At 41.4% G+C, this 143,119-nt stretch overlaps 7 protein-coding genes across 15 annotated transcripts in view; 4 read left to right on the forward strand and 3 right to left on the reverse strand.

The window, feature by feature from the left end:
- dock1 (dedicator of cytokinesis 1) overlaps positions 1-8,998 on the forward strand; it is a 194,476-nt gene extending 185,478 nt beyond the window's left edge. For both annotated transcript variants that reach the window (XM_037981021.1, XM_017437189.3), the window contains exons 48-52: positions 1,927-2,069; positions 2,291-2,489; positions 3,639-3,819; positions 5,178-5,329; positions 7,613-8,998. In XM_037981021.1, the coding sequence (XP_037836949.1) occupies positions 1,927-2,069; positions 2,291-2,489; positions 3,639-3,819; positions 5,178-5,329; positions 7,613-7,708 (771 nt within the window). In that variant the 3' untranslated portion in view covers positions 7,709-8,998. The remainder of the gene's footprint in view (positions 1-1,926; positions 2,070-2,290; positions 2,490-3,638; positions 3,820-5,177; positions 5,330-7,612) is intronic.
- A 6,478-nt stretch (positions 8,999-15,476) lies between these two features.
- On the forward strand, positions 15,477-24,427 carry foxi1 (forkhead box i1). The gene is given in 5 exon segments (XM_017435982.3): positions 15,477-17,572; positions 17,738-17,833; positions 22,691-23,535; positions 23,625-23,941; positions 23,943-24,427. Coding segments are annotated over 3 exon segments (1,095 nt in total). The 5' UTR covers positions 15,477-17,572; positions 17,738-17,833; positions 22,691-22,934; the 3' UTR covers positions 24,120-24,427.
- A 23,920-nt stretch (positions 24,428-48,347) lies between these two features.
- LOC108246508 (clarin-3) lies at positions 48,348-52,368 on the reverse strand. Its single transcript, XM_017434101.3, has 3 exons — positions 51,936-52,368; positions 50,967-51,152; positions 48,348-50,886 (listed from the first exon to the last, which is right to left on the reverse strand). The coding sequence occupies exons 1-3, from the start codon at positions 52,165-52,167 to the stop codon at positions 50,612-50,614; spliced, it is 693 nt and encodes a 230-aa protein (XP_017289590.1). The 5' UTR covers positions 52,168-52,368; the 3' UTR covers positions 48,348-50,611.
- A 1,815-nt stretch (positions 52,369-54,183) lies between these two features.
- Positions 54,184-107,926, forward strand: ptprea (protein tyrosine phosphatase receptor type Ea). 4 transcript variants are annotated; one of them, XM_017438330.3, is made up of 22 exons: positions 54,184-54,327; positions 81,055-81,302; positions 95,065-95,136; positions 96,540-96,630; positions 97,070-97,143; positions 99,046-99,090; positions 100,017-100,153; positions 100,677-100,767; positions 101,317-101,393; positions 101,542-101,578; positions 101,655-101,752; positions 102,471-102,590; positions 102,698-102,861; positions 103,327-103,462; positions 103,611-103,760; positions 103,974-104,067; positions 104,173-104,249; positions 104,330-104,464; positions 104,546-104,671; positions 106,012-106,163; positions 106,242-106,377; positions 106,464-107,926. In XM_017438330.3, the coding sequence occupies exons 3-22, from the start codon at positions 95,070-95,072 to the stop codon at positions 106,536-106,538; spliced, it is 2,082 nt and encodes a 693-aa protein (XP_017293819.1). In that variant the 5' UTR covers positions 54,184-54,327; positions 81,055-81,302; positions 95,065-95,069; the 3' UTR covers positions 106,539-107,926. The 4 variants fall into 4 exon arrangements, with proteins under 4 accessions (XP_017293819.1, XP_017293827.1, XP_017293843.1 ...); XM_017438338.3 differs by lacking the exon at positions 99,046-99,090 and having other exon boundaries at positions 54,192-54,327; XM_017438345.3 differs by lacking the exons at positions 54,184-54,327; positions 81,055-81,302; positions 95,065-95,136; positions 96,540-96,630 and adding an exon at positions 96,807-96,935.
- A 7,644-nt stretch (positions 107,927-115,570) lies between these two features.
- On the forward strand, positions 115,571-133,051 carry entpd1 (ectonucleoside triphosphate diphosphohydrolase 1). 3 transcript variants are annotated; one of them, XM_017439456.3, is made up of 10 exons: positions 115,571-115,728; positions 125,372-125,496; positions 125,924-126,041; positions 127,006-127,156; positions 127,988-128,147; positions 128,271-128,474; positions 128,611-128,868; positions 129,176-129,289; positions 129,412-129,549; positions 132,585-133,051. In XM_017439456.3, the coding sequence occupies exons 1-10, from the start codon at positions 115,713-115,715 to the stop codon at positions 132,789-132,791; spliced, it is 1,491 nt and encodes a 496-aa protein (XP_017294945.1). In that variant the 5' UTR covers positions 115,571-115,712; the 3' UTR covers positions 132,792-133,051. The 3 variants fall into 3 exon arrangements, with proteins under 3 accessions (XP_017294945.1, XP_017294953.1, XP_017294962.1); XM_017439464.3 differs by lacking the exon at positions 115,571-115,728 and adding an exon at positions 115,779-116,006; XM_017439473.3 differs by lacking the exon at positions 115,571-115,728 and adding an exon at positions 121,752-124,393.
- Positions 133,052-133,257: 206 nt separating this feature from the next.
- LOC108247005 (potassium channel subfamily K member 1) lies at positions 133,258-137,797 on the reverse strand. The gene is made up of 3 exons (XM_017434833.3): positions 137,315-137,797; positions 135,836-136,240; positions 133,258-134,468 (listed from the first exon to the last, which is right to left on the reverse strand). Exons 1-3 carry the CDS (start codon positions 137,658-137,660, stop codon positions 134,161-134,163), a joined length of 1,059 nt encoding a protein of 352 aa, XP_017290322.1. The 5' UTR covers positions 137,661-137,797; the 3' UTR covers positions 133,258-134,160.
- Positions 137,798-138,346: 549 nt separating this feature from the next.
- Positions 138,347-143,119, reverse strand: part of LOC108249000 (thrombospondin-2) — a 14,486-nt gene continuing 9,713 nt past the window's right edge. For all 3 annotated transcript variants that reach the window (XM_025010471.2, XM_037981010.1, XM_025010465.2), the window contains 8 exons: positions 142,565-142,683; positions 142,238-142,472; positions 141,540-141,767; positions 141,334-141,464; positions 140,633-140,773; positions 140,447-140,544; positions 139,146-139,285; positions 138,347-138,760 (listed from right to left, as the gene is read on the reverse strand). In XM_025010471.2, coding sequence (XP_024866239.1) covers positions 138,753-138,760; positions 139,146-139,285; positions 140,447-140,544; positions 140,633-140,773; positions 141,334-141,464; positions 141,540-141,767; positions 142,238-142,472; positions 142,565-142,683 — 1,100 coding nt within the window. In that variant the 3' untranslated portion in view covers positions 138,347-138,752. The remainder of the gene's footprint in view (positions 138,761-139,145; positions 139,286-140,446; positions 140,545-140,632; positions 140,774-141,333; positions 141,465-141,539; positions 141,768-142,237; positions 142,473-142,564; positions 142,684-143,119) is intronic.

Consider the following 143,119-nt stretch of genomic DNA (forward strand, 5'->3'; position numbering starts at 1 on the left):
TATATATCACTTCATTTTGAGTGCTGTACGAAACTTAAATTAACGCAGGAATTCAATTTTCAATTAAAAAGCAACTTAAAGTTTAAATCTTCTTATTGTCACCATGGGATGAGTTAATATGCAGGTAGGAGGAAAACAAAAAGCATCAGAACGGCTGATGGAATAAGAAAAATCCTTGAACTGGTTTGTTTGACATTGTAGCAGAGTGTTTCTAAAAGCTTGTCCTCAAAGGAGGATTTGAGTCAGCCAAGATATATCTGGCTTTTTTATTTTAAATTGGATGCAACCAACCCTTTTATTAAAGTTTGTGTTGTACAAGACAAAAGACTATTCGGGGAAATAGTTCAACAATTGATGGATAACATGTTTCACAAATACATTAGTGATTTTATCGTATATGGTTTAAAGTATTGCTCTTTGTTAGTAATTTGTTGTGATTTCTGTTGGGACGTGGTTAAATGGCTCTGATCAGGACCTCAGGCGGAGATGTATTACAAACAGATCCAATTCTGAAGCAGACATCAACGCTTATGCCAGTATCTCAATGGGCTGCAACTGTTAGCGACTCAAAATTGAGAATACTGCAAGAAAATGAGTGTTTGCAACCTGCGAGCCATGCGGCTGCATTTTGCACAGCCAGCTTTTAAAAGTCTTGGTCTATTTTCATGTGCGTGGCTTGCAAAACTGTATTTATAGCCGTGCACATTATTTTGTTACTCACCTCTGCCCACATCGACCCACCCTCGGCTTGATTTGCACCCAGCTTGGCACCTATTCCCATAAATATGATTTAATGTGCTGGAGTACACGTTAAAAATTGGCAGATTTGGACCAGTTTTTAGCAGTTATTATTTATCACCGGTGCCGTTTTTATACCTGGACATTCAGGGGCCGTAGCTTTGAATGTTCAAGAGCTCTTATGCAGATGTCAAACTACAGCTTTAGTGCTCTTGAGAAGGGTTAAAGATGCCTGCAACAACTCTGCAACTATCACGGGTTGAAAAAAATTGGCACAACGTTCTTCAAAAATTCAGGCCACAAGACGGCAGTTCTCCGTAAGTCATGCAAAAAAAACAAAACAGAGAACGCCACAAACACTGAGACAATTTCTCTTTTAGAATGATCTGACAATCTATACCTTTAACGCAGGACAGGAAAGGATTCCAGGTTGTTTCACATGATGCAACCTTGCCAGTCTGATTTTTTTTTTGTCTAGTTTAAGAAAATTAAAGACCTCTCTAATCCAGTTTTTGTATGTAGGTGGAGCTGCAAATTTCCAGGAAATTTAAGGAAAATTCTAGGCTAGTGGTTAAAAACTTCATCACAAAAGACAAGCGCGTGATTTTGATCTTCCTTAAGCATATAGAGCTCATCTGTCCCACTTCTGTTTTATTTTTTTCTTTTAGCTGAAGTCAGCTCGTCTGCAGCGGGCTGCTGCTGCTGGGGACTGCTTCCCTTTTCTTTTTTACAGGTTTAATTGTTGCTTGGCCAAGCATTTCCCTCAGTCTAGCCTGAGGTAAAGGGGCGCTTGCTGAGTTAAAAAGGGAGAGGGTGGCGACCTTTCAAATGAGAAAGAAGCCATCACTTTCCAGGGTCTGATAATAAGGTTATCCGATTAGATCTTTGGCCTCTTGCTTTTTGCTTGAAAAGACTATTAAAATGCAGCAGAGTTCATTTGTAAAGGTTCTTTTTCCGGATCTTGTCGGCTGCAGGTTCCAGTAGAAATCGCCAACACCACATGAGTTCCTTTAACTTTAAATATATCTGTATGCTGAGGAAAAAAAAAATTATCTGTACAGCCAGCTATACACCTGAGTTAGTTAGCCACTTCAGCAAACAACAAATAAGCTCCATTCTTTCTAAAAACAGTAGCTTTTAAGCTGATATCTTTTTGTTTTTGTGTTCTCTCTCTGTCTGGGATGTCAGTCGACAGCAGACGAACGGCGGGGATCTCGACCTCCCTCCATGGTGCGCTCCTTCACCATGCCCTCCTCCCAAAGGCCTCTGTCAGTCGCTTCAGTCACCTCGATTTCCTCTGACAACTCCCCCTCCAGACCTGGCTCCGATGGGTAACTCACGGTTCACAGAAACACCATAAAATATGCACTATTTAGTTGTATTTATTTGAGCAAAGACTGTTTGCTGCACTGGCAAAAAAGGACAGAGAAGAATTTCAATTTTTTTTAAAAATGCACCTATCTTTGTTTTCTGCCGTGTCTGAACTGATTTATTTTTTAGCGTTCAGTGAAAATGGAAATTATAATCTACTCCGGTGCTGTGCTTTCTTCAGTTTCAACTTAGACACTCTTCTACCAAAGAAGCTGCACACCAAGTCTCAGGACAAACTGGACCGGGACGAGCCTGAAAAGGAACGCAAAGAGAAGAAGAAGGAGAAGAGGAACAGCAAGCATCAAGAGATCTTTGACAAAGAGATGAAGACAACTGAGATCACTCTGCAGCCGGCAGAAGCTGTCATCCTCTCAGAGACGGTAGTGTTGACTTGATGTTTTATTCTCTTTCTGTGTTTTCTCTTCCTGAGCAGTTCTCATTCTCTTACAACCATAGGATCTCATGTTTTCACAAAGTTGTAACACTTGCTAAAAGTTCTCACTTGAAAATGGAAAGCAGAGAAGATATTAGTGTAAGAGAACTAAGTCACACCGTGTATAAACATCAATATGCTAAAAAATATGAATGTATCCTCCTTATATCTTGGCCTTTCCGTGTGTTTTTTCTCTTCAAATGCCGACTTTTTATTTCCCCTCCTTTCTGATCTTTTACTCTTTTTGCTATTACTGCCTCCCCACCCCACTATCTGCTGCGCCCACATCCCGTCTCACCACTGCTCTGTCCATTATAACAGAGAGGTATGACCGTGCTCTGCATGCCCAGTGGGAATGCTCCCTGGATCGCAGCATAAAGATAAGGCTGGGAATGGGATTGAAGGGAGCCCCCTGGCAGTGGTGGAGCCGTCTGGCTCATGATGGGGGGGGGGGACCTCATGCCTTAAGGGTCAGGACTAGAGAACCACAGAGTTTCTAATTTGCAGTTACTTTTTAAGGTCTCATCTCTAACACAAACATCAAAACACTTTTTTTCACCCCCAAACCTCAATATCAATTACTCTTTTAGGTTTTTTTTTTTTTTTTTTGGGGGGGGGGGAATTACATGCCTCAATGGAGTGTGTTGTTTTTCAGTGTCTTCCTCATGGCTCGTGTTTGAGTTTGACCAATTACACAATTGTTTGTTAATGTTGCCTACAGTGTAGAATAGCCCCGAGGACACATCTTTTCATATTCAAATTTCAGCCATAATAAAGTGGGGAAAACACGGTCATGCATGCAAACAATTATTCGCAATCACAAATACTGCAACGCGACAAGCACATTTATCCAAATGGCTTTCTCCTTTAGGAATACAAATAGCTGTTTTAGTATGTGTGGATACACACACACACACACACAACAAGCCCAAAGGAGATGTGAAACTAATTTTCTTCTATTTCATCAGAGTCTCGACTTATTTGCTGCACAGAAAATGTTCCTTTCAGTGCAGTTTTATTGACTTGAATAATTTCAGTTTCTTGAACTGCTCCGTAAATACCCGGTCTTTTCTTCTCTCTCTGCACGATCCCACAGATCAGCCCACTGCGGCCTCAGAGACCAAGGAGTCAGGTTCTCAACCAGATGGTGGGAGACCGTCGCCTCTCGGTGTCTCCTGCACCTTCGTCGGCTTCCATCAACCACTCCTCCCCCTCACAAGGGCCCCCACCCATTACCCCGAGGAACAAAAGCTCCTTGAGCCTTCACACTGGTTCTAGTAAGAGCTTATCCTCCATAAAGACGAGTTGTCACTCACTGTAAAGCTTTACAAAGACAACACAGATTTAGCTTATAGATCTACTTAGGTCTGCTGCAAGAAGGTTTTTTTCCACTAAATGGGTTCCACTGCGTGTGGCACAGTGCCACAGTGGTTAGAGCTGTCGCCTCCCAGCAAGAAGGTTGCAGGATCACTTCCTGACATTTACATGTTCTCCCTGTGCTTACGTGAGTCTACTCCAGATACTCAGGTTTCCTCCCACAGACCAGAAACATGCATTTTAGGTTCATTGGTAACTTTAAAGTTGTCCCTAGGTGTGAGTGAGAGCATCTCGTTTGTTTCTATGTGTCCTTGTTATGGACTGGCGACCCGTCCAAGATGTCCCCCGGGTAAATAAAACGGATGGTTGGATAGGTTCCAGTGCTAAACCAAAACCAGAGTTTGCTTAAGGTATTCTCTCATTGGGCTGGAACTAGTTGGTGACTCAGAATTGCAAGAAACAGGTAAATTTTCTCTTGTAGTCTCACTGAAATCTGAATGTTGCAGATGATTTTTGAAAATCACAGCCTATTTCCATCTCCACCGCTTGCGAAACTGTATTCTAGGCAATCATTAATATTTTTGGCCTTCTTCTGCCCACATCATACCCACCTCAGTAAGTATTATATATCACCTGCATGATTTTTAAACCAGGACATTCACTGCTGTAGTTTATATATCTTATAGAAACTAGATTGAGATAAGTTCAAGGGACCTGTGACAACTCTGTGACTACTCTGGGAGAACATTTTTCTCACAAATTCTTTTGAAGATGTTCAAATTCCATGCGACAGGATGAGGCTCGACTCCAAATCCTGTGATCTGTGGAGATAAAGCGTGTATCCGCTCTGTGATCCTCTACAAAAATTAAATATACAACAGAGGGAGGATCAAACATTTACTGGAAGAGACGATTAATGTGGCGTAATGACGTGTTGGTTCTCTGGCTGGGGAAAACCAACTCAGAGCCACGTCTTTATTTTTAAAGAACCAGCTCTAGCGCCAGCCCAGGTCTTCCACTGGAACCTTTTTAGTAGGAAAAAAACCCCGTAAAAGAATATCCTAATCACACAGTACCAGTCACAGCTGCTTTAAGGTCTGTTTACCACAATTTCATAACTTTTCCAGAACGACAAAGGGAGAACAAAGTCTTAATGTCCTTACTGTGTTGAAACATTTTCTATTTTTACTTAGTTTCAGTTACAGGGACTATTTCAGAAATTGTCCTTGTGGCGTCCTCTGGCTCCGAGCCCTGCTGTTACAGAAACACTGATGTCTTTTGGTGATGAATGTGAGCTGATGAGCACCTTCCTGCGTAGATCTGGAGCTGAACGGGATGGGCTGCCCTGACAAGAGTGAAATCCCTCCTCCGCTGCCGGTGAAAGGCAGCACAGCGGATTACGGCAACCTGTTCGATAATCAAGACCTGACGGGTCCCTCGCCGCCCCCGCCGCCCCCACCACATCAAAGAGTAGGTGTTTTAATTAGGGCTGAGAGTAACTCCTTAACGATGCATGGCACTTGTAATGAAACAAGCGTCCGCTTCTCACACTTGACATTTCGGTCAACCTTCTTCACAATTCCTCCACTCTTGAACATCCGGTCCTAATGTGGGTGGGTTCTGCAGGATTTTACAATCTAATTTGGGGGTTTTTTTCCAGCTGCTTTGTAATACGTGTCACCGAGGAGTGGAGGCATCAGTCAGTTAGCAGCCTGTACCTGCTTGTCCACCCTGCTGTTATTTATACTTGCCCTGCCAGCCGGCCTGGTGCTCAGACGTGATTGATTGGATGATTACTTTACCTTTCACATTCATCAGAAGCTCTCCAGCTGTTAATCAACAGCTCGTCTCTCCGTGCTCGCCGACTTCCACACAGGCCATCCTCTTGTCTCACCTCGCCTTTCCGTTAACTAATCTTATTTGTCCACCGTCACGGACAGGTAGTAAAAACCCACAGACCCACGGACAGGTAGTAAAACAGAGCCTGGGCACTCGGTGTGGCAAAAGACTGACAGTAAGGAAGTGGGAGCGCATGTTCGGAGACAGAGTTACTGCCACTCTTCATTTACGGTTCTTTATGGAGGCTGAGGTGAGGGCTTTGATGAGCATTACGCCTCATCTGTTGGCTCTGCTGTGACAGATACGCAGGTAGGGAAAAAAGGACGAACCAGCTGAGGCATTTTCTATCTCGACGGAACAAAAATCCGCTTCCATCTATCTCAAGAATATTAAAAAAGAAAAATGGAAAAATTTCTACAACCATATGCATAAGTTTTTTTCATAAGTTTTGCGTCACATGGTTATTCTGACAGATTATATCTGATCTTGGTGCTGCTCTGACTTCCTGTTTGCGTTAAAAGCAGAGTACTGCAATCTTTGTCATCATAAAAATAAAAAATAAAAATGCAATAAATTTCGAAATTCCATCCATGATCCACATTTTCTTTAAACTGATTAAAACGTAGGCAGGCGCACAGTTATTTAAGAATACTAACTCACATTTTATTTGAACCAGGGTGTTTACTTTCTCCTGTGCATTAAATCATCTGTTTCAACAAACAAAACTAACATCAAGCGTATCAGCTCGATGACACGCGTCAGACTACAGCTCCACAGCTTGTCAGTCTCCAGCAGATCGGCAGAAGTGGTTTTTCGACCCTGATGGTGTTAAGTACAGTAATATCTCTGAAAACTGCTGTTCTGAACTGTCTCCACACAGTCTGACACGTAGCCAAGCTGATAAGTTGCTTTTCCTGCTCGGACTAAATGCAGTGATGGATGGAGTGACAGTGTTGTAATTTATCTTTCAGTCAGGTCTTTTTCTCTCCGTCTGGGACGCTGAACTCAGTGCAAGGCTTGTTTATTCAAACTGCTTCTTGAAGACAATCAGCTGTGCAACCGGTTTTAAAAAAGCGCATTTATCCGGTAATTGTAGAATATTATTGTATAAAGCACATTTGCATTTAAAAGTCTTGCAGTTAGATTATATTTTCCAAGCCTGGGCTTTTTTTTTTTTTTTTAACATCACATACTTTTACAGCTTTTTATACGTTACAACCTATATGCAAATTAATGCAGTCTGGTGTTTTTCTTTTTAAATGTAGCACGGCATCACAACTTTCCTAGATATGTCATAACTGAACACTTTTTTTGCAATGTTTTGTCAGTTTCCTGCCCTTTTTTGGTCATTTACATATGAATTCAGACTGCAATATTAGGTTCAATAAGAATTCTGCTAAAAGCAAAGACCGAGCTTTCCTTGGAGAAATTCCTATCACCTGTCATTACAGAGATTTAAACTAAGACGATTTTATTCTAAAAATGGATGTGGTTCTGGTTGTTTTGGTCAAACTTAAATGACATTATGCACAATCTGATGTGATAGCACTCTGGGTATGTGTTAGGAGTGACACCAAATTTTAGCTCAGTAACTGTAGAATTGGCTGAGTTATCATAGCCATTTTGGTGTTTGTTAAAATTGCTTAGCTGGTGCAGTCATCTTGAATGGGCTTCACTTCAAAAGTTAATTATTTATAAATGTCCGTGCAATGATTACTTTCTGAGTTTCATTAAATCCATCTTTTGCAGCTGTCATAAATGTTTATCCTCCCACCACCACAGGAAAAGACCTCTCAATTCATTTGATTACAGATTTGAATCTTTTGTTTTTATGTTTAGCAGACTGTCATGTTATTATAAAATGAGAAATAACCATGATTTTAAGGTTTCTTTTGTTTGTTTGTCTTTTTGCAGCACATTCCACCTCCTCTCCCCAGCAAGACCCCCCCTCCACCTCCTCCCAAGACCACCAGGAAGCAGGTCTCCATCGATTCAGGAATTGTACAGTGAACAAAGACACTGACAGTAGGACCAAACAGCACTCTGACAACAAAACAAAAACAACATCAACAGTAAACGTTCCCACAGAAGACAAACGGTTGTTTTCACCCACACGTTCCTCGCTCGCTGTCCCAGCTTGACAAGATGAATACCTCACCGCAGCCCACCCCCTCTTATCATCTTTAACGCGTTCAGTTATTCTTGTTTTTCCCCCCTTCTGTTTGACAACGATGCTGTCTGAAACACAGCTTCACATACCAATAGTCACTGAGCGTGTAGATGTCGTCTACGCGCCGCGGACCACCGGCTTTCTAATACTGACCCACTCTCACATTTATAAGAGCAAACGACTCATTAAAGCATTATCCATGTGTCTTTTAATCATATTCTCACTATGTACAGAGGTATGTATATATGATTTTATTTTATTTCAGGTGTTTTTGTACACTATTTGACCATGACTCTTTTTGTATTAACGTATCATTAGATTAAGTGGCATTCATATGAAACAAAAAAGGGCTCGTAGGTTTGAATTGACAACGGATTTTATAGAACTGGGATGTGAGAACCTCTCTGGTAAAACATGTTTGGAGTGTGCATCCAACTAACTCCCGTTGCATCACCCACACATCATGGTTCTGGCCTTGTCCTTACATGCTGTAACCTTGGATTCCAACATTTTGACTGTTTCCGTTTCACTACTGACATGACTTCTGAATAAACTTTAAAATGTACGTATTTAAAAAAAATATAAAGTATGTCTTCCTTATTATCTCCGCCTTCGGTGCAGGATGCTGGAACCTGATGTTTGTACATTTTCAGGAAAGAAAGAAGGACAATCTGTATGTGTTTTCTTTCTTTAGGTGAGGACTAAATAACAAAGCTTCCTGCCTGCTTGATTGACAGCCATTACAGCAGCTTCTTGGTCGTCGGCGCGTAGGAGAGCTGTTTTATCAGGACCAAGGAGTTACAAACATCCAGTATGTTCACAGCTAAAAGCTTCAACCTACAGTAAAACAATTGAGTTTCACCAAAACATGGAAAATGTCAGCTTTTGCTGCTTTTTGCAACCTTCAGTTCCACTATTGAAATACCTTTTAACCATTTTTTTTCCTCACATTGAAGACAAGTAACATTATATATTTGTAAGTTCAATGTTTTTTATTCCTTTTGGATATTGCATATAGTGCACAGCCGCCTTAGATTCAACTGATAAGGTGTGTTATTCTAAATTTCTGTGGAATAACTTGTTATATTTCTAAATAAATTAAAAGCCCAACCTTTTCTTGAAGGACTGCATATCACCCGCTGCCTTTCATGCCAGAGTCATGGTCACACTCATCCGTTCCCGCTCAAAGTATGAGTTGGGAATGACTCTCAGCTACTACCACACCAAATTTTAGCTCAATGTCTTTGAAATAAACTGCATTACAGCCATTTTTTTTTAGGTGGATTAGCTGTTGCAGCAATCTTGAATTGTTATTTTTTTTCTTCTTCCAAGAGTTTCATTAAAATCCATCCAGAGTTCATATTTTACTAATGCTGCAGACAAACAAACATGGTAAATGAGGCTTTTCTTAAATGTTAACGTGTAACATTTTAGGGATACTATAGAAGGATATCTTTACTATTATGTGAGGACAACACACATTATTTACTTTGATCAGTCTTATAATAGAATATATTTCGAGAACTCGTACTTTTGGAGGTTCTTCTTCCATTTCCAGCCGTCATTTTTGCTCTCGTGCCTCAGAGCTGCAGTAAAATTGCTCCCCTGCACCGTGATTTTCCGAACCACCTGTGCACCCTTGGTAAGTGCGCACACAGGCCTTGTTTTCTGTGTCACCAGAAAACCAGCTTGTGGGACCTTTTTTGAAGTGTTTGCCCCCGGGTGGCTCAGACTCTGCCGCTCTCCTGTTCTGCTGACACTTTCTGAGTGGGTGTCTGCCGGAGGAAAAATGCTCCAGCTGTAGCCTCTGTTGTTTTGAAGGTGTTTTTATCTCCAGAAGATTCTGCTTTTTAAAGCTCTTCTCGTCCTAATTAGGAACACTGAGTGACATTTTTTCCCCTGGAGTTTTTTTTTCTTTGGAAAAGCTGCCATAGGAGACCACTTGTAGTTTATAGGCTCTGTGAACCTATTTTGTTCGACTTGAAAGTGTCTCATGAATATTTCGGTTGCCGCTGTGATGAAGACGAGCAATCCTGTTTGGTTTCTAACAGTTTAGCTTCAAATAAGCTAAATAATTAAACCAAAGAATTAATTATGTAATTTGTCTCTATACAGAGTTTCCGAAAGGTGTAGAAGAAATCGAGTTTTTAAGGGAACATTCCTGCAGCGTTTAGACAAACCCAATCTGTTGTCACACGTCTGTAGTCAAGCAGGAAAACATTTAATTCCATTAATAAACAATGCACTCTTGTTGTGTAGGTATTCACTGCTAATTATTAGTTGGGTCAAGAGTAATGCACTAAAAGACCTTCACAAGTAGTCTAGACAATCTTTTTTGTAACAGAATTTACATTGAAGTTTTATTATTCTGCCTAATTTTTTTATCTCTCATGGTTTTTCTTTATTTCTCTGCCTTTCTTCTTTTCTCCCTCTTCAGTACAGTTGCTTCTGTTCTCTGCTTGCTACAGTTTAGTCAAACATATTGTGAACCAGGTGGATAAAATGGTACAAAAGGGAACCCAAACCTTTCTCTGAAAGGGGTCAATAGTTGTAAGGCAGAGTATGAAGCCAGTGTATTTGGCCACTGAATCACTAAACAAACGGACATCAGTCACTAAATTTGCTGTTTCTTTTCACTCTTGTTGATTTCCATTCTGGTTAATCGTAATAGAGGATGAAATTAAAGCAGATGCCATCCATCCATCCATTTTCTGCCACTTATCCATGGTCTGGTTCCAGAGGCAACAGGTCCAGGAGGGAAACCCAACACCCCGCTACTCAACATCCCTCTCCAGCTCCTCCTGGGGGATCCCAAGGCATTCCTAGGCCAAAAAGGATTTATTTAAGCCCTTCAGCGAATTCTGGGTCTGCTCCAGGGTCTCCTCCCAGTGGGACATGCCTGGAAAACCTCCAAAGGGAGGCGCCCAGAGGCATCCTAATCAGCCTGAACCACCTCAGCTGACTTCTTCTAATCTGGAGGAGCTGCAGCTCTAACTTCTCACCTTATCTCTAAGGCTGACCCCGGCCATATTTCAGCTGCTTGTATCTGGGATCTTGTTCTTTTAACCATGATCCATATCTCATGTCAATAGATGAGGGCTGGAACAAAGATTGGCAAGTGAGTCGAAAGCTTTGCCTTTCAGCTGTTTCTTCACCATGACAGACCAGAACAACAGCTTCATAACTGCAGAAGAGACCCCAGTCCGTCGATCCATCTCCTCCATCGTACCATCACTCTTGAACAAGACTCCCAGATACTTGGACTCCTCCTTTTGAGACAGACTCACCTCCAACCTGCTGGGAGCATTTTGCTTTTTTCTGGTTGGGAATCATGGCCTCAGACTTGGAGGAGTTGACTCTGATCCCAACTGCTGAAGGTCATGACTTGAAGACACCAACAGATCCACATCAGACCCTGAGGTTCCCAAACCTGACACCTTCCTCTCCATGACTACGCCTTGAGATCCTGCAGATGCAGTGATGATAAAAAGAAAAGCGCTCTTAAAAGTAAGCTTTTATGTACCAGAATATAATTTTTAACAAATCAGAATTCTTACCAGGTCTTAAAGTTTTCCACATTCTGTGTAAAAACTTGAATTTTAATGCCTTTTTAACTGAGAATAGTCTTTTTTTAATTCTAATTGAATGACATTTATACAGGTATTTACAGAAGACGAGTCAAACACGGATCTAAAAGAACAAAAGTAACAAAAATAAGAGAAAACTGGCTCCCAGAGAGAGACAACAGTGGCTACATCAAACCAGGGATAAAACATTCATGTCTATGGATCAAGTTGAGAACCTCTGGAATAAAGTGTCAGTATAATTGAGGTTGATGCTACAGTAGGCGAGGAAAGGCTCCCACATTCTTTCAAATCTGTCTTGGACGTCACGCCTGCACAGCCGCCGTCTTTCCGTTTGTATAACCATCAGTATCTCATTGAGCCAGTGTGGAAAGCCGGGTTGAGAAGCAGCTTTCCAAGTCAATACTGTGAGCTTTTTTGCCGCCACCATCGCAAGGTGTACGGCCATCTGGACATGGAATGGAAGCTGAGGAGCATCCAAATATTGCCAATGTGGTTTGGGACGATGTTGCTGGAGTGTGAGCTAAAAAAAAGCTGCTGGAAAACTGGAATCCAAAAATTACTTAATGCTGGACAGAACCAGAACAGACGTGCCAACCACCCCCCAGCCGGATGACACTTACCACTCATAAAGGACACTGAGGGGTGTACGTGGATCAGTTTAACTTCAGAGTAAGGAAGTTTATTGGATTAGCCCATCAAGGACATCCTTAAACACAAGGATTATATCAGAACTATGATACTAATGACTCAAAGAGTATTTGGGGGAAATAACTGATTTTAACCCCTTTCAGTGAAACACAAAGACAATGTTTAAGAGTATTAACTGGAAAACATACAGATAATAGCAGATCCATTTGTTTCATGTCAGAATCTGGAACATTTGCAACAACTATAACTCATATGGATGAGCTCACAAGCTGAAAACTCTGCCTCCTTTAAGTCGATCGTCTTGTGACGGTCTTCAGTTTTTCGTTGACTATTTTTGCATTCATTTAGATCAAGTGCTCATTTCTGTTTTTCCTCTCCGGGGTCAGAAAGTTTACACTTGAATGGGTCTCAAAACTGTATTACATCCGCAGCCATTTAAAGTTCAAAACAATAAAACATTAAGTCCAAACAGCGATTTGATTTTTTTTTCTGTTTAAGAGTCAGTTTAAGGGCCTTATTTGCGTCGCAATGATTCGTCTGTTCGCGCCGATCTTTGAAGAAGGAATAAAAAAAGTTTCATCAGAGTTATAATTCACTTATCAAGAATACCCTGCTGCACGCCCAATATCTGGCCCTGCAATTGAAAAGGGATAAAGGGTGAAGCATTTCAGCACTGGTAATATTACATAGCTAACTGGCAGCTTTTTCAATAGGTTCTGGGTGATTTGTGCTCAGCCATTATGCTTCACCCTCTCTCCCTCCCTCAGAGCACAGGAGTGGAGGAAAGCAAGGCTTAATTGAGAGGATTTCCAGAGGCTTTGTTGCAGGAGAGCTACAGCATGGGCTAGCTCCTTCTCTCCGGGAGAAATGTATTTACAATACACTCAATGCCCATCTCATTTGTCATTTCAGTGAGGCATAATGTGTGTATGTTTTCTCTTTCCTTATGACACACTTTCATTCGCTGGGAGGCAGAAAATGTGCTTCTCTTTAAATGCCTCCTTCACATAATAAAAAAGAACCAGATCTCCATAAATCATCACAACAGTCAGTGGTATTTTCATGGCTTTTTTTTTTTTTTTTTTCACCAAATGGGGTCCAGAAACAAGTTTTCATCATAGACTTTAGTTAGTTGTTGCTTTTTAAACTTCAATGTGACAAATATTTCGAGGATATACAGTCATAGTCAAACTCTCACATTTTAGCACAGAAGTAAAAAGAACCCTGCTGTTAAAATGAGCTAAACCTCAGAATAACAGGAGCTCACAACATATTACAGTATTATTTTGGGGAAAACAAATCACTTTATGTACTTAAATACGTGATCTCCAGCCACAGAGAATACATCACCTCCATCAGGTGGGTGTTGTAGATTTTATTTGTTAGATTTTTATTTCTGGATGGAGGGGGGGAGGGACTTTGATCACATACTGGATTTCATTTGCGAACACAGGAAGCATATTCCTGGTGGCTGGAGATTACGTGTTTCCATTGGAGATTTTCCCCTCATGATCGACAGCTAGACTTCTCTCGGATGGGCGGCCATCTTCCTCGACCGGCTGAGAGGACACGAAAGAGACAGACAAACACAGAAGGATTAGTCCAGATGTAGTTTCTATGGGAAGAAAAATACAGAGTTGATGGCAGCAATAACTGCAAATACTAAGGTGGAGAGTAGAGAGAGACAGCAGAGGGAGGAAATACGGTCAGGAGTCTAAACCTGTAGCAGCTAAGGGATAGCTCAGGAAACCCAAGTCCTCTTTAATTATAGGATTCATCAAAAAGAAGGTCTTAAGTCTAATCTTAAAGGAATACAGTGTGTTAGCTTTACATCCTGGACTCTCCACATTGAATCTATCTCCAAATCCACCTTTTTTCATTTCAAAAACACATCAAGATTCCTCACCTCCCAGTTCAGCCTGTTTGGAGAACCTAACAAAGGTCCTCGATGTGTCCAACAATCCGCTGCCAGGGTTCTCATCTGCACCAGATTTTGGTGAAACATCTCTCCAACCCATACTTATGGCCTCCAGTTAAGTCCCTGATTTATTTTATTTTTTTGAAGATTCTCCTTCTCACCTACGAATCACTTCATGGCCGCTCTGACTTCCTTCACCCTTGCACCCAGTTTCCAGACCTCAGCTCTGCTGACGCTGGATTCTTTTCCACTCCTCACACCAGAATGCAAACCTTCAGTGACCCTCTGGAATCCTGGCTTCATCCCTGGACATATTCCAAACCCTTCCTGATTCATCAGATCACACAACCTAAGGTAGCTTTTCCTCCTGACCAGTGTCTGAACAGACCTTTTCTTGTTCTTGTTGATTGATTTTGTGGTTTGTTTTATTCTTGTTCTTTTTTTAAACTGTCTTTGGGTCTAATGGAAGATGGTACATAGGTCATACTGATCATTATAAAGGTTCAAGCCACTGAAATTCTGACTTTTTGTTAAATAAATTAAGTCATTTTGTAATTTGCGATGTTACAATTTGGAAAGTTTGTGTAAAAGATCAAATAAAATTGAATTTATCTTTCGAATGACCTAAATATTGTCAGATGAAATGACAGAAGGGGGAAACGTAAATTGCATTTGCATCCCCTCCTCTGCCTGTAAGTTTACAGCTGCCTGTTGCAGCACCTCGTATATCAAACGCCGATAGATGTCAGCGTAACGGCGAAGTGTCGTATGTCGCTGGCACAGACGGTGTACTACAGGAACCACAAGGCTGTTTCCATCACAGCAGAGTTGTCAGTGAGCGCTTCAATAAACTGACTGAATGAATTGTGTTCGGTGACGGAGCAAACATGACTCGTGTGAAGGAAAGGAAGTCTTTTGTTGTCTCGCTGCGGGAACATCTCCCACCAGACAGATTCTTTAATTGAAACCCGAACTGGATGTTCAGATGAAAAGCAAAACAAGGAGACTCTGCTGTTTTACCTGCAGGATTTGTTTGAAAAACTCTAAATTAGCTGTTGTTAATTCACTGATTTATTCATTTTTTTATAAGTCTAGATGACAAACCTTTATTGGTTCATCTTTACCTCAAATCAGGGTTTTTTGTCGACTATTTTGTCAAACTATTTGAGTATTTCCACATTATCTAAAAAGCTTGGTCGTATTTTTTATGAAAAGACTCCTAAGGACATTTAATAAACTCCAGATGTGGTAGTCCTTGAAGGAGAGCATATTGCCTGCCACCTACTCTTTACTCTTTTTGGTCTAACTTTGAAAACGATTTCATAAGTGCAATATTGCACATTCTCAGAATACGACTCTCAGCTACAGCTTCACCAAATCTTTGCTCACTATCTGTAAAATTCACTCAGCTACAGCCAGTTTTGTCTTTGCTAAGATTTATGAGCTGCGGTGGCCATCTTGGCTCTACAAGTTAATCAGCTGTAGATGTACATCCAACAGACAGGAAAACAAACACGTGCGCACACAGACACAGGTAATTAAGTACATTATTGTCCATCCTTTGGCAGCGGGTGATAATTAGCGCCTTCTTCAGACAAAGAAACATCTAAAGACTTCCAGTACAAGCTTGAGCAGTAATGAATCCTAATAGATTAGTTGTAGTCAGTAGAATCACACTGAAAATCAAGGCAAAAGCAGTGATTTCATTGAAAGTTACTCACAAGTTTTACAGTTATTGGTTCCCAGAATTCTGATCAGCATTATTTATCTGACTGTAAAGACTGAGTTTATTTGTTGCAGATCTTCTGTTTATAACAGTAAACTCAACATCTTTGGGTCCGTTGGACAAACTAAGCAGCATCTGTGTTTCTGATAGAAAACCGAACACCTGGGCCTGTTTTTCATCTTTGGACAGACTGGAAACATCTGCACCGGCACCTGCTCGACGAATCTTTGACTGAACCCTTTAATGCTGGGTTTTTTTTTGTTTTTTTTTCTGCACCGTTACCAACTTCACAAACTCCAGACAGACACCTCCATCTCTCTTTGCCGAGACGCCACGAGCAGCTTTAATAAAGCACCGTCACAGCGACGCACGGGAAGAGCCTGACGGCGCTTTTAAATCCAAACCCTGTTAGAGACGATGATGATACCTTTGAGCTCCGATGCCAAATGTACATTTTGTGCACAAGTTTATTATCTTGTTTTGTTGTGTTTTTGTTGTTGTTGTTGGGGGGTGGGGGAGAGAAAGGGGAGCCAAGTGGTGTTGATCTGTGTTGGCCGAGGCGATTATGAAGCCCTGGGTTTTCCCAGGCAGTCAGACGGACGTGTTGCTAGGAAACATACCTAGAGATCAGGGGTGGAGAAGAGGTTTGATGAGAAGGTAGAAATCCCAGCCTGTTTCAGCTTTACATGGAAATAACTAGTAAGTGCCAGAGGCATGTTGACCCAGCAGAGGAATATTGATTCGAGCTGTTTAATTACATCTCTGTGATTCAGTGGTTTTGATCTCACGCCTTAACTTTTAGCTCTTCTTGTATTATACTGTAATTATTGCCTCATGAGAGCAAGGAGATGAAATTTACGGGTCTGTCTTTAAACTTTCCATCGCAGGTTATTTTTGTTTGCATATATTCTTAGACATGCTTGATGGAATAATTATTAGTGAGCTGTAGTGTTGGGGAAAAAAAGGGCTAAAAAACCTCTTATTCAGACAGTAACTTCCTGACGGTGAAACATTTTCCCGTTCTTTCACTGTCTCTTTAAATTCTGCCGTTTCTGTATTTCTTGACTTCTGTGTGATTAAAATCAATACGCACGGATCACATTCTGGGGTTTGATATATTTTGCCTCCCAGAAAGCTTCACGGTGCAGCTGATGGATGTGGCTCGGTTCGTTCAGTCGATGCTGGAGGTGTCAGCTGTGGAACGACGCTGCCCTCAGCTGGTGGAAGCCGTCTGCGCACCGAAGACACGTAAAGCTGCCTTAGTTTAAAGCCTGTATCAATAATGAGCTCCTCACCAGCTCTTTGTTATGTGACATCTTTGCCTCAACAAGCTGAAGTGGCACTCATTAAATGGCTAATTAGGTTTTAGAGTTGAAATCTATAAAATCTCATTTTCTTATTCTCCTTTGCCTCATTTGAACATGTTAAAAAGCACAGAGAGAAGGGTTAGTTAGAGGAGGGTTATTCATCAAGCGGGCCCTTTTTAAGACAAACTTTGCCCCCCCCCCACAAAGCTGTGGGAAACTCAGACTGGTTTGTATGAATACGATGCTAAAAATAAGCAACAGATATCGGAGCTACTTCCATACCTGGAGCAAGCAGAGGTCGGCATCTGTCAAATAGACAATCTTTGGTAACAATCACATGAAGACAGGTGGGCTGGGTAAACCACACACCTGGAAGCAGGTGGCTGATTGACCTGTTCATTTGGTCTGAGCTGTATTAGCCAAGCTTGCTACAAGTTTTAAAATGTCTCTTTCGGAGACAAAAAAAGACAGAAAGCAGATTTTGAAAATCACCAGTTTCAGAGCAAAGAGACTGAAAGGTATTGTTTTTTGTTCATTTTGCCAGTAACATGATCATTGCTGTGATTAAAGATTACAATGTGGGAAGACAGTGCAAACAAACACTGTCCTGATCTCCGAGAGTCAGCACTTTTGTATGTTTTCTCGCAGCTCTTTTTTTTTTTTTTTTTTTTTTTTTTTGCAAGATTTCTAGAAAGAATCAGAAGAGTGAAGAGGTAAAGCGTCTTTTCACCGGAGTCAAGTGGCCGTCAGACCAACACCAGAGCTATCATTACATCCCAGTGAGTAGCCTGGACCTTTATCAGACAAAGTGACGGTTTTCTGAAGCTGAAAGTGTGAACGACTGCATGCTTACTGTTCTTGATGAACTTGTGGTTTGAAGTTGTTTTATGAATTATTCCCTGTGGCCCTCAAACCCACAGTATTTATTATTTATGGCCCGCTTACAGCTGAAGCTGAGTAGTCCTCTCAGGTCTCTCAGCTGGCATTTTGGTACAGTTTGATCTCTTCATAGGTGAAAACCAGAGCGGAGGTGTAAGCCCAGCCAGTTGAGGAGAGAATGAAGTAAATGTAACCAGTCTGGTGTGTTTTAGTCCTGGTTGGTAAACTTTCTTTAGGACTTCCTTGTTAACTCCTGCAGGCTGCGAGTTTTAAACCCGAATCAGTCATGAGAGACGAAACCGAAAGGAACTTCTAATTAGGAAGAAACTTTCTCTCCAGTCAGATAAACAGATACATGAAGATTTTTCTGCAGTATTAACACAGATGTCCTGAAAACTAATTTAAGTTGTGAACTTTGGGACATAATTATAGTCTAAAGGAGAAAAAATATCTTATCAGTTACAAAGAATGAGTCCAAGCATCATAATGGTGTGAATTTATACAGAATGCACCCGGAGCAGGTTTGGAATATGTTTACAAACCTGATACCATCACTTTTCAACTAGTTAGTTAGAAGTTGTTCTATAAAGTAGCAAAGCACTTATAACTCGGTTTACAATTTGAAGCTACTTGTCTGTTTTTTGTATTTTATGCTAATGTTTCTTTTTTAATTTACCTTTCTTTAGAATGTTGTTTTAAATAATTAAACGTGATCAGTAAATGTATTATTATGTTAAAGGTTGGAATCAAACTTTGATTCCTTAGAGCACACGTGTCAAACTCAAGGCCCGCGGGCCAGATCCGGTCCTCTGTAACATTTCATCCGGCCCCCAAGATAACATTTAGATTTCATTAGGTCCGGCCCTCTAGTCTAGCACAGATCGAGTCTCTGATTCTTATTTTGCTTGAAAAAACTGAGCCTAATTAGTGAAGAAACCAACAACATATAGTTTTAATTTCTGTATGATCAGGATTTTGTTGATGACTTTTTTAAAAAAATCAGTTTTATTGTAAAAAATTTCATTTAAAAGCTGAGTGAGACGTAAGAAATGACTGCTAATGATGTGCTTTTTGAAGTTTGTCTGTGTTCATTAAAGTATGTTTGCTCTAAATTCTGTATAATCTGTAACTGGGAAAAGGTAATTGATATTTCTATATGAATGATTTGACATAATACATCTAAAACCAAGGTTAATTTATGTAATTTTTAATAAATATTGATCGTGATTGGCCCTTGGCTAGGACCAAATTTTTAATTTTGGCCCTCTTGCGTCACTGGGTTTGACACCCCTGCCTTAGAGGAAAAACTCACCAACCAATCAAAAATCAGCCTAATTTGTTGTGTTGGTCATGAATCTTGATTCTTGTTCTCCTCATTTATTTCCTTACGTGCAAATTCTTGTTTGATTTTCGACCCTCATCCATAACTGGGATACAAACTGCAGCTTTTTCCATTAAAGTTTAATGTGTGCTTTCAAAGGATTTCTATACAGAGGGATTATTTCACGTAGAAAAGGGTGTGTGTTCATTTATAGTTTTATTTCAGTCAGAAGAATACTCCCTTCAAAAACCTCAATCTTGATTTTTAGGGACTTCTTTAAAAAACACTTAATTACCCACTGAACCCATGGAAATAAGACAAAAGTGTGAGCTTCTTGCTGTGGATTTGTCTTTCCCATCCCAAAGATCATTCTGTCTGAAATAAATTGAGCTGTGAGCTTCGCACGCTAAGTTTCAGATCCTTCAAGTGTCTTTAATCGTTTGCATCGTCCTATCAGACGAGCTGAGGAGGAAACTTTCTATCGTTTCATCAAAAGCAGCTTTGATTTCCTCGTGTTGCTTCATGGGGCTGAAGTTACATTAATCAGCACTAAAACCACATCTGTTTCTTTATTCCTCCACTGGGGGGTGGTGCTGAGAAGTACGGGCCTCTGGCCACACAATGGAATAATTCTGTTTACACAGACAAAATTAATGACTTTATCTCAGCCTCTGATGATTTTATTGGCCTTAAGTGGATCTAATAGTCTTGTAATTACTGCAAAGCAATAAACAGTAAGGAGATGTGTTGCATGGTTAAAGCCCGAGTTGTTTAGACAAAATCAGCTTTAATAACCCCGGGGGTCTTTGTTTAGACCAGTGGGTGCTGAGTTATAATCCCAGCAGTGAAACCCACTGATACACTGAACAAAGCAGCACCAGCGTCACGTCTCTCCCATCAGATGCAGCAGAGATGTTGTTGACTTTCGGGCCGCAGTGGCTTGGATTGTCTTTCTGACCTCGTTATGACTGATGTCTACCAGTCACATGGTCACATGACCTCAAAAAGCTTGGAGAAATGGGGACGATGTATGACAGAAGTGGCGAAAATGCAGATAAAATACAGAAATGGGCTGGTTGCGTGTAAATAATGAGACAAAAACAACTTGGTTTCCTTAAAATGATGCATTTGAGCTTTTGTGGAGCAGCCGTGCCTTTTGAGTGCCTGTAACCCAACGTGAGTCAGTGCCCGATGTGAGGTTGTTTTTGTTTTGTTTTTTTTTACCTGCACTAAAATTCTCAAAGTAGCATAAAACTGGTCAGTCATCATTGTTTCAATCGTTCAAGTAGATTATGATCAAAATTAACTATACATAATACAGGTCTACTAGAATACTTGACATCTTCACTGTAAAAAATGTCAATTTAATCTGGATTTCATGAGGAATTAAATGGTTATACAAATTCCAAATGAATATGATGATAACAGCATGTTAGCGTTAGCTAATGATAGCAGCTGACTTGATATGGTCATAAATGTTTCTGTGTATGTATGATCCACTTCAGGCAGGAAGATGAGTTTCATCAGCCTTTTGTACCATGAGCTACACTCACATCGACAGCAACAAAGATTATGGTAACGACTTATGTTTAAATAAAAAATATTGTGAATACATCGGTCTAATACACATCCCTATAATAATAAAAAATTGAACTTTATTGCCATAATTTACAAAGTTAAGTAATGCAGATAAGTCCTTTTGTAGAGGAGTCCAGATAAAAAAAAAGCAAAAATTAGTGATAACTGCTCTTTAAAACAAAGCCCTGTTCATGGTGCCCGTTTCAAATGAGCCCCATAGAGAAGACCTGTGTGTGTGTGTTGGGGGGGGGGATGGTAAAACTACTTCTAGATGAAAACAAACGTCTGCTTGAGCTGTTTCCGAGTCAGATGTGCGGTCAGCGGTCAGCAGTCAGGAGTGATTAAACGTACGGAGTGTCCGACACCTAACGGGTTGTGGTGTTTTCATCTGGGGGTTAAATGCTGCCTCTACCCCCCCGCGGAGCTCGTTGCTCGCCGCTGCTGTACAGCCAGCAGTCGGGACAACGCCTTGGAGCCAAACAATTACATCAAGGTCATGGAGAGGAGGAATGTTCTCTGATTAGAGGAGGAGGGGGGGGGGGTCCAGCAGCAGCCTGCAGAGCCCACTTTTTACCAAATGATAGCAAAATCCAAAATGGTCTGGAGCCGACTTGTTCAGGCTATAAATAGGCCTGAAACCTTCAGCTTGAAACAGTTTGGACTCAAGTTAATTATGTAAAATATTATATAATAAGCCCCACCACATGACGTCTTCTAGATGCAGGAGTTGATTTGGTTTCTGTAAAACATTAACTGAAAAGTGCTTCTGTTTGTGGTTTGAACAGCTGCTTTCATTCATTAACCAGATTCCCATTTTCCTTCCAACTCGTCATTAAATGAAACTTTTCTTCTGAAAAAGGGGTAATTTACCCACAACCACTCCTTATACTCAAACCATTTGAAAAATGATGAAACGGTTGTCTGAGCTTCATCACCCAAATCTTTTTAAACTGATTCATTTTTACTGGACTGATCAAATTAATTTTCATTGGTTTTTTATTAGTTTTTAGCTTGGTTTGAATTCATAATTAGTTAAACTTTTTAGTAAAACAAAAATGAATCTATTGTATGAAGATGTTTCTTATCTAAACTCAACACTTTTGGTTTTGCTCCCATTTTTCATGAGCTGAACTCAAAGATCGATGTACACAACGGGCCTTTTTCTCTCAAATATTGTTCACAAATTTGTGTAAATCTGTCTTAGTGAGTGAGAGGTGGATGTGAATCATCACTTTTTAATGTTCTGATAAAGTCTACAATTGTCTGAAAATGTGTTGAATGTATTTTTTTTATCATTATTAATTCTGCAACAACTTTTAACAAAGTGATGAAATGCAGACTTTTATATTTAAGTTAATCAAACATGGTTGGTTAGAATAATGTATTCTCACTGTCTGATAATGAACTTTTTATCCTGGTCTGAGGGAGCTTCAGAAGCAGAACTTTATTGAAACGTTTATATTTATATTTTATATTTACTTTGCAAGTAATCGGGCAAGGGAGGTTGCAGCTTTTGTTTTTTTTTGTTTTCCTCCTCTCCTTCCTGAAGCTGTCCACTTGTTGACACTAAACCTGGGAGCCTCTGAAGTGTTTGTTGCAAACCAATTTCGCTTAAAAGCAGGAGACTTTTTTTTTTTTAAACAAACACGCGCCCTTGTTTGGATTTGACACGGTCACACTGAGTTACACAGAGTAAACAAACTCTTTATTTCCTCGACTAAAGAAAGATAATCATTTTGGAAACGGCACTTTATAAACGGCACTTTCGGCCTGTTTTACACAGGTTACCATCACTTTCTGCGCGTAATTACGCACAGTTCGTCTTTTTTTTCCTTCTTTTAATGTGAACATTCCACAGAAATCAAACCAAGCTCAGTGTTGCAGTCAGAAGCAGCATCAGTCCTCATGAGAGGGAGCTTTGGAGACCTGACTCTGGGAGCAGGAAGGCAGAGGAGAGGGGTGTGACCGCTCCGAAAGTTTTCCTCAATGAGGCTACCTGCAGAGGCTGCATAAATACTCCCCCTCCTCCTCCTGAGAGACACTTCGGTCCTGAGACACGGAGGCACCAGCTCGAGTTCTAGGGGACCTGGTTTGGGTGGATTATGAACGCTTTTGGACACCAGGCAGCATCCAACCATCAGAGCAGCCACATTCAGCCCCACAGCGCGCAGGAGCTCCTGGACATGGCCGTTTACTGCGACAACTACGGTGTTTACCAGCAGAACCTCCACCACCCGCAGAGGCCCCCGGCTCACTCCTCCGGATACGGCCTCGGAGACTACACCTCCCCGTCCTCCAACCCCTACCTGTGGCTGAACGGGGCGGGCATCAACTCCTCTCCGTACCTGGCCGGGAACAACCACGGCTCGTCGTACGGGCTCCAGTCCGGGTACGGCTCGAACCAGAGGCAGTACCTGCCGCCCCCCGGCGGGTTCGGGGGCGCGGACCTGGGCTGGCTGTCCTTATCCAGCCAGCAGGAGCTCTTCAAGATGGTCCGACCTCCTTACTCCTACTCTGCGCTCATCGCCATGGCCATTCAGAACGCGCAGGACAGAAAGCTGACCCTGAGTCAGATTTATCAGTATGTAGCTGACAACTTTCCTTTTTACAAGAAGAGCAAAGCTGGCTGGCAGAACTCCATTCGGCACAACTTGTCACTGAACGACTGCTTTAAAAAGGTGGCGCGGGATGAAGATGACCCAGGTGAGTAGAAAGAAGTTACCATTATTTAAAGGTGCAGCTTGAAATGAGTCATTTTTTCTTTAAATTAAAAGCCTTTCCTTCACAACCAGGCAAGGGGAACTACTGGACGCTGGACCCCAACTGTGAGAAGATGTTTGACAACGGGAACTTCAGGCGCAAGCGGAAGAGGCGAGCGGACGTGAACGCGGCAGACGGCGGCGGCCCCGCGGTCAAGTCGGAGGACAAGCTGCTCTCCTCCCCGGCCAGCCTGCTGAGCTCCTCCCCGCCCAGCCTGCACGGGTCCCCGGCCTCCTCCACGGAGCCCAAGTCGTCGCCGCCCGCCTCCGCGGAGCACAGCCCGTGCTTCGGCGGCTTCGCGTCCAGCGTGAGCGCGCTGCTGGCGGGAGCGGGAGCAGCCGCAGCCCCTGCAGCCGCAGCAGGGCTCCGGGGCGTCACAGAGCAGGGAGGGCATGTCCGGACTGGGCTCCTACTCGCCCACTTTTATCCCTGACAACAGGATGAACTATTACACATCAGTGCAGAGCATCTCCAACCACTTCAGCGTGAATAACCTCATATACACCCGGGAGGGCACCGAGGTTTAGACTGTTCTTAACACATTTAAACCCATGTTCTGGTTTTGGGGGCCCTCAGAATGGAATCAAACTGCTCATTTCCACCCTGCTGCATGTTTAGTGGTGGAAAAAAGCCCACACACAAAAACCTGACTGGGCCTTTTTGGGTGTTTTTATAAAATAATGCTCATTTGGAGCAACTTTTCGTCTCGAAGTGAAGACATCAATGTATAAAAAATATTTTCCTAAGAAGAAACATGTATGTTAAACTGGACTGTTTTATTTAAACTCAACGTGATGTTTTTGTTTTTTAAAATAAAAGTCATTTATTTCCTCTATGACATGAAATTTGGATTTTGTTTGAATCACTTTATCTTGAGTCTAAGGTTTTTACTTGCCTTTAAAACAAAATAAGCAGATTTTGTTATATTAAATTAATATTATGAGATAAATCAACTTAATGCTGTTAAATCCAAGTTAACCAAACTACTAAATAAAGACTGTCCCAACATGTTTACCTTACAGGTACATTAAACCAGAGGCCCAACTTTTATATATTTATATATATATCAGACTTTTATCTATTTTGCTTTGTGTGCTTTTGCTTCTGAAATCTTTTAAACTCATTGCCATCTAAACTATTTAAGGACAATGCTACAAATATCACTTAATACATTTAAAAAAAAAACAAAGTTAGTGGAATCGGTTGACGTAACTAAATTAGATAAAGCTAACATTTAATTTTTTTAGAGACATATTTATAGAATTTGACATTTTTAGTGAAACTGGGTAGTTTATAGCTTAGTCTTGGTCATAAATTCACAAATTTTTAGTCATCTTATTGTGATTATAGCAGGTTTATCAACTTTAATTCTGTGTGGTTTATAATTACTGTATCAAATTTCAGAAAGCAATCCTTTTTTTGGTAAAATTTTAAGTTTTTTAAATGATTGACGCAGCTCTTTTGTGTTGTTTATTATTGGAATCTCAGTTAAACCCTAAAAACTCAAACAGAATTAGATTTTTATAAATCCCTGTCATGTAGCAGACTAAATAAACCAGCTAACATGTCTGAGAGGCTGTTAGGAAGCCTGAAGTGAGTAAGACAGACATTTTTCCGCTTGTCGCCTCCAATAGGCCACATTAATGTAATTAGACCTTTAATTTAACAGGTTCACAAATTCACCAGATCTGTTTGCTGAATATCCCAGCTTCTTTGGGGGTTTTTCCTTAAAAAAAAGAAAAACAAAATCTTGTCACGTAAAATCCTGCACTTTCTCTCGTGTGTGTGTCTGTGTGTGAAATCTTTTTGTGCTGAAGAATGGAGAGCGGAGACAATATGAGGCCCAGAATATTCAAATAATTTAACACCCTGCTTCGGTTTTTTATTCCCGAACAATATGGATAGGCACGGAATCAGATCCTGTAAATAAAAGGAAACACCTCTTAATTGGTTGATAATTGAGCTCACTCAGGCGCTCTTTGGTCTGGAACAAAGGAAAAATTAATTGACAAGACTTTTGTGCTCCCGGTTGGAGCACAATGGAAGCTGGCAATCCGAATGGATCCCCTCCTGGGCTCGAATGAAAATATTGTGATCTGAAAGATCTGGGAACAAATTATTTCCCTCCCCTCCCAGGCCACATTTTTACTCTATTATCTGCAGAGCAAGGCCACAGATGGGACAAAGAGGAGGTTTGTCGAACAGGAGCTGGTTCTCACAGTAACAAGTTTTCTGCTGAAAGCCTCATCACGTTCGGTGAATAGAGGCCTTTTAGGTCGTATTACTACCTATTCTTGATCATTCACTTTCCCCAACTCAATCAGGACAAGAGTATATAATTTTTAATATATCAGGAAATGAGTGGTAGTTTTTATTAAGTCAAGTCGGCTACAAGTGCCTGAATGCCGTGATCTTTTATATGCTGTTGAATTTCTTTTACAAAAATAAATCTTGTAGTGTTCAACAATAGAACTAAAACAGATTATATCTTTAAATTGTGTTATTACTCTATAAATATTACCGATTGCAGCAATAATTAAAGCCCTGGAATGCATATCACCCGCCCCTTTCAGGTTTTAGAGAAGCTCATCTTAAAAACTAATGGAGCTGAAGACATGTTAGTCAAAGCTTGAAAATGTTGTTCACAATCTGTTAGTGCTCAGAGTACGTATTGTGAATGACTCTCGGCTACTAACACACTAAATCTGAGCTCTATATCTGTAAAACTGACTGAGTTACAACTATTTTTGGGTTTAAGACTGGTTAAGATGCATGCATTGATTATTTTCTGACAGTTTCATTAAAATTAGCCCAGTGGTTCATGAGATATTTTGCTAACAGACAGGCTAACAAACAAAGATGCAGGCATTGATATCATCGCCCGCCCTGTGGTGCTGATGCGCCATAATTTAATCCATTTATAGAATATATAATGCTACCAAATAAGTTCTGTTCAGTGTATTTATTCTTGTGTTATTTCTTCTAAAGCTGATCCAATCACAGGCCTGCATTGAGTAACGCCCGCCACCTCCCAACACACACACACACACACACACACACACACAGGTTTCAAAGCTGGATTCATCCCACTCATTTCTCAGAAACGTAACGCTCCACTGCCCCGGCTGCGCCTGAAGGGTACATTTACCCGGCCCGCATGAATATCAGTCAGGCCAGCATGTCTCAGCTCCATATACCTGCTTCAGGGCCCCTGGCTGGCTCCGGGGTCTGAAGGCCCAGATCCAGAGCAGAATGCCTCAGCATCACGGTGGCCCCACTCCCTTCACACATGCCCAGTGGGCTAAACCCGTAATGATGGGTTTCATCCTCAAAGGGTTACCTCTCAGAAGATTGTGTCGGCTGAGGGTCATTTTAATCCTCCTCCCTCCGTGGGACTACGTACACCAGAGGAGCGTCTCATAGTCAATTATAGTTAGGAGCAATGGATGTTTTATCTTTTATGCTGGAAGAAGTGAGATAATTCAACTAAAATCAAAGCTATTTGTCTCAAATGTAGAGGAAATGCATAAAGTGACGCCGTCTGCAGCTTTGAACTTTAGAGCTTTTGTCAGGAAGTGAAATTAACTTTAGCAACGTGCCAGAAAACATCAAGTTATAGCACATTTAACAACAACCTTAGCTGTATATAAAGCAAAAATCAACCTCAATAAAAACAGAAAGGGACCCTGGAACACAGACACAAGTACCTCCCTATAAAGAAACTGTTTACTGTAAGTGGAACTATTTAAGGGCTATTGCCAATACATTGATCAAAAAAACGGTTTTATTAAAAGTTGAGGTCAGATCCAGCAGGACCAGGATGGTGGAATCAACAGCAAAAAGCAAGACAATAAAAAGTTTGTTTTATGGTGAGATTTAAAACCAGACTGAAATATTTCAAATATGCCTTATTAATAAAGGCAGCTGCTAAATTAGATAATTAGATCACATCTGTTGAAAATCACCTCAAGCTTTCTGTAAAGGTTTTGCCATCTAGCTTTAATAAAAGTGTAAAATATTTTAGATTAAGACGCTTTTCATGGTGTTGCTGTTTCCTGTTTAAAGTTTATTTTGGTCGATTTCTTGCAATAAGATTAAAGGAATCTGCTTTGTGCTACTTCAACCATTTAACCACATATCAAAACATTCAGCTTGAACAGGAACAAAGTGCTGGGACTTTTATACTTTTTGAATTGCTTAACTTTATTTACAACAATTCTCCATAAAATTGCACAGAAAACTCTCAAATTCCTTAAAAAACAATGTCTGAAATCTCTAGTCTTCTTGTTCTTATTTTAGCTTTTAGCTACAGATAGGCTAATTGTAGCTTTTAGCTATGGCTTTAATCATTTTAACTTTTAGCTACTGTCTTGCTAATTTCAACTTTAGCTACTGTTCTGCTAACTTTGGCTCCCGTTCTGCTTGTTTTAACTCTATCAATTCAATATTCAACAAATTTCAGCAAAGTCCTTCAGCGCTCAGCGTTTGCACTGCATTTTTGCAGAAAATATTTTTCTAGTTTTAAGAGGATTTTGAGCAAAAAAAACTACCCAGATCCTAATAATTCTCCACAGCTCGTATAACTCCACCTTCCAGGCAAATCAGAGTGTAAATAGGTCTGACCTCGGCGGGGAACCCGATCTCAGTGCCAGGTAGGGTGCAGATTACGGGCTGGCTCTACCTTGAAATTTCCCATCTGTTTGTAGCAGTCAGTGAGCATTAAAGGGATGGTTTCTTATATTACAGTTCAATCTCTCGAGGAAGTTAAATATTTAGGAGAACAATCTGATGACAGCTTCTTAGGAAGCAGCTCTGTGTTTGTAAGGATGTGAGGACAGGGGGCAGCTCTCCGCGCTGCACTTAAAAAGGATTGTGTGTAAAACCGATAGCTGAGGAGAATGTCTATCAACTGGCATGACCTGATTCGGTTTCATCATTCGCCGTCCGAGGGCCATAAAAAACCTGACGTATGGCGTGAGATCCCCGCTCCGGGCGAGCAGCCATATGGATTATTTTATACAGAACGCCAGCCGTCTGCAAGCAAAGCGCTCAGCTGTTGGGAGAACATGAAAAATGTGGGGCATCTCGTCCAGCGGCACTTGTCAGAATTCTTTCTCTCTGTAAAATTTTACCTTTGTTAAAAAAAAATAACATAATTTCAGTGCATTACAGAAGTGGAAACTGAATGCATATCGCCCGCCGCCTTTCATGCCAGAGTTTTAGACTAAGATATTGCGAGTCAGGGTTGTGAATGACTCTCAGCTACTACCACACCAATTTGTAGCTCATATGTGTAAAAGTCACTGAGCCTTTTTTTTTGTTTGTTTGCTTAGGTTGCTGAGCTGAGGAGGCCATCTTGAACTGGACTGACTCCAGAAGTTGTAGACGTTCATCCAATGATGACTTCTGGAAGTTTCCACTGCGTCATGAGATATTCTGCTAATGATAAAGAAAAACAAACACACAGACGTCGGCAAAACCATCTTTCTCTTCACCTTTGACGACGATAATCAAGACATTTTGACAATTAGTTTCCCAAGTTTTCCTAATTTTAGTTTCGTATCATCTTAAGTCTTGTTGCCATCATTTGGGGAGGGAAAAAAAGCTCATTTGTAAGATTTTGGAGCAGACAGGAAGTGAAGGCACTTCAGAGCTGTCATGTCTGCCAGCTGAGGAGTCGGTGAAGGAGTCAAAGAGACACCAGGATTAACGGACTAGAACGGGTCCCAGTAAATCCAAAACCAGAACCTGTCTTCACGTTGCTCTGTGTGGAAAACCGATCCTCCAGACGGTGAAACCGATCCCCCTCTCAGTCTTCTGCAGGAATATATTTTGACACAGTCTTTGTTCTCACATTAGGGAACTGTGGGTAGATCATTCTTTATCCCTGACCTTTGTCATAACAAACCATAGCCGAGGTTTTCCACACTGAAAGAACATTTACCAGGGTTTTTTAACCAACATATAGATGTTTCTCCTCCTTTTGTGCGATTAAAAACCTTTAAAAATATATACTTTCATCACCCATGGCTGAAAGATGATGAACAATAATGTTTTTGACCTCGTCTTTGTGTCTGTTTGTTAGCAAAAATATCCCACTTGGAGAAATTTAATGAAACTTGTAGAAATGAATCATTGGATGAACACCTACAACTGATTAACTTTAGGCATCAACTTTATTCAAAATGGCTGCAACAGCCAACTAACGTTAAAAAACAGTTTTGTAGATATTGGGCTAAAATTTGGAGTGGTAGTTGCTGAGAGTCATTCACAACACATAGTTTAGGCGCTGCTTATTGAGCGAGATCTTTGCTTAAAACTTTTTATCTCCCAACATGAAATGAGCTTGAGCCTCGTGTTATTTCCCAGGTTTGAGCAAACATTTCCAAACATCAGATGATGTTATCCTAAAGCTTTGGTTTGACAGGTGGCGGGTGACGTGCATTGCTTCAGGGAATGCTAGCCCTTTATTTAGTGTTTATTATTCCCAGTACAGTAAAAAAAAAAAGAAGCTTCTCAGTAAATCTGCAGCCGTTCATCATCTTCCTGAAATTCCAAACCATGACCTTATGAGAACAACATCCAGGGTTCATGGAACATCAATTTCTAGGTGCAGCGCAGCAGAACAAATATCTGAGTAACAGCCAGTGTGTAATCATGCTGCTGGGTTCAGGGGCCGCTTCAAGTTTTGCGCATGATGAGTGTGCGTTTGACCTGACTGGGATAATTCCCGCAGCACGGGAACAAGTTGGAGAGATGATTGTTTATTGATCGAGTTTTGTTTGAAGGGAGAGAAATGAGGAGCGGCACCACCCGCCTCGCAACACCTGTGTGCTGTCGTTACCTGCTCATCGCAGCCAGGAAGTGGTGACAGATGACGGAGGAAGTGGCTGCCCAAAGGGGAGTCGTGGATGTTCAATGGCAGGACGGAAGTGAGGAGATCATTTTGTACTCAGGGGGATCCTTAAAGGAGCTGTCTGTGGAGTGTGTGTCAGTCATTGCTGGAAGTTTCAAAGGAAGTGATCTCTCAGTTTGAACGTTACATCGGATGATGCCCCTGTTGTTAAAAGACACAACCCACCTGCAGCACTTTTGTTCTGCATCTTCTGCCACAGTACTTGTTTTAGGCCTTGTTCACACAGGAACAGTGTTTGTGAATATATATATAAATATACATTTTTTATGGTTTTAGCCTTGTGTTCACATGAAAATGGTGTCTTAGGAGCCCCTAAACTGTAGGGAAAATCTTGAAACGCCACCCTTACGTTTTTCTGTGGACAGCCTAATCTTCTAATCTATGACCCCAAGTGTGACGGACGTAACAATAATAATGACACATCTATGGTCTTCAGCAGACGCAGATTCTGTGACATGCTAAATTAGCTTCCTAGAAAAAGCCTAATTTTTTCTTTGATTCAGTATTGTCATAAAAATCCTTATGCTGTATGTTCAGTCTATTTTGATGTTTGCTCTGTCTGACGGGACACCTCATAGCCTGTTTCTTCTGTGCTTGGATTTGGAACGTTGTGAATAAAATCCTTCCCTTCAGTCGTCCCTCACTGGACACTGGGCCTGAAAGATGTCCATGTATTTTGGACCGACACAAGTCCCAGTCAACCCTGCCCTTCACTTTTCTGGTCTTGCAGTTTAATGTTATATGAAGAAGACATTCCACTTCGTCGTCAATCCACATGAAGGACTTAGGTGTTGCTTTTGTATTTACCATCCTCGTCTTTTCGTGATGTGTTTACAGTTCGAACCACAGACTGTATATATTATACAGTTTATGGTTTGTAAATTGCACGGTTTATGCTTCCGACTGGATGTGTGAGCTTTGTGTGTAAGCTCCACGTCTTGTTTCCTGTTTTTGGTGTATTTTAGCGGCAGCGTTACAGCGCCATATGGAGACCTGGCGTAGTTACTACAGCGTTTCTGCGTCTCCATGTGGAACATTTACAAGGCTCATTTTAGAAAAAAAAACAAATAAAAAGATTGTTTTGATCCTCATGTGGACGGGACCTTATACAGCCTCACTGCTCTGTAATGATAGTGCATCTGCCCTAAGGAATTCATAGTCTGCTTCGTCCCCCCTCAAGGCCCCTAATGAGACCCCCTGCCTCCTGCTTCTATTATGAGGGATGCATACCAATAGACAGACAGGAGCGAGGAGACAGGCGGCCTCTGGAGCCCTCCTTGGCCTGAACCATCAAACATACCCCTCACAGAGAGTGGAATAATGGGCTCGATCAACATTTAACCAAGTTTTCACCATGTAAGCTGCAGCTGATCTGCGGCTGAAGGCTCTAATGACAGCCTTTCAGAACAGACAGACGTACCTCCTTCAGATGCTCCTATTGTGCTCACCACTAATCCCAGAATGCACTTCAAGGGCCCGGCTGACTTCTGAGGCAGCTGCTGTCACCTAAAAGAGGCTGTAAAAAGAGGCAGCACTTTGAAGCAGCTTTATTCAATGAGGGGCGGTACTTTAAGAAGATTATCAACATTTTTTAATGGGTAATAAGATATTATATTGTTATTCATATCATCTTTCTACACAACATAACACACTTCTAGACAGTGTTTCACTTGAATGTAAATGTTAGCAAAAAATATAATGAACCGCTGAACAGATTAAAATGAAACTGTCAACGACTACAACTGAAATTTCGATAACTCAATTGAATTTACAGATATTGAGCTAAAACCTGATGTGATAGTCCCTTCTTATCATAAGACACTTTGACATAAGAGACAGTGAGTGATATGCATCCCATCATGGAATGCTAGGCTTTTGATACTGAAAAAAAGAATTTGTTGGGCTTATTTTGTTGTGGTGCATGGAGATTATTTTGAGAACTTGGCAGCAGAAATCAGAGAAACATAAAAGAGATCGTTGGATGTGGAGCCAGAGTCCATGAAGACCCCAAACAGCTTTTGTGTGGACCGTAAACACTCGGCATGCACCGATCTTTTCAGGCTTGCTGCAGCTCCTTCCAACACTTTCTGTTGTTTGGTGATAAAAAACACAAAAACAACTGCTTTCTTTTTGTTGCTCAGGTTACTCATCCAACACTTTGTTCCCCTTTTGTCATGAACTGGCATTCCTGCGATGTGACATAACCCGGGACGCACACATGTGTGTGTGTGTGTGTGTATCCACTCAGCGCTGATGCTGACAGCACAGCTGAGAGGCCAACATCATCTTCAGAAGTGTGTTGACATGCCCCCACTTGACAAAGAGGCCTTTTTTATTCACTATGAGAGCAAATAGGTTCTTACAGGCCTGAGATAATCTGAGGAACACAAAGGCATTATCAAGGCTGAGATTGTGTTTAACTAATCATGTGTGCTGATTTCTCTGGGTATTTTTATGTCATCGAATAGACTTGCATTTATCTGAAGGGAGGACAGAAAAGCAACACACTGTAAAAAAGGATTTTAGCAGTTTGTTATTAAGGATGCTAAAGCATAAGCACTGCAGAACCCTTATTACTATCCTGTTCAGAATCTTCGTCCTGTAGTTGGTCACGCAGCTTTGAAATAAAACATGCAAATTACACACCAAGACGTGCAGCTCGATCAGGAACGGTGTGCTGTGACTCCTGGTAGAGGTACTTTGAACAGCGTAGACAAAACTTTAAAGAAGAACTAAAGATCAATAGGATTTTGGCAAAAAAAATCCCCAGTTTACAGCTCAGACTCCACAGCAGAAACATGATTCAAAGTTTAAACGGGTCAAAGAAAGTTGACCTTCACATGTCTGAACTGGCATTTTAATATCTATAAAGACTTTTAAACAATCAGTTTTATGATTTTTACAGTTTTTTCCCCACATCATTTTTGTATTTTCAGCACTTTATTCTCTGTCTTAATGAAACCGCATTAAAATTGGGCTTACTTTAGAAAAAAGGAAGGAAGTTTGGTCATTTTCTAAACAATATTTCACCATATCTTGCTCAGGCATCTTCTGTTGCAAACCTGGCTGTAATTATTCAATCAGTCAAACTTTATTTCTGCACGTTTTTAAAACAACTCTCGTTGACCTCAGTCCTTTACACAAGTTACAATATAAAAGCCTTCCAGGTTAACTAGAATATAATAAAAAAAATCACATAAATCCACAGAATTTTATTTAAAATCAGCTTAAATAAGCGTAAACCCAGAAAAAATCAATAAAAAATCAGCTGGAGCTAAAAGCCATTGAAAACAGGTTTTCAGCATAGGTTTGAAGTCAACGACGGTCTGAGCGGTATTGATTTTCAAATGAAAACTTGAACGTTGTCAGCATGCAGCAGCATTTTAAACCTGATAACGATTCATGTCTGAGTGGACAGAAGCCGTTTGGGTCCTTGTCTGTAAACATTTATTATTACCTGCTGCCCAGATGTGTTCTCTGTAAAGCTAATGGGAGGCACACTTTTTTATTTATTCTCAACTGACAGGGACCGACTCACCGACAGGGACATCAAGATTGATGGCATACCGTCTCAATTAGGTCGGGGTGCCCCCTCCCTTTATAAACGGTGTCATTATCCCTTTCATTACATTCAGCTTTCAGGCTACCTGATAGAAGTCAAAGAGAGGTGTCTCTTATCAATATGCTAATGAAGGTTAGGACCTCCAGTTAAATTACAATGAGTGGTGGTGGGGGGTGGGGGGTGCAGGGCTGAACAGTCATATCATGGTAGTCTGCCAGCCTGTAGGGTGATCCCAGTGTGTCTGCAGGGTGATGGGCCGTGACATGTTCACAGGCCTACGGGGGGATTCAGATCAGTCCCAGGACGAGTCCTGCAGGGCGACTTTTTCTGACCCCCATCTGCATACAGCTGAGGTGCTCGGGCGCCTGTCGAGAGCCGTTTGAAGACGATTACGCATTAACGACCTTCACAAGTGGGCGAGACGCTTCGTCCGGACTCCTCCTCCTGTCTGCGAATGAGAGGCTGGAAGTTTGTTTTTCGTGCCTGAATTTAAAAGCGGCGATTGTCAAACATGAACCCACTTCGCCGCGTAAAGGAGTGTTTGATTTCCATCCAGGTAAATAAGTCAGGCACACCGCCTTCTGCGTACATGTCAACACTGGAAGCAAGCGTCGGTTATGGCTTAATGACCCTCTGTGACGACGCTCCCCTCCTGTCTGGTCCAACAGCAGCTACGATGTCACAATTTATTGTTGTATTTGTTGCTGCTGGATCTCAGGATCATGAAAGTAATCATTGGATGGACGTCTACATCTGATTAACTCTTTAGGTCAACCCAATTCTTGATGGCTGCCACAGCTAATCAAACTTAGCAAAGACAAAAATAACTATAACTCAATTTTACAGAGACTGAGCTAAATTGTGGTTTGATAGTACCTGAGAGCTATCCTCAACACGGACTCTGAGTGCTAACAGGTCGCACAAGAGCTTTGTTTAAAACCTGGCTATTAATTATTGGGGTCAACTTTGTCTGTTAGAAAAACATCAGTGGCATCTCATAAATGGTTGGATGGATTTTATTGAAATTCTGGGAAAGTTATTACTGGATATACATCTACACCCGATTAATTTTTGGAGTCAATTCAATTCAAGGTGGCCACCACAGATAATCAAGCTTATCCAACACAAAAATGAATATAAATCTGTCAATTTTACAGATACTGAGCTAAAATCTGACGTGGTAGTAGCTGAGAGTCGTCCCCAACACATATAGTAAGCGTGAAGTCAAGCTTTGGCTAAAACGGCTAAAACTTCATCATTTCTCAATATAAGATCATCCTAATCTAAAACTCTGGCATGACAGGCGAGTCACATGGAGGGCTTTTATTTCTAAATGTATTTATTCATATTAATCTGTTTCTAAGCATTTCTCATTCAGTAATTTATCAGTGATTCAGTGATTTATCCTGAAGTATGCAGAGCTTGAGCTGCTCCTACAATTAGACCAGGCCGTCTATCCAATAAATATAATGAGAAGGAATCAGAGAGTTGGGCTGTTTTTATTGCTGTGTAATGGTACGAGCACTGACAGCATAATAGCCCCGGTTCTATCAACTTTTTTCATTACACAGCGGCACACAGGCCTCGCCCAATCACTGTGTTTAAGCGCCGCAATCATCCCAGGCCCGTATTACTGCGCAGTCTTTAATGAACAGCACGGTCATTAGGCGTTTAGGTTTAATGAAAAGAACCACCTGCTGAAGTGCACGGACGGACCTCAGAGTCGAGCAGCTTAAAAAGTCCCACAGATGAATTATGCCACTCATGACTGTAATTAACGCACTAATCATGTGTTTCTGACTGCATCTGTATGAAAACCTCCACACCGGCAGGCTTTAAATTAAAAAACCTCCTAATTGTCCAAAAACTTTCGGTCATCTCTTATTTTTTATATTTTGCTTCCAGAGACTTTTCATTTGGTCCTAATCAATAATTCTCCAAAGTGTCTGAAGGTCTTTGAAGGTTTAAATGTAGACTTTGTCTGTTTTTTCACTCGTTTTCAGTTTAGTATCTGACAGTTTTCAAAGTATTGGTCACAGGATAAGATTATGACAGAGTCTGTCTCCTTCGATGCAATGAAATAATTTTAAAAAAACATTGATGTTTCCAAAGTTTTGCACAAATCTGTATTTTTATTGGAAGAATAAGTGCAATCTTCCGAGACAATGCTGCCATTGTAACAAAATGAAGCTGCCTTGGCTGCGACGTGAAAAATGTGATCAGGTTTAGCTTGTTGTTTCTGAGTAAAAGCCAAACTCATTCCAGAGCTGTGAAACCTGTCATCACTCACTAAAAGGAAGAAAAAAATAAGACAACACCTCCTGCAAGACACAACTTCACCTGAATCTATAAAATCGACCTAATACCAGATTATTCACATTGACCCAAAATCACATGTTCTCTGTTCAACACAAATTACAAGGTTGTTCCTGTCCAACTTTACCTCTGCCACGGTTAGACGGAGAAGCACCTGCATGTCAGCTTAGACACATATTTACAGTAAAGAACACTGGAGATCCACAAGGGTTACATCAAAGCTCCTTCAACTTATTAGCTTCCTGAATTTTCCCCATGGAGCATGGTGACACGCAGCCGATAAGTTAGTTTTCTGCTTTCTTCTTTATTGTGCTTCTTTTAACATCTAAATTTTTATATAAATGTATTTTATATGGTTAATTTAAGTACAGTATAGATTAAAAGGTAAACATTTGCATTCATGTTAGAAATAAACAGAGGTTTCATGATAAACTTAAATATTATAAATAGTGGATTCAAGAAGAACCAGAGAAATTGCACATTTTTGCGAGGATTCAGTGTGAATGCTGAGAGCTGAATGACTTTAAGTTAAAACAAGCAGCTAAGAGCTAAAATTAGCAAAACAGCAGCTAAGAGCTACAATTAGAGAAACAGTGGCAAAGAGCTATAATTAGCAAACAGTAGCTAAGAGCTAAATTGAGCAAAACACCATCTAAAAGCTATGATTAGTAAAACAGAATCTAACAGCTGAAATTAGGAAAAAGAATGGCTGAAAGCTAAAAACCATAGCAAGAAGCTAAAAGGAGCATAACAATAGCTAAAAGCTAAATGTAGCAGAATAGCACAAGAGGTGAAGAACAGAGCAGAAAACAAGAAAACAGTTTTATCGAAGGAACCGAAGAGACCTTAATGTATTTCTGTGGGAAATTTTATTTTGAATAAAGTTAGATGTTTTGAAAAGTACAATCGTTATAAAAACCAAGTCATGGCACACTGTTCCGGATCGAGCTGAATGTCTGAAGAAGTTTGAGTTTAAAAACTTACGGAAGAATTTATAAACAGGAAAACAACAGTGGGAATGCTGAAATATTTAAATACATTTTCATTTTAAACGCGTGTCTGTGGCCCACAGCTCCTAGTTAGTTTAGATTTTGAAGGTGCATGGGACGTGTTTAATTTTTTGACTTGTTGATTAAACAAAATGATTTACAGACTCCAGCTTCACTGCACTTTGGCCTTAATGCCTTTCTCCTGAATAAGACCAGTGATCTTAAGGTGGATTTATTAGTGACGCAGTAAACTCTAAGGGTTGACAGATTCTATTATTCGCTCTTTTGTTAAATACTTATCTTTGTGTCATTACCTGCATAAAGTAAGCAGCCAGTATATAATATATATCTTATATTCCTCCATGTGTGTTTGTTTTTTGTTGTTCTTGGTCCGCTCTGGTTCGCTCTCATTTCCAGCTCACGCACTCTGCCTTTGTCATACATTATGATGAGCTTTTCGAGGCCGTGCCAGCTCTTCAGCATTTTGAGCTGATTATTTTGACATCTGATGGCAAGTAGAGCCCTCTCCTCAGCGGGTCGTGCTCAAGAAGCATTCCTTTGTTAAGTGTTTGTGTCGCACTTAAAGGGTTATCGTCCCGATAGCACAGAAATACTGTTTGGAATCTGATTTTGCTGATCGAGTAAACTTGAAGACACTGTGTGAGAGTGAAGTGGGCAAATAAATCCAAAGTCGAGGTCTGGGCTCTGATCCAGAAGCTGGTGGGGGTTCACTGTTTGGTACAGTATGTTTTACTCGTATGATATTTTATCCATCTGACAATGTACATTTATGTTGCCATATTTTATCGATTCTTTCAGGGTAATTTTAAATGCCTTCACCTGTATCTCACATCTAAATCATCACTTGCAGGCATGTCTGAGTAACTGGGAATTCATGCTGGAATAAATCACTGCAGACATTTCTGCCTGGATGGTTCCCATACATCTCCGATTTTATTGTGTCTGGATCCTCTCTCCTCGCCCTGCTTCAGCGCGGGGAGGGATTTCAGTTTCTGTGTGAGAGGAGGGCAGGACGACCTCTGCTGGACAAGTTGTAAAACTTTATTACTTCATCAAAAAATGTTGTGCTGTGACAAATCAAGCCTACTTCCAGAATGGATTTTTTTTTTTCTTTTTAAGGTGACTGTCGACGACAGTTCGCTGATGGACCGCAGCTCCACCTGTCTGTCTGTTGTCATGTGGAACAATGACAGGAAGGGCCTCAGAAGTAAATTCAGTTCAAGTTCAGACCAGTTCAGTCCTTTTGGGTAAACTTCAGTTCAGGTTATTCCACTTAAATCTCTTCCATTCTCATCCAGTCCAATTTATTCCAGTTCAGTCTTATTTCACTCCGATCCAGTCTTATTTAGTCCAATCCAAAGCAAATCAAATTTTATTTCAATCTATAATCTAGTACACTTTTTCTTTCCGGGTCACAGGGAGCTGGAGGGCAGGGGACACCCTGGACAGGTGACAAGTCCATCACAGGGACACATAGAGACAAACGACAGAAATAATTCTTCCCATTCTCCCACACACTGAGAGTTACCAGTTACCCTAACATGCAGGTTCTTGTCCTGTGGGAGGAAACCGGAGAACCCGGAGGAAACCCCGTGTGTCCACAGGGAGAACGTGCAAACTCCAGACAAAAAGGTCCAGTCCAATTCAATCCAATCCAGTCCAATCTCATATTATTTCTGTCCAGTCCAGTCCGAGTTTATTTTAGTCCAATCAAATCCAGTCCAGCCCACTGCAATCCTTTTTCAGTCCAGTTCAATCCAATCTTATTTCTGTCAATTCAACTTTATTTCTGTCCATTTAATCCTGTTCAATCCAATCAAATGCAATTTTATTGTCTTGTCCAATTTAATTTGATCTAATCCAGTTCAGTTTAGTTTAGTGTAACTGACTGAACTAAACCGTTTCGTTTAAAAAGTGCAAAATCACAGCAGTGTCTCAAGACATGACACGTTTTGTACCCCGATTCATTTGCTCCCATTCAGTTTCTGCTTTGAGTAACTAATAATAACTCACACTGTTAATGTTCCCAAATGTTAGAACATATTCTTTTACAATACTGCAAATAAAACTGTCAGCTTGAATCTCATGTGCTTAATGGCTGAAAGTCCCTGGGGATATGTAAGCAAATGCATTTTTCTTTTTTCTTTTTTTTTTACTTTGGTTCCAATTTTGACTGAACTGGATTCTTAAAAACACGAGATTCCGATGAATAGATCGTTTTAAAGATCTTGAGAGAGTGATTTGAAAGTGTCAGTCTTGCTCTCCAGTTTCAGCTCCCAGTGACTGAGAGGAGATGAGCATCACTTAGGGATCCCCAGGGTAAGAAATTCCTCCAAGACTTAGTGCCCCCCCCCCAAAAAAAAAAAAAAAAAAAATGCTCCCTAGCATTTTCGATTAGGAGAATTGGGACAGGCTTTTCACAAGCCTCACAAAACGCATTTCCAGCCAAAGGGCAAGGTTTTGTCAGACAAACCTCTGAAGGTGTAATCCATAGTGTTAAAGTCAGAGTGGCTGACCTTTGTTTTGAACTAAATGATGCCTGTCGTCCACATTGTAGTTATTATATCCTAACATTTATATAAATCTTGTCTGATGAGCCGGATTTCACCACATGGCTGCTGGTAGCCGGAGCTGTCAGGTCTGGGAATAAATCACAGGAGGACAAATGAGTGACAAGTCTCAAATGTTTACATGTGGCCCCTATTCTTCTGCCTAAACCTGAAGGGCAGCTTGGGAGTGGAGTGTTTCCCCTCTACGCCTTCCCAGAGGTTGTGTTACTGCGTTCATACATCACCCTGACACGGGTGCACTCACTGAAACGGCCCAGCTAGACCTTGTCCCAGGACGATGACATATTTGTCATCACACTGAGATGTGCTGAACTCTTATCACTGTCATACTGTACACCCAAACCAGACCCATGGTTTCCCCAATAGCAGCATTGATAGTGTGGATAATTGCTCGATTATTTCACTTCTTTCTCATAGTTGCGTCCTATAGTGCTTGACAGGTGATCCTTATTGGTGGGAGGACCTGAGACTTGGACACTGATATTCGCTTGACCTTTTCCTGGGAGTCCCCTTCAACACGACTTCCCTCGCTCCTCCCAGGGGTAATGGAGGGAGGAAGAATGTGGAAGGAGGAAGCAAGTTTCCTCCAGGCAGATTGCTGGATGGAGAGGCTGAGAGACGGACAGATGACAATAGGAGGGAGGCCGGGGCCAGAGTGTCGCCTCGGGGAGACCCACACCCTGCTACGTGTTGGCTCCGGCCGCGCCGCTAAGTGCACCCAGAAGAGACCATCACAGCGGATTTGGCAAGGTGATCCCTTCTCCCACCCATCCACCCCCATCCATCTCCTGCCGGCCCGCTCCCCCTCTTCAAACCTCACCTCTCTTCCTCCCTTTGTTGACACCCGGCTGGGAGGTGATGAGTTGCCGCTGAGGGTGAAGACAAGTCTGGGGGTGTTGTCTCAAGCATTACGCTTTTATTTCTGGTCTTGTAATGTTTTTATTAGATAACAGCATGACTAAAAACCGAACTCCCATTTACGTTTTAAATAATTCTTTACACATTATATTTTTATCTCAGGGACTTCTAATGTCTAAAAGATTTAATTCAGACTGTTGTCTACATTTCAGCTGTAGTGTGAGGAATATTTGGAGGTCTTAGTTTAATCATAGATTTATTTGGGTCTTTGCTGCTAATTGAGATCACTAGTTCCAAAAAAAAAAAAAAGATTTGCAAAGTCCAGTCCAGTAAATGGCAAATACGTACAATAACAAATCCTAACAAAGAGGCATAAGAGTAACAAGTTCCTCAGACAGCTGTCATTTAAAACAAGTTTCTAAAAAGAAAACACGTAATAAACTCACATCTGGCTCATTTAAAAGTGCAAACCTCAACTTTAGAGGCAATAAAAATGTATTTCCATGCTTTAAGGTAAAAAACGAAAAGTCATGATTGTTATATTGAGCATGAATTATCTTGTTGACCTCTGTCCTGTCGATTTAACTCTAAAACATAAACAGCCCACATTATGGCCTCTTATAAAACCTGCAGCTATTTTGGGAAACTTAAAATGCTCCTAAACTAAGCCATCAAGCTATAATTCCCTTTCAGGAAGCATTTCTAAACTTAAACCTACTGATTTTATTTTAAAGTCTTAATTATAAGTTAAATTTTAGTGTTATTTTTATGATTACATATTTCGAGATCGATGTTTTCACATCCCAAACAATCCATTTCAAACACACTGAGGTTTTTTTATATTGGAAAGAAAAAATCTTTTTTCTTATTTTCACAGATTTTTAAATAGAGCTACTAAATTATAAATATATCAGTTTAGCTGAATTTTTTTTAAATACCATCCAGTTCTAGTTTAAAGTTCAAAACTTGTAGATGTTTGGATATTTATCTGTGATGCAACAGCACCAGTGAGACGTCAAACGGAGGTCGACATCCAGCAAACATCTAACCGGAGTCTTGCAGGATCTTGCGGCAGATGGTGTTTCCCACAGAGAGCTGATATGAAAAACACAGAGTCAGCCTGAAACTACACAACGTTTTCATTTTGCTTGCAGATAAACCGGTCAGTCATTGATACTCTTTTTGAGCTGCTCAGTTTTCCTGATCAGAAAAGACTCATTAGAGGCAGAACTTAAATGCTTTAAATGGAGGAGGTCATGGCTGAGGTAGGCCGGGTGTCATCTGGTTGTACCGGCTGACAAATTGTTTCATATCCCTGTAAACAGGCCTGGAGCACCTCAGGGCTGTCCGACATTCCGACTGCCTGTCTCCACGCGGATGCTAAACGTGTCCTGCAGAGGGGCTGTTTCTTCTGCAGGATTCTGGGAGGCATCATCGTTATTGTTTCATTAAAGAGACGGGCAGGTGATTCCTGTTTGGAATACAGTATGCATCAATACCCCTGCAACAAAGCAGAAGAGATGTGATGATGAATGGCGTGAAAGTGCTTGTATTGAGTTGCAGCAACATTCCTAAACCAAAACCTCAGCGACTGAGTTGCTGCGGTAATCTGCAGTGTCGTCTTTCCTGGTTTAAATCTCTTCCTTTTCTTTACTCTCATTGTTCGAGGTGTTGATGTGGAGCTGAGTAACTTGTCAGATGAAGTAATTCTCCTTATTTCAGCAGCCCAAAGTTGTTTTTCTTTGTTCTGCCATCGGTGCTGTAAATTTGAGGCAGGTGTGGCAGTGATTGATGGCCTCGTGACAGAGCTTTGCGAATCCTTTAATCCGTTCATGAAGCTCAGCAGGGGGGGCACTTGAAGCTCGTTATTCAGCGACGTCTCCCCATCTGGCTTCTGTAAAGGAAATCATAAGATGTTTGAAAAGGCTTTACGGGAGCTGAAGGTTTTCTACGAGAGCTTTAACAATCATCCATTTTCTTCGCCCGCTCTTTTTTACCTATCCGGGTTGTGGGGGAGCCGGTGTCTGCGTGAGAGGCGGGGTGCTTTAACAGTCACGTAAAATCTTTTATTTGGAAGAAGGCGCTCTTTAACTCAAACAACAGGTGTCATGTTCCTGCCTCTTCACTTTTAGTTGCATTGATTTGTGACAGTTTTGCTGGAAGAATCTGAATCATTTACAGGTCTGTGTAAGAAAGACAAACTAGAATTTCAGGTGCAGACTGGAGGAATCTGTAGTTTTCAGTGTCTCGCTTACAGCCGGACGTCTATGATCCGTGAATTTGTGTCCCCCTCCGGTGATCCTCAGCACTCCACCATCAAACAGCAACTTTTTATCTCCCTCCATGACCCGTAACACTGACAAGAAGCAAGTCTGACTCGTGTTACTCAGGTTTTTATTGTTTTAATCACATCAAAAGTCTCCCAGACAAAGTTATTTGCTGTTTATTTGTAGATAAATTTCAGCTTTGGTTTGTGGCGCAGTGACAGAAGTGATACAATGCATATGAAAGCTACTAATTTATTTAATTTACCAGTCAGCTCTAACATTTACGGCCATTTTGTTTCTGCATCATGTCTAATGTTAGTCCAACTTAAAGGAAATACTGAAAATGGGCAAACTAGGAAATTTTATTTTAAAATATCAAAATTTCAAAGCAATATGATGACTATTTTTTTAAAAAAGTTTTTTTCATTAAAATAGTATGTAGATAAAATGAAAAAAAAGTAAAGATTTTTACCTTTTCATATCTTTAAAAACCATTTGGCATATGAATCTTCTCTTCAGTAACATGTACACACTCCAGGCTTTTAATTATGTATTTAATAATACTGTGTACATTTGATTTATTTTCCAGTTTCAGCTCAGTTTATTTAAATAGCACCAGTCCACATCAGCTTTTTGCTTTGGGAAAATATGCAGTTTAAGCCCTGTAAAATAATGCCTATTTGTGTATTTAAATATGCAATTTAAAACACTTAATTACAGTTAGCGTCAGCTGTTTCACTCACATCGTTAATGCAAGATCTTGGTGTGAAAAAAGTGCAACTTTAGGTTGAGTTTTAATGCTCACACGCTCTATTTTTCATCATTTTAGTCAAAAAAATGTTTGTAAATAACAGAAACATGAGCTCACAGTGTATCTTTTCTCACTAGTCCCTTTATTGACTGATATGTGAACAGTTTCTTTCTCTGCTCAGGTCAATAGGCAGCAGTTTAGTTGAACTGTGTGTCAGTAAGGTTAACTGTATTCCTTTCCAGTGACATATGTCCCACCTGCCAATCAGGACCGCATTAATCAGCAGTCGTGTCGAGCTGCATGGGGCAGAGAAAGTGCTCGGCCTTCTCTCCATCCGTCACTCCGGCTGCAAAGTGTCACAAGGCATGAGACGTATGATTTAAAAAAAAAGAAGACGTGGACAGAGCGGCCTTTAAAAATCTGCACATTATGATTAGAGCCGGACACGTCTCTGTCTTTTTTCTCTGCGTCCCAACCGAGTAAAGTGGAGAATTGGCTTCAGGTGGTTTGAGGGAGATCTTATCTTATCTTCTGTTAACAGAGGCATGACACCATAATGGAGCAGCAGGGGTGCAATTACCTTTTAGTACTCCTCCTTCTCCTCCCATTCCTCCTCCTCCCTTCTTCTTCTTCTCCCTTCACCTCAGCCCTTGCTGACAAATTAAGATTAATGGTGGAGATAAGAGAGGAACCTGCCCTCCTTCCAGTTTCATTCAGGCTGACTGTGGGAGCAGAGACATAAGTAAATGTGCAAACTGACTTTCAAACTTCAGGTCAAACACTTTTCAGTCAAAAGATAAATAAATGCATCAGTTTTTAATGTATGTTAGACACTTATTATTATTATTATTATTATTATTATTATTATTATTATTATTTCTTCATGTAGTTTGGAGGATGGAGCAGATTATAATATCTTTGGGTCAGGAACTGTTAAAACGGACCTAAATAAATATGTTTTCTTGCATGTGAACTTGTATAAATCATTCAGGTGTGAGCCCGAGGCCGTGGGAGGTAGGGGTGTGGAGGGTGCCGCAGCACCCCCGATGGATGCTAGAGGACACTCATGTCCAAATACATACCGAAGTTAAAGAATTACTGGTTCCGTTAGTGCTACGTATTAAAATTCTAATAACATTTTGATGTTATTTTTAGTCATGAAACTCGGGTAAATGATATTTTATATATGTGCACAAAACTTTTCCATCTTTAAAACTTTACCTTTTATTTTAAACTTGGAGGATGTGACATTATTTTGATCGACATATTTGAACATTATCTGCTAAATATGGTTCTGTAAAACCATGGCTGCTAAACGCTGAACTGGGTGATTTTTGTTTGATCGTGGTTGAAGTGCAAATCAAAAAGCTGGCAGAGCAGCGTTAGGTCATGATTTAAATTTTATTGCTATGCAGAAAAAAACATTTTGAATGTCTGTATTTAGATAAGATCAGATGTATTTTTTAAGACAACACTTATGACCACATATATGGGTGAACTGTGTTGCCTTCACACATAAAACAACTTAGAAATAAAAACAATTTTACTGTAAATTAAATCTTTTGTCACTTTACCGTCAGCCTGTCACAAAGGCATAATTTAATCCTATTTCTTCGTGAAAAATACCAAATTGCATTGTTGATTCTTCATACAGATCACAAAGTTTGACACATAAAATAGTATTTTAGCACAAACAAGGTGACTTCCAAAAAGTTATTACCTGAAAACTTGACACACAGTTGATAACCATCTGAAGGATAATGCATGTTTAAGGTCCTGGGTCGGGACTTTGCTGGGTTTTATTTTTCCTGTTTCTTAAAAACATAACTTTCAGATAGTGTTCAGTTACTGGAGATACTTTTATTTTTTGGCCTTTGTTGTCCTCTGCTTTTGCCACTTTTCTCATTTTTTTAAACACACTGCAACATATTTATGGTCAGTTACAAGGACCAGAAGAAAAATAAGTTAAAAAGCAGCTTAAGTCCAAAGAAAAAACTCTGCAGGAGCTTCAGAAAGCCTGATTATCTGCTGAGCAAAGATTACAAGACAGTCTAGTGGTTTAAAAGTAGCTTAAAATTTTTGCAGGTGTTATAATTTACAGAGATACTGTAAAAAATGACAACTATTCAAGTGTTTAGGTGTTATGTGTTTGGGTCTCAGCTGTTGCTAAGGTGTCAAGTCAGAGGAGTATCAGTATCAAGGTTCATTAACTGAGTCTTTGTTCATTACCAAAGTGACGCAGCTGCAGACACACCCACTGTGCTGCAGAGCGAAGGGGAAAAGTTGCACACCTGAACTAAAAGCCTCAAAAAGCCTGTTGAGCATCGCTACGTAGGCTCCAATTATTTTCATTTATCTGCTGATGAAGTGTTATATGGAAACACATATATTGTTTTCCTGAAGCTGTTAATACAGGAAGAACTTTTCCACGTATGCACCCACAGGTACCTTTCAGATGTGTGAAATCAGCTCTCACAGGTGAACCAGACCCCCCCCCTCCTTTCGATCCACTAAACTCTCATTCAGCCGGACCCTGCACGGATGAACGTGCTGCCCCACTGCCCTGCAGCTGGAGGTGTCTGTTTCACAGGCTCCTGTGATGCGGGACCTGGAAGGATACTGTTTCACCGCTACAAAAGTTTCTGCTCTAATCCTATCACGGAGAGTGAGTGGTCAGGGCTTAGGGCTCCCGCTTAATCCCAGGTTTATCCATCACGGTGAGCTCTGAGACCAAGAGTACGCAGAGAGGAAGAGATTACTGCCCCCTCCTCTCTCTGTGATTTTATTCAATCAATGTTTGCAGCGCAAACGCCAAGAGGGAGCCATTCCACACCTCGGTGCACACAGAAGAAGAGCGGTAATGGATACAGTTAAACATCCTCTCTCGAAGCTGTTACATGTGTGTTTGGTGTTGAGAAATGGAGAATCCCGTGTTCTAATCAGTCATTTTTATGATTGTTGTTCATTTTTTTATTGGTTCAGTAATGAAGCAAACTACAACAAGAGTCACTGCAGAGGTCAGGTTTGGAAAATTAGACATTTTAACACGATAACTATAGAAAAATAACTCTCAAATGGCAGAACAATCTGTGTCTTATAAGCAAGGAGTTTGCTAATTTTGCAAACAGTGATTTGGTGATAACTTGTCTCACCATATTCATCATTCTACATGATAGGAACATGTAACAAAACATGAATATAGATTATTGTATTTCTAATTAAACACAAATATATGAGTCAATAAAGCATGGACTTAAATAAGGAACAGCTTCTCCAGCGCCTCAGAAAACATGGTGGATATTCTACTCTACCAACAGGCCAGAAATGTCTTTGATTCATTGTGGAAGGCAGACATTCCCAGAAATTTAATCCATATTCGCGCTGGCGACAACAAACAAATTGCTGCATCCTTCTGCAGGCTCCTTGAAGTGTGAAACTTGAAGGAAGAGTGGTTCTTTTGAAGGCAGGTAGAAGGCGTTGCGGGGCTGAGAGGTGCTGGAAAGGGCATGTCCTAACAGACGTTCGGCCCTGAGTGATGGGACACGGGAAAAGGTAACGGGACACCTCGGCCCTCGCTCTGATGTCAACACGGCCGTGTGAATCACAGCTGTGAGCACGTCTGAAGATCCAGCAGAGACAATAGAGGCTTTGCTCGACCTGTCTGAGGCTTTCAGACCCGGCAAGCTTTGTTTCCGTCACTGTATTCATCAGCAGCGCCTTTGAAACGGATTAAACTGGTTTGTAAAAAACCATCAAAGCTTTTCCAAGCTGGCAGGTAAAGATACGAAGGACCAAATATGTGATCCAAGTTTAAAGACTTCAACTTAAACCCATCTTTTATCTTGAGCCTTCACGGTAAATAAACTCTAAATGCACCACAGTGTTGATTCTGTAAAACTCTCCTGGATGAATGAACATTAATTCTATATTTGGTCTTTTCTGATGCTGATGTGACCTCTTCCATCAATGTAGTCATTAAGGTTTAGTACTTTTGTTGACTGAACTGAAACTTTCCTCTAAGGGAACAAATTAAGCAAAACGTTGCCAACAAATAGGTCAACAGAGCCACCAAAGCCCCCCCCCTGGGTGGAGGGTGACATGTTTCTTTGATTATTGATTAATAATCATTCATCTGAGCTCAACAGGCTGCATAAAGAGTCCAACAGCTCGTTAACAAACATCCATGTCTTGCATTTACATCACGTCAAAGACAGAGGGCAGCAGACAACACGGGATGGAACATTCCTCTTTTATATTTTGTTTTCAAACAAATAAGTTTGATTTTTTTTGGTCTTATATGCACGACTCTTAGTTCTGTGACATCAAGTTGCCAAAAAATAGTTACTGTTTGTAAACCACCTTTTAAAGTGTAAAGGATAAGCTTCTTATCTGTTTATTTCTGTAATGTGCTGCTCCACTTTAAACCACTGAATTATAACATGCCTGTTCGGAATTATATGCCTTTTAGTTCACAATTAAAAAAGGCTACAATTCGTCACATTAAACCAAGAAAGAATCAACTTTATAACACACAGAATAAATACAGCACATGTGAAAAGTGTGATTTTACATCCGAAAGTCAGAAATGTACTGATTGAAGTTTTAATACTCATCCTTAAATCTAGTTAAAACATTCAAATTATTCAACAATTGCTTACAATATGACGAGATTTAAACACATTTCCTCAGAAGTGTCAGTATGAGAAGCAACCATCTAATTTCTGCATTTCGTACACAAAACAAGGTGAATATTCACGCTTTACTGTGAGGAGCTATAATCTGTAATCTTCCATTAGAAGTGAGATTTTGAAAAAGTTATTCATTCATTTATTACGACAAAACAGATCATTCCAGTTGCTTGTTTACGGGTGTAGATAGGTCATCTTTTTGTTGCTTGGAGCCAAATGGATTTTAACAGGAACAGGAAATTGAGAACATAAAACACCAGAGATGTTCAGAAGTCTCCACTGACTTCCTGTCCACTACAGGAATGAATTTAAAGCACGTGTCCAACTCTTTTGAAGTAGGGTGGAAAGGTTATGAACAGTTAATATCTTACCTGCTGTAGGTAGCTCTTTGAACAACTTAAATTTGGAGAAATAGTTTCAGTCTGACTCAGCAGGATGAGCCACTGGCTTGTCTGAGCTGGAACAAGACTAAAGTGAACCTCTGCCATTGGAAAAATATTGGTTCACACAAACTATTGCATTGTTATCAGTGTTGCATTACTTGGTTATTTACAAAACTGAGTGGGTTTTTTTGTGCAAAAATACAGCAGTGGTTAGCTGGAGCACTTCCAGTGCGACTTGGGAAACTTCCTGCAGGAATATTATCATATTTTTGTGAGCTCATTCATGAAATTCACAACTGACTGTGGTGTAAATGTTTATATGATAGAGTTTGCACGAATTATTATGAAATTTTTGCGATTGGAGTTGTTTGCTTTGGTCGTGGCCCCGCTCGGACCTAATCTGAGCTCGTTTAAAGATCTGCCTACAGTGGGTAAGATGAGAGTTTCTAACTTTTCAGTGGAATCTCACTTTAAAAGATCTGAAGTGTCTCTTTAAGATTTAGCTTGTTTTTAAAGTTGTTGATGGGGCTGAAACAGACTTCTCCACAGGATCTTTGACATCATCATATTTCATCTGGAACGCTGAAGCTGATCAGTCAGATGCCCAAGAACTCGGAGATTAGAACGTGTCAAAGTGCATGTAGAGACCTGGAGTTGGACTTAAAGGGATAGTCTGGGGATTTTTGACGTGATGTTCTGTCAAATAGTTATTAATAGTTAGCACCTTATCAGCGGAGACTCGGTCATGGGGCACAGAGTGTGGTGAAAAAAGGGGAAGTCTTTTTCCAGGCGAGGCTAACGGCGAGCCAAACACGAGCCTGTTTTCTACCATTTTTTCAGGCTTAAAAAAAAACATTTTCTCAAAAAAGTCATGGCATCGTTTGTTTAGCGTCAGGGCGCCAACACTGACACGTTCTGATCTCAGCACACATATGTTCTCGTAGCAACATGGCCGCTGTTCGATTGAAGAGACAAACAGCGTCACGCAAAAAGGTAGAGTAGGTTTTTTAATCTTACACTGGCATGACAGTTCTTAGAAAGAGATGATTTATAAGCCTGAAAACTGAAAAAACTATATCATATGGGCCCTCATTGGGCTAGCCGTTAGCCTAGCCTGGAGGAAGACTTTAGTCCTTTTTCGCCACAGTCTGCGTTCTGTTGTGTTCTTTAATTTACACACAGCAGAACATTTACGTTCTGTTCTGCCGCTCTTATTGCTTCCTGTTGCTGCTGTGACAGTGTAGGGCAGAAGAGACTGTTGGTAGAAACAGGAGCGTGAGAATGAGCCTGAGCCGCGTTCTGTGAGGGCGTCTCCACAGACCCTGTAATGAAGTTTGTGAGTTTAAACCATCGTCTTCGATGTCATTACGACCTCCACAATGAGGCACAAAATCACCAGACTGCCCCTTTAACCTTGACCGCTTGATTTTGTTTCATGCTGTTTTACATACTAACATTTACTTCCTTGTTGCTCGTTTAATTTTTTCATACTGACCTCTCCCTTTGTTTTTTTTTTACTGTTTTATGAGACATTATTTTATGGCTGTTAGCTTTATTATGTTTTTGCCGTACAGCACTTTGGTGCAACTGCTGTTTCTTCGTAAAGTGCCACATAAATAAAATTGACGTCACAAAAGGTCTCCCATGAAAGTCGCGAAGAATTTTCTCAGAGTCTCTAAAATCGGACTCAACTGTCACTTAGTACATCATGATCTCCTTGGGCGCGTCCTCCGTCGGCCTCTCCTGCTCTCGCCTCTGGGTGTAGGCGGCGTGGTCGTACATGTAGATCATGAAAACGGCGGCCAGAGACAACACCGTGTAAGGGATGACCAGGAAGTATCCAACCTGCATGTCCAAAGACTTGTTTCTCAGTTCTACCTCGACATCATAGCCGATTATAACCATATCCTCCGGCGTGTTGGTCACGCCGAGGTTCAGCACGTATATAATGAGGACGACCACAGACAGGCAGGCTGCAGAAGAAAGAGCACAATTATAGTCCTGCTGCAAAACAAAGACGTGGAGCAGATGGTTAAACGTCGGCGCCGCTTACCGCTGAGAGAGCTGCAGGTGTAAACTCCAACAGGCCCCAGGTAGGTCTGATAAGGGTTACTGACGCTGTTGTAGAGGGAGATGAGGATGCTGACGGCGGAAAACAGCAAACACAAAGCCAGCAGGCCCACAGTCAACACCTGCAGAACCACGGCAGTACCTCCTGTTTTCCCCATCAATGGAAACACTACACACACACACACACGGGCGTTATTAGGATTATTAATACAAGACAGGATACAGGGATTGGGTGGTGTGCCCTGTTTTATATCCAGTCACATCCTGAGCAGTCGAGAAAAACAAAACCATATTTTTGTACAGCCTCGTCTTTTTTTCTCATCGTCTTTGAGATCTAATGTTTGCGTCACTTGACGGGTTTTTCACGAAGCTCTCCCAGGAAGTAATCACTGGATATACGTCTACGACCGATTAACGTTTGGAGTCGGTTCGATTCAAGATGGCTGCCACAGCTCAGAAACCTTAGCGGGCGTAAAAAAAATGGCGACAACTCAGTCGGTTTTTCCGATATCAGGCTAAAACTTGGTGCGCTGGCAGCTGGGACTGATTACCAGCTGAGAGCTACACACTGTGTTGTATTTTTTGTTTAAAACTTTGACATGAACTTACTGTCTGTTAGCAAAATATCCCATGAAAAACACAGTGGATTTTAGTAAAACTGTCAGATGGTAATAATTGGACGCCCGTCTACAACTAATCAACTTTTGGAGTCGACCCAGTTCAAAATGGCTGCCACAGCTGATCAACCTTAGCAACTCAAAACTGGCTGTAACTTAGTCAGTTAGTTTAAATTTCTGGCAAAGAAAGGTGGCGGGCGATATGCATTCCCTCAATGGAAAGCTAAAAGCAGAAATCTTAAAGACAGATATTGAAAAACCAATTAAATACAGCAATACTATGAGGAACTTAAATTTTAAAAAAAAATGTTTCTTTGGTCATGTTGGAACATTACCGTCAAACGAAGCGGTACTTCCAAAGCTGGGACAGGAGTCTCTGTGGAACATTCCATTAAAAAGGGTCATTTTAATCACTGCAGTGCCGTTGAACAGGTCGCTGCCGATCGGAGCACAATCCATGGTCGTGTGAGACCATTTTCTTGACATGGCGAATCCCAGCAGTCCCACAGAGATGGCAGTGACCAGAGCACTCAGGAGAAAATATAAAGTCTTTGTCATGGACGGCATTGTGGCTTTATCCCAGTCGTTCCCGTCGAAGCGAAATCCCCAGCGTCTCGTCTGTAGAACTCGGACGGAGTCTCTGAAGCCGATTTCTGACCCTCTGCGTACGAGTTAGGTCTCCTGGGTGGAGTGAAACGTGGACTCCTGGTTGTAAAACCTCCGGGGTTTATGGCTGCGACCTTTGCTTTGGGAGGAGGAAAGACAGCCGGTTGTCATAGCAGGGCCACCAGTTTCACCTAAACATGATAACTTCACCACGGCAGGCTGGAGACCGTAGTGACTGAACGCAGCGAGGAGTCTTTACTAAAAACAGAGGGTTCAGACATTTCTCTGTTCACATTTAGACTATAACTCGTGGTTTCCACGGCCTTTCTGACGCACTTTGAGTAGTTAGACTCAAAGTCCTGCTCTCAAGATTGAGGAGCTATAAAACAAATTGATGATTTACTTTTTCCTTTTTAAAAATAGTACAGTAACAGGAAGTAGGATCTAATCACATGAACGCGTCACCGAAGATGCAATAAATCCACAACTGGGTTGATGTCATTTCGAAGAAGATATAAGGATATGCTTAGAACATGATTACAGTGGTTCTACGCCATAAAAAAACAAGGAAAACGTCAAGAAAAAAAACAAATTTATTGTGTTGTTGTGGACTGGATCTCTCTCTTGGATATGTCCCTTTTGGGTCCTAACATAAAACCAAAGCATGGATGGAGCTCTGAACCTTCAGGAGCGCCTGATTCCTAAAGACAGATCAGACGAGGACACGCCTCGGTCTGCTTCTACCTGCTGTGTTCCCAGACGTCCTGATCCCTCGGGGTGTTTAATTGTTTTATTACACTTGCAGGTGTGAAAGTTTAATGGGGAAATATTCAATTTTAACAAAGGACACACATCCTTTTCTACCACGGAGCAACATTTACATATTTTATGCTAGACTTTGTCATATTGTGCCCAAAATATAATGCTTAATATTTGAAATGTTTCAAGTTTTATCATTTCTGTTTTAGTTATGAGGCGTGGGGAATCCCAGCAGTTATATACTTCACTCCACTTCCTCTAAAAGTAACTTAATATTTTTACTATAAAAGCCTATTTTCCTACTTTTCCCACTTATTTGTATTTGTGATATTTTACTGTATATTTTTGCTTTGCTTTGCAAATCCTAAATCACTTAAGATTTACATTTTTAATTGTCTTTAATTGTGCTGTAAAACTAAATATAACCCCAACGTGCTAAATCATAACTACTTAAATGTACATACTGTATTCTTTTATTCTGTATTTGTAATTTTTTTAAGATTAGTTTTAAGTACTTTCAGTTGTTTTAACTTTGTGTTTGTATGTATTTGATTATATAATGTTTAATCTACCTATCATATATAAGCATGTCATCATTTTGTGTTTTTTTATCACACAAATAATTAAAACCTTATAGAAAACAAGTTTAGGGGTAATTTTAATTATATAATGTTGCTTCGAAAAATAAAAACAAAGTTAATTGTTGTAAAATTGTAATTCTCTGAAACAAACCTTTAATTTTATCACAGAAAAATTAAAGGTTTGGCATTCCTTGAAGAAATGTCAGAGTTTCAGACTAAAATCATCTTAAAAAATGGCCGACTAAAAGTTAATACTAAAGTTTTAAGTAAAAATCTTGTGCAATGGATAGCACTCAGAATATATGTTGGGGATCAGTCTCAGCTACTACCACACCAAAATTTAGCTCAGTATCTGAAGCATTCACCGAGTTAGAGACACTTTTGTGTTTTCTGAGTTTAGTTGTCTGTGTCTGCCATCTTGAATCGGACTGACTTCAAACATTAATCAGTTGTAGACGTACATCCAATGATTATTTTCTGGAAATTTAAATAAAATCCGTCCAGTGGTTCATGAGATATTTTGATAACAGACAGATAGATACAGGCAAAAAAAGAAAGAAAAACAAGGTTATTTAGGGGAAAATGTGTTTTTTGATTGTAATCCCGTGTGTGACCAGCAGGTGTCTCCCTGTCTGTACATCACAGAGCCTCTGCTGTGTTGGAGTAAAAGAAAAAAAAACACCCAAACTCCACCTTCCCGGTGACAGGCGGCAACACCGAAGCCTCTCCTCGCCTCTTCCAAGACAATCTGCGCTCAGGAGCAAACATTTAAGCGTCAAAGGTGAGTTTTCAGCCACTTTATTTCAGCACCTCTTATTTGAAGAACAGCTGTTTGTTTGGGAGCGGAAATTGTCTTTAAAATAATCATAAAAAAAAGAAATAAAAGCCCAAACAAACATCCGAGCCGCGCGCGCCTCCACCGCCTCTACCTGTCCGTTACGCACCAGCTGCAGCCGCGTGCCTCATCATTTTTCCCCGCACGTGAAGCGACCATCCCCGCTGCGGCTCGAGCGTCTCACTGACGGCTTGTTTGTTTTTATTTCTATTAATTTTAAATTGAAGGAGCTGTGTTTCTGTCAGAATGCTGCGACTTCAGTCAAACCGGTCAAAACGGGTAATGGGTCCAACATTTGGAGTCGAGCCCCCCCCCCCAACACACACACACACACACACCTCAGTTTCCTGCCTCCTTTCCTCGTTTCTCCTGCCTGTTGTCTTCCTCCTCTGAGGGCTGCAGCCAGTTTCAACATGCCCACAGATTGGGACAGATCTGCCATGACTGTCAGCCTGTAGAGTTCTGGTATGAGGTTGTGTCTCCCTCTCAAAGTGAATCTTAGTGTTGGCTGAGATTATTATTATTTTTATTTATTTTTATTTATCGTAGATGGCAGTGTAACAACCTCCAGACTTGCATTAATCCCTTCAGGGCTCTGTCAGGAGGAGGTCAGAGGTCAGAGACAGCAGCAGATCAGCATCCTTGTAGCAGATTTCCTGGATGATGTGCCACCAGTTTGACATCCCTCTTACCAAGCGGAGGGAATGGAATTTCTTTTAGCAAAATCCAGAGGATTCGGGAAGCGTTTCCGGAGGGCGCCAACTCAGATTCCGCCTGAAATCCCGACGTTTTGGGTTTGCCTCTGTGACAATCTGCGCCGTAGAAGTGCCCACGTTTTGGATGTTCGAACTGCAAACCGAGCCACGATTGGGATAAGCGTTGAAGCTGTTAATTAGGGGTCGCCGTGGTAACCACGCGCCTGCGTCTGTCACTCCCTGACTGCCAGGTTAATGACAGGCAGACAAAAACAGGCCGAAGCCTCAAACAAAACAGTCGCTGTGCAAAAACTAAATGTCGAATCTTGAAAGTTCTTGAACTGCAAGCGGCAGAAGACTCTGAGGGTCAAACATGGGAGTCTTTATATTTCTGCAGTGTTTCATGTAGGAGATGGGATGAGTTAAAACAACTCTTCACTTCCTGTTTTGTAGAGAATACTTGGAGCTAAAATATAACTCGTTCGTGGAAACTTGGGAGCGTGATCTCTGTCTTTTGAGGGGGATTTGAGAGAAAACCGTAAGCCCTGTAGCAGTGAGACACACACCGGGTGAAAGAAGACGAAAATCCCTGTGTTTCGATGTATAATTTGTTTATCTACTTAAAAATGAGATGTGGCGGAAGACGAGTTTGTTTGTGATGGTTTTGGACAATTCTATAAATCGCCAGTTTTAACATTCTGTGGAAAAATCTTCAGAATCACAAAACTTAAACTGTGATTGTGTAAAGGCTGTAAAAGATGTGAAACTGTAAGTTCAGACACGTAACATCCAACTTTCTGGGACTTGTTTAAACTTTGACTGATGTTTCTGCTGTGAAGTCTGTCTGAGCTGCAGAGCTCCAAACAGGACTATGTTTTCTCCCGTTTACCCTGAAAACCCCACAGATCGCTGTTGTTTTCCATCTCCAGTCTCCTTTAGCTAAACGTGTTAACCCTTATTTAACCTGTGAGGGGAATAATCTTCATATTAAATACTTTTCTGCTGGCATATTTTGAGAATGACATGCCTAAACAGTGAGCTGAGCTAATCGATGTCATATGGAGACGCTGCTAAATGACTTTTATTAAATCCGAGCGTCGACCTGACGCGACCAATTACAGCTAATTAAGTACGGCTGCCTCCAGAAGGAGCCGAGGAGCAAAGAATGCAGGTTTTTATAATTGGGATGGATTAACTCGCATCGCCTCTGAGAATGAGAACTTTATTGATTTAAAACAAAAAGAGCTGACGGGTTTTACTTGAGCCAAATATCAAACCTGCCGCTCATGGGAGACGAGAAAGGTTTGATTATTATCGCCCGCTGCTGAAAGGCGAAGTGCGGCGATAATGTTTCTGTCTGCGTTTGGGTGACAGAATCATTGAAGGCACGTCTACAACCCATCAACCTTTAGAACCAGTCGAATTCAAGATGGCTGCCACAGCCAAATGATGTTAGAAAAGCCCAAACTGGCCATAACTCCCTGAGTTTTACAGATGCTGAGCTTAAATTCGGTGTGTTGGTAGCTGAGAGTGATTCACAGCACATACTCTGAGCTGAGGTAAAAATATCCTAAATCCGATTGTTTCATTTGAGGTGTAAATGTGATGAATGCGTTTCCTGTCCTTTCTGGCTCAACAGCTTGTGATATTTAGTCGTGTCACAGACGTCAGGAAGCACACGGCAGAAGTTAACGGGTCAAATAAACCGTCTGCATTTGTTAAATGAAATTAGACTTTTAAAGGTTTGGAAGATCTAACATTTGGATTTATTTGGCTCATATCCTCCAACTAAAGAAACGGGACTCCATTGGAGTTTCACTGGGTGGCCTAATCCATCAAAGAGATGAGGTTTGGAGGGTCTATTTTGTTTGCAACTAGTTTTAATCTCATTTTTAACGGGTTTCTAACTGCAGCAGCTATTTCCAGCCCACATTTAATTACTGTTTAACACTTCCAAGATGCTCTTCCCCGGTCCTGCGTCTTCTCTGCCTGCTGTGAACTGTAAAAATGGTGTATGGGAGAGCTCTCGAAGCGCTGGCTGGCTGGCTGTCTGTGTGGGTGAGCTGTGTGAAATGAGCATACTGCAGGTGGTGATTATTGAAATCCACAGTGAGGCGGGGAGGAACAAGTTGTGCAAACCCAACGCCTTGTAGAATGTACACCTTGATTTGACAGCCCTTCAGCTCATCTACGGCGTCCCCTCCTCCCCCTCCTCCTCCGTCTACCTGGAAACACTTTGACTTTAGCTCACGGTGGAACGACACGTTGCACTTTGCCCTCTGAGGCTGAAAACTCCCACCGCTTTTACAAACTATCCCAAACAGACAAAGATGAAAAATGAATTTGACCCAGATAGGCCTGTGAGTTAGGAGTGGAAATTAGGATTGTATAATCTGCTGGATGCAAGCTGCGTTAGTATCCGATCTGTTCCCGGTGCATTCCCGGTGCGTTCCCGGTGTGTTCCCGGTGTGTTCCTGGTACCACTGGAAGCCTGTCGAAGCACATTTAGTATGCAGAGTGTTGCAACCGGAGGCCTGTTTGCGCTTGCAGCTGATGCTGCAGGAAGCAAACCCTTCAGTCTGTTTGGATTTCGGCATCGTGCTGAAATGATTTTAATCAAGATAAGAAGCATTCAGTGTCTCGGGGGAATAAAAGCCTGCTCCCAGCTTCAGCTGGAACTTGGCGTCCACAGTTCAAAGGAATTGAGAGAGTGGGGGTGTGGGGTCACGTGCACATTGTTTTGACCCACTCCACAATATCAAAAATTTAACAAAACAACCCGTTTCTGCTCTTTTTGCACCTGTTATACATTCAGACTGTGTTTTATGGTAAATATTTGGTACGAACACTTCAATCTTGGGCGCCCCACTCCTCTTTAATGGCACTCAAAGTGCAAAACCTCAACTTTCAAAGAGGCAGGGGGGCAAATGTAGTTTTACTGGCAGGAGGACGGATGAGTTTTGGTGGACGGATGGATGCATTTTGGCGGCCGGGAGGGCAAATTTGGGATTAGAAAATAAATGGTATTTTGAAGGACTAGCTGTATTTTTTTTCATGAGAAGTGTGGATTAAGTCGTGGACATAATCAGGTTTTGCTGTCCAGTTGTTTTGGGTGAAATTTTATCGACGCTGAAAATGTTTTTCTTGTTTTACAGTCCTGCTCACCATTATTGGCACCCATGAAGTTTAAGTACATATAATGGAATATTTACTGAATAAATTCATCAAGTGAAACAACATTTTATTGCTGATAGCTTGAGCTTGATGCAAAACAGCAAATGATCAAAAACATTTAAAAAGATAAACATTATGAGGAAAACAAAGAAAAACATAATTTTTACCATGCCAATGGTATTGGCACCCTTTGCTGCAAATCAATATGAAAACCCAATTCGGCTCACCTGTTGCAAATCACACATAAAGATCACTTGTGATGGACTGCCTCCACACATATGACATGAATTAACCAATGAATGATCATGAAGATATTCACTCAGCTATGCAAATCATGAAGGGGTGCCAATAATGGTGAGCGGGACTGTAGTATGTTTAGTTGTTGCTGATGTCGACATCATTGCTTCTCCTGGTTCTGTTTTGGTATTTGAGTATTTTTGTGGAAACTTTTGCTTCTTGGTTGGATTGAGATAAATATAACTTTTGTTTTAAATGCCGGGGGGGTGTAGTCACCTTAGGTGTGATGTTTTATTTAAATGAGAAAAAAAAAGAACTACCATCAAAAATCTACCAAATAAGAGTGGAACCAAAACCTTGTAAAGCAGAAATGGGGCATTGCGGTGGTATTCTGCTTCCTCCTTAGAGGACTTCTTGAGAAGTCAGAAAGTCATCAGAGGTGCCCTGTCCACAGCTGGACAAACTGCTTCTCTACCTGTCTTTGTCCCACACAACTGTCCCACACATCTGTCCCACCCACAGTCTGCACCAATTGTCCTTTTTATTAGTTAACTTCATAGGAAATGAAGAAACGATTTGATGTTTTTACTTTTAAACCCTTTTTTTTTTTAGGTTTTTAGCAAGATGGACGTGGCAGACAATATGGAGACTTTGCAGGTTTAGGATGTCTCATGTCTTCAAGTTATTTTAATCTAACTGTGATGCTGAAATTAGGACCTATGTTGCAGAGAACCCCTTCTTTTAAATATTATTTATAGTTCTTTATTTCCTTGTTTTCTCGCTCCTGAGGCAAAGTGTTGCACGTCCGATGCCTCCCTAAAGACAACAAATCATTAAAAATGCAGAAAACGTTGGTTCTGCCTTACTTTCTAAACTAAAGTGGAGCTTTTGTTTAGGACTCAGCTGATGCAGTGAAACAGCTGGATGGAGATCAGATCTTCCTTTATTAGATGCATCAGATGAAATCAGTTGACCTCAAAGTTTTTGTACCAAAAATAGTCTTCTAATGTGACTGCCTCATGACTTATTTGTTGCGATTAAATAAATGTCACGCTGCACGATGTCACCTCACACCCTGTAATATGGGAGTTCCCTCTTCAGGCAACAGTTACTTTCTCCTTTCGTCTGTCCGTTGCTACAAGAGCGCGTTACAACATCACACCGCGAAGCCAACAGAGCAGATCCAGGAGTGAGCTGGTTTCACAAACATGCCTCTGCAAACCTGCCGCGCGTCCAGAGCTGCTCGTTTGTCGAACGAAGCTGTCCTCTTGAATGAGTGGTTTGGCTCGGCGGGAAATCATAAAGCCGCTGAGAGAAGGCAGGGCGGAGTCCAGGAAGGTTTCAGCGTACGCTCGCCGTGGTTTTGAAGTGAACGCAAACACGTCCAGCTTTGGCTTCGAGCATCTTCCAGCTTTTATTTAATCGGAGTGAATTATGTTGGTTTTCAGCAGGAAACAAAGACAAACTCGGGGTTCGTTTAGCTTTTTAATTCAGCTCTTAGATGTCCTGAATGTGAGGTTTATCTGATGTTCGCCAACATTTTATTATTTTCTTGTTTATCATCATATTACACTTCTGGTGTTAAAGGTTGATGCAAATGCTGTGAAACCTTGGCTTCCTGCTGTGCAGTCCGGGTTTATCTCCAAAGACTTAAATTTTCTCGTTTTTCTCTGAATGCAGATGCATCAAACATTAAAGTCCCAGGATTACTTGAAGGGATGCATTTTTCCCCGCTACCTTTCATCCACAGAGTTTAAGATCAGCTCATGTTGAGAAATGACAAAATGGCAGATGTATTGATCAGACATTTATAATAATAATATTATGTGACCTCATTCTGTATCACAAGAGAGTATGTATACAAGCACACATCGTATCGTCACTCAGTATCTGTAAAATTGGCTTTTTTTGTGTTGCTGATGTCGACCGGCTGTGGGGGATGTTGATGTGCATCCTAAGATTGCTTTCTGAAAGTTTCATTTAGAGTTCTCCAGTAGTTCATGAGATGTTTTAGCTAAGAGACAAACAGGGTTGGTTCCTAAAGTTGATGCTGAAGTTTTAAGATAATCTTTCACACAGTTGAGTAGCCCTCAGAGTCTGTGTTGTGAATCATACCGACCGACAAACACACCAAATTTTATCCCAATATCTGTAAAATTGACTGCATTAGAGCCATTTTTGTGTTTTATCAGTTCAGTGAGGTGTGGCGGCCATCTTGAGTTGGGTTGACCCCAAACGTCAATCAGTTGTAGACGTCCATCCAGTGATTACTTTCTGCAAGTTTCATTGAAATGAGTCCAGTGGTTCATGAGATATTTTGCTAACAGAGAGAAAAACAAACACACAGACACAGTTGATGCCTTTCGACACAGATTACCCTCCATGGCTCTGCCGCACCATGAACTCTAAAATCAGGATGAAAATCGGTCATCGCGTCACGCCATCACAGGTAGTTTTGTGTTAACACGTGTAACAACTCCTGAAGCCCTCGTCTCTTTACCGACGCAGGGATGTCGGGTCGTATTCTGACCTCAAATTCATTTGGCTTAGTGCTCGCTGGATGTTTTATAGTTTGTAAAAGCTTTTTAGCGGCGATCAGATGGAGATGACATGAGAGGCGGGTGGAAGCGGCGCGGAGTGAAAGGATGATGGGAGAGGAAATAATGCCTCTGCCGTCTGCTCAGGTTGTTGACGTGGACGAGCGCTGCCGCGCTGAATGAATAATGGATGCCGTTTCCCATTCATTCGTTCAGGACCGCTGCTGGAGGAGTTCTGTGATCATCAACGTTTTCATCGAGCTCTCACTGAGGAAAACACCGGAAATGTTTCAGTCGAGAGAAAAAAATTCAATATAAGAGGAAGAAGTTTAAAGGGAGACATTTTGTTTTCTGTGTAGATGCAGCGTGAGCGTTGAGGCTAGCTAAAGTTAAAGCTAAAAGAAGCTGAACACTAGCTAGCAGCTAAAAGCAGCAACACTCCCGCTACAAGCTAAAAGCAACAAAAGGTTAGTGAAAAGCAGCAAAAGACTAGCTGCAAGCTAAAAGCAGCAAAATGTTAGCTAAAAGTAGCAAAAGACTAGCTGCAAGCTAAAAACAGCAAAATGTTAGCTAAAAGCAGCAAAAGACTAGCTGCAAGCTAAAAGCAGCAAAAGGTTAGCGAAAAGCAACAAAAGACTAGCTGCAAGTTAAAAGTAGCTAAAGGCTGACTAAAAGCTAAAGGTAGCACAAAAAGTCAGAGTCAAACATTTGAAAAGAAAAGTGTTTTTGAAAGACTTGAAGAGATCTGTGTTTTCTGTTGGAAATCTATTTTAAATGAAGTTAAATAAATGAAGTCGTAGCACCCGCCTCCTGAATGAGCTGAATGTTTTCTACAAGAACAGCTAAAATAACACAGTCTGTAGAAGTAAGATTGTAAAAATAAAAAAACTGGAAAATGGCGTAAATGCTGACTCAGAAAGAACTGAAGTTAAATTTATTCCTTTATGAGGTTTCTTTCCTCATAAACGCTTCCAGTGTATTGATTGTTTGCCCAAGCGCCTTCATGGCGGAAACGTTCGGCTTGTTGGGTTTTATCTCGAGCGGAGAAGCGTGCGGTTGGAGTGGCTGAGCTCGGATCGCTTTCATTAGAAGCACCTTTTTAACTGCGTGGCGTCGGGGCTCTGATGATGTGAGTAAATGAGCCGCCTGCTGCAGTGAGCCCACGGTTATCAGCCGACACGCTCTGCATGCTGATGGACGTGCTGCAGGCCAACCCCAACATGCGCTAATGGGTATTTTAGCTACTCCAGAGCTGGATTTCACAATGACTTCTGAAATAAGAACAGAAGATAATGTGGTTTAGAGATAGAGCTGTGGCTTCGGAGCTGTTGTTAATGATGATGTCAGGAATAAGAGGCCATGTTCCTGTAAAAGTCAACAGGAAGCAGAAACGTAAAAGTTTGTTTGGTGTTTGAAAAGGTTGTTCGTTGTGGTCCAAATTCAACTTTTTGATCCTGACAGAACTTTCACCTTTTTATTTATTTTTTTACGTGAGCCCGTTTTGGTCACGTTGATCAGTCAGGTCATGAGTGACACGTTCACCAAGTCAGAGCCGGTCTGCAGTAAATGTTTCTAAATGTTTCCACCTGTTCTTTTTTTTTTTTTTAAGGGACTCAAGTGAGCCAGAAGAAGTTTTTGTGAAATTTAGTTTTTAGGCTGAAGCTCTGACTCACAGAAGCCCAACTTTCCCATTAAATATATGATTGTTATTACTATTTCTGGTTGAATGTAAAAACTAGTCTGTTGTTAATATTTTTAAAGTAAAAAACTAAACCAGGTTGCAGGTCCAACCATAATGTCTTCTGGATTATTAGAACCCAGAGTCCGTTTACTTCTGCTTTTATAAACCAGATAATAACTCTTTAATGTTTTATAATTATTAGTTTAGTGTTTTTGTTCATTTTATAGACTAATTAACTTTTAGGCTTGTTTAATCCTTCATTAACTAAAAACATGGCAAATTACACATTGATGATGATAACAGTTAATCTATGAAGTCTTTATACTGCGTTCCGTTTAGATCTGGGAATGTCATCCTGTTCGGCTTCACCGAGTTCCAGCTGTTCAGTGACCAGGCTAACCACCATTAGCAGTACAGCTCGATAACGATGGATTTCTCTGCTTTCTGTGTGTTTAAACACTGACGCGGGTTGAACACTACTGTGTGTGGAGCTGTTTATTCCTGCAGTCAGCCATGTTGGATTTTGAGGTTGGGGCTGGTCGGGAATCTCCGACTTCGGGAGGCGTTCCGGTTCATTTTTCAGACTTGGAAGTTAGTCTCTGAGTTTAAAGCCAAACGGGACGCGGCGTTATTAATGTTTGTTCTTTATAAACCAGGTAGTGCTCAGCTGTGGTGCTTTCACATACAGGGGAAAAAATAGGATTTTTGAGTGTCAGATTGCCCTGTTAGCAGTGTTGCTACTCATCTGCCACCAGCTGATTGGTGCAGTTCTTTTTGACAAATATGTCAAAATTAAATCTTTTTGTGACCTAAAAGAACGATGATCTCACAGGCATATTAATGACCTACAGATTATTGATCATTTGTTTTATCCTTTAAATCTCCTTTTTAGGTTTCTTCTTGACTCCGTTTTTGTGTAACGCTAATTTTAGCACTTCAGCAGCGACGCAGCTCGGTTAACGGGGTAATTTATTATTAAAACATCAATTTAAATATTGACCTGAATGTGGGCTGTCAGTGATATCCTCTCATCTCAGAGCTGCAAACTCCATGATGTGATTAACTGTGTTGTTCTCCTTAATCAAGTCAGACGTCTTGTTTTACAGCGTTGTCACATAAATTTTCTGTTAGAAAGTAAATTACCAGGAGAAGTAATCGATAATAAATCTGAGAGGACTACGGGGCTCGGCGCTCCTGGAAGATTAAATTGATTCAGGCATGTAGGAGAACCACGGCGTCGCCCCGACCTTCAGACGCTCACATCTGATCTGGAAGTGTTGGGAAAACATCTCCACTTGGCAGCGAGGCGTTCCGAATCCAAAACGGCTCCGTCGGGGGAGGGAGGTTTTTCCATGCGGAAGAACAAACCGTCAGAGTGCTGTGTTCCGATTCCAATCCCAGCATTTGGTCCCACAATATGTTTCCCCACCAGGAAAAACACGCTGTTGACAATAACACCCGTCAGATCGCAGCCAAACGAGATGCTGGCAGATTCACACCATTTGGTTACTTTTGCTCGTCGTCTGCTGCTTTAATGACTGCTGAGACAAAAGATGGAAAACTTGCTGGCAGCAGAATTATAATTATAATAAAATGGTGATTATTCTGAAAATGATTGGAAACTTGTCAGGGGATTTAAATAATCCAGAATATCTAATTGTAATATTTTGGTATTCTGGGTCCACTCTCGTTAGTTTACTTTTATTTATTTAATTATTCTTTTGTTTTATTTTTTTTATTTATGCTTTTTTTATTTAAAATGTGCTCATAAATCTTTGTAATTTGAAATTACCTGCATCATAGTGGTCATTAAACCTAATCCTAATCTGAAATGAAAGGCCTGACATTCCTTGAAAGAATGCATATCACCCGCTGCCTTTCATTTTCAGAGTTTTAAGGTAAGCTCATGTTTTGTAAGAAGGAACAGATTTATTTTTGTTTTTCGGTCCAACCTTGTGAAGGACTTCATTCACCGACGCTGTGAGATCTCAGCAGATCTGTTGGAGCTTGAAGGATGTCCTGAGAGGGACTCTCAGCTACTACCACGCCAGATTTTAGCTCAATATCTGTAAAACTGACTGAGTTGTAGCCCTTTCTGTGTTTAAGATTAACTGCCTGTGGCGGCCATCTTGAATAGGGTTGCCTCTAATAGTTAATCACAAATTAGATTTTGTTAAAATCTTTAATGGTTCAGGAGATATTTTGCTAACGTTTGCAGACATCATCGCTGCCTTCAGCAGCGGGCGATGAGAAACAGAACGATTTCTTTCAGCTTCATGTTTTCTGTTTGCTTTTTTGAAGAAATCTGGTGTCTCATGAGGCGCTACGTCTCAATAAAATGAGCTTTTAATCAGGGGAAAAAAAAGGCTCTCTAATTATAAAGCCACAACCTTGGATGTAAAGGAAGTGGGACAACAAGTTGGCAGTCGTGATAAAGACGAGCGGGCGCCTCTTTTTTTATCTCTGCTGATCGCCCCAAACGTCCCTTCAGCCTCACCCTCTGTTGCAGGAGGTTAAACAGGAAATAAATACACATAATGAGGTGTGATATTGTGAGAATTCGTGATGGTGCACAGAGAATGTGTTGAGGATTACTCTCAGCAACTACCACACTAGATGTAGCTTAGTATTTGTAAATTTGACTGAGCTGTAGCCATTTTTGTGTTTGCTAATGTTATTTAGCAAACCATCTTGAGTTGGGTCAACTCCAGAAGTTAAGCAGTTGTAGATCTACATCGAATGATTACTTTCTGAGAGTTTCATCTAAGTTCTGCCAGTGGTTCATGAGATATTTTGCTAACAGACAGTCATACGGTTGACCCTAGCAGTTAATGCCAAGGTTTTAAGCAAAAATATTGCACAATGTGTTCTGTGTTTTCTAAGGTGAGTTGGCTGCGGAGGCCATCTTGAATTGGGTTTACTCCAAACATTAATGAGTTGTAGCTGTACATCCAATGACTACTTTCTGCAAGTTCCAACAAAATCCGTCCGGTGGTTCACGAGATATTTTGCTAACAGACAGACACGGTTGACTTCAAAGTTAGCAAAGTTTTAAAGACAGATGTCACCTGATCAGTTCATGCTCAGAGTATGTGTTGGGGATGACTCTCAGCTACTATCACATCAAGTTTTAGCCCAATATCTGTAAAATCGACTGATGTGTAGCTATTTTTGTGTATCTTAGCTGTGGCGGCCATCTTGAATGGGGTTTAGTCCAAGAGTTTCATTTAAATCCTTCTACTGGTTAATGGGATAAGTCTTCACACAGACACTGGCAAAAACATTGTCACTTTTTGCCTTCGGCGATAACTCATTTGTTATCCTTCTAAAAAAGAAAAATGAACCCACATTGAATGGCCTCATTCCTACCCCCCCGTGTTGTTATTTATAATTGCTCCACTTCCTGCTCCTCCTCCTGACATCATACTGTCAGACTCTTCTTAGCCGACAGGAACAGATCGTAGAAAAGCCAAACAGAAGTCATCTCTGAATTGCTTTCTTGTTTACTTTGTGCACAAGCTGTCCCCTCTTTTCCAAACACTCCAAAGCGGAGTGGAGCGATTCGCATACGGTTGATGTTGGATGCTTAAAAAAAAAAAAAGCTTTGTTTTCTGCAAAGAGGGGGCGAGGAGGGAGGGATCAGCACAGAAACAGGAAAAGGATTTGATCATCAGATCTGTCGTCCCCAGAGAGGGAAAACACCTTCTGAACGCGCTCAGACACTCCCGCCCTGCTCAGCTTTTTTCTTCCTCGCTGCCTGGGATGAGTGAGCGGAAGACGTCGAGGCAGACGGCAGATTTTAGGGACATCTGGCTTTGTTTGATTCGTACCTCAAAACCAAGAACTGCTTTTAATTGCTGCGGCTCCCATTAAGGCGGTCGTTTCAAAGCAGATCTGACACTTCGAGCCATCATCGTCCAACTTGGCTGAAAGCACAACAGGAAATAAATAAATAGCTTTTTTTGTTTGTTTGCTTTCCAGGGCATTACCGCTGCTGTCACATCCAGCAGCTGGGCCTCAGCAGGGAACTAGTTAGCTGCTTAGTTAGTCAGAGAGATGCCCTCAGCTGATTACTGCTGGCTAGTTATCACGTGAGGCCACGCAGGCAAAACACTCGGTCCTTTTTTTTTCCCGGAAAAGCAGCAAGAACTCCCACGTCTCTGCGGGATTGTTTTCATTATCAGCCAGCGGGGGTTTGATGCTTTGAGCCGCTGAGGAGAAAGGTGAAGCGAGGGCTGCTTTCAGAGCCTCTCCTCTCGCGTTGTTGATGCAATCGTATCTGGGTGGAGTCTTGATTTAAAAAAAAAAAAAAAAACCAACCCAGCGTGCTCCGGGCCACACATTTCTCCCTGCATTCCTGTGTCTGTAATTGGTTATTGTCGACGCGTCTACGGGGGCGGGAGGGTGGAAGCTGCGAGGGGAGGGGATGGAATAAAAATGGGGTGTGGATTTATTTTTCACTTCGAGCTATAATCATATACATCCAGCTATATGCTCACAGGTGTCGGAGCGCACCCTCCGGCCCTCTTCAAGGGGAATTTTTGAACACGTTTTTCATTTGCATGTGTCCAATTAGGTTTCCTCGAAGTCCTGCTGGGCTCTTGGTGGCAGGGGGGGGTCTGATTTCTTGGATCTCCTCTCTCTCCTCTCTAAAGCGTGCACGGTTTGCCAGAGACGACAGGGATCTGCCAGCATGGCTGCATTTGTGTCCTCAACTCGGTTTTTTTGGGGGGCTTAATTTTTTTGCCAAGAGTGAAATATAAACCGACAGAGTAAAGGTGGTTTGATGTAAGCTTTATCTTATATTATTATTTAATCTAAACCAAGACATTTTGATTTGAACACCTTGCATTCCTTGAAAAAATACACATCACCCGACTCCTTTTATGCCAGTTTTAGACGAATATCTGTAAACCTAGCCGAGTTGAAGCCATTTTTGTTTTGTTTTCTAAGGTCAGTTGTCGGCGGTGGCCGTAGCGCTCAGACTGTGTTGGGGATGACTCTCAGCTACTACTACACCAAATTAGAGCTAAATACCATTAAAATTGACTTATCACCGACTTATCACCATTTTTTGTTTTTAAACTCAGCTGGCTGTGGATTGGGTTGACCTCAAAGGTTTATCAGTTGCAAGTGTGCCTATTTGGATTATTTTTACAAGTTTCATTGAAATTTGTCGAACGTTTTGTCAACAGACATGCACGCAAACTTCTCTTGGCGACGATAAATATGAAGGCGTTTTAAACCATCAACTGCTAAAGCAAAACGTACTGAATCCTCAGATTTTAGTCTAAATTTAACCAAAGAAGATTTTCTGACTTGATTAGCTTGGTAAAAAAAAGAGCAGCAAAGGTGGAAACAGTTGTTAGTTGCTCTCCTGCCGACGTCGTTTTTAAACCGAACACATTCGGATTGTTTTAACGAGCTCCTATTTTAGCCCTCTGAATCCTCCTCAGAGATTTAAAGCAGCTCAAACTTTAATGTTTCTCGGTTTCTTTACATCGGTCTGGATGCGGTCCAGTCACCAGGGGAAAGGGTTGCCATGTTACCTTTCTAGAAATCTGGGATAAAAACACCACATTAACATTTCTCTGGCATGGATACGCATTACTGGAATATCTCCAAGTCAAACAAGCTTAATTTTCTCCTCCATCTTCTCATTTACTGATGGTTCGTAAAAGGCTATGTTTACCTGAAGCCCTGCTAATTTAACCAAGACTTTTAGGAACTAAACAGTGAGTTTTCACAACAAAACAGTGTTTTCAGAAAGGATTTATGGTCATCTAAAGGTAAAAACAGAAGTAGTTTCACAATAAAGTTGTGGCGTGATTATCCATAACAAAGTCTGTCCTGTTGGATTCAATAGTTTCTAACTTTGTGAAAAACAGACCCTCTCATTACACATATTGGCTTTTTTTTTTTTTTGATAAATTGTGAGATATTCTGACCTTTGTTTATTGAGTTTGGACTCCGGCTCGTTCCTAATTAGGTAGTCGTGCCTTGAGCGTCACTGTCTGGTTGAATGTGAGGTCTGATGTAGATTTTGTCGTCTCTACCCGTCCTCGAGGCCCCCGCCAAGTCCTCCTGTAGTTGACTGCGCGCCGGCCGGGATAACATGACCTCTATGTGCCGACAGCGTCTGTGTCAATAAAAATTTCTGTTCAAAAACAAAAGATGAGAAAAAACAAGGATTCTTGTTTTGAGGAAATGAGATTTGACAAACCAGCGCATCGTCACCACGGCTTCGGGTGGAGAGTAAAACCAAAGGATTGTGGCGTAAAGCTGATTAAACGTTTGTAGGAAGAAGAGTGTGCTCGTTTCAAAACAGTCATTCTATTTGTTGTTTCTAAAAATATCCTAGAAGTGTCTTCGTGCACAGGAAAGTGAAGAAAATCCTCCAAGTTGCTGCAGTTCTATGCCAGGCCTGTACGTAGCGCTGTAACGCCGCGCTGGGTGTGAAACGTAAACACAAGAAGAAGAAGCAGAGGAAGAGGAGGAGGTCACCCTCGGGTCTTAGGTTAGATTAGAGGCGGGGCTGTGATGTCATCGCGTTCAAAACGCCGCTCATGTGGGGATGAAACGATTAAAAAAACGGTTTTGGAAAAACAGCAGAAGAACATTTTGAATTGAACCTTTTTGTGTGTCTATCTGCTGACTGAGCTCTCCTCATATTGATGGTTTATAGTAATATTTTCTGCTTTATTTGTACTTCAGTTCTCACACGGATCTGTCAGAAAGTTTTCTATGATTTAAACATCTTGTTGCTGAACTCAGACGTGTTAAACTGAATTCAGAGGCCATGTTAAAGATATAAGCTGCCATGTTTGAATGTTAGTGTCGGCGCGGCTCCATATATCTGTTTAGTACCTTTTTATTTTTTTCTAAATCACAAAGTAAACAAGCAAGCAGTTGTGCTGAAACATCACTGTTTCCTACTTCGGAAAGTTCTCTTTTTTTCATACATTTCCTCACACCAGGTCTCTGATTTGAAGGTGTCTTAAGTGGTTTGCCTTCTTGATTGCTGACATTTAGTTTCTCCGAGCCGGGTCGATGGATTCGTGCTGCTGCTGAGCGGCGCTCCGCTCAATAAGGGGCAGGAGGCGATTGTTGGCTTTGAAATGTCAGCCTCTGGGGGCGCCTGTACTGTAACACCAACGAGAGCAGCCATTTTTACCTTTCTGCCCCTCCCTCCCTGAACTGATTGCTGTTGACGTGTTTTTAATCGATTCGGGCTGATGCGTCTCGCAGTGCTGCTCCTTTTGTTCGCTCGAACCATCAGAAGGACTCCGTGGTGATGGTGAAGCGTCGCACGAGCTGCTTTGCTGCTCCTGATGTGTTCAAAGCGAAGTTTTAGAGACAAATAAGCTCGGCTGAGTCCTGCCAGCCGCTGTTTGAGTCACATCAGCTGATTGGCAGCCGCTCTGATGTCACTTGTTTTTGTGGGGCGACTGCAGGTCACGGGCTGATCTGTATCCCTTTTCCTGTCAGATTTTACCCCAAATAAAACCTGTCAATCCCGAACTGTAAATCTCAGAGTAACTGTTTCTTCATGTTCGGTTTACTGCTGGAAATGATATTAATCCTCGACTCCTTTATCTCATATTTGTCTCCAAAACCATAACAAAGAAACGCTGATGTCAAAATAAAACAATTCTGCCGTTCATCATCATTCCATTAAGCATATTTCGGAGCCTTTGCTTGGAGTTGGAGTGAAATAAACAGCACTGCTGCCAACACAACCCAGTCGTCTGCCTTGGTGCTTATATTTAACAGTTTCACATGTTTCTGTGTGAAATCTGCCAGTTTTTGGTGGGAGGCTAATAAATAATGCATCAAAAGCATGACGGCACCCACCGCGGCCAAGATGGTAAGACGTCGACACGGTTGGGGGACATCTTTATCACAGATATCGTTGTTTTATGGCGTTCCCCTCAACCAAATGCAGGTTTGACTCGAGATACTTTCGGGCCACTTTCCCGTTTGTTCCCAGCTAGCCGATGAGGTTTTAATCCTCCGAATTCAGTGTGATTTTGGTGGATCTTGGGTCCCTCTGTGCTCTGCCAGGGCTGCCTCTTGTCTAAACACTCCTGACCCGTTTCGAAATGAGTCCGCCTTTTGTTCCTGCGTGGTACTCTCAGTTCTAGAGGAACAAAAAGTGCCATTGTCTTTAACTGCTGGGGCTGGGATAGAAGTAATCTGCAGGCGTAGAGCTGCCACGGGATTGGATTAATCCAGATTCCGTATTAATGATAGTTTAATCCCTGCTTCTTTTTTTTTGACCCTCTGGAGAGGCTGACATAGCATCTCTGTTGTTATTTGCTTGTGGAATGACACAGATTTATTTATTTATTTTTAAAAATGAAAGGGATTGTTTTTGGCTTATGTGATGAGAGGAACAGTATCCAGTTCTGGTTTAATGCTGTGAAGTAAAGATGGACCCGTCAGAACCTCCGGTCCATCTGTGTCAGACGCACCCAGAGAGCCACGATTCAAGCGAAGGTTTTATTAGGTTAAAGCTGATTCAGCGTTGCTTCCGCTTTTATAATCAGACTAATTCTTTGTGCCAATTTACCCGTTCATACATCAAAACCTTTGGCTGAATCAGCTGTGGTGTCAAGTGACTTTTAAAGTTTGTAACGTTTAAACTTTTTAAATCATTTCACTTTAATTACAGATATTTTCCTTGTAGGAGTAAAAGAGTTCTGTTATTTCTCTTCAATCTACATCAGCATACCTGCTCTGTTTTTGTCTTCTTACACTAATTATAGCTTTCAGCTATTGTTTTGTTATTTTAGCAAAATTTTGCTACATTTAACTTTTAGCTACTGTTTTGCTCTTTTTTGTATTTAGCTAATTATATTTAATTTGAGCACATTTTTTGCTGCATTTAGCTTTTAGCTGAGGTTTTTCAAATTTTATCTTGTGCTACATTTTTGTCTTAAAATGAAGTTTTTAGCTACTTTTGCTATTTTTTGTTTTTAACTAGTTTTGCTCATTTTAGTTGTTTGCAACAGTTCAGCTAAATTTACCTTTTAGCTGCTGCTTAGCCAGTTTTAACTTTTAGTTACTGTTCTGCTAATTTAAGCTACTAGCTATTGTTTCATTAATTTAACCTTTTAACTACAAATGTCAAATTTTTACTTTTCGCTACGGTTTTGTTAATTCTAGCTTTCAGCTCCTGTTTGGCTCATTTTAGCTCATGTTTCCCTAACGTTACCAGACTCAGCAGTCATTCAGCGCCCAGTTTCCACAGAAATGGGTTTTCTGTTTGATTCTGTCGTCTCTGATCGTCCCTGCCTCCACCTTCACCACCTTTCCTCTGCCGTGCCTCGGCAGGTAAACGCACTAATCTCATGCTAAAGAAGCACGAGAAGCGAGCGATGGTGCACAGCGTGCCGCGGGGGGAAATGATGGGGATTCTCCAAGGAGTGCCTCGAGAAGCTGCTCTTTGTTCATCACAGAGGGATGCAGAGGTAGATAAGATGGATGTGAAATCCATCACAGCTGCTGGCTTGGCATGGTGATCACTGAACACCCCCTCCTTCTCGAGCAGAACCCCTTCTACACTTTATCTGTGCTCCTCAGAGCTGTGCACGTGCAGCCTTTGTTTACATCTCCTTACAAAAACCCACATCGGTAATCCTCGGGACACTCAGACGAGCTAACATCCTTTTAATAAGGCTAAGCCCGATACTTGAGATTCTGACGGCAGCAGCAGTCAGGAGGCTTCGGCGGTTCGTTCGCTTTAATCAACGTCGAGCTGCTTCGCTTGTTTAAAACGGAGCGGAAATCAGAGGCTTTTGTAGAAGGTTCATCAACAGAAATCTGTGATCATCTGTGATTATGTGCTGCCTGCTCACATCCTGTTCTAAGATGTGTTTTTCTGAACAGTCTGATAAATAACAAAAAAAGAAATTGGACCATTTTTTTTTTTGCTTTGAGATCACTATCATGCACACAAAAAACAGTTAATCGGTTCAGCTACTTGGCTCAATAAGCCTGTATTTTTATTTGCTAATTGAAGATTTTGAAAATAGTTGACTTTTTGCAGACCTTAAGAGCAAATCTACACAATGCTGTAAAGAAAAAGGGGTGTCTCTGTGGCTGAAGTTAAACTGTGTTTTGGGATCATATTATACTTTATAAATGTCTTGTTTGAATAGGTGCAGAATTGATCTTTAGTCCTTAATAATGCTTATTTAGGTTGAAGCCTCATTTGTTAATATTATTACTATAAAAAAAGCTCTTTTATCAAATGGAAAATAATCAACAAACCAAAAGCTGCCATGAAAGGAGCTTTCTTTGCATTTGATGAAACCTGTGGTTCAGTGTCTTGCAAGACTTTTGCATCAGGAAATGCTGATCAAACTGTAAGCTCTTGTGATTAGTGGACAGTCTGGTTAACCCTTCGAGCCACAGGGCTTGAACGATCAGATTTACTGAAAACAAAGAGAAAGAACGGTTCAGGTTGATTAGACCTACATCCATTCTGGATATCCTCACCATCAGATTATTACCTTTGATTTTTGGCAAGTACATTAAAGTTTGCAGCCTTCCATTATTTCATCAGAGATCTGAATGATTAATTGTATCTAATGTATCAGACCAGACGAATAAATCTCACCTGTCCGTGGAGCCTGAGTTCATATATCAGTTTCATCTGCAGAATTGATCATGGCAGTCCTACAGCAAAGCCTTTAAAATGTAACATTATCTTGAATCAGCAGTCTTTGGTTGCACGTGGAGGAAATCGATGGTGTCGCTGCTCGAGTGTGACGTCCCATCCATCAGTCCGACTGCTGACTGGGGCAGCGACTGGAGATGATCTGCTGAATGGCCAGTTTTCCTGTTACCTGTTAAAGATGGAGACGAAGCAGCTCCTGATTTCCCTCAGGTTTATTCTAACTCGGGTAGAAAATGGATTACAATAAAACAACAGATTTGCATCTATAATCTGAGCTCCTGGATGGGGGGAAATCCAAAAGGAAATCAATTTTTCTTTAATCTCTTTTCAGTTCTCTGTTGTTTTTTTGATGCAAATGGGACTCCATTCGCCCTCCCAGACGAACCTCCTGTATGTTTCATGTTCGTCAGTCATGCTGCAGAGTATTTACACAACTGCTTCCTGGAGGGAGTGATACAAAGTCTCCGTCTGATGACTAGATTGCAGCAAGTTCTCATGGGAAGGCCGGCCTTTAGCTCAGCTGAAGTGGAGCCTTTGAAGAAAAAGATACACAAAGAGGGCTTTTTTTTCCAGGCGTGGCCAGTCGGTGTTTTTAAGTCCATGATGTTGCCCTGTAAATCATCCACATCCTGTTGATTCAGGTTTACAGCATGTTCTTCCTATGAGCTTTCACTTCCTGTCCCAGACAGACTTTGTTCAGAAAGCAAAAAAAAAAAGGAGGTTGGCCACTTGGAGCGGAGGGGATCAGCACTGAGCAACACCGGTTATCTTCTTTAAACATAATGTTCTGCCGGCTTTCAAGCCAACGTTAATTTAAGACCTGCCACCCATTTGGGCATTTTTGCAGACCGAGCGCACGTGGCAACAGCCCCTTCAGCAGGACAACAGTGGACTTTGTCTTTACACAGAAGACCGAAGACTTGGATCAGGTTGCCTGACTCCCTCTAAGTGTTTGACACCTCAAGAGTCGAGCCCCATATTTCCATTCGAGGCTAAAAGGAAAGTTAATGTGCATATTATCGCGCCGTCATTAGGCAGACAAATATGTGTTCATGTTGTTCAAGATTTACATTTCGCTCCATTAACGGCGGCGATTCTCTAAGAAAACAAACATTTTATTCCTCTCTGATATCGCATGTGTGTAATGAAGCATGGCTAAAGGCTGTTTTTTTTTTTTTTTTTTTGTTCTTTTTCCACACTAAGTAAATGGTTTGGCATTTTTCCTGCAATTTTATTACAAGTCACACAGATCCTTGGCTTGTTAGGGCGAGATGCACCAACAAATAAACGCCACTTTGCTCTCTAATCTGGTCTAATGCTCACACATGAGGGGCTGCAGAGACCAGATCTGTGTTTATTAGCCAGAGCCGTTGGACTTTCCAGGAAGAGACCCAAAGCTGGTCCAATTACGGCTGTTTTCCCACCGCTGTGTCCCTTTTTGTTTTTGGACTGCCCCTTCTGTCTCTGACTCCTCTGTTGTCTTTCTACGTCGGACAGTCCGGTTAATTTTATACCCTCACGTTTGCCTGCAAACCGCAGTTCACACACAGGATGTGACTAAACTGTGTCTCTTCCTGGTTCCGGTCGTTGAGTCCTCCGAGTCGGCTTAGAGCAAGAACAAAGATTAGAAGCTGAAAGACGCCAATAATCAGAGGAGTTGGGTTTACAAGCATGATCAGACTTTTGTTGCATCATATATTGAGTAATGGCATTTTTCTTTTTCTTTTTTTTCAAGCTAAATAAAGTTGATAAAGAAAGCTTTTCCCATGAAGAACATTACTATATTAGTTCACAGCTTGATATTTGTTTTGATTTCTTACTGTGGTTTCGACTTTTGACCGTTTTCTTGTGAAATAAACGAAGACGTAAATGGTTCCCCCACCCCCATTGTGTGAAAACTCTTGGTTCCCATAAGTTGTGCAGACAGACAAGACGTGTTGCTTTGGGCTGTGGGCAGATCTTCGCACAGATAGCTCAAGAAATCCACCTAATTTGTGGGTGTACGTCTGTAACGAGCCCATTAGTCAGTCAGTCTTTGTGTGGGTAGCAGTGGATGGTATACGTAGACGTGCTTTTCTCCTCCCTTGTCCTTGATTACCGCAATTTTTGTGTCATGAATATTTACCACGGGGGCTTCGCGGAGTTAAGATGTTGCGGGAAATCCTCAGCTGGGGGCTTGTTTAATCTGAACCATGTCCTTTCTGAGCAGCTCTAAGACGCCTGGGAGAGCAAAGCTTTGGGAAAGGATGTGAAATCAGGAAGGGAAGGGAGACACCACGACTGAGAGGATGTGTATCGGATTGCTGGATGAAGGGTTGAATAATATCTGTCTTCCCATATGGCACTTCTAATGAACTGAGGATTTTTAGCAGCCTGTGGCGGGCTGGAAGTCATGTCTGGGTCTTGCGACTGAGAATCGGATTGACAGACCGTCTAGACTGATCCTTTATTTTTTATTTATATATTGTTGTTGAACCAGAACCGTGTATAATCCAAAGCATGCTTATGAGGTGCGTAGGAGTAAGGAATTTATTAGACCGTGGTGGGCTCGCCGCACGTTGACAAGAAGCTCCATTTTGGCTCACTGATCCTTCATCAGATGTTGATGCAAACGAGCGGCACGTTTGCGGACAGCATGGTCGCTCGAGGCCTTTGTAGGACTGCAAGTCCTGCAAAATCCAGAGGTCAGCAAGCCATGTTTCAGATCTTTTAAAGCAGGGTTCTGTGGAAGCGTTATAAATAAGAAATCTCTCACCTGTTGTAGATGGCGCCTTGACTTTAGTTTGGAAAAATGGAGCTTAAATCTGACCGGCTATTCTAAAAACAAAAACTGTCTTTATTTTATGGTATAGCCATAATTTCATTAATATTAATATTATTATCAGAACATTCAATGCTTTATTAGGGTGCTTAGATATAAAATGCATTCCAGTGTTTTTATAAATATAGATCCTGTGTTTTATAAAAGTAAAACAGAGTTCTGCCTTTCTTTTTTTAATAAAAGTATTTGACAAACTTAAATATCATTATATTCCATAGTGCATAGTATATTGTATTTTTAATATATTTTATTCACTGATAATGAGGAAGAGGATGCTGTGTTTTGTTGACAATGACTGTAGTTTTTTAATTGTTGTAATTTTAAATTTAGGGGTTCTTTTGGAGTTTTCTGCATTTCTGAATTCATTGGAGGATCCTACAAGTCCCAGTTTCAAAAATGTCATAACTCAGTTAAAAATATCTGAGCTCTCCTTTTAAGGTCATTAGCATTTATTTTAAATATTTGTTGTGAATTTCATGGGAGTACATCTGATGGTACAGGAGGCATTCCGCACAAAAAATATTTAGCTCTCTGTGGAAATTTATCAAATGCCAAACAGGAAATTTATCTTTTTCCAAAGAATTTAATCCACAATTTGACACCCAAGTCTAGTTTAAACATGTAATTCTCAAAAAATCAAACAAATAAAATAAACATTAATACTTTGAAACCATTTAGGAGTTATTACTCGTGTGTTTAGCAGTAAGTTTTTGTCATTTTTGTATTGATTTTTGACCAGAGGAAGCCACAGATGAGGATTCAACCAGCCTTCTCATTCGTCTGCCCTCCATGGAAACGACCCTCTTCATACTCTGTCAGGAAATAATCTGGCCTTGCTCGGGCCTATTAGATTTCCAGATACTGGATGACATGATATGATCACGCTGACATCCCACACCGGGGAGCGTGAGAAGTAAAAGGACGGCAAACAAAACAACGCTTCTTGTTTTTGCCTCTTTTTGCTCTGGAATATAAATCCGAAAAGGTTGTTCATCAGAGACGATACCCAAATCTGACTTTAGCGGCACTTTTTCCCCTCCGGTGTTATTTATCATAATTCCTGCAGCTGCAGCTTTTCTTTCAGGGTCCGATTTGTCTTTTCTCCTTTTGTTCAGGTGTGGCTGTAAACACCATTAATCACAACGCGCCTCGGTACTTCTATCACTTTCACGTGTCTGTAACTCGGTGAAGCAGGTGCCAGAATGCTGCTCTGCTCTAATTAAAGCCTCCTCCTTCTAAATATGTCATCGCCCTTATAACCGAGTAGATCAGTAGCTGTAATTATTCTACATTTAAGAATCCGTCACTGGTTTCCTTTGATTCTTGAAGACCTATTTAAAGGAATGCATATCGCCCACTGCTCTTTATGCCAGAGTTTTAAACGAAGTTCATCTTGTGTTAGGAAATGACTTAGTTGTAGCTGATTTAACATTAGAGACAAAAAACAAACCTTACGTGCATGTGATATGTGCCACGCTCAAAGTATGAGTTGTGAATAAATCTCAGCTACTACCACGTCAAATTTAGGCACAATATCTATAAAACTGACTGAGTTATGTCCATTTCTGTGTTGGCAAGTGTTGCTTAGCTGTGGCGGCCACCGGAAGTTGGACTGATGTCAAAATCCAGTGATTAGTTTCTGCAATTTTAATTTATAATCTGTCTAGTAGTTCATGGTTTATTTTGCTAACAGACGAACTCACGGACACAAGCAAAAACATCCGCCTTCTGCTTTGGGCAGCGTTTATAGGCAAAAAGCAAAATCCACCACGGCTGGGAAAGACAGAAACGGTTTAGTGAAACTCTGCTGTGTTTAACCTACCCTGTGGTCATCTTCTGATTCCTGACTTTTATCTCGTAAATCTTTTTTTTTTTGGGGGGGGGGCTTTGTGGGTTTTGGAAGTGACACGCAGTGACGGGTCACGACACGCCTGTAAACGCTGCTCCTCTGAGCCAAGGCTGGATTCTGATAAGGACACAGAGGGTGCAGTAACATGTCTTCTTTCTCCCTCTAATTGTGTGTGTGTGTGTGTGTGTCAGACGTTGCCATCCAAGCTTATCTCTATAAATGGATTTGTGTTGGTGTACTCAGAGATCCCTGTATGATGCTCTAATCTGATTGACCGCCGCCCGGCAGACACGGGCGCGTGTTTGCGTCCATTCGCACGTCTACGCGGCGTGCAGGTGGGAGCAGGTGTCCGTCCAGATGTGTAGGTGATATTTGTCTCTGTAGCGCCATCTGAGCTGAGCAGACAAATCCCAGCCGAACAAGGGTTTTAGACGAACTCTTGCGTGTCTGCAGCTGTGTTGCTGAGCGAACACCCAACAGACGTTCAGCTAAAACTCGACGAATAAATGTCTAAATGCAGCTAGAATCTCATCAAACTGTTGCACCGACGCAGATCGAGCTTTTAGCTTCTCAGCAAGAAAAGCATCCTTTCTCTGCCCAACTGAAATGTTACTTTCTTTATTAGCCTCAGACATACAGGTGCATGTCAGTAAATGAAAATATCACTGAAAAGTTCATTTATTTCCGTTCATTTTGGTGCTTATGGCTTACAGCTGATTTAGGATATTACATAAGACCAATAAAAAAAGGATTTTTAATAAAAGAAATGTTTACTTTCTGAAAAGTGTGTTTACGTACTGAACAGTGTTCGCACTCAGTACTTGTTCATGGCTCGGTTTGCGTGAATTACTGCATGAATGAGGTGATCAGGACCTCCTGAGATGTTCTGGAAGCCCAGCTTGTTCTGCCCTGTTGGGTCTGGAGTCGCTCATCTTCCTCTTGACACATTCTCTGCAGGGTTTGGTTCAGGCCAGTAATCCACGGAGGTCCTGTGATCGTTAAACCAGGAACTGGTGCCTCTGGCGACGTGGGCAGACGCCAAGCCAAATGTGGCGCTTCACGACCACAGTAGCTGAGAGTCATCCTCAACACACACTCAGAGACCTGATAACATCTTGTCAGGTTGATGTCTTTTGCAAGGTTTGACCTAAAAAGATCATCCCAGTTTAAAACTCTGGCACTCTATGAATTCCGGCCCTTTAATGATATCCAGAGCGCTTACAATACTTCTTTGATTCACTGACTCGGGTTCAGTTTTGCTGCCAAAGACTTGTGACGTTTTCAGATGTCCAGTGAAATATTTCACATATCAGTTTATGAAATGGACTCCAGACTAACAGAGAGTCAGATTAGCTTTCCACATACTGATTGGATTTGGCACTCGGCAGCTTTTATGTGTTCCCGTCTCTTCCTTTGGTGCGTTTCAGCATCTGATTACTTTAAGAAAAGGTTCTTCTATTATTCAAAGGTTCACTTGATCTGACTCCACTCTGTCAGACCTCAAATTATTTATTTATGAACTTTGAGATTGCATCTGATTTCGAGTACTCCCGCACAGAGCCTTCCAGGAAATGAGGTATAAAGCTGGAGCTATATCACCTAGGATTAACAGTATCAGCTTAATAATACTTTTATCTCCTCAGAATGTGGACCTCCTGGTTCTGGCTGTTATGAGACGATCATGGTAATCCTCGAGCGTTACATCTCATTTAACAGGACGTCACGGAGCAAAACGCTGACTGCCTGTTTTTCCTCTGGTTCCTGTGGTGGGGTGGGAGGGGGGAGGGCTGCGGGAGATGTGTCCATTAGTTTATCGTTGCAGCCTGGAAATGAGAAATAGCAGAGGAACACACACACACACACCTTTCTTTAGCTCGGCCTGATAAGCCAGTCGCCATGGCAACCACAAGGCATGCTCCACATCGCCGTCGAGCAAAAAAAAACCTTGAAAATGGCAAAGTTGCAGGAAAAAAAAAAAAAAAAGCAGCAAAGACTTGTGAGCACGTAGGAAGAAAAACCCCCGAAACCGTTACGGTTTTAACCCTCCTCACAAGTTTGTACCGACTTCCATCCATTTCTGTAGCCCAGCCCTGACCCTTACCCTGACCCTAACTATAACTATTACTAGTACCCATTTAACCTGAGTACAGCTCACATCTGAGCCTTAAAGGAGGTTCTGCCATATCAGGGCCGGCCTTCAGTCCCCATAAGGAGTCCTAGTTCTGACAAGATGACTGATGATACCAGAGAAGGTCCAAAACCAAGTGTACACACACACACAGAAAACTCTGCTTTTAGATTCACAGGCTGCTTAGCTTTCCCAGGTAGATAAATTGTGCTCCTTGTCCCCGTTTCCTCCCCCCACCCCCCACCTCCCTTTCTGGCCCCTGTGGTTAAGTGAAGGCTTTATTTATTAGAAGGCACCGAGCTGCAGTTTCTCCTGCAGCTAACGCAGTTTGTCCCAATATTTTATCACATGAACAGACTGAAATTGTTTAAAAAAAACAGGGATTTTCATAAATATGTTGGCAAATGGACAAAAAGCAGCTTTATTGTAAATTATGTTGACAGTCTGGCAGATTTATAATTCAGTGTGGGGGGATTGTTTGTTTTTTTGTTTTAATTGGTAAAAAAAAAAGGTTGGCCTGGATACAAAGTGATGTGCACTTCTACATTTGGACTAATTTGCATTTTAGGCTGTCTGCAAATCGTACAGCACAATAAAATGAACTCATTTCATTTTATTTGTTCTTCCACCATTACTGTTGCAGTGTCTTCTTCTGGCATTTCTGCCATCTTCACAATCTCTTTGTATCAGCTGAAGGTTTTGTTTTTTTTATTTTACTGTCCGTTCCTTTTTGTCTTTCTGTGAAACAGGAACTGCATCACATTTTGCTCCATCATTCTGCATCTTCTCCTCTGACTCATTGTTTTGTGCACGATGTTCTAACTTGTGCTCCATCCTTCTTGTTTTCTTTTTTCTCTTCAACTAAAGGAGGCGAGCAGCCCTTTGAAGGCCCCCGGAGAGGCTCCTCCAGAATCCAGACCGGATTATTTCTTGATTAACTGCTGATTGTGGACTCAGCATCCCGGGCTTGTCGACGAGGGCCCCCCGCCTCCAGCTCCTGAACCATTTATCACTGAAGAAAGCAACAACAATGTGACCGCTGGATTCAGTCAGAACCATGTGACCTGCTAATATGGATCTGAGAAGCAGCACACACTGAATCAACGCTCAGCCAGGTAATTCAGTAACTCTCTGACGTCCACGCACGAACGTTTCTGCTCTACCTTCTGTGGGAGTTCCCACCACAGTCAGGACTTCTACAGAGTTGTTTGTTTTCTTTGCTCTTTGAATGTTTTTCTAACAACCCGACGACACGGTTTCCTTTTTTTTTTTTTTAGGCGACTTCCTCGTTTTGGTTAGTCACGGCTTCCAATCTGTCATCAAAATCTGCTGGTTTAGTAACAAAACAAAACAAAAAAAAAAAGACCAAGAAACAGGAAGTGGAGCAAAAACGATGTAGTGCTCACGAGTGAAAAGACTATAAACCTTTAAGGAATAGAATCAATTCTGAAAGCTTTGTATGTATTTTGTGCAGAGGTGAAGGAGAATCAGAAACAAACCAAAAGCTTTTATGGTTTTAGTTTTATAATGGTTGTCCTGTTTCAAACGTGTCGAAGCTGGGAGTATTGTGTGGTACATTGAAACTGGTATTTTTTTGGGGGGGGGATTGCAGGACTTTAGTGTTACATCAGAGCTCCTAATTAAATTTCTGATTAGAACATTTTCTGCATCACAGAAAACAGAACATGTCTCTAGACTTTTCCCTCCTGAACTCGCTTTCTGCACATTCTGACACGAGATCTGTTCTGTTAAACGTGTTTTACGAGAGAGTAGACTGTCCAGATGTGAGGCCGACCTTTGCTTATGTAGAGTTTTGTTTTATTCTTCGTCTCAGTGTGAATGTCTTCATCACTGTTAGTAAAGATGTTCACACCGCCTGCCCTCGTAAAGGTTAACGTCGGGTTTCACTCAGTCTACAGAATCTTAATTTAAATGTGTTCCTCTTCACCAATCTGTCCCTAAAATCCCATAATGTCTGAGCAGCAGCTCGTCAGCAAACAAGTTAACCTGTGTCAACCCAGAGATCTATCAGAATCGCTTACTTAATCAGTTAATTATGATCCAGAAGCCTCCAGAGAGGTTGTTGATGTCTTAATTATAGTTTTTAATCATCAAATTGCATGAAACTCATCTTCTTCTGCGCTGCAGCTGCAGTTAAGTTGCCCCCTCAGCGTTTGAAAACGGTTTTTCTTCACATTTTTGCATTTTTGACAAGTTTCCAGGTTTATCACTGCAGACTTGGACTGCAGGTGACACAGTCTCCTGTCTCTGTCTGCTCTTTTATTTGGTGTAAATGACGTTACGTCACCTTTTTCCTCAGTGGTACAGTAAATTGGTTTGTTCCCAACTAATTTATGCTCCTTAAAATCCTGTTGCGTTATTCAAAAGGGTCAGCATCTCTAAGACGGAGCTATCAGTAATTAATTTCTGGAGGAAACCTGCTGGATTTGAGTATTCTCCTCCCCTCACTTGTCTGCACGTTACTCTTTTCAATATTTCCTCTCGTCCAGCATCCAGAAAACTGCAAACCTTTCATCGTAACATCGGGTACGGTTGCTGGGGCTTCTGGATAAATGGCTAACATCCTTAAGAAACTCTGATCTGATGAGTCCGCCTTGTTTGTTTGGTCTCCACAGAAAACTAGTTACCGCTTTACAAGAGGATTACTACTGAAAGGACTGTCAAACACAATGATGAGTGGTTCAAAGAAAAAAGAATCAATTCACTCATTAAAATGTCAATTTATGTCACGTTTCCTTTAACATCGAAGCACTTTAATGACACCACTTTCCAGCTGAATTAATGTTAGGATGAACCTTTTTAGGGTTGCTGAAAATATTAGTATTTTTCTAAAATCTGCACATTTTCTCACATAAGACCGTTTTTATATCACTGCACTGCTCAAAACTATTAAGTTTAAAGTCAGTTAAGTTTGATTTTATTGTGACTTGTCCTTTTGTTTGTAGGAATGATTAAATACGGGCTTTGTTTCTGTCACTTAGGATGATAATTGTCGGTCGTTGCATCAAGTCGGACACCAGCAAAAATCAGCGCTTCAGATTTATTTTACACTCTAATTTCTTGCTGTGCAAACCAAATATTTTAGTCCCCCCCTGAGCTGTTTAATGATACGTGGAGGCCTGTGACCCTGAAACAAGGACAAAGAGGGAATGTGTGGATGGAAAACAAGAGCGGTAGTCCTAAAATGTTAGGAAGGAGAAAGGAAGCGGGCTATCTGTGTTTGCGTTAAAACGTGTGGAGAAGTCATTGTCTGCCCAGCTGCTTCTGCGTGTATCTTATCCAGAGTGTTTGTCAGGAGTGCGTGGCTGTCCCCCCCGCCCCCCGGTACAGGAAGAGGGAAGGAAACGGCCTCTATCAAACAGCAGATGGAGGACTGCGTGTGCTTACACTGCAGAAACACGCACATAAATAAAGAGGCAAAGTTCTCAGAGTACAGGAGCCTTCACAGGGAGGGTGACCCTGATCATATGTTACACATGTCAGCTGTGGAGAAGCCGAAATTCAGCTCATACAAATGATTTTTTCTGTAACAATGATGCTTATTCTAGTTTCAGGTTTATTTTGCCGTCTTGACTTCTAATGCAGTTCCTTAAAAACCACTGAAAGGTCTCAGGTTTATACCTGCAGATGTTTGGAGTTTTTATCTCCTGCTGCCAAAAGCAAAACGGTGATGATGTTTTAGCCTGTGTTTATTTGTCTGTAGCGTTAGCAAAATATCTCGTGAAGCAGTGACATATTGTGATGTTGTGACCAAAATGACTGAAGCTCCACCGTCTCTCTGCAAAAGAAGATTTTAGTCTAAAACTCTGGCATGACAGGTGGTGGGCGATATGCATTCCTTCGGGGAACGTTCGGCTGTTACTTCAGTTCTCAGCCTCTGAGGTGGAGACGTTAGAGTCTCTCTGGCCTGCAGGTGAGATAAACTCGTCTCGCTGGGATTCAGCAGAACGTGTCGTGGTTTCCTCTCCCCTCTGCTCCTCAGTGGTGACTTCTGATGGCCTCCATGCTTCAGTCAGAAGCTGTTAGCCACAGAAAAGCTTGTTCCCCGACACACCAGTCTGTCACAAAGAGCTTTTATCCAGCTGCGTTTCAGGCCTGGATGTTGTACATCTTTTCTCTTTTTTTTTCACCCTCCCCAAGAGCCTTTTGACTTGGGCTAATCATTTTCTCTGTGTGGCCTGCGTGAGTGTGTGGGTTTTCTTTCATTTTTTTTTTTTTTAAATTCATGTAACAAGGCTGCTTAGGAGGGAGGACAATGCGGCTCACTATGGTGCCCATGAATGACTCATATTCCTATAGAATTCAGACAAAGACCAAACGACAGAGTTACACAATGTTAATCAACAAAGTGCTGCTCAGAATGTGCTCTGCAGGGGCTGTGATCCTGCAAAAGAGGATTGTTGGAGCGTGTGTGTGTGTGTGTGTGTGGGGGGGGGGAGTGCACAGTTGAGGTTTGCAGCATGATTACCGTGTTTCCACTTCCAGTCTCTTCCACAGGGAATGTTGTTCCGACGGTCCGTCGCTGCTGCTCCTCTGCGGATCTAGACTGTGCCGCAACAAGAGAGTTGTTTTGTTTTGCGGGGGTTTTTTTTTTTTTTTTTTTTAGATGTTTGTCCAACCTGTTGTCGCCTGGAGTGTGATAAGGGAGCATAAAGGGGCTGTTATTCTCTAAGATGAATAAGCAGCGCTGCGAAGGGCCGGTTTTGCTATGGCAACCGGAGCCTGTCAACAGTAAAGCCTTTACTTCCCCTGCAGTCTGGGGACATGTCACCAACCAGAAGACGCTGTCATCGGACTCCTTTCAAACAGAATGAGCTTTACGGTGTGTGTGTCTGCACCGAGCAGACCTGTCTGCAGAGCGGCAGAGGCAGACTCTTCATCCTCACAGCACGGACTCTTATCCCCTCTGGTTCTCTCCTCCTCCTCCTCCTCTTCTGTCTCTCGCTCAGAATCAAGTGGCTTTTTGTTCTCCCGCAGCGGTGCTTATCGCTCGTTTCTCCATGGCTGCCCTCCCCACCCCTCTCTTTTGGAATGAAAGGGTATTTTGGTGGTTAGATCTTCCTCCTGCAGATCCCACAAGACTTCTGTTTTTGTTTTGAAGTCAGGTTAACCCCAGGCCTCGCTCTAGTGCTGGTGTTAAATTATTTTCACGTCAATAGGATAAAAAAGCTCGTGGATTGTCCTGATTACAGCCTCTGACACTGCAGTTTATTTAAAATCACTTGAGTGAAGTGGGTTTGTTTGTCCCGAAGGATTCCTCACTTGCCTGTTATTTCTGTGCTTGGTAAACACGAGGAAGAGCCGTACAGGGAGATGGAGTGGTTGGTTGGAATGCACTCTGCAATTACAATTTCTAAAGGCATCTAAATTAGCCGTTGTGTCTGCGCATATATATCCATCTGCGTAAGTAATTTGACCAACCATAAAAGTGTCACATGTAGTGGCGGAGCTGACAGGATTTAAAACCTCGATCTTAAACCCGCTGAAGCCGGGCCCGAAACGCCGCCTTTCGGTCTCCACGACGTCTGGTTTTATAACTGCGCTGCTGCTGTCCGCTCTAAACTCTGAACAGAAACCTCCCCTGCAGCCATTCGAGTCACTGAACGTTCTTCTCGTTCTCAGCTCCTGTCCAGCCCATTAATCTCTCTGTGACACACCTTTCAGATAACGTGACGCGTGACAACAGTAACTGTGGGAATGAAGTAATCCCTCCTGCAGTAAATTACGTCGTCGTCAGCGTCACGCAGCCAAAGGCAGGTGGCGTTTGCCAACCATGTCTCGATCACTTTTGTTATAAATGGAAGAAATAAGACGCAGTGTTTGACTCTTTATAACAATGATTCCCAAAGTTGGGGTCGGGACCCCCATGTGGGTCACCCAACACAAAGTAGGGGTCCTTAGATACTCTCCAAATATCAAGTTACAATTAAAATCCCAGTTTTTATGAAATATTTACACTATAATTGTTACAGAGAACTGAAATACAAGTCATTTAATGATTTAAAAAATAGCAAAATGTATGCTAAGACTGTTTGTGTTGTCATTATGCCCTTATTTAATAGGATCATTATCACTTTTGGATATTTAAACAGCCAACAGATGGGGTCACACACCTTTGACACTGTTATTTTATTGGTCGGAAGCTGAAAGGTTTGGGAACCACTGCTTTAGAAGCATCAACTTTAAATGGAGCCGGCTAAGATAAGCATCTTATGGCTGAAGTCTTAAAGGGCAAAACATGAACATAAAGCTTGGATTTATAAAAACTAGAAATAAGGACCAACATATTCTCAGAGCTTAAACACGCTGCCTCATCCACTGTATAAAAACGACTAATTTATCAGTAATTGTCACTTTCCTGACATACTTTAGGATTCGTCGAGGTTTTGTTCCTCTTTTCCTCTCTTTTTTCCCCCCACTAGTATCTACATAGCTGGACGATAATGAGAAGTATCACAGCGCTGGTATCGTCATTTTGAGCCCAGCTGCCCCGCATTAGCCCTGCTATCGACGGCTCTGAATCCAGCCCATAATTGCTCTGCTTCAGAATAATTGAAAAAAAAGGGGGGGACGAGGTGAATCCCAGAGGGGGGAGAAAGATGGATGCTGTGGCGTTGAGAGCCAGTGTGAAGAGCGGGAAGGACACGACGAGAGACGGTCTAATGTCCCCTCGAAGCGACGAGGATCCACGGGCAACACGATCGTCTCTCTCAGCCCACAGGAGCTTCGGTGCAACTTTTTAGTGTTTGGAGGTATGCTTGCAGAAGTCTCGCTTTGTGCAGCTTATTATTAGTGAAGGCGGACGGCGCGTGTGTGAGAGTCTCTGTTACCGAAATACCTCCTCAACCACTGAATTAAACTCGTCAGACTGAATGTTCAACTGCACCTTAACGTTTAGAGTCAACCCGACTCAATATGGCTGCCACAGCCAACTCACCTTAAAATAAAAAACAACAAAAACAAACACAAAAATGGGTGTGACTCAAGGCTCCAGCACAAGAGGTCAAGAAGTCGGTTCGCGGTCACGTGGTGGCGAGCCGTTCGTTTTCGCCCTCACCTCTCATCGCCCATGAGAAAGCGTGGTGGTCGCTGCGAGCCATTTATAAACACATGCTCTGAGTGAGACATACGTGTCATTTCTCAACGTGAAATGATCTCAATCTAAAACTGTCATGAAATGCATTCCTGCACTGAATGTTAGGGCTTTAATTTGCAGAAGTTATTGCAGAAGCTGTGTGTGTGTGTGTGTGTGTGTGTGTGTGTGATCTGCAGATCAGAATGATTAAAAGATCTTGTGGCTGTTTAGAAACATATTTGTGTGATCATGCATACCACACACACACACACGGTTATGCAAATGCAGGCTAAATTGGAGTAAAAAGGCTGACCAAGTTTGAGCTCAGACGTTTGCTTGTTCGAGCAGCTGACTTGAGTCGAGGTTATCACGCCTCACCGGAGTGCGACTCTACGTTCTGTGAGCCGGGCGCCAAAGACATGAAGTTATGTTCATTTAGAGCTGCTTAAAATGTGACGACTGCAACCTTTTTAAGAGGATTATGAGTAATCGCTTGTGTTTTTGTCCTGTTATTTTTAACTAATATGCGGCTGATAAAGGCTTTTATTTTCAGTGAGCTCCGCTCTAATGGCAGCTCGTTCAGGGTCAGACACAGAAGCCGTCATGTTTCAGTCAACAGGGTTTTATGACACGAACCTTGAAAAAGAAATGACTGTTTTTGTGATTTCTCTTCTGCGTTCATGCTGTATGAATAAGCCCACATTACATGAGCACACATATGTTTGCCTCGTACGTCAAGCTTTGATCTCCATGGGAGAGCGCTCCGTTTGTTCACATAGATGTTGCGGGGATTACACCGTGGAACGGCACCAGCTAGTCTCTGGAGTCATTACCATTGCCACAGCGTCTGGGCGCCATGGGGAGAAGGCAAGAATTGATTAATAACAACGCTGGTAGCAGCAGCTCCGCAGCCGTTCCAGTGAAAAGCTGCTGTTTGTTTATTTATACAACCTGGATTTTTATTTTTAGTAAAATTCTGTTATGAAACGGGAGTTTTGAGAGGCGGTGTCATGAATTTGATGGAGAAATTTGTGACAAACTTGCCTAATTTTTACCTTTAGCATTATTTGTGTTATTACTCAGCCTGGATGAGAGGCGCCGTTTGCTGCGATCGGTGGAAGCAGCACCCAGAGGGTTTAGTTGTCAGGCTGCGTGTCGACAGAGTTCAGACATCTCGGTGATCAGGGATTTCCAGCGAGGAGAGAGCGTGTTCAGGCGGCACACAGCTGCCGAAAACAGACGCTCGGAACTTGGCGACTTCTTTAAAAGTGTTTTTGTGGACCAAGAACTAAGAGTTGAGGGAAAATGTTCAGGAGTTGTGAACCAAAGGCTCCCAGTTAATCCTTTGCTTTTTCACCGTCCAAGTCCCTTTCAGTCACAAACGTCAGTGTTTTTTTGGATTCACTGAACCCTCAGGGCACTTTATGTGGACACGGTACATCAGGGTTACAGTAGGTTGGGACTTTACTGCAGATATCACTGAACTATTGGAAACACCAGCTGCTCTCCTTCAGATTATACAACAAGCTTATACTTCACAGACTATGATTTGTGTTAAGCCTCTGCACTACAACTGATAATATTACATTATTTTAATTGTTTTGGTTGACCACAAGTGCGAATCTCCTTTTTCCTTCCCTGCCCCTTCATTGTGCTTCTTAACGAGAAGAGCCCCAGTTCTGTTAGGAATGACGTGGGAATGCCTGTTTGACAAATTTTAGGGGCTCAATTTCAACAAAATGTTACCATTTTTACACTCTGAAGACCTACAACATGAGTATTTCCTGCTTCAACATTGATTCAGAAAAGATCTGGGTCGGATACGAAGAAATCCGATTTGACACGTTCACGTTGCCGTGAAAGAAATCCGAATTGGGTCGCATCCTGCAGTGTGAACATAGCCGTAGTTTCTCTTCAATCCAGTTACCAGGCATACGTAAAATATTAAATAAACAAGTTTAATGTCAAAGTATTCCTGTTTGCTGTCGGGTTTCTCCTTCCTGCACTTAACAAGCATCAGATTTCTGCAGCTGTTAACTAAGACGGAAGCTTTGATTGGCACCAGGTTGTAAGTTTTGCTCAGCGTGTCTCCACACTGAGCTGTTTCTCTCTTTTTTTTTTTTTTTCCCCCAAATAAAGCGAACCTGTTCAACATCTTTCAGGTGCCATGTTGGCAACCGCGCTGCAGGTGAAGTTACCATGGGAACAGACTTTGAGGAACAACAGCAGACGCGTTTAACAGATCTAAGGTGTCGATTAAAATGAATTCAGGTCTGACACGACGTAACCTCCGGGAGCCTGGAGCTCGGACTGCGCTGTCGTCAGCTGGAGGGGAGATCAGTTCAGAAAGGCCAGCGCTGAACACCTTGTTCCGCTGGGTTACATTGCGTTGGAGGGAGCTGCACATCTGTGTGAACAGATGGACGTCCTCGCTGCAGCCTGTGAATGTAGCGCTGTCCTTTAAACCGCTAACCCTGCCGAGGTTTGCCAAGATGGCCGACCTACGCCACGTGGATACATCTCATTTTATTTCTCCCCATCGTTTGGCCCATAGATGGATTTAGGGAAATCTATAAATACGTACCAGTAACATAAACCTTTAAGGAGCTTTCAGACGTTTGATCCCAACCAAAAGTTTTACTGAAAAGGACATCTTTGTAAATTAGATAAATCAAAAACACAGTATTTTTAGAACTGACTGAGGGGAAGTCATTTTATTTTACTACATTTTTATTATAATGTACAAATATAACTCTTCAAAGCTGAAGACATTATTGCTGTTTTTATTCTTTTTTGTCACATTTAAATGTTTCATATTAGCAAAAATACGTTTAATATCAGACAAGGATGACCTGAATAAATAAAAAAATGCAGTTTTCAAATAATAATTTCATTTATTAAGGGACAAAAGCTATCCAAACAGACCTGACTGATTCTCCTGATGATCCCTAAGAAGTTTGGGGAAATATTCTGTGGACTGACGAGACAAAAGCGGGACTTTTTGGAAGGTGTGCGTCCCGTTCCATCCGGTATAAAACAAACACTGGATTTTAGAAAAAGAGAATCATATTCATAGTCAAACACAGAGGTGGTAGTGTGATGGTCGAGGGCCGCTTTGCTGCTTCAGGACCTGGACAACTTGCAGCGATTGATGGAGTCATGAATTCAGCTCTCCACCACCGTTGTCACTCGGGTTCTGCAGCATCAATACTTCAGAGACGTGAAACTCGTCACCAGTTATCCCAAACGCCGGACTGCAGGCGTTGCTGGCAAAGATAGACAACCAGGCAATTACTTTTTCACACAGGGCCGGGTTGGTTTGGATAGCTTTTTTCCCCTTAATAAACAAAATCATCAATTAAAAACTCCATTTTGGTTTTACTCAGGTTACCTTTATCTGATATTAACATTTGTTCGATCTGAAACATGTAAGTGGGGGAATATTTTACCACAACGCTGTAAGTTGGCTTTTAGTTTTGTAGTTCTTTTTTAATAAAGAAATGGGCAGAAATAGTGACATGACAGTTTTCTTGTTCTGTAATTTGCTGCACTGAGCAGCCGATCAGAGGTCTGATGCCCGTTCAACGTGTTAAATCAGCCGGAAAACATTGCTGATGGGTCTGCGAGTACAGTTTGTTAACCCCCCCCAAAACGCAAGAAAGGCAACTTAGACCTTAATGGCTGAAGGTTTGTAGAAATCCCTGCCAGGCCTGTTTCTCATCGCACTCATTTTACCTGTGCCCTTTCCTAAAACGAAGGTAAATTTGATCCGTTCCGAGTAGAAACAAAAGGTTGCAGGTGTCTCATAAACGCCAAAGTCAGCAGATCCTCAGAGGGAGTTCGATAGTTTTCAGCTCAGTTTTTTTTTAAGTCTGGTTGCCGAAAGGGTAAACAAACCCTTTGCTTTGAGGACAGAATGTATGTTCCTGTCATCTTCCCCCTCACACAGACACACACACATACACACACTCGCAACCCATTTTTCAAAGTCCTCAGCTGATGTATTTGAAGGGACAGAGAGACTCAGAGCCCAGAGAAACTGTTCAGTGGCAGCGACAGAACAGGGAACACTCTGTTTCCCTGTATTATCATCTAATTCTAACAAGCTTGTCCTTTCTGGTGGTTTGGCTCCTGAGCTTATTAGTTTGACAGTGGTAGGAAGCTACAAGACTATCATTATGTCACTTGTGTGTGTGTGTGTGTGTGCGCAGATTTTATGTTTAAACCAAGCTGAAAGAATGACAGCGGGGAAACACACTGCAAGGAAAACATGAGCCCTCAGGGAGGAATTGCTCATCCTCTGAAACAAAACTGTTTTTGTTTTGTTTTTTAACCTTTTGGTTTGAGACGAGTCACAGCGAGTCCAAGTTCCCTCGTTGTCTGCTTTTAAATGTTTTGACTAAACAAGCCCGCCTTCTTTTTGCGCCGGCTCCCCATGAAACACGATGTGCCGATGGCCGCGCGCGTCCAAATTATTGTTTGCCTGCTGCGGGTTTCGCAGGTATTTGGAGGAGGCAGGTTATCAGTGCAGCTGTGACTCAGGTGCTTGGTGCGCTCAGTGTGTCAAAACTCCAGGCCTGGAGGGGGCGCTGTCCTGGACATTTTAGGTTTTCCTGCTCCGACACACCTGATTTTAAATGGTTTAATTACCTCCTCGCCAAATCAACAAGTTCTCCAGCAGCACGTCCACTAGTCCTTAGCTTAAAGCAGGTGTTTTAGAGCGAGAACGCATCTAAAACATTCAAGATGTTAGTTTAGGTGAAAAATGTTGGAAAAATCACCCCTGTCTGTATCAAATCCTGTTGATTTGGGCTGAATACGCATGTTGGGATTAATCATCTTAATCGAAGAGAAATCATCGTTTAGTTTAGGTTAAACATGTCAAATTCACGGGCACACGGGCGGGTCCTGTCAGTGACGGCGTACTTCCCGTCCCTGCAGCCAAGGCCTTCCATTCTGCAGCCGAGGATGAAACTTACTATGAGCTAATTCTACGGCTGAGTAACTCGTGTCATACATACCACTGAAATGAGAGGGAGTTGGCCAAGACAATACCCTTCCCCAAAGCTACTTGCAAATGTCTTCTGCTGGAAAATAACAATGCTCTAGAAATCCCCCACCCCCGAGCTGACATCGCTCCTGACCCATTTTCATTCCAGCCGGCCTAATGGCTGCTGGTGACTGGCTGCTGAGTGCTAAACGGAGAGAGAACAACATCCAGATGAGACGACAGACAGGCTGACGGTTGGTGCCGCTCCAGAGTCTGACCCAAGCTAAACAGTGACTCACGGGCAAAAAAATGAGACTCGTGGTCGAGACTGGTTTACGCTAAAGGGATGGGGTCGCATCTTCTGAAGTGGGCTTCTGTGGGGAAAAGAGAAGAATAACCGATGTTACCTGTTGAAGATAGCTTTTTGAAAAGTCTCAGTTTGGAGATTAATGCTGACTGGACTGAGCAGGTCCGAGCTGCCGCCGTCATCTCAAAACAGAATCATACCAGAATATGTTGAGAAACAACACAAGGTTGGTCAAATCCTGTTTGTTTTTTTCTTGGTCAGTTGGTTGTGGCAGCCATCTTGAATTGGGTTGACTGTAAAAGGTAATCAGTCATAGATGCACATCCAGTGATTCCTTTCTGCAAGTTTCATTAAAAGTCATCCAGAGGTTCATGAGATATTTTGATAAAAGACACAAACAGGTGGTAATAACAGTAATAGTTTATACAAAGGCTGTTTTATGAACCTTTAAAGTAGTTATTCCAGCAGGAAGTGTCCTGGGCTAAGAAGTGCTACAGCTAGCTGACAGGCTAACAGATAGCCAAACGAGGGTCCGTTTTTTATCGTTTTCCAGGCTTTTGCTGCAAATGAAACGTTCACATGAACCTAAAGGAAATATTTGAGATTAAAGTTGTCTGAAGGTGGCAGCCATCCACTTTGGTCTGACTAGCCGTTAGCTCATCAATCCAGTCCGAGTTAAACTCTTTCCCCAAAGCTATCTGCAACAGGTGAGATATTAGCTGTTCATAATTTTCCACAGAACCACACTTCAGAAGTATCTGAGCTATGGCTTTAAGTAAGGAGAAACGAAAATGAGTCCGATGTGCAGAGGAGGCGGCCATGTTGGTGCGGAGGGAACAGGAGGGACTCGGTGAGATTCTCAGGAGGTCAGGCAGCAGAACGCTGAAAAGATGGAGGACAACGACCTGGAGTCCCACCGGAGGAGCGGAGCCTGAAATATTTCCAAAGGTGAAAAGAGAGGAATGAGATGGCTCGCAGCAAGGAGACCCGAAACAAAAAAGAAGCAGCACTAAACAGCGAGATTCAGCCGCGGGGCGAGCTCTGAGCACCTTAATAAATGTCCCTGTTGGACCGTTGTAAACAAACAAATGAACAAAATGGGAAAACATAAAACTCAGCGCAGTTTGTGAAGCAGGAAGCCCCAAATGTTTCCACATCATAAGCAGCTTATACAATCTCACCCTGAGGATTCTCAAACTGAGCTCAGTATCCGCCTCCTCGTCCAGGCCTGTGACATTTGCAGAGAAAACCTTAGAAAGGACGAGAGGAGGAGGAGGAGGAGGAAGAGGAGGAGGGGGGACTGAGCGCTCCTCTGCTCCTCCCTCATTAGAATCCCCTCATCAGTCTTTTCCCCACGGAGCCTGGGCTTGACATGTTGGGGTTTATTAATCGCTCCAGGAAATATTATTGACCTGGACCTTCTGCTTCCCCCGCCCGCCCCCGCATTCCTCTGCTGTCCAACCTGGACACGGTACAGGACACTGCGGCACGGTGTGGAACCTTCAACAGGGTCTTCATTGACTCTGCACTTGGCCCGGGCTCGCGTCTAACTGCAGCTGCAATGAACCGCATACACACACACACACACACCTGCAGCCACAGGGAGACAGACACCTCAATCTGCTGGGCTTCATTACCAGTGCACTTTACTAAGATTCCATTTTTTAGACGAGTGACACAGGTATTTAAAGCTGCAAACCTATCTGTAAATCTGTAGATCAGTGTAAAAAAGAAGCACTAAAAAAAAAAACCTATTCTAAATGCTCAAACTCAAAGAATAAAGCACCAGTAAGGCTGTTTCTCCAGTTTAAACCCTTAAGACTTGGTGACATGTTGGGATTTCTAACGTGCTGTGTTCTTTAAAACCAACACGCGCAACATCCTGGAAATCCCTTGTGCTTCGGCGCGGCCTCGTTACGGAAATAGCCGAAGGAAACCAGCTGGTCTCAGCTACATCGGTGGAATTTAGTGGAAGTTGTCTTTCCCGGGTCTGATGATGCATTTTGAGTGCACAGTCAGGTTTAGAGCTGCGACGGCTGCCCTAATTTTACATTTTAGGTTACCTTTTTGAGATCAAAATGCTACAAGACATTTCAAATGCTTTCTTTTTTATCCTCCTTGCACTGATACATTTCCTTAAAGAGCTCAATGTGAACCGTTACTGTGACCTTGTGTGCAAAGGTTGGAGCATTCTGCCACCGTGTGGCCATGTTTGGCATTACACAATAAGTTTTATGACAGGACTAATGAACCACCAGGATATGAGTGTGTTGTTCCATTGTGTCCTCGTGAACTTTGCGCCGATGAGCACATTCCTGGAAGCGGGAGTCACGAATAAAGAAACGCGCCTCAGATCTGTCAAAAGCTTTTGTGCGACCCTGAATAGCGACGCTATCCAGCAGCTGCGCTCTCATGAAAAAAATCTTGACTGCAGACATGTCTGGCACTAAATCTAATATCCGTCTTCATTTTGTTTTCTTGCAGCCACAATGGTCCCCCTTCTGCTTTTCATGACTGACGCATCGAATTTTTCTGGCAATGGCACCAACAGAACAGGTAACAGGAACACTGAGCCTTGCGATTAAAAACAAAGCACCAATCACACCTGCTGCACTCGTGGCTTCTCTCAAATACATGATTATTGTGCACCATCTGCTGTGATTTCAGAAGTGATGATCTGTCTTATAGGTATTAATATTAAATATCTTATCAGTCAGAAAGGAGAAGTCCTCCCAGCTAGGCTAAAGGCTAACCAAACGAGGTAGTTTTCCAATTATACTGATCTGCAATTCTGAAATGCAGGTATGCGCTTAATGTAAACAAAGCCCTTTTATCTGCATACTTTACTCAACAAGTCTGAGCATAATTATGTACCAAGTCATCAAAACTGTCGAACTTTCCCATCCCGAGCAGCTCTTCTCTTCCATAGACATCGCCATTGTTGACTTAATTTCAGTCGCGTCGGCTGTTTCTGCAGCTGGATGTGGTTCACAAATGCTGCCTACAAATTTACACGTAAGGACACATCGTTTGTCGCCATTTTCTCATCCGAGCAGCCATGTCCGCCGTTGTATGTGTGCACAGCGAAGACCATGTTTATCTGAGGCTGCTGGACATATCGGCGCGTTTGGTCGGCCCAAATTTTTACTCAACTCTTCGTTTTGTGGGCCGCTTTTGTGCCTCAGCGCCATCGGCACGTAACGGCGTGCGTCAGGGGTCTGCGAGCTTAACGAACACCTGGTCTACGCTGAGGTTGAGAAAATGGCAACAAACTAAAGTCATTCAAAAGTGTGGAGGTTTAACACCGGCTAATGTAGCGTTCTCTCACACCAGTAAGACATTTTTGAGATTTATAAGCCTGAAAATTTATATAAATTTAAAAAAAAAAAAACTAAACTAGCCAGTTTGTATGGCCATTAGCCAAGACTGGACAAAGCCTTCTGCCCTTGTCTCCATACTCTGTGCCCCATGACTGATGTCTAGGCTGATATTTACCAATTATCAATAATTTGACAGAACATCACTTCAAAAATCACCAGACTGTCCTGTTAACGATGGCCTTTTTACACAAGTTTCTCATTACCAGATCACAGGGAAGCGAAGACAGTAATTTACAGCTTATTGCAGACCTTTCTAAACAGATTTAATAGCTGTGACTCTTGCTCTGGTCTAATTCCTACAGCCTCTAATTTTCTGTGAGATATACCAACATGGATAAAGTAAGCAGATGATTATCTATGTTGGCCAAATCCTGCTGAGACCAGTTATTAAATCGGCTCTTTGGTCAGGAAAGAACACAAGAGATACATTGCTGTTCCAAGTATTTATTTTGTCACAGCAGCTGAATATTTACACACACACATATATATATATAGTGGTGCTTTTTCCTGCTTAAAAAAAAAGCAGTGTTGGCGGTGCTCCTTGACCTCTTGGTTCTGCCTCTCCTTCTTCCTCACAAGACGCTACGAACCAAGGCCACCACATCCTTTCCATCGTGGTTGTGATCCTGCTGCTGCTCATCATCATACTGCTGGTCTGGTACTTCCTCAGGTAAAAAACAAAACAAAAAACTCCCCAACACTAGACGGACTCGCTTGCTTTTCCCCCCCTGGCTTCCATTGACTGGCGCTGAGCCAGGCTCAGGGGCAGAGCTCAGGGTGACAAACACTTCCTCCTTTTAGTCACTGAGGCGGAGCCCAGTCAGGAAGCGCTGCGAGCTGCCTCCCTCGCATGTTTAGTGAGAACAGAGCAGGCTGTGGCAGACGGTCTACACAGGCAACTTCTCAGTCTACTGAATCCTAACTCCAACCAAGACGTCAGCTAATGAGAAAAAATAGCTTCTCGAGCTTAAGATGGTAGGATGTAGAGCTTTTTGTTCATGGAGGAGCCAAATTTCTTAGCTGTAGTTATATAGTTTACAATTCTTTCATCCAATCCTGCTTTTTTTCTTTCATTGTCTCATGTTTTTACTGGGTTTTTTTCCACGCAGGTTGAACAAACAGAGAAAAGCAGTCGTCACAACAGTTGACAAGAAAATACCAAATGGCATCTTGGAAGAACAAGGTAATCTTGTAAATTGCACGCTGTTACAGGCTGATTGTAAACTGTGTGACAGGCTGGCTGCCAAAAGATATGCTGGGTAAAAAAAAAAAAGAAAGCCTTAAGCAGTCAAAGTGAGGAAATGCAAACACTTCAATGTGATGAGAAAAACCCAGACAGACGAGCTTGTCGAGCTTTCGACTTGATATTGATACTGTATGTATATGTAGTCGCACCAGTTTTGCGGTTGTTTTCTACTTCCTGTGGTTCATTTGAACAAAACAATCCTCATGAACAGTTAGAGCTTTCTCATGCTGCCTGTGAAATATAAATACACCATCGGTGACATGACACGTTAGTTTAAAGTAGAGCTGACTTTTGCGTCCTAACGGGCAAGGGGGGTACATGTTCTGGATTTGTGAATCTTGTTTTGGAACTACAGCCTCAATTCTGAAAAAGTAGGGGCGTTTTGTAAGATGTAAATGATTTGCAAATCTCATAAATTTTATTCACAGCGGACCATAGTGAACACGTGTTTAAACTGAGACATTTTGGGGGAGGGAATAAGATCATTTTGAATTTGATAGCAGTAACACATTTTTAAAAAGCTGGGACATGTCCATGTTTCATTTCTGCTTCTTCTCCCATCAGTCTGTAAACATCCAGGACCAGAGGAGAGCAGCTTCTGGAGGTTTTAGAGGGATTGTTGTCCCATTCTCCTCTGATGGAGGATTATAGCTGTTCAACAGTTCTGGGTCTTTGCCGGATTTTTCGTTTCATGAATGCATCAAATGTTTTTAGTTGGTGAGAGGTCAGGACAGTTCAGGACTCGGACTCTTCTTCTACGAAGCCATGCTGTTATAATGGCTGCTGTGTGGTTTAGCATAGTCTTTCCTGCGTTGATGGAGCCTTTCCAGATGTGTAAGCGACCCATAGATTAAGCACTAATGCAACCCCATACCATCAGAGAGGCAGGATTTTCAAACTGTCCACAGGCTGGATGGTCCCTCTCCTCTTTAGAATGGAAAATCTTGATTTGTCTGACCACAGAACAGTTTTCCACTTTGCCTTCAGTCCATTCTAAATGAGCTTTGGTTTCTGGATGGTGGCTCCTTCTTTGCCTGATAGAGCTTTAAGCAGCATTTGTGGACAGCACGCTGAACTGTTTATAGACAATGATCTGTGGAAGTGATCCTGAGCCCAAGTATTGATGTTTATAACAGAATCAGACCTGGTTTTAATGCAGTGTCGTCAGAGGGCCTGAAGATCACGAGCATCCAGTATTTAATTTTGGCCTTTCTCCAGATTGTTGATAATATAAACAGTAGACGAGTTATTCAGTTTCCCCAATTTTCCATTAAAGACCATTCTAAAATAGTTCCATTATTTTTAGATGCAGACTGGTGAACCTCTGGCCATCTTTGCTTCCGAGACATTGAGCCTCTCTAAAATGCTCCTTTTATACCCAGCCCTCTTACTGACCTGTTACAAATGAACGTAACTAGCTACAAAATGCTCCTCAACCCGTTTCCTTTTCTTACCCATTACTATTACAGCTTTTTATTGCCTCCATCCCAACTCTCATGAGATGAGTTGCTGCAATCAAATTCAAAAATGGTACAGTTTAGTTTAAATATTTAATGTGTTTAAGAGATTTGCAAATCGTTGCATTTTACATAATGTCCCATTTTTTTCCAAATTGGGGTTTTATTTTTTTAACTATTGTTACAAAGGAACACTTGCAGGCTGAAAATATAACCGGGAAGCAACGCCACCAATGACTTTTGTTAAAAATACTGTATGTAAGAGAAGTAAATGGTATCTTTAAAAGTGGCGCTATCAGGATGAATTAATGGTATTTAAAGACACTGAAAAAAATTGTCCTTTAAATCTGTTCATGTGTATGTGATGTGGTTTGTCTTTTAGTGCTTGGATACAGTACTGAGTCTATATACACCGTTTTACCACCAGGTCAGGTATTCAGGGCGGCAGTACAAGTGGTCGCATGTTACTAACACTCTTCTATTACTTTGTCTAAGTTGTGTTAACTGAATGCTGAGACGTGGCGCCGAGGCTCTCCTCTGGGATCTTTTGGTTCTCTAACACCTGTCAGTGTTTGGTGATCTCTGAATTCTGCAGCAGTGCCAACAAAAAAAGTGCAAATCTGTTCAGTTTATCTGTTTTTGAAGCTGATTGTCTAATTCAGTGATTCCCAACCAGACCTGCATGTAAAAAAAGACAACGTTTTAGCAATTATGATTAACATAGTAAGAAAGCTAATATAGAATAAAAAATGGGATTTAGCATTCCTTGAAAGAATGCATATCATCTGCCACCTTCCATTAAAATCCAATATTTTGCTAACACACAGTTAATATTAACAAAGTTTTAAAACGAGATCTATAAGAGTTCAGAGCGTGTGTTGGGGATGATCTAACCCACTACCACACCAAACCATAGCTTAACATTTATACAACCGAAAACAGAGCCATTTTAAATGTGTTAGTTTCAACTCGTGTTGTGGGGGGGGGGTAAAAAAAAAAATTGGTTGTTTTAAATCAAATTACACTTTAATAGTTATCAAAAAGAACTGAAAATATATTAACATATTTAATGAAAACGGGGGAAAAAAGGAAAACTAACAGGAATGGAAGACATTAGGAATTTAGTCGTTTAGACGTACAAACGGTTGGGAACCGCTGCTCTAATTCAACCCAATCCTAGTTTTTATACTTTTCTTTGAGCAGGTAACAGCACAGCATCACTGTGACATTAGAGCATTTGACGAATAAAATTAAATGGTGTAACCTTAAGTGATTTATTTATGACAACGAATGGTAGTTTCCACCCAGTCGGTTTTGCGGAGGCGTTACACCAGCTTTCTGTTCTCCCCGCAGAGCAACAGACGGTGGTCCTTCTGCCCAGATCCCCCTCAGCCTCCAAGACCTACTTACCCATCCCGGTCGACCACCTCGAGGAGGAGTACAGGCTCCGCTCAGCGGACGACGGCAAGCTCTTCAGGGAGGAGTACAATGTAAGCATTCCCACGCTTTATTTCGTCTTAGAGGTCAGAGTTAAAAACAAGTCGTTGAGTCACGTTCTCTGCTAAAAGCCTTTAAATGTCACGTCGCAACAAAATCCCCTAATAGTTACCCTCCATCCTGAGGTGTTAGATGTTAATAAGAGGGCAACAAGGACCTAAAGCACGACTTGGAGAATTATTTTGATTTAGGAAATTTACCAGAGAAATACCTGTCACATTATCCTTGACAAGCACTGACCTCATCCTCAACCACATGAATGAAAAGTACCCTTTGGACTATTCCTGTCTATTATTGAGAATCTGAGTCAAACTGCAGAGTTTGACTGCTGATTCATATAGCACTAATTTTAATTTTATTCGGACAGTTGTAAGAACAGTCGGGGGAAGTTGGAGTTCTCTGCTTAGGTATCAGAGGAAGTGCCTACACTCAGCAGACCACAATGCTCTGCTTCAAGCCGATGGTAGAAAGTTAAAACACGTGAAGTTATGTAAAATCATTCATTTTGCTCTGCAGTCCCTGCCCGGGGGCTGCACTCAGGGGATGTACGAGGAGGCCAACAGGGAGGAGAACAAGGAGAAGAACAGATACCCCAACATCCTACCTTGTGAGTGCGCTTTCTGTTCTGTAGGAGCTCGGTTTGCTTCTGACTAAAACGCAGCTCTCATGGTTTCCTGTTTCTATCTGAACCAGCCAGCGTCTCTTTGACAAGTTTCTTTTTTTGCTCCCCCCCTGACAGATACAGTAAAATGTGCTGCAAAGGTTAACAAATATATTCTAATAGTTTTCTCAGCTGCAGTTTCCTGTTTCAGTAACATGCAACTGTATTTTCTTCTTTCAGACTTGCTCTAATGTGTTAATTATAATGGACGGTTCAGCGTCTTAACTGCATTAGGATAAAAACACAATATAACTTGAGTTTATAAAGAAAATCTGAAGCTACATATCGCAACTTGCATGTTTGGCATAAAGCTCTTTTGTTGGGGGCTGGAAACAGTTGCCAGAAAACTAAGAATAAACTATCAGCTCCTCTCTGTTCGCGGCCTGGCGTGTTTTTTTTTACTGACAACTGTGGCGAAGAACAGTGTGATCTCTCGAAAGATTAAAGATATTTATTCCTTAGTAATCAATCCTCTGTTTTTTTTTTTACTTTTAGATGATCATTCCAGAGTGGTTCTGACTCAGCTGGAGGGGAAGCCGTGTTCGGACTACGTGAACGCATCTTACGTCGATGTGAGTCTTTGTAAATCGACCGTGTAGCTTACGCAGCACACTTTCAAAGACTTGAGCAACAAAACAACTATTTAAAAGCTGCGCAGGTAGTCACTCACACTCTGTGGTTCTTGAGGCGTGTATAATGTTTTGTTTTTTCTTCTTTCAGGGTTACACGGAAAAGAACAAATTTATAGCAGCGCAAGGTAAGCTAAGAGATGTTTCCTTAAAAACGATTAAAAAAAAAAGTTAATTGCATTTACAGCACATTTTGCATCTTAGGCCCAAAAGAAGACACGGTCACAGATTTCTGGAGGATGATATGGGAGCAGAAAGTAGCAACTGTTGTCATGCTGACAAATCTGAAAGAGAGAAAAGAGGTTTGTTTTCAAGCTACTTTATTTGTCACATTTCTCTTACCTGAAACAATATGCAGCTGAGGTTAGTGATGCTAATAAAATAAGAGTAGAAAGGATGTACAGAGATCTGTTGGGTGTAAGTCAAAATTAGTTGGAAAATATCAGCATATTGATTGACAACAAAAGTAGTGCTGCAGTTATTTTAAGGTCTTGCTTAAAATGTTGTTTTCTGACAAAGTGAAACTCAGATTACCTAGTCATATATGAAGTTTTTTTTAGGGAACTACCTGGCCAAATAGAAAAATTTTATGCATCTAGAATTGTTTCTACCATTCCTCTAACACTGGTTTATCAGCTAGAACGGCATAGCTTTTATGCTGAATTAGCTCTGAACAAGGAGAAAACAGGAATAGCATTAAAAAAAGAAATCAATAGCACAGACCTGGCAGTGATTTAAATCAGTATGCAGATGGGTGGAAATCAATAACCATATAATTTGTAATAAAGTCCTTAAAGGCAGCGTCATAACCCAGCCAGGTTGCTTATTGACTGATTCCACCTTTCCTTTCAACACTTATCTGGACCGATTGGCTGTGAAATTGAAGCATATGGGCCGTTAGTAAGGCTCCATCTGAGCTACTTTGTCTTTTTAAAGCGGAGTCTAGCAGATGTAAAATATAAAAGGTAGTATCTTTAAGATGCTTACTGAATCCCGGACGCTGACGCCATCCCATTGCAGGACAAGTGTCACCAGTACTGGCCAGACCAGGGCTGCTGGACGTATGGGAACGTGAGGGTGGCAGTCGAAGACTTCACAGTCCTGGTGGACTACACCATCCGCAAGTTCTGTGTACAATACGTAAGTTTAAATTCTTAACCAAATACACAATTTGTTAATAATCTATGAAATGGCATTATGTGTTAGGAGCTGTCAAAAGACCACTACTGGTTGTTTTCTTCATGCAGCAAGCCAGTGATGCTGCTAAAACAACCCGTCTGGTCACCCAGCTCCACTTCACCAGCTGGCCTGATTTTGGAGTTCCTTTCTCCCCGATCGGGATGCTCAAGTTCCTCAAGAAGGTCAAGGCAGTGAATCCACCTTTTTCTGGACCTATTGTGGTCCACTGCAGGTACTTGAGAGTCAAGTTAAAGGTAGCATCTCATAGAGCTGTGACTGCTGGAGACCAATTAGTGACTCAATCTCCTAGAGTACATCTTTAGAAACAAAGATATGGAGCAGTTTAATAGTTATTTAAACCTGGACATGTTTTTTGTCAAAATCAAGAAGGGTTTGAGAACCTCACAAAACATTCTGGAGACTACATGGCACTCTCCAACTGTTTGTCAGCAGCTCAGTGAGATACTTCCCTAACAAAACTACCTTGAAATGTTACCCTTACTGCATTTTTTTATTGACATACCAGTTTGTTTCTAAGGAGATAACCACATGTGGGTAACAGTCGTCTTTTCATATATCTGTGTACGAAGTAACTATAGCAACGTATGTGTTTCTCAGCACAGACGTCCTTTTGTTCCGCCTCATGCTGAAACCTGCAACCATCAGCTAAGGGTTGTGGTTCGTTTTGTCTTTCCAGCGCTGGAGTTGGCAGGACGGGAACCTTCATAGTAATAGACGCCATGATTGACATGATGTACAAAGAGCAGAAAGCTGACGTGTTCGGGTTCGTCTCTAAGATCCGAGAGCAGCGCTCCCAGCTCATCCAGACAGATGTGAGTAGAAGACTGATTATATCCGCCATGGGATGTAACACAAACATCTGGCGCGTTCGCAGGAAGAGTTATTTGTCCCTCGCGGAAACAATATGCATATGTGCCTGTGCGTAGTGTTTGATGTATTTGGGTTTATTCTCACCTGCAGATGCAGTACTCATTCGTCCACCAGGCCCTGCTTGAATACTACCTCTACGGAGACACGGAGCTCGACGTGTCGTCTCTAGAAGGACATCTGCACAAACTGCACAACACCTTTGCCGACGGTGATCGAGTGGGCCTGGAGGAAGAATTTAAGGTACATGATTTCATTTCGTACCAGGCTGAGAAATCAATAAGATAAAATGTTATTGTTCAACTAAATATTCATTGATGTGAATCTATTATTTATTAACTACTGCACTGTTAGGAAACTTTGTGGACAGTGTGTCAAAACACCTAAATTTCCTGTTTAGTATCTTTTTTTTTTTTACAATATTTCAACACTTGACCATGTCCGATTTGTGCTTAGAAACTGACCAACATGCGAATAATGAAGGAGAACATGAGGACAGGAAACCTCCCTGCCAACATGAAGAAGAACAGAGTTCTGCAAATTATTCCATGTAAGCAGCGGGGGCCAAAAACGACAAAATCAAACGGATGTTTGTTTGTTTCCTTTGTGACCAAGCGTATCACTACCTGTATTTGATGCTCTATTTCCATTTCAGATGACTTCAACAGAGTAATTATTTCCATGAGAAGAGGTCAAGAGTTCACAGATTACATCAACGCATCATTTATAGATGTAAGCACAAGAAAGAACTACTTCTAGTCTCCCCGACTGTGTCTAAAAATTAAAGAAATGATGGTTTTGTTGTGACCTAGGGATACAGACAGAAAGACTACTACATCGCCACACAGGGCCCCCTGTCCCACACGGTGATGGATTTCTGGAGGATGGTTTGGGAATGGAAATGTCACTCGATTGTAATGCTCACTGAGCTCCAGGAGAGGGAGCAGGTGAGCTGTGATGGATGACGACTTCAATACAAATGTGTGACATTACAGCTGTACTTTAAGACGCCGTTTCTGCTTTTCTAGGACAAATGTTACCAGTACTGGCCCACAGAGGACTCTGTCACCTATGGAGACTACGCTGTAGAGCTGAAGGGGGACACGTTGTGTGAAACCTTCAGTCTGAGAGACTTGGTACTCACCTATGTTCCAGTAAGCAAATGAACTTTGCACTATCACAGGCAAATGTTTCTGACTACACTGTTCTTCAGTAGCAGCTATCACGATGAAATGACATTTAATGGCCCTCCTAATACACTTTCTTGTGAATTAAACTGTTGACCTTGGATAGTTAGCAAAATATGAAGTGGACAATTTGGATGATGCTTGATTATTACTGGAAAAAAAATCTGATTCTAAAACTGCCAATTATGTACAAATATGCCACCTTTTGAGATTTAACTCAATAGCTGTAAAATTCAGAGTTATTCGGCTGTGGCAGCCATTTTGAGTCCAACAGTTAATGCTAAAGCTCTCCTGCAGTGAAGTAGCAGCTAACACCACCAACAAACCCATCACTGATTAAATTTATTGCCTAATTTATTTTAATTTCCTCACTATATAAAGAAACACACAATTAAAGAAATGTCTGCCATCTAGTGGTGGCTGGTGGAAGCGACAATAATGTGCGATTCAGAACTTAAAGCTTGTTTATTTAGATCAGCCGTCCCCAACCTTTTTAGTCCCACAGACTGGCCTTTAAAGGCGTTGCGTCCTGGTATTGCATTATCAACATGAATAACACCCTCTCCTTCCCCTAATGTTCTTTGGTCAATGTTTAAACACGCCTTTTTAAATAAGATGCACTACAAATATAAAGTGCACAAAGAATACAACTCACCATAACGCTGAATCAGTGGGAACTCTGTGCCTGTTTCTCAGTAACAAGAAGGTCCCATCCAGGGCTTCCAGAGATGTTTGTTTTTAGCGGTAACGTATTACGTGACCTAGACATGCATCAAGAGTGAGTCATAGACGGATAGAGTGGAGAGAATCTGGTCATTTTTCGTCTGTGGCCCGGGGACCGCTGATTTAGATAACGTAGCTGTCCCTCCAGTAAGCACGTGGTTGTTTTAGCATAATCTTGATGAAAATATATTTTTCAAATCCCCTTTAAGTCCAATAAAAGGTTTGCAGCCTTACATAAAACTGAGTTTTTTAACGTCATTTGGCTGTGATGGACATCCAAGGGCAAGTTTCGTTACAATCTGGCACAGGGCAAAAACATTATCACTCCAATAACTAGAGTTAAATTAGGAGTTTCTTAATCAGGAATTTATAACAGGATCTAAACCCTGAGTGCGAGAGTAAATGCAGTGAACAGGGTTATCAATTCAGAGCCTCCCATCTCATATATTTCATTAAATTCGACCCACATCATTTTTCAGGGGGCTTGGTTGTTCGTTCCTGTCTGCACACCTGTCTTTATCCTTCATAAACTGCTAATGAATCATATTTCAGAGGGATTATGATCTCTCACCTTCCTCTCACAGGAGAAGCAGACGAGGGCGATCAGGCACTTCCACTTCCACGGCTGGCCAGAGATCGGCATCCCGGCGGAGGGGAAAGGCATGATCGACATCATCGCCTCAGTGCAGAGGCAGCAGCAGCAGTCCGGGAACCATCCCATAGTCGTTCACTGCAGGTAGGTGTCAGATTGCTGTTAAAACCTGAAAACTGACGAAACAAACCTTCTGTTAACGGCCTCCGTGTGTTGCTGCAGTGCTGGCGCAGGGCGAACCGGTACATTCATTGCACTGAGCAATATCTTGGAGCGGGTCAAGGCAGAAGGCTTGCTCGACGTGTTCCAGACTGTGAAGAGTTTACGCATGCAGAGGCCTCATATGGTCCAGACTGTTGTAAGTATCTGTCCAAAACAAATGATGTTTTCTCCTACAAGACACCTGACAGATCATTGTCTAACCCGTCTCTCATTTCACCACAGGAACAATATGACTTCTGCTACAGGGTGGTACAAGACTTCGTCGACATTTTCTCAGACTATGCCAATTTTAAATGAGATTTGCCTTAAACACGGTTTTTAATGTTTTCTAAAGCAACTTTGTCAGTTTTATGTTCCCTTAACTTGGTCAAATGATCTTGTATTTTGCTATGCACTTGTCCTTACCATTAACTGGAGCTCTTCTCTTGCTGTAAAGTGTTGGTATGTCAGCAGATGAAACCTGTAAATGGAGAAAAAAAAGCTTGGTTAATATTGTATATTTCACAACATGTATAATTTGCCATTAAGTGTAGCTGAAAAGCTTGTCTCTGATTTCAGTTTTGTATATTGTTTTATAACATTATTTTGAAGCCATGACATTTTTAAAAGCTGTAGTTATTGTAAATGTATTTATGTACTGACGATATGTTAATTATAGACTTTTGCTTTCATTCACTGATACCTTCTGAGATTAGACAGAAACCTTTCTGTCGAGATACAAGCCCTTCAAGAGTGTAAAGATTTGTCTTAAAAACACATCTTTAGCCATAACGGAGAGGACATTAAAAGGGACAGTTCGGACTAAATTGATGAGCTAAAAGCTAATCCAAGCAAGACCAAAGTGGATTGCACTCGCAAATAACCATAGATTTCTATTTAAATAAATGTGCAATGTAAAGATTTAACACAGCAGCAATCCACTTTGGTCTTGGCTTAGCTGTTACCTCGTCAATTACGAAAAGGTAGGATGTTATTAGTTCAAAACCCCTGAATTATCCTTTTGAAAAGGCAGACAGAGACTTTAACAAACAAGCCAGTTTTAAACCTCAGAAAAAGGAATGGAGGTCATGTTACTGCACACAAAAAGAGCACATAATTAAACTTTCTGCCAAGAACAAACTGTTGTATTATAGACTGATTTTTTCCCCCCCTGAACAAGTGCCATATGCTCTTTTTAAAGTCAGGAAATGAAAAATCAGCCGCAGGTTACAGGAAGAATCAGGAAAGTTGATGCTAAATGCAGTTTTATGAGACCCAGTCAAAGCACAGGAAATAAAGAAATACAAGTCCTCAGTTATGATACAAAACAGGAAGAAGATGGTGAATGTCAAACATTTTTATACATTTTCCTTAAGGTATTAACTCCATCTGGTACTTTTTTTGTTTTGTAAATACTACATAAAGTGCTAACTTTGTGAAAGTCGCTCAGCAGCGAGGATCTGTGAAGTGATTGGTCTTATTGTGTGCTACGTGTACGTGTCTGTGGGAGATGTCAGGCGCAGCACAAGACTGAACGAAAACAATTCAAGTCCATTTTCCGTCCAAGTTGTCCTTTAAAGAATACGGGAGGTGGGGGGGCTGTTTGAACCTGAGCTCTTTGCCTTTTGCTCTCTCTGTGGGTGGTCTATCCTGACTGTCAGTGTCTTTAAAATGCAAGTTGCAATATTAAATTAATCTGAAAACACTCCCTGCGTCCGCACAACTTCTCTTCTGTGGTCTCGACAAAGAATAATAGCTCCATAATTCAAAGCGTCTTCAGGTAACCTTTCTGGGGTTAGTGTAGCTTTAAATAAAGGCAGCATCCGTCTGTGGTTTTCTAGTTTCACATAGATAGAAAAAGCCAAAGCTCATGGTCACAAATGTCTTATTTGATCAGCCCGTTTTCTACATAAACTACTTTAAGTAGGGCTATGAAATATTTTGGTTATGTATTTATCAATCGATATAAACAAAGAAAAGGCAGACTTTTTGCAACCAAAGCGTTATTTTGATCCACTGATCCTGCACATTTCATAACCACAAAGTTAAAAAGAAAACAATCCACATGAAAGGGCACTCCCTCTCACAGCTCCAAGTGTTTGAAATGCCTCATTTATGGTCCAACCCTTTCTTACATAACTTATCTAAACAACAACAACAATGAACTTTAAAAGCATAGATGACAAACAAATGAACTAGCTCGCAACCAAGTATGCAGCGTTTCATTTTCTACAGTGAAGACATAAGGTACTTCAATACAGATGCGTGTTAAACACAAAATTTTAAAAAAATTGACATGCAATGGAGATGGTCGCACAAAACCTCAAGACCATGTGGTGAAAAATAAAAACCCAAACTAATGCAGATATAAAGAGACGTGGTAATAAATACAGTCAGCAGGGGGCAGTGCACTTTAATCTATATGTAAATAAGCTTATAGGATAACAGTCAATATTCACCCACTAATAAAATGCCAGTTTCTCTTATGTCACTGACTGTACGAAGGAAATAATCTAAATAAAATCCGCCCAGCAAAGAGCGGCTCTGCTGGGATGAAAATGCAAATGTAGACGAACCATCATAAAGATATTCTCATGCAAATGAAATTTTTTATTGAACTGATTACTTTAAAAAAGCAACAATTCCACGTTTGAAAATATATATATATCTAGTGTTTGGTGCCATTTCCTCACCATCTTATGTAAAAATCTGAAGGAAATCAGAACTTTCACGTCCAAGTAAATCCATTTTTAATAGAAACTCCTCTCCACAGAATGTGGCAATTAATCAAAAACTAATAATACAAGAGTCAAATATTCACAAGGCAGGCAACACATTTCTTCTTATTGTGTGCCGCAGTACGTATGAGCATTAAAAGATGATCCAAAGTAGGTTTTAAATGTACAGCATGCGTTCAGACAGAGCCAGCTTTTATCCATGTGACTGTCGCCCCGTCAATAACGGGAAATTTGAGCTACTTTTGTCACACGATCTTTCAGGGGGAAAAAAAGGCCCTAAGTGACAAAAAGCCTCTTTGTTGACAATTTTCACTTCCTCAGCAACCCGACAACATAGCAATTCCCTCCTCCCACTGCCTACCAAATTAAAAAAAAAAAAACAGGCACAGGATGTGTGAAAAGGTTACATGAATTATGTATTAAACCTAACTGGACTCTTACTTTTAGATGACCCCTGGGTAATTGTACTTTCTCCCCCCGACACACAAAGCCTTCCGTTTTCTCCTTTAACATAATCTGGAAAATGAGCCGCAGCGCCCTAAACTGCGACCGCTTTGAAATGCTTTTATGTACGTCTTCGGAAACTATTTTCTGATATTTCTGGGTGCCTTGAGTCCTGAGCCGGCTCGTCTCTCTGTGGAAAACATGCTGCAGTTTATTTTACTGTAACCATCTGAAACCAGGATGCAGGAATATTCACTGACTGAAATATGTTTGTTATGTTGTTTTTTTTTTTTATACAAACAAAAATAGAAAGACGTCAAGACAGTTGTTTCGAATTATTTTGTTTTTAATACACTAGCCTTAAGACTTAACCAATCTGCAAGTTAAAAAATAAGGCTGCAGGATATTACAAAAATACGCAATTACAATAAAGTTCCTGATTTTCACTATGTAACATGAGTATTTATTTAGAAACTGATCACTTCTTTTAAAACCAGAGAACTAAGGGTAGGAATCTTTAAGCACTTTCCGATTCAATTACACATTAGAGGGCTATAAAATTATTATCGATGTATTTTGATTGTTTTAAAACTTAATCAAATATGGGTTGTTTCCATAAATAAACATTCATGCCTAATAAAGACTGCACAATAACATACAGTTCACCAAAAAACCAGACTAATCACAGGCCGCTGACCAACAATTAGCATAGATGCTAATTTAACATTCAAATCCTAGAGAACCCAACGTGATCAGCACCAAGTTTGACTAAAAAGCTTTGATTTGTGTATAAACTATCAAAGTATTTACTAAAGACAGCCATGTTACAATAACTCCAACTAATACTTGCAGACAAGTTTCAGCAAAGAAAAGATGTTAAAATAGCTTTACTGCAACACATCTCTACCTTTTGTTTCTTCTACTGATTGTTCTCGCCTCCTTCCTTGGTGTTTTCTATTGACATTAAGCTCTGTACAAGAAATCCAATTTACCCAGACCAAGTTCAAAATAAAACCTAACAACATGCTTCAACTACAGCAACTCTACTCGGACAAGCACAAACTCTGCTGACTCTTAAAGCGACAGCACAAATTAAAGTGATTTCTGACATTTGAAAATTGATTCAGTGTCTTCCTCGCTCGTGATGCGATGAGTCGGAACCAGGTTTCACCTCCCACCCCTACAGCACATCATAGTTTGCTCTGTTAAAGGCAGTAAGGCTGTAAAAGGCAGCTGTTATTAAAGAAAATAAAAAAACAAACTTGTTTTAATTCACTCTGATTGGTGTAAAAATATGGTTTATGAACTGTCATACTATTACTCTTTTTTTTAGTTGATGAAAAAGGACATGATTAGTTACATAAATATTCTAATAAACCAGTCAGTTTGGATGGTTATATTTGCACATCTCTTAGAAACTTCACTTGCTCAACAATGACTTGTTAAACTTGCTCTCTTCCTCTTTCACCGCTCAGCATCTCAGCACACTACAAACAATATGAATGCTTTAAGTCGGCCATAATTCAATAAGACGGCTCTTACCGAAGTGGTAATGTGACACAAAACTGCATTACGGGTGATATTATACACCTCCACTGAATTATCAGGCAAATGTGCTTTCAAAAGGTTGTTTTTCAGGAAATCCAGTGGACAATCTGATGAACATGGTAAAAGACTGGACCAAAAAAAAAACTAAAAACACTGGCATATTAAATTTTTTTAGAACAACTGAGAAAAACAAGGATGTGTGCTTTTGTGTCAGGATTTGAAACAATTATCAGACACCTGAACTACTTGTTTAAGACAGACATGTAAACAAATTGGGCAACAAAAACAACTCCTTGTTCATCCAAAGTAGATTTAGAAAGATCTAAGTGTTACTAAAACAAACTCACTTCCTGTTTTGAATATTTTCTCCAATTTTTGATAAGGTTTAAAAAAAAAAAAAAAAACACTTAGTCATTCTAGCCAGACTCCAAAGCTAACCAGTAGGAGTTAAAAACAAATATTTAAAGGTTTCAGTCATCATCACACATTTAAAACATCTTTGACTCTCCTTCATGAATGATTTAACTCTATTCACATCTTGATCATGTGATAAAAACGCATCACGTTAGTCAGGTAGGTAAAGGATCCTCAGGGTTCCAACCTCACCACAGCACAGAAACAGCACTTATTAAAGTATTAAATGATATAATGTTAAACACCGACTCGGGTAAGGTGTCAGTCCTGGGCTTATTAGTGCCACATTTGACACCGTAGATCATAACTAGGGAAGGACTCAGTGGGACGATACTTAAATGGTTCAATTTCTACTTGGAGGACCGAAGGTATGACCATTGGAAGTTACAAATCTGATCAATCGGCTCTGACATGTGGGGTTCCTCAAGGGTCAGTTCTTGGACCACTTTTGCTTAGCATATATATATATATGTTAGTATTAGGTAAAATTCTGCAGAATTATAATGCTGACTATCATAATTATATCCAAAACTGCCCACAGATGACTACAGTTCAACAGAGTTGTTGGTCGCCATTTAGCACAAATAAATAACTGGATGAACCATAACTTCCTTCAACTGAATCATGATGAAACCAAGAGAGAAAAAAGGACTGCTGTCAGTAAGCACCTCAAGTTAATGTCTTTAAAAATCAAAGACCAAGTCAGAAATCTTAATGTGCGGATAGATTCAGCAGTCATATCAAATCAATCAGCTTAAGAACATATCTAGATTAAAACGTGTTATATCCCGAACAGACCAGGAGAGCCTCATCCATGCTTTCATATCCAACAAACTGGATTACTGTAACAGCCTGACTGGACTCCTTCAGAACACCATTAAACAGCTACACAAGTGTTTATTGAGTGAGACAACCATCAAAAAGTGGTGGTTCCCATTCACTGCCTGGATCACAGGAGTGACAGATGTATGGGAAGGGACACATTTGAAAAATCACTCAGGTGCAAACAGTTTCTACAAAGCACTTTGCACATGGTGGTTCTAATCTAGCCCATCTTCTGTCAGTGTGACAAATGTCAGATTCTGAACTGAAGAAGGCAGTATCCTGTTTATGTTATGAGTTATGTGTTGATGCAATAAACCAAGTCATACGGTGCCAAAGAGTTCACAGAAAATACCTTCAGAAATTTATTTAGTGGACAAAGATAGTTTATACTTTATTTTAAAATATTATAAAGCAGATTAGAAACAGCAAGTTTAATTTTGATCTTAGCTACACACCTCCAAACTTCTATGACTTCATCCTACAACACTTGATTACAAATGCCATTTTCTAAACCAAATTAACTGTTCAATAAAAACATCAGGAGGTGCACATTTTAACATTTTACCAGGACGGCACACACAGACTCACAAGATGAAAACAACGCCAGCTTCGCTGCTGCAGATTGTAATTAACGTCGGCGCTCCAAACACGCAACTAATCATTTCTAACACGTTGGTGAGAAACATTGCTGTCGCATTACAACAACGTAACTGCTGTGTTTCTGGCTCAAGTCAGCACATTTATGATGCTGCGACTGTTACAAAATTATGTAATTTACTGTTAGACCCCAACAGTCAGTTGTTTTGTTCTTCTTGTTTATAGAACCGCAACGGAAATTAGCTTCAAACTTTATTGTGTGAATGAATTCTTGGGAACAGAGCACAGACATAAATCCTGCCCTTTTCTGGTCACAGAGACCAAACTTTACTACACTAAACCATACCAACAGGATTTCCTCACAGACAAACATTCACTGGTCACAGAGGAGGACGTTGCTCACAGGCGGTCTAAAAAAACGAACTGATTATTTGGGTTCAACAACCAAACAGAATAATTATACAGACAAACAAAGTCTTTGATCAGAGGTGAGAGAAGTGAAACAGGAGCATCGTCAGACAGGAACCACAATGAACCATTTAAATCAATACACACAAGTACCTTTGATGTGCTTTTAAAACGGTTTTATTTTAACGGACCTCCCATTTCCAAAAGAAACCACATTCTCCACAGACTAGTGTCTACTACACAGATCTATTGGGACTCAATTACGCAAATCCACCACATTTCTTTTAAACCATTTAAACGAAATGCAATTTTTATGTGCACATTTTGTCTGAAGCCATCAAGGTTGACTCATTTCATGTTCGCTGCATTTCCAGCCAACAGATGTAAAATCTAGTGACCTATCAGCTATTACTACAACAAACCCCCAGTTAGTTAAATCATGAAGCTCGTTAACATCTACTTTTAAAAAAAATAAATGTTTCTTCTAATGAGCTTGATGCAGATAAACTTTTAACCATGATATACTGCTGTTAAACACTGTTCTCTGACCTTCTGTGCACCAAAAACTTTACAACGTGGTTTAATGATTGCCGTATTCATGTGACTTCTGAATAAATACGTGCTTCAACAGAACATATAGGCCATCCTGGCAAGCTGTCGTTTGTCAATTTCTGGTTTCCCTGTCAGCTGGCCTTATCTTCTGAGGAACTGTTACTCATTGTCACAAACATTTTGCAAAATAAGGAAACAGAACTGACAGATCACACCACAAGGTGTATTTTCACACAACAGTGTCAGCAAGTGTATATTTGGCTTAAAAAGGTGTCATTTTACTTTAAATAGTACTGAAATCAGATTATTAAAGAACAGATTAAAATGTCTTACATTAATAAACAATCAGTTAAACTACTCCTGGACAAACGCAGCACTCTCAGTCTCTATTAAATAGCAATTCAGGGATTTCAAAGCAAAGAAAATAAACTAATGGTTAAACTTCAGGACAGATTATTGCTCACCGGTTCCATTCAGGTGCAGCACATGACCTGATGTTTGTGTCTTTCATTTTTAAACCATAACTTCCTTGGGTTTGTTAAGACCAAGCAGCACTTTGTTGTAAGACTGCCTGCCTGCCACTGGGAGGTGTTAATTCTGACTATAATTCTGTGAAATGTGACAGAACGGGTAAAATCTTTCCAGATGTTGACATGGTTTTGTCCTTAACCTGCTTGGAGAAGTCCTCAGTGTATCCTACATGTTTAATGAAGCTCCTTTTCTGTTGTAACCTCTTATTTTTACTAATTATGTCACTTTAAAAAGGTAATAGATTATTTTAGGGTTTCAAAGCAAAAGGTGTGAACACATTGATTTCACTGAACCAAGATAGCCTATAATCCATTACATAAAAGATTTATTTTACTCTAATAATGACCTTTATATTAAGTGACAGCTTGATGAATTTACACATTAGGGCTGAGAAACAGGACCTCCCCATTATTATGAAAGAATTATTCTGCTTGTCATTTCAGTAAATGAGGATTGCTGTTGTCACAATGAAAAAGCAATGCCCTTAAGCCACTTCTGCCATACAGTAACATAAATACTGATCACACTCCTAACCAATGCTTTCTGCAGATGATAAAGGTTAGTTTTCCCCTCACAGAAGTAGCAGTAAAGATAGGTGGTGGTTTATTGTGGTTAAAGTGTAAATGTGGGCGCAAGTGTGTGAATTTCCGTCGAATTTAATGTGACCATGACTCGAAAAAAACAACCGAGGCTTTGTTTTGTAGTCTTGGTAAAAGGTGAGCAAATACTCAGCACACGGGTGGCATTGTCCAAACCAAAACCCACAGAGGTTTCGCTCTCGTCCTACATGAAGAAATCTGACATAATGTTTCTAAAAAGTTCCCGCTGCAGACTTTTTCCTTTTAATTAATAACGTGCAGATAACATTTGTCAATCAGGGTTCTGGTTATCAAGGATTAAGGCTGAAGAGTGAGTTCATGGATTGGATTTTATTCCAAACGTCCCTCCAGGTCCAATCCACCATCCAGCTCTAACACCGCTTTTATGTTGACCCAATTTTACAAGACAGAGACGATGACAAAGACGGCCATAAAATGATGAAGATGACAACGATAAAAAAAGAGAAGAGTGAGGGAGTTTGAACAGAGGCATATAAAAAAAAAAAGGGGTGAAGTGACTGGAGAAATATGAAAGCGCAGAGAGCTTATATAAAGAGTGACAGTGGCAAGAATGACAAAGGTGTAGGGAGGGGAGGAAGCTGAAGAGAAGGGAGTAAACAAGGAAGGAGCGGTGGTGGGCTGAGCAGGAGGGAGGAGGGAAGCTCTGCTTCTCCTAATAAAGCAAGTGTATTTGAAAGGAGGTGGTGAGAAACGTCAGACTGAGCAGGGAGCTGTGTTACCAGAGAGAAAGAGAAAGACAGAGAGAGAGAGAGAGGGGGGAGACAGCAAGGGGCACTGGATAGAAAGAGCATTGTGTTACTGCTGAGAAAGAACCCATGTCTGCACAAAGAGGTAGGTGTACTGCTATGACTGGTACACACACACACATGCATGCACTTAGAAAAGTAAAACATCCTTTGAATTCAGCGGGGACAGTGATAGGACAGACCGGCAGACTGTCCTGTAAAGTATCAGCTGCTGTCCTCCAACTGTTTGACTGGCGCTGCAGTGTGTAGGAGATGTGCAACAGTGCGGTGCAGGTGTGGGACTTCTTCACAGCGCGCTTTTATTTTTACACGTGTGATTCACCGCGAGATGGGCAGAAGATTCACGGCGGCAAATCATGCAAGGTTTGTCATGTCTCTGCTGGGGGTTGCCTAAACTTTAACTGCTGTTCTGTCTCACAATATAATTTTATATCTGCACTGATGGCTTCTAAAGCTATAAGCTTAGTGATGCTGCATTAAGTTTATTCCATGCTTATTTTAGAGACGATGGGGCACTTGTTGAATCCAAACACTACGATGTTAGCAGAGCTCTTTGGTTTACCTTAAACTGAGTGGTTTCATTAATTTCTTTCCTAATACATCCCATTACTCATTCATTAAAGAAAATATAAAATATCTGCCATGTTATGTTTAAACTTCACTGTGGTCTGACAAAACTTACCAAAAATCTCCAAAGGTTTCCCTTATTTCTCATTTGTAACAAGTTCAGAAAGAATGCAGGAAGATTTGTTTTTCTGTAACCTCAAATTAACCTGTTAAACACTAAATGACACCACAAAAACCTTGTGTTTATTAAAATCTGGATAACTTGATTGGTAAATTAATAAACCGCAACACCACCGCCTTTGGTCATTTAGCCACAAATATTTAGACAGAAACAAAAACTGTGTACAAAATTTGTTTGTGTTTAGTGACCGATGTCTTCTCTGAAGCATCGCAGTAAGGCTTAATGATCAAAACACCAAGTCAGCCAATTGATTTGTGCCAATTACTTTTTTAAACAATCAGTTTAAGTCGTCATTCTTCCTCGAGTTCAGGGTAGAATGGTTTAGATCAGAGTTGGGGACAACCTGTTCCGTGTGACATTAAAAGGACAAGCTGCGCCCCTGTGGTAACCATAAATGTTTTTTATTTCACGTCATATGATTCTGCAATGGGTTCCCTTTTTTTGTTTCACTATAACCTCAATTAGGCTGTTTATGGAACTGCTAAGTGAGAGGTTGTCTTTTAGGACAAATACAAGCACGCCGTGTGAAAGAAAACTGCATGATTAAACAAAATAAATCAATAAAGCTGAACCCTGATAACGACTCAAGGCTGCTGGGAGCTGATGTACATTTACAGCGTGTAGGAATGACAGTTCTGGATAGGCCACTGCATTGATTTTTGAGAGTTGCAACACAAATAATCCAACAATTGTGCTACCAGAGTCCAAAACCCATTTCAACTGTTATCTCCAGGATGTAAGCAGGGCTGGTGGGAATGGTAATCAACGATAACACAGTCTTGAGAGAGTTTGTCTATTTGTCCATCAAAAACCAATTAGTTGTCATAAGTCAAAGTAAAGGTTTCTACTTCATTAGTATATTATAAATTAAAAAAATAAAACAAAGTTTTTGTCTGAGAGGTTGAATTGAGGTTTAAGTCAAAAAATTAAACTGCAGATCTTTGTTTTAGGCTTAAATGGTGAAAATGTCTCATTGAATCAACACTGAATAAAGATTAAATTTGACACGCTGAAATGCCAGCATAAAATCAGCACCATCTCAATACGGTGTTCTGTGAACTGGATAAAACTCATTTTATGGGAGGGTGATGGGCCCCACACATAGTAAATTATTCATCATATGCTGTTAGCAGATTACTGTATATCAGGGGTATTGACATTAGTTGTACATTCTCCTAAAACAGTGATTTGTGTTCAGTAAGAAAAGAAGGCTCAACATTTGCCTCTGAACAGACTGAGCAAAGAAAAATAAGAATTGTTCCATATTTTGGACTCCGTGTCCGTGCTGAGCAAGTAAGTTGGGCTTATTTGTCACTGTTACGTTAGGTTGCCTGTAAAACTGCTCTTTGCTTGTGTGGGAGAGGCTTAACATATTTCGAACCCTGCGTCACCCTCAGCTTGATGGTGAGGTTTTGTTATTTATGATGTCAAGCCTCCTCCACCTTTCCACCTAATAAATAAAGTCATAACAAACTATAAAATCCCTGCGAGCAGAACCATGCTGAACGAGCACGAATCACGGTCGTCGACAGGGAAAGACCCGTTTAGTTGCGGCTCGATCTCATGTCGCTTGTGTTAGCTGTAGGGTCATGTTGTGATGTAAATAAAAAGAAAAGTTATGCCTAAGCCATTCAGTCATGACATCATGGCTCAAGATAGAGATGAACTACTAGCACTAATTTATACTCAGATGTCAGGACCGACTATGAAGCTAAATTTTAGCTAATTTGACAGAGCATTTAAAGCTGATGTCTATCCTTATCTAGTTCAAAGTTTATAGAAGCTTCTGCAAAAGATGGATGAGTTTCATTACAAAACTTTAAAAAATGTAATAGTGGCTCAGTTCGACCTCCAGAGTTTAAAAATTAACAAGTAGGTCACTATTAGGTTAAATTAGAGCCAACGCAGCTTTGATTTTCTAAAGCAGTCGTCACAAAAGCTTCAAATTTAAATTTTAAATAAAGCTTCCCCGGGAAAAAAAATTGTGCATGTGTAGGAAACATTTGCATTTCTAAAACCAATTTAATTTATACCAAGACACTTAGAAAGTGATCTGTCAAAAATACGTCAAATAAAAAAATATATTTGTGTAACATCTGTCATCCAGGACGTGGAGTTTCCTAAAAAGTCTAAAATAAACCAACTGGACTTCTCGTTTCCTGTAGACGTTTTGCTTTTTTCCCCCAATTTAAACTGAAATGTGTGGGGGTTCAAGCTAAGCTCTTAAACTCCTAAAACAACAGATTATGTATAAAAACTCAGTGTGACAGTTCCAACACTGATGGATCTCTTAACCCTGTTTTTATAGCCGGGACTAATTGGACCTTTCAGAACATGCAGCAGAGATTAAGACAACAATCAATCTGATAAATTTGAATTTCTCCCTTTTTTTCCCCAACTTAAACTGACCTTAAAGCATAAAAAACAAACACATTAGACTTAAACTTCTTAATGAATATGTGTCAATAATTTTTAATAGTTCATGTTTAAAAACAATGAATTACTTGGACTCATTTGCATCGTGTTAGTGTTAACTTCAGTCAAAATAACATAAAACACTATAGTTTTAGCTCTGTTAATGAACATGTCTGACTTTATTAATCATGAAGCGAACATGTTTTCGCACTAAAGCCCACATGACGAGCAGGAAAACCACCAAAACAGTTTTAAAACGCTGCATCCCAGGCAATTGTTTGACTCATCTTGCCATCATTCTGAAACCACAAAGCTAAGCCATAGCTGTGTCGCCACTTGACTTGTGGCTCAAAGTGGAGTCAAGGTTTTTGTACAGCAAGTCCTTTTTTTTTGTCAGATCAGGGAGTTTGCCTCAAAGCAGCAGATGTGAAGACTCCAACAACTTCCTGCTTAAATAAACGAATAGGATGTGTACTTTGTGAGTGGATTCAACTGTTAATTGTGTATTGTGGAGGTTGCATGTTTGATAAGGCGTACATTTGTTCGAGCTAATATCCTCAATGTGATGCAATGTTTTAACAACATTTAATCATAGACTCTGCCAGGTGAGGTCATGTCAGATGTTCAGTCTTACACAAGTCTAGATGGTTAGAATTAGGACTTAAAGCAGGTTTAAAGTAGTTATTAAGGAATTAGTGGGCGTAGTCAAGAGGAATTCACAGACCAAACTTGTTGAATACAGTTTTTGTAGAAAGACAATCTGAATCTACTCCCTGATCTGTTTTAAGCATATGCTCTGCTTAAAAGTGGCTACAGTCTCGTAAAAATGATCTACTGATAACAGAAGTTGTGTTTTCTCATTCCCAGTTCTCTGTAGTGTCCTCTTCCTTCCAGTCTGGTCTTTACTCATGTCGGAGCCTGGGCCATCGTGGCCTCACTTTAACACTTCATTTTTGTTTACAGAGGGGTCAGAAATGGAAATGCTTGCGACATGGTTGCGCAAGCATGCATCTTGACTCAGAAGCGTCTGCAAAAGACGGTTTTTAGGAACAAGCTGAATTTGGATGGTACCTACTTCTTCATATGGCTGTTTAGAAGATAAAATTAAACACCAAGTTTGAAATTAAACCATGCCTGGAAGTGGCTAGGCGTGTAGTTGTAATTGTTATTAAAAGCATAAATTATGCATGGACGTACAAACTTGAGTGTTTTCTGAAAGTCCGAGGGTGCTCCAAGACAGCATATTCATGATCTCATCCAACAAAACTGCTGGAGTGAGCCCTGTTCTCTCTCTCAATAAGTGTTTTGGTAACCGTGTCTCTGCCGTTTCGTCATCTGTTGAAATCACTGTCATTAGAGACTGATTGCACGTAAACAGAGTGTTCACCAACTTCAATCTAAGAGACATAAAATAAAATAGGACTAACTTCAAGGTTAAATTTGTCTTTGATATTTGATTAAAGCTGTGAGGAAAAGTGCAGTACCACATTTACAGCTCTGATGCAAACACATTACAGTCTTTGATTTGTACTATAATAAAAAAGTAGTTTTGCAAATGGAGCCAGCCATCATTTACACCAAATCTGTTCATCTATAACACCTGCAACAACATCTCAAACAGTCTCCTGAGTCCCTAATGTGCCATTTATAGTAATAATAGAATGAATAGTCAAACGTGAAGCCACCTGACTAAAAACATCTGGCTGTGCACCCTCAAAGAACACTTTAAACTCCACAATGGCACCGACACAAGATTTCGGAGTTGTAAGATCCATGTTAGACAGTAAAACCATAAAAGGTCAGCAGCTATAAGTCAGTGCTCTAATGTGGCAGCGTTAACATACACACTGTCTGTGTTAGACTTATACTGCACTCGATGAAGATTTCTTTTCCCGTGCAGTGAGAAAAGCTGAGATAAAAGTTTAGGGGAACCTAATATTTTAAGTCCAACTTAAACAAGTCAAGACAATTAAAATAGGAGTTCACATAGTAGTTCAATTTCCCTCAGCAAACAAAAAGGTTTTCACAGTAATTGATTCATTTCCCTTTAAAAACAATAAATCTTACTAGAGAATAATTTGTTAAATTAACCTTGCTTCATAATTGTGGTTATAAAATGAATGCGTGTAAGAAATATTTCCCCCAAAATCCTTTTAATAGTACGGTTCATTCTTCCTTCATTTAACTGAATTATACCGTTTAAGCCACTATCTCACTGGGCTGTGAAAGCTGGAGACCAGTTGGGAACTTAAAACTGTGGGGAAAAAGGTGAATTTTCAGTAGTAGTCTAGCTGAACTTCTAACCAAATGACAAGCAAAAGCAATGTGGCCAAGTTTTGTGCTGCCAATATTTGAAAATGACAGCTTATTTTTATGTACGCAGTGTTATTGCCTACACTGTACTTGCCTTGGCCCACTTTGCTCTCACCTTGGCAGCCAGCCCCATGCTTATGATTTAATCTACTGGGGTACACTTTAGAAAAAAAGATTAGCGCATTTGCCTAAAAACAAGTAGGGTAGGTTGTGTTTCCTCTGCAATAAACATTCGCTTCAGTACACCTGAACTGAAAGTCTACTGCTTCTAAGTATTTATGCACCAATTGTAGAAGTTGGAGAAAATGTAGGCTGTTATTAATGTGGTGCTGGTGCACCTGCAGAGATCCCAGGGCAGACCTGTTATTGCTCAAGTGGCTGCAGTAAAATCCCATTACTCTTATTAATTTTTCCACTTCTCCACTGAGGTTGGGTAGAGAGCATCAAGTGCTCGTCCCATGCCAGCACGACCCACTCCAGGTGATGGTGAAACTCTGCACCACAGCTGAGTATATGAGTCCCGGGAGGGTTTTTTTTTTCCCCCACAAACACCATGACGCACATTTTATTTTGCAATTACTGCCAGTGTCGTCAAGTTACAAAAACATGCAAGTTTTCATACAGCAGCAACAAAAAAACAACAACCCACAATTTACAAAAAAATAAAAAATACAGCTCCCCCAGATGGATTTAAGATGGCTGCAACAACTCTGCAACTATTTTGAGAGAAAATTTGCCTTGCAAGCATTTTCAACATCCTCAAAAATCAAGTGACAAGACAGCAAGCCTTTGGGACTCATGAGAAAACTGAAAACCCCCATACAAGCTTTCTGAGACAATTTGGAGACTCCAGAACAGTCACAACCCAAAGAGAGACTAGTTTTTAGTATCATAAAATTTAAAGAAAGATCATTGAAATAGATGACTAAACTTAATCCATACCATCTAAACAGTAATAATTTAAAAGCTCTTTATTGGGGTGTCTAAAGAAGGTTTCGCCATTTTACACATTTATTGTCTGAGACGTTCATTAAGTGTTACAAATGCTACAGCCAGCAGGCTTGACGTATTCTTTCACAACATAATAGTTTCCACCATGTCACTCACTGTATTCTTTTGTTTATCCAAACTCAACTCTATTAATAGGTCTTTCAGGCACAATGCAACAATGGTACCACTACACTGGGAACAGCATTATTTCCAATTGATTGTGCTGCATATAAAAGTCTGATGGTCCAACAAGAAACGCGAGCTGCTGTGCTGCTCAGGAAGTCAAGTTCAACCTGAAAAAACTAAAGAGAAACAGCAGCTTGGCCAAAGAGCCATCTAATCAGACGCCAACATTTTAAATGTGATTTCCTGAATTAAAAAGGACATTAAGAACTACTCTGTTAGGGAATAGAGCTGCATGAAATATGAAAAATGTATCTTTGTCACAATATCAATGCACTCATGGAGCCTTGTTGCCTTAAATGTCCACAGCAGATTCAGATGAAAGAGATGCTGAAACACATCAGAAGTCTAGCATCAGTGCAATCGTTAATGGGCCTGACAAATGAGCTTGTCGATGGTTGAACTGCAGTTAAGGGAAGTTCATGTACTATTTGAAATAGAAAAATGAAAGCCAAATAATCTGTTTGGAATGTGCTTGCCTTAGTTTTCAAACCCTTTCCTACATGTTGCTGAACACCACTATGAATTAAAAAAGGCAGAATCTGCAGAGCAAAGAGGTGGCCGTAACTGTGGCTTACTGCCATTACAATTTATTTGTTTCTGTTTCCAAAACAAATGCCACAGTCATTTGTTCTGAACCTTACAAAATATCAACACGGTGGAAAAAGGAATCTCACTTTTTTTTTTTGTTTAAAAGAGTAAAACTATACATTTAAAAACCCCATTTGAACTTTATTTTACAAGAGGAACCCCCAAACTTTATAATGATGTGACACAGACTTTCCGATCCGGACAGCTAGAGGGTTAGGGTGGCGGTCAGACAGCGGGAGGCGGTCAGATGGCGAGTGCTGGTCAGAGGGCGGGAGGCGGCCAGTGCCAGTTAGGCGGTGGTTCTTCTGTTAAAGTTTGTTTTTCAGGTGGTCCTCTTTAGAACGTCAACTCCACAGTCAGTCTCCAGACTTTGGGTTGTAATTTTCACCAGGAGATAAACTAACCACATCTATCAAACCTTGTCCTTTGGGTAGCTGAAGAATCAGTCAGCTATTGGAGTTTTGGGTCAGTTTACACAATTAATTACAACAAACTGAACCATTTCACCTCCACACTATCTGTATTTACTCTTTACTGCCTTGTTCGCATTCCTGTGCTTGGCATTCGATACGTCACACTTCCGAGGGATCATGGAAAATCCTGAAGAGACCCTAGTAACTTTTTCAGTCTTTGATTATTAATTTTAAATTTGTGTACTTTTTTTAAAACATTTTTAAAAGATAAGACATTCTGAAAACAAGCACCTTTTATGACTTTCTTTTACATACATACATCTGTTTCAAGACAGAAACTTGGAGACAGGGAAAGTTGAAAAACAGAAATTGATCATAGTGCTCTTTTGTATGTTAAGATTTGTGATTACTTAATTCAAATGTGCAGTAAGAGAGGCAAATAAATAAATAACAGGACCACCTGTGAATGAATCAGCACATCTGCAGGCAAGTCATGTTTCAGGTCTGTACAAACACGCATTAATTCCTCTGACAAATACACAGAACCATGCACGAGGAAGAAGAGAAGCAGGGGATCCCAATCAGTCACCGAGATGACATCACAGCCTGCCAGTAATAAAGTACAACCAAACAAGGGAGTCCCCGCATTCCCCTTCCGTCCGAAACGTTCTGCTGAAAGAACAGAGAGAAGTGCTGAAGCATGTGGCTCTCATTAGTTCACAGAGGGAGTTCGTTTTATGGGGTTCACGTGCACACGGGAGTGCGCTCACACATGCACAAGCACACTTTAGCTGTGTCTCCACAGTGACCGGTTTTAGTGCCTCGGCTAGGGGAGGAAATGCTGAACTCGGAGCTTCGGAGCTGCTCCAACAGAGGGGCACACACAGCTCTATTCTAATCCTCTGTCCGGCCAGACGGAAAGCCTCTCATCTTTCATTCAGTCATTTTCCTATGTCCTTTCTCTCCTCTCCTGCTCAAATATTCCTCCCCTCCTTTCACCTCCACCTTCTTTTTCTCCATTTTCCCCTCCCTCGCCGTCGCTCCTTCACCTCACTCCCATTCAATATCCGTGCCAAACTCACTGACAGACAGCGGAGGTAAGTGCTTGCTTTTGGTTTGCCACTGGCTTGAATGTACTTTAGGTTTTAAGAGTTTTTGTGTTCTCCCCACAAAGCTGTGTGCGGTCAGGAAAGGCTGGTCCTCATCAAATAGGTGTTGTACTGTAAAGTTAGGACAGTTTCAGCAGTGTGCTGGTGTACTTTGACAGCTGTTGTACGCATGGTAAACAATGAAATATGTTTTTTCTCCGAGCCTGCAAGATGTTTAGAATTCAAAACTGCTATCTTGTTCATCAAATGAAACTGACTGAATGCAAGCAGGCTGTTCCCTTTAAAAACTGAACATGTGACGAAATATTTTCTGCGATAGCATCTGTGTGCTTTAGTGTTTCAGGTCCCAATAGTAAACAGTGGAAACTGACTTCCAGGGAAAAGGGAAGTTGTGTTGTAGAGACAGCAACCAAATACATTCAGGATTAAAATAATACCTCTAGCATGTTGTTTAGAACATTAATTGTTTTTGTTCCCCCACAGACAAAGTCTACAGCCATTGTCTCGATAGGGCAACGCTTCTTCAATACATGCAACGTTTCTTTGATTGTAGCCCAACTGTGGTCAAATTTTGTACAAACAGTTCAGGTCTTTTATCTCTGTCCAAAGTGGAAACGATGTTGATCTTTCAGCACAAGGCGAACACTTTAGTGGTGTATCCTTTCAAACGTAACCATGTCTAAAAGTACCAAATCTCCCCATAGAATTAATAAAGAGCCTGGCAGGAGATCAGACACCAAATCAGACAGCCATCTGCAGTCCTTAGTTACAAAACAAAACAATTAAGCACACCAAGCAACCTCCAACAGACTCCCACATGTTGTGACATAACTCACATCTGGATGTAAGGCTGGCTAACACCCCACTTCCACCCTGTTCTACTTTCACTGTGTCTCCCACCCCATCTTCCCCTTTCTATCCCGGCCTCTCCTTCCTGTCTGTCTGTGTTTCCACCCCCGCACTCAGAGATGAAAGAGAAGAACCCCTGGCACACGCCTGTGACCATCATCACTGTGATTGGTGTCATAGCAATTGTTGCCTTGGTGACGGTTGCAGTTTTGCAGAACAGGCCTGTCCTCCAAAAGTACAAGGTATGCTAGAGGAAATTCCTGAACTATTGAAGCCTTACTCCCCGTGTGGGAACAGACATTAGGAACACAGTGAAATCCTGGTCTTAAAACAACATGTCAAATGCTCTGCAATTAATATGACCTCAACTTGTCAGCTTGTTCTATTGACTTTAAAGAAATGCCAGTAAATGCAGGCAATGGAAGCGGATATGATACTAAATGTCCTCTTTATTCTTGGTTGCAAATGTAAGAGCTCGAGTTTCATAGCTAGCTGATAGCATTGACTGGGGTGTAATTTTACAAAATGACTGTTTTCCTGTTCAAAGCTGTCTCTGGGTTATTCAGTCACCACAATCTTTATTCAAAATGAACACATCTGGAAGAAACGTGAGCAGAGTTAATGGCACAAACAGCTTAACAGGGGTACCTCCTTTTCTTCCCCTCACAGTATGGGATTGTGCTGGATGCTGGGTCTTCTCACACAGCTCTCTATATCTACGAGTGGCCAGCAGAGAAGGATAACAACACTGGAAGAGCTGAACAGAAATACGTCTGCAAAGTGAAAGGTGGAGTACACAAGGTGTATGCACAAGGTTTCGCTTAATCTCACAGTAGTGTTCAAGCTCTATTATGCAAATATTTAATATGCCAATGTTTAAGCATCTGAAAAATGAGTGTGCACAGTCATTTACAAAGGTTTTTGGTGGATTACAAGTAGGAAAAACAGGCAACACAACAGCTTTAAGAAGAGTTTAGCCAAGGCTCCATGAAAGGGTCACAGCATCTCCTAGCCTGAGTGTTACCAGCATGCATTAGTCAGCGCCAGAAAGTGGTTGAAACAAGGACGTCCATAAGGCAGTGACAAGAATGTTGAAACCAGAGGCTTACTAATAGGCATGAAGTGTGAGGGATGGCTGGTTTTCACCCGGCAGCAAAGCTGTAAAACACTCATATTGTGCTGCTGCAGACAGATCAGACCGCCCATAATAAATTCTGTTCACATTTTTAACGTGCCTAAAATGGGAACATGAATAGGGTCATGAAGCAAAGAAAGAAGATGTCTGACTTTGTTTAACATTCTGTGGACACGGGTCACATGACCTCACTTTTCATCACAGGCTTTGACAGGAAAAATCTGAAAGTCATTTACTATTTTGATGGATTGGAACTAGAGGGCAATATACCATACCAACATCTAATTCACAGGAGCAACACTAACCACATGCAGACCACATGTAGATTCTTCTATGAATTAGCTATTGCTTAGGAATATTTTAAACTGCCTATTCATTACCTCATTATTAAGGCTTTAGCTCTGCATTGATAATCTACAACTTTAAATTGTTACAAAGCAATTAGCAATTAAAACAAAATCATTATGAAAGCCTGCAGACACATAGACAGCCTTCTCTGCTAATGCAAAATTATTCTGTTAAAACCTGATGTTTTAGTTTAAATCTCAAACCCTATATTTGTTATTTAACCCTAAAAGAACCTCCCCTTTTACCTAAAATTGTGTTCTTTTTGCAGGTAAAGGTATTTCAAGCTACGCAAACACACCAGTGAAGGCAGGAGAGTCGCTGAACGAATGCATGCAGGAGGCCAAGATGCAGGTCCCCACAAAAAGACACCATGAGACCCCGCTCTATCTGGGAGCTACTGCTGGAATGCGATTGCTGAAGTACGCTGCACACGTTAACACGCTTCCATAACGAAATTTAAGACATTTGCATTGGACAAAAAAAAAAAAAAACATAAAACAGATAAACTACAGAGACTCTCTTCTTAAGGGAATCTTTGTCATTCACAGCCTAGCAGAGTTATTAACGCCTACTTAAGTGGTAGTTCCTACAGTGGAAGGGCTTTTCAACCCACGCAGAAATGACCTGGTTCCTGTTCAACCAACAAAATTAAATGGTTCACTGGATATTTCCTTTCCTATCAGAGCCTTCAAGGTTTTGCTGAAATTCACCATCTGACACAAAAAAAAATTTCTAGAGACGTCAGGGCAACATTTTGTTTTTTACAAGGTCGTTCTTGATGATAATTGTTGCGGTTCCCATTGGCGATGACTTGGTATTTGGTTTTCAATGAGCAACAATGCATTTAGTTCCTAAAACTTGGTTTTGGTTAGAATCTAGCTCTCTGGTAATCAAACAAGCTTTTAATCAGCTACAGGATGAAACAAACTTGATTTTATTCACTCCTGAGGAGGCTCATCAAGTTTCTATTACAATTGTGATGTCTTCACGTGTAAACATTGTTGTGATCCTATTATATGTGATTTCTGTAGTTGTGTTCGCACTGCCAGAGCTCAGACCAGCCATTTGCCTTTTCCATTTCTAAATGTGATTTATGTTCATACAAACTTTAGCCCCAGGCCAATAAATGTGTTCCTGTCAAATCCATTTTAAACGATACAGTCCTGTATTATTTATAAGCTACTGTTCTGATTTGAATTATGCATGTGGCTCACTCTATCGAATTAGCGCTACTGTATCTGTGTGTTCAGTATGGAGAACAGCTCTGCGTCGGACAAGGTATTCCAGGCTGTGGAGAAAGCCCTACAGAGATTCCCCTTTTCCTATCAGGGAGCGAGGATCCTCAGCGGGCAGGAGGAGGGTGCCTTCGGCTGGGTCACCGTCAACTACTTGGATGATCGCCTCAAACAGGTCTGAATAGATCTAAATACAGGTCTGTGCACATTTGTCCTCTTTGAGAAGCTTTTTTTTGTGTCAGGGTGTTCCCTACTGCGCAGTGACGTTGGTGCCTTTTTCGGGGGGGGTTTGCCACAGGGTCTAGAAACGACGGGGGCTCTTGACCTTGGTGGGGCCTCGACTCAAATTAGCTTTGTATCCAAAAACTACGACATTTCAGAGTCCCCCAGCAACTCAGTGACCTTCCGACTCTACGGAAACGACTACAACCTGTACACTCACAGCTTCCTGTGCTACGGGAAAGACCAAGTGCTGCGAATGGCATTAGCACACCAGACAAAGGTAAACCTTGGAAATCTCTCACGTCAAATCTAAATAACTCTGTAATAATAAGCCGTTACATGCTGGAACCTACTGTAGAACAATACAATGAATTCAACATGCTCTCTCTGTACACCCCTGTCTCACTCTCTCCTAGTCAGGTCCAGGAACAATATTGGATCCTTGTTTCCACCCAGGCTACTTGGAGTTGAAGGATTACTCACTCCTCTATGACAGCCCCTGTGTGTCAGACAGGAAACCCCAGAATGCTACTGGAACTTTCAATCACTCAGGGGCAGGAAACTTCAAACAATGCCAGGAAGTTGTCAAAAAAGTCTTTAACTTTACTTCCTGCAAGTATAGCCGATGCTCTTTCAACGGAGTCTTCCAGCCACCTTTGCAAGGACCATTTGGGGTAAAAACAACACGGTGGTGCTTTTGTTTTGTTTTTTTAAACAATCTACATCACATGGGAGGTTTAACTTCTTAGCTACACTCAGGTCCAATTAAGTGAGAAGATAATATCCAGTCAATATTTATATACTTTTACTACACAAAGCTCTTAGAAGCTTAACCTTGAAAAGAATAACAGTAACACAGTACCAGTCTGGAATGCATCAAATTAGAAGAAGTGATTATTTATAACAAGATGGCTTCACTTCTCTAAAGATATCAGCTTGTGTCCTTATCCCTGTCTTTTTCCTCTTCCTCTTTCACTGCAGGCTTTTTCTGCTTACTACTATGTGATGGACTTCCTCAAATTGACCGATGCAACAATGCCTTTAAAGGATGTAAAGGAAAAGCTGGCGAACTACTGCGCCACGCCTTGGAATGAGGTCGGAAGCAGATTCAGTCACATATAAGCAACATAATCGGCTGTGTTCATCCATTTTCATGTCTTATCCATGCCTTGCAGCTTTGGTTTACTGAACACTGATGGTATCACTGCATTTAACAGATAGTGAAGCAGCACCCGGAGGTACCAATTAAATATCTGGCTGAGTATTGCTTCTCCGGCACGTACATCATCACACTGCTGACGGATGGATACAACTTCACCTCTGAGAGCTACTCCAACATAAACTTCATCAAGAAGGTCAGTAGATCAACGGCCATGCTTTCCTGTCTCGCTGAAGCTTTTTACTGAAGCTCCCAGAATACAAACATTGTACATCTAGGACTGATTACCTTTAGGAGTCAACCTGATGGCAGATACAGCCAACAAAAGGCCACAGCTCAGTTAGTTTTACAGGTACTGAGCTAAAATTTGGTGTGGTAGTAGCAGAGAGTCTTCCCCAACAGATACTCGGAGCGCTAACAGATCACATACAAGACAGCAGGCGGCGTGCATTCGTCTTCAAGGAGTGCTAGTATCATAAATGTGTACAAACATGTCCAATAAGTATATTTAGGTTTAAGTTTCAGACATCTGAGGAAGCGTAGTGGCTTTGTGACATAATGAGCAGATTTTTTATTTTAAAATAGTTGCAGATTAATAAAAAGAAACGCATTGCTTTCTTTGTTTTATCTTTCTTAAATATCCTACACACATGCTAAACTACAAAATTCAAAGCCAAACATGGCATTGAATTTTAGATAGTTTAAAAACAGTTTAAAGACCTGGTTATACAGTTCAACCACGTCAGGAGGTTGTTTGACTGCTTTGACTAGTTTTCTGAAACTACTTTAAAAGAATAATTATTCAAAATTCGCTCAATATTGCACAAATGTACTAATATAAATTATATTCTATGTATGCTAAACTGTCCTTCGGCTTGTTTAGTGAGCTCCTACAGTCTCTTTTAGAGTTTCGTGTTGCAGACTAAAAACTAAACAAACAAACAAAAAAATTCAACTAGCACAGCTGTTGAAAGACCAGTTTCTGCTCAACGTCAATCTGGGCAAAATATTTTTATACACATGGCAGGACATTTCTTTGGATTGCAGACTGAAACTTTGCATCTTCTGCTCTTTGGACACTTTCCTTTCCTCCTACTAACAACAAAGCGTTTCCTGAAAGGAAATAAAACACTCTGCAAACCCCCAAAAACATCCAGATCAAAGTAAATTACACACCGCATTTAGACAACTCGTGGAGACTAAGAACCTTTTAAAGATGTCTTATCGTGTACAAAAAACAAACAAAAACAAATGCAGCATAGGAAATTGAAGTTAATTTTCTTCACTTAACACACAAAGGAAGATAGATTGAACAGCTCCAAATAGTTATACAATTAAAATTAATAGATAAGGTTCACAATCCAAAGAGACAAGCAAAAACAAATAATTGATTATTGCATGAAAAACCAACACCAGATGTAAATCTTTTCATGTCCAAGAAATTGTCTTTAAAAATCCCTCCAACTCTCTTTATCTGAACTAAAGTCAAGACAGCCACCTGGGAAAGCCTTACATGTAAAGAAATATTCCTGAAGCCACTCATATAATACAATATATATATAAAAACACGGAGCTGCTCGTTTCAATAATAATGACACACCAACCCCAGCTTTGATTAGCAACAGGTGGGGGCATTTTGACTTATTCTCCTTTGACAAGTGTCATAAATGTGTCTAAATGTTTTATGGAGCTCAACAATGCGAAATACCAAGGGGAAAATGTCATTAAAAGCCAGCATCACAAGGAAACATGTGACAGACAACCACAAACACTCGAGATATAATCGGGTGCATCACAAACAGACACCAAACACACAAAAACAGGAAGATTTACGACCACGCAATTCAATCCACATGCAGCAGGGATCATTGAACTATGTATATAACATTGATTAAGACAGCTGGAATCCATGATACGGCAAAAACTGCAACCAAATCAGTGACATCTGCTGGCTTCCAAGCTAGGCTAATTAGCTGCCTGCTAACCAGCAAGCTGCGATAAACGCCACAAATAAAACGTTTCCGGAGCGATGAAAAAATGCATAAATATAAATAACAATAAAGTTTTAAAGGCTTACCTTGTCTTGTCAACGTGTGGTCCACGTTTCCCGAGGAGTGGAAATTCCGTTTCATGGCAGTTCCGCGAAAACCGTGTTAGCTAGCGGCTAGAAGCTAACGGAGAACACACCTGATGCAAAATGGCCGCCGTGTCCGGCTGCTTGAATGTGATTGGACGAGAACGAAATCAGCGCTGACACGCCTGTGAACGGTAAAAAATAAGAACTGGGGGTTTAACGTTTATTTTCGAGGTTTTTGACTATTTGACATAAAGAGTTGCATTATTATTAAAAAAGTAACCTTTTTTATACAGATGTTAATTTCCTCTTAACTAAGCATCAAAACAACACAAAGTAAGATCATATATTAAGGGAGAAAGTTATATTTACTTTGGTCAAAACTTTGTAAATGACGTTCCGATGTGTTAGCCCTCAGACTGAGTGTTGGGAATGATGATCTGTAAAAATGACTAAGTTGCAGACATTTTTGTTTCAGCTGTGGAAGCCATCATAATCAGTGGTTCAACCGGTATTTTGAATTCACACCAACAGTTATTGCCAATGTTTTAAGCAGTGTTGTCACGCAGACAGTGGTGCTGACTGTATGTTCTGTGGATGATTCTCAGCTACTACCACACCAAATTTGAGCTCATTTATTGCAAAACTGACTGAGTTGTAGCCCTAAGTTGTTTAGCTGTGGCGGCCTTCTTGAATGGGGTTGACTCCAAAAACTAGTCACTTGTAGATGTACCTTCAGTTATTATTTTATGAGGGTTTCATTAAAATTCACTCCATGGTTCATCAGATATTTTGCTAACACTACAGGTAAATGAACACCCACATGGTAAAATAAATGATCGCCCTTTCACCTTTGAGGTCCAGCGATAATTAACGTGTTTTGGACAAGTTTTCCATTGTGTTTTAACACGTTCATGTGATCACATGGTTTGAAAATGATGATAAAATCACGTTTTTTTGTCCTCTAAGGTAAGGTAATCATCAGCTCCAGTTCTGAGTAAATTACTAATAAAATGTTGGACAGCTAAAATGATTAAAGTCTGCGTTACATGTGTATATTTGTTTAAATAAACGAGGACTCTCCCTTATAAATGAAAAATGTGAAATGTTTTTAAGAGACACATAAAACCAAATTTTGCTTTTTGTTCCGTTTCCAGATAAAAAACAGCGATGCGGGCTGGACGCTGGGCTACATGTTGAATCTGACCAATATGATTCCGGCAGAGGCTCCGGACTCGCCTCCTCTGCCGCACGCCGGCTACGTCACCATCATCACCATCAGCGCGTTGATACTCTTCGTCCTCTTCATCCTCAGCCTCCGATTCATCTGCCCCAGTTTCCAAAAGACGCCGCACATCGTGTAAACGCACAAGACGCGGCCGCGTTTTCAGTGACGTGCGAGGGAGGTCAAAGCCTGTGAAGGTTTGTGTGCGATATACCCCCCCCCCATTTGTGTAGAGGTCAAAGGTCAAACACAAACCTGCAGATCATACTGTTTCAGGGAGTTTCTCAGAAGGACAAAAGCCTTTACTCACCGTTAAGTAAGATCGGCATCTCTGGTGGAAGGATATTTGAATGCTTGAACTGGTGTGCGTGAATTAAAAAGCATGTGTGTGTGTGTGTGTGTGTGTGTGTGTATCTATACTGGTATGTGTTCTGAATTATGTCACTGTATAAATAAACTGAACGATGTTTACATAAAATGTTTGGTTTGGTTGCGTGATTTTTATTCCCTTTCTTTAAAAACAAACAAACGGGTGCACATGTTATGATTCATTGTTTTGTTTTGGTTTTATCTAGAAAGTTTATTAGATTTTATGAAAACCACAATTTCCAAGTTCTGCCCCTTTATTAAAGCCCTTAAACCAGGAAAAATGACAACGAAAGTAAATTATCTCAGCCCTTATTGATTTTTGCTCTGTGGGAAAGATGCAGCAACATGCAGGCATGAGACAGCCACCGTTAAACATGCATTCAGCTCAGAGCTGCAGCACACTGGGCCATCTTTAACAAAACTAAAAAATATCGACGGCAAAACTACTTCTCTCAGAACTTCGTTTGTCACAATAATATCCATGCAGCAAATCAGTTTTAAATGACGGTAACCTCCCTGTGACTTTACAGTGCTTCCCTCTAGTGGAAAGTACTGAACACTGCATTGTTTCTACATGCCATCAGGATCTAAAGGCTTATCAACACATAAAGATCCAGGAAGAAAAATATTTATTCATTCATCTTCCTGGAATACTTGCACAAAGTTTACCCATGGCCAACGGATGGATTCTTCTGGTGCTCTGTTGGCTTTACTGCTTCCAAGAAGGCAAATTTCCAATGCAAATACTACAGATATACATTCTCCCAGGAACGAAGGTGAAATCTTACAGAGCAAACTGTGCAGTTTGGGAGCTCCAGCTTTGTCCGGAAGTGGAAACTTTGCTGGGTTTCTCTCTGTTTTCGGGAGCCATGCCCTTTCCTCTCTGTGGAAGATTCATATCTGTAAGGACCGGAGCAGTAGGGGGGGGGGGACGACAATGCCATACTGATAATCTGTGGGCGGTTACTGCTTTTACACTACGTATCTGTGTTGATGTTGGCAGAGATCTTTTTAAAACAACCAAAAGAGCTTAAGTGTGTGCGCTCTTATGCTAACACGGAGCAGCAGGAAAAGTTCATAAATCACTTCCCTAAAAACAGTTTGTACCAGACCACCCTCCCTGAAAGCCTGGATCAGTGTTATCTCAGGTTTCCATTAACAGCAGACCCTGAGGCCGGGGTGTAAGGCACCGACGTGTTGCTCTGCCGCAGACTTTCGGCCTGCTCCGACACCGACGGGATGACAGGAAACTGATCTAACGTCATGTGGTCCGGGACGTCGGTCATCTGGTCGCTCATGTGGTCCCGATCGATGATGTCGGCCGTCTCCGAGTCCAGCTCCCGGACGTTCTCCTGGTGAAACATCTGTCTCAGGAGCCTCATCTGGGGCAGCTCGCAACACGTCTCCATCACCACCAGGACACACACCAGGCCCAGCAGCAGATAGACTGGGAGAGCACACGCACGCACACACACACACACACACACACACAATGAGAGTAATGAAACTAAACGCAGTGAAGTGTGACTCAGCAAATCAAGGTTTGGCTTTACAAATAAAAGGTGCTGATAGTCTTGATAAACACACACACAGTAGTATCAGTGTCTAATAAAATAAGAATGATTTGTATCTTTTTTATTTGTTGAAAGTGCATTTTATTTATGTATTTTTGCCCTAGGCTCATAGGCAGCTGCTGTTTGGACTGTAAATATTCTGTCAGGTAACACCAAAAACAGTGTTGTTGTTTCCAAAAATATACAGTGTGAAGAAGGTCATCACACAAGCATGTTTAGAAATTGAACAAAAGCTAGCAATAGATTAAAGGCCTAGTAATTCTGAAAGAAATGCATATCGCCTGCTGCCGTTAATGTCAGAGTTACAGCCATTTCGATCAAACACTGTAAATTCACCACCTTAAGGAACAATGAGCTCTTTTGGGATCTGTTAGCGCTCAGAACGAGTATTAGGGACGATGCTCAGCTACGGCCACGCCAAATTTCAACTCAATATCTGCAAAACTGGCTGAGCTACGGCCGTTTTGTGGCAGACATCTTTAAATGGCAGTGGAGGAGTTCTGCCCCCCAGTTTTGTTTCGTTTATATGTCAATGAACCGGCTGTACGACTGTTGAAACGCTGGTGAAACGCTGGTGAACCATTAGTCGTGCTGGTTCCCAGCAGCTCCCTAATTTATGTACAGAAGACGACCCTTTCAAAACCACAGGGATCACCCGTGACATAATTATCGACAAAAATAGGCAAGAAAGCCCATTATTATTGTTATTATTATTATTATGGTGCTAAAAGGGTTAAAATCAAACTATTTGCATAAACAATTAAATCAAGCCCTCTAAAGAATCATCACTACAGCCTTTCTAGATCAAAGATAACAGTACAAATACAACATGTCAAATTTTTATTTTTCTAACACACGCTTAGCTTGTCTTATAAGTAGATTTATTTCTTTATGTTATGCAAAATATGTCAAGATTTTGGATGGTTTTGCTGAAAAAAGACCTTTCCTTGAAAAAGACGTAATCTAGAATGCAGCATATTTTGCTCTAAAATCTGTAAATATTGTTTTGTTGAAGATTACGTTGAATTTTGCAGATAATAAATAGGTCAGCTGGAACATCAGCAGATCTCTCTTGAGCCTGGAGCATGATTTAGAAGAAGAACCGGTTTGAAATTAGGAATTTATGTCTCCAAAAAGCAAACCAACTCAGCAGGTTTAGGATTTGTTACTATTATCAAATGAACACGAGGTTTAAGTTGTTTGGAAATCACTGAAAACCTAAACACAGCCGTGCGCCCACCTGTGATGGCGAGTCGGTACAGATGTGGGTGCGGGTTGGCCTCTTTGCTGTGAGTTTCCCCAGGGACGTAATCGCCCAGCCCGATGGTGGTCAGCGAGATGAAGCAGAAATACAGCGACTCCAAAAAGTTCCAGTCTTCCTCTAGGGCCATGAAGACCCACGCCGGGATGAAGATGAAGAGCAGGGCCGCCACGGCGCTGAGGCACGCCGCGTGGATCACGGCCAGTCTGGACCTGGAGACGGCCCAGCGCCGGTGGAAGTACGAGACGGGCCGCCGGGCCACCAGGACCACCAGCCTTTCCACCACGACAGAGAGGAAGAAGAGGGTGACGGGGATGCCGAGGAGGGAGTAGAAGATACAGAAAGCCTTCCCAAGATCCGAGAGCGGCACGGCGTGGCCATAGCCTGAAAAACAAAGGGGAGCACATGTGCGGCTTAGCTTAAATAACAACAAATAAACAGAGAAAACATGTGGCGTCAACTCCAATCAAGATGGCTGCCACAGCCAACTGAGCTTAGGGCGCACAAAAGGCTCTAACTCAGTCAACTTTATAGATATTGATCTAAAATTCGGTGTGATAGTAGCTGAGAGTCATCCCAAACACATACGCTGAGTGCTACACGCTGCGCAAGATCTTTCCTGTTCGTCTGTTAGCAAAATATCTCAGGAACCAGCAGTTCATGAGATAAATGGGCCTTGGCTAACACAAAAAGGGCTGCAACTGATTCATATTTACAGGTATTGAGCTAAAAGATGGTGTTGTGGTAACTGGGATCTTTTAATATCACATAATGTAATTCTGTAATTAGGTGTTCCTAATATGAGATGATTTTAGTTTAAAACCCAGTGGTACTTGGTTTTTCACTTAAAACTGGCACAATAAAGAGAAAAAATGGGTCACTTCATGATATTTACTAACTAGGTAATAGTTAGTAAATATCATGAAGTGACCCATTTTTTCTCTTTTTGGAACTAAGAGGTAAACAGGAGACTTTAAGGATATAGTTCCTACAATAACTTATGTTTTAAACGTGCTTGTGTTTAATTAACTATGTGGCACGGCAGAATTTTTTAATTTTTTTTTTTGTAAAAGTGAACAGATAAACATTTATGACACGTTATGTTATTATGTAATGATAACAGAAGGTGACCATAAGCCTTTAGACAAGCAGAAACGTTCTTTTACTACCTGGCAACCCAAAACCTGCTCTATTGAATTAATTATACCGCTTATAAATAGTCCAAATGAAGAGCTACTTCAGTGGCATTTAACAGCAAAGGAAGGTTCCTTCTACCTGCTCACCTGAAGACATGAATATGACTGCGTGAGCGTAAAAAAACCCCGCTACTTTAACGTAAATATTGATTTTTTTCACCACGCGTCAAATCTACGCAGAGCTCCTTTAAGTGATTGTTTACCTGTGACGTGACGTCACGAGAGAGAAAGCGGCCCAGAACTGTCCACCTGTTAGGCTCACCTGTGGTGGTCAGCACGGTGCTGGTGAAGAACAGCGACGACACGAAGTCCCAGTTCCGGCCCGTCTCGTTGTCCAGGACGGACACCCCGTAGTTACTGGCCTCCAGCGCGCGCGCCAGGAGCTCCTCCAGGCGCGCGTCCGACACGCAGGTGTTGTTGCTCAGGAAGTCCCGCCGGGCCTCCTCCAGCTCCCGCCGCAGCTCGCCCTCGTAGGGCAGCTCGATGGCGGAGAAGATGCCGGCGCCCACGGTCAGGTAGAGGACGTAAGCCACAACCAGGAGGGCGAAGTTGAGCCCCGCGCGGTGCCGCGTGAGGCGCGCGCACCAGCTGCCCGCTCCGAGCACCATCACACCAAACCCCCACTTCAGCGAAGTTTCATCTGAGCTGCCTTCTCTGCCGATTTTCGGCAACAACTTGGACTTTCCCTTCCTCGTCCTCCCATTGGAAGCTGCGCCCCGTGACGTCACAGACGCTCACCTTACCGGGCAGAGGTGCGCGTGCATACCTGAGTCGGTCAGGCTTGTTCCTCGAACCGGTGTAGCCGGTTTTTGTTTCTGATGGGAGGAGAAGCTGCTCTACTGGACCTGCAGGTTCTGGCTGAATGCACGGAATCAGTCAAATTAACTTTATTTAAAATAAAGTTCTTCACAGAAACACACCTGAGAGCCCTTCACCTGTTCCAACAACTTCTTTAATCTGCCTCAGAAAACTCCTTCTAAGCTCTCTTCTTTTGACACTTTAGCTTTTAGCCTTTAGCTATCACTCTGCTATTTTTAGCTGCCGTTCAGCTGCTTTTAGTTACCATTCAGCTTCTGTTCAGCTTTCAGCTCTAGTATTACTCTTAGTTACTGTTCAGCTTGTTTTAGCTTCTGTTCTGCAGGGTTTAGCTGCTCCAACAGCTCAGTTTTAGCTTCTTCAGCAGTCAGTCAGTGCAGCTTTTTGTCTTGACCACCAGAGGGCGCAAAAGACCGCCTCTCCACACTCCGGTGCACCAAATAAAAGAGAAAGGATGGAGGGGGGGGAGGAGGAAGCAGTTGATTAAAAAACACTTTTTATTGATAAGTTCCCACCAGACATCAGCTCAGCTCACTCCATCATCATTTTCATCTCTCCTATATCTGGATTCTCGCAATAAATAATTTTTTTTACAACCATCAGGAAGGCTCGAATGAAAAAGCAACAAGAAGTGTCATTAGACGCGGTGCCAGAGGGGTAATATACAGCCAACGAGACAGCCTGGAATCGATAGCGTTGCATAAAAAGCTGACAGGTAGACGGATGATGGTCACTAATTGATAGTCTTGGCTGGATGAAAGGCCCGTTTCGGCTGCATCTCCTGCTGTGTTAAAATCCTCCGAGTTTGTTCTGGAGCTCCAGCTGTTTGCTGCGGAGCATCCTGAACATCCGAAGGAGGAAAAAAAAAAACAACAACCTTCAGTTCAGTTATCTGTGGATCGAAAAGAAAAAGAAAACAAAGAACAGATCAATGACTTCAGAAGCAGAGCTGGAGAGGACAACGCTGCCTTAATGTCTCCATTTACTGATACAAGAGTGTTTTATTAAAGTTTTATACACACTATATTACCAAAAGTATTCGCTCGCCTTTCTTCGCACTCATATAAACATGAGTAACATCTTATTCTTAATCCACAGGGTTTAATCTGATGTTGGCCCACTCTGCTTCTATAACAGCTTCAGCTCTTCTGGGAAGGTTTTCAGTGAGTTCAGTGATCTGGATGGGTGAGTGAATACTTTTGGCAACAGTGTAATATCTCCTTTAAACTGCTATGAGTTGACAGCTTTGGAGGAGATGTTTCGGCGGGACACATTACCTCTGCACTCATATCTAAGGTCTGAGAAGATGACGTGTTCCTGAGAGAAGACGAAGAGTCCCAGCCGGCCCCCGGCCAGGGTGTGGTCGTAAACCGCCCCCGAGTCCGACAGGATGTCCCGGCCCTCGTACACAACCACCCTGCGACAGCAACAGACAGGTTCAAACGCATCTTTAAATGAGCCAGGACAACTCATTAAAGGGATAGTCCAGATCTTTGTGACGTTGAGGTCTGTGGAAAAGTGAACAGGTAATATCTTACCTGTTGCAGATAGCTCTTGAAAGCCTAAATAGCTGTCAAAATGTATTCACTACCAAAAGTCTACCATAGAACTTGTAATCAGTGAAATCAGCAGAGTTGTGTTTTGTTGCCAACAATTACGAGTCACTCGTTTACATTTGACTCTGAAAATAAGCACCTTTTATGACTTTCTTTTTGATTTATGTTAGCTTCTTCATTCCCCTCTTTAACATCAGCTAATGTGGCGTTCTTTTACTGGAGCAAGCTGCTTTTTAAGCCTAAAAAACAATAAAAAACAGGCACTCGCTTGGCTAACCTATTAGCCTCACCCAGCCAGATGATCAAACATCATGTCACAGAAACATACAGTCTGAGGTGTCTTCCTGCACAGATTTATGGTCAAATGAGGTAAAACACACAACCGCAACATAAAACGCTTCAGTTGTGTTGAACAAAATTTAAAAAAAAAGGCATTTCCAGCAGTAATAAGGAAAATCTGCAGCTCTCTGTTTTTCTTATCCTTAATGTTCTGTGACTTTCACGAGTTTAATCCAGCTGTGGTTTTATGACAGCATACCATGAAAATGTAGGTTCAGATTCCAAAGAGGGAAAAAAAAAATTATTTATGTCGACACGTCTAAACGTTCATCCATCAGCTGTCCCGTTTGGCATCACCAATCCAGTTCTGTGCAAAAGTCTCGAGTTGTCCCTCATTTAGGTAAGTTTGCTTCCGAGGAAAAAGCAGAACTTTTTCCAGGCTTTCTGGAGGTCCATGCAGGGCTTTTTCTGTGAACTCTGGCTGTTTGTTCACTCCCTCTCAGTCCGGGATGGGATCATTTTTACTTCAGTGTTTTGTTGTGGCTGTTAACAACTGTTAAACCTCCTAAACTCAGGATATAAACAACAATTAGAGCCCATTTTAGATTAAAGCCCATGGAGCTGGAGCTGTTGTGGTCAAACATCTAAATAGCTAAATATCTGTAAAACCAGCTGAGTTATGGGCATTTTTCTTGAGTCTGATGTCAGGTAGCTGCAGCGGCCATCTTGACTCCAAACATTACCTGATAAAACCGGTTTTGGGTCGGTGTATAAGGTGCAGGCGGTACGCCGTGTAGTCCCTCCAGCCGATTTCGCTTGGGTCGTGCCACAAGGTTCTGACCTGAGAGCGACACACAGGAGGTCTTCAACGGGAAAATCCAACAAATCCTCCGACACAGGCACAGGTGAAGGAGGTTGCTCCAGCCTACCTGGTGTCTGGTGTTTCCGGTGTGCCACAGGGCGTTGCGCAGATACTCCCCCGGTCCGGTGCTGGACTGGACCAGTTTGATGGACAGGCCTGCAGTGGCAAAAGCCTTGTAGGGTCTTTTCTCCCAGTAAGCCTGGGACACCTGCTCTCACAGAGGAACACAACAAAATGGAAGGCTGAGAAAACGATGGGCAACAATGCGCCTTTTTTGTGAAATAAACATCAGCATTGTTTGTCGGTGAAAGCTGTGTAATAAAAACATACAAGAGAAACTCAAAAGATGTTATTGTGAAGATGGTATTTGTTTGTTTCAGTGGCGTTGGTAAGAGCTTTCATTACCGGCCATCGTTAGCAAAATATCTTACAAATTACTGGACAGATTTTTATTGAAACCAACAGAAAGTGATCAAATCAAATCAAGTCTCAGCTGGGTTGAAGGCCAAAGAGTAAAAATAAGTTTTTAGATGAATTTTAAAAATGGATAGTATAATATCTCCTCTAAGCTCTGTTAAATACGGCAGGGCAAGACCGTTTAAAGCCTTAAAAACGAACAAAAGAATTTTAAAACAAACTCTAAAATACACGGGCAACCAGTGGAGAGAAGCTAAAACTGGAGTAATATGGTTTCTCTAACATCCTATCATGTAAAGATTAGCTTCAGACATGAGCCAATAAAGTTGTAAGACCTTTCTGCCGCCTCACCTGTTTCCACATGACGACGTAGAAGCGTCGGCTGGACTGGTAGGCAAACACGATCCCAGCATAGTCGTCGTCTCGGTTGGTGTTCACGTAAAATGTCACGCTGAAGTCCACGGAGCTGAACTTGTCGTATCCTGTTTCCACAAAGAGATGTTGGATTATTAAACAAATTTTTAAAAAAATTAAAAAATGAATTCTTTTAACGTCACCTAAAGCGATCCCAGGGTCGGAGTTGGCCGTCTGCAGCAGCTCCGTCCCCTGACTGCGGATCACCCACAGCGGGTCGGACTGCGTGGTGCCTTTAGGGTCCAGCAGAACCACCTGGAACTTCCTGAAGTCCGTAGAGCCGATGTCCTGGTTCAGAGGACAGGGGTCCAGCGCGTCAGGAACGCTGTCGTTGTCGAAGTCGTCAAAGCACACGTCCCCACTGCCGTCACCTGAAGGGGGAGCGTGTAACGGGATGTTTAGCTGTTATTTTTACAACAACTGTACCAGACAAATTCAAATACATCTAAAATTAATTCGATCGAGCAATCCTTGAAGGAACTAAGATCATCTTATGTTCAAAAATGGCAGCTGTAACTTTAAAAATAACGTTAAACACAATCCAACGCAACATTCTGAGACTTGAATCTCAAAGGATGTGTTGTGAACGACTCTCAGCTACTCCCACATCAAATTTTAGCTCCGTATCTGCAGAAACGACTGAGTTATAGCCGTTTCTGTGTTTTCTAAGTTTAGGTGATTGTTGCAGCCATTTTGAAGTGCGTTTGCTCCAGGAGTTAATCAGTTGCAGAGACACATCCGATGACTATTTCCTGAAGGTTCCGTTAAAATCTGCCCAGTGGTTCACGAGATATTTTGCTAACGGTACAGGCAAATGAACAAAAACATTCTCAAAACCGACCGTCCGAGTCCAGCTGGTCCCTGTTGGGGATCAGTCTGCAGTTGTCCCGGTCGTCGGGGACGCCGTCGTTGTCGTCGTCGTGGTCACAGGCGTCTCCCCTCCCGTCGCCGTCGTGGTCAGCCTGGTTGCTGTTGGCGACGTACGGACAGTTGTCCAGGGAGTTTTGGTGCCCGTCCTCGTCGATGTCCTCATTGTCGTCGCACATGTCCCCCACCAGGTCGCTGTCGGAGTCGAGCTGCGAACACACACACACACACGCCGCGCTGCAATGTACAACATCTGATGCTTCTAGGAGCTTCGGGAGGGATTTCTTCTTTTTTTTGGAACCTGCAGCGGGTTGTGAAGAAGAGGACAGTTGTCGCACTGGTCTCCAACACCGTCCAGGTCGGTGTCCCTCTGGTCAGTGTTGTACACGAAAGGACAGTTGTCGTACTCGTTCAGCTTCTCTGAAGGGAGAGAAGCCAACACACACACACACACACAGAGTGGATAAATCAGGTTTTTGCGAAGACGCGACAATCGATATAAATCAAAACAGGGTTTGGCTAATTTAATCCACATTTCAGCCACATTTCAGGAGTCAGTAAATTCCACTTCGAGCTCTTTTTCTTACTCTCCAAATCGATCCAGATTCCCGTCTGAAGTTTTTAAACACATGTTGCAGTTGGGCTTGTTGGAAAGAAGCGGTTGAACGCACCGTTTCTTTCCAAACGGCAGATTCATGTCTGCTTGTCTGCAGGGTTCCAACTGCGGCTCTGACATGTTTTCAAACCGCCCCCCGGTTAGACCGATCCCTTTAAAACACCTCATCCTTTGGTAGACACAACACAGGACATTCAAACGATTGGAGTCGCGTGTTGAACTGAGACAAACCAGGTGGAA

This window comes from Kryptolebias marmoratus, linkage group LG17 (assembly GCF_001649575.2).
Source record: "Kryptolebias marmoratus isolate JLee-2015 linkage group LG17, ASM164957v2, whole genome shotgun sequence".
Lineage (NCBI taxonomy): Eukaryota > Metazoa > Chordata > Actinopteri > Cyprinodontiformes > Rivulidae > Kryptolebias > Kryptolebias marmoratus.

Bases quoted from the DNA above. Each gene is read 5' to 3' on its own strand.
- ptprea (XM_017438330.3), top strand. From the start codon at position 95,070: ATGGTCCCCCTTCTGCTTTTCATGACTGACGCATCGAATTTTTCTGGC. The intron at 96,631-97,069 runs GTAAAAAACAAA...TTTTCCACGCAG, and splicing joins CTGGTCTGGTACTTCCTCAG to GTTGAACAAACAGAGAAAAG. The intron at 103,761-103,973 runs GTACATGATTTC...ATTTGTGCTTAG, and splicing joins GCCTGGAGGAAGAATTTAAG to AAACTGACCAACATGCGAAT.
- LOC108247005 (XM_017434833.3), bottom strand. From the start codon at position 137,660: ATGGTGCTCGGAGCGGGCAGCTGGTGCGCGCGCCTCACGCGGCACCGC. The intron at 136,241-137,314 runs GTGAGCCTAACA...TTTGTTTTTCAG, and splicing joins CACCGTGCTGACCACCACAG to GCTATGGCCACGCCGTGCCG. The intron at 134,469-135,835 runs GTGGGCGCACGG...GTGCTCTCCCAG, and splicing joins GTACCGACTCGCCATCACAG to TCTATCTGCTGCTGGGCCTG.
- entpd1 (XM_017439456.3), top strand. The intron at 127,157-127,987 runs GTACGCTGCACA...CTGTGTGTTCAG, and splicing joins GCTGGAATGCGATTGCTGAA to TATGGAGAACAGCTCTGCGT. The intron at 128,148-128,270 runs GTCTGAATAGAT...GGTTTGCCACAG, and splicing joins TGGATGATCGCCTCAAACAG to GGTCTAGAAACGACGGGGGC.
- LOC108246508 (XM_017434101.3), bottom strand. From the start codon at position 52,167: ATGCCGTCCATGACAAAGACTTTATATTTTCTCCTGAGTGCTCTGGTC. The intron at 51,153-51,935 runs GTAATGTTCCAA...GTGTGTGTGTAG, and splicing joins AAGTACCGCTTCGTTTGACG to TGTTTCCATTGATGGGGAAA. The intron at 50,887-50,966 runs GTAAGCGGCGCC...TTTCTTCTGCAG, and splicing joins CACCTGCAGCTCTCTCAGCG to CCTGCCTGTCTGTGGTCGTC.